General features: G+C 43.5%; 7 protein-coding genes across 10 annotated transcripts in view; 3 read left to right on the top strand and 4 right to left on the bottom strand.

Moving 5' to 3' along the window:
• The first annotated feature begins 10,676 nt into the window (after positions 1-10,676).
• LOC117397903 (erlin-2-like) lies at positions 10,677-22,498 on the top strand. The gene is made up of 12 exons (XM_033996855.3): positions 10,677-10,805; positions 11,379-11,509; positions 12,404-12,485; positions 13,905-13,951; positions 14,465-14,526; positions 15,055-15,180; positions 15,972-16,045; positions 16,669-16,727; positions 17,786-17,877; positions 18,219-18,308; positions 19,174-19,253; positions 19,976-22,498. Exons 2-12 carry the CDS (start codon positions 11,403-11,405, stop codon positions 20,147-20,149), a joined length of 993 nt encoding a protein of 330 aa, XP_033852746.3. The 5' UTR covers positions 10,677-10,805; positions 11,379-11,402; the 3' UTR covers positions 20,150-22,498.
• A 1,725-nt stretch (positions 22,499-24,223) lies between these two features.
• On the top strand, positions 24,224-31,474 carry LOC117397904 (cholesterol 25-hydroxylase-like protein). The gene is made up of 2 exons (XM_059008462.1): positions 24,224-26,866; positions 30,538-31,474. Exons 1-2 carry the CDS (start codon positions 26,439-26,441, stop codon positions 30,908-30,910), a joined length of 801 nt encoding a protein of 266 aa, XP_058864445.1. The 5' UTR covers positions 24,224-26,438; the 3' UTR covers positions 30,911-31,474.
• An 8,752-nt stretch (positions 31,475-40,226) lies between these two features.
• LOC117966418 (bone morphogenetic protein 10-like) lies at positions 40,227-45,716 on the bottom strand. The gene is made up of 2 exons (XM_059008461.1): positions 45,036-45,716; positions 40,227-43,148 (listed from the first exon to the last, which is right to left on the bottom strand). Exons 1-2 carry the CDS (start codon positions 45,376-45,378, stop codon positions 42,184-42,186), a joined length of 1,308 nt encoding a protein of 435 aa, XP_058864444.1. The 5' UTR covers positions 45,379-45,716; the 3' UTR covers positions 40,227-42,183.
• Positions 45,717-53,104: 7,388 nt separating this feature from the next.
• LOC117966486 (rho GTPase-activating protein 25-like) lies at positions 53,105-71,803 on the bottom strand. 3 transcript variants are annotated; one of them, XM_059008695.1, is made up of 11 exons: positions 70,886-71,803; positions 65,766-65,965; positions 64,455-64,542; positions 63,406-63,528; positions 62,211-62,415; positions 59,779-59,899; positions 59,003-59,076; positions 58,661-58,782; positions 56,804-56,988; positions 55,162-55,760; positions 53,105-54,105 (listed from the first exon to the last, which is right to left on the bottom strand). In XM_059008695.1, exons 1-11 carry the CDS (start codon positions 70,944-70,946, stop codon positions 53,910-53,912), a joined length of 1,974 nt encoding a protein of 657 aa, XP_058864678.1. In that variant the 5' UTR covers positions 70,947-71,803; the 3' UTR covers positions 53,105-53,909. The 3 variants fall into 3 exon arrangements, with proteins under 3 accessions (XP_058864678.1, XP_058864677.1, XP_058864679.1); XM_059008694.1 differs by having other exon boundaries at positions 62,211-62,418; positions 70,886-71,802; XM_059008696.1 differs by lacking the exon at positions 70,886-71,803 and adding an exon at positions 66,234-67,400 and having other exon boundaries at positions 62,211-62,418.
• Positions 71,804-78,944: 7,141 nt separating this feature from the next.
• Positions 78,945-95,303, bottom strand: LOC117397974 (phosphatidate cytidylyltransferase 2). The gene is made up of 13 exons (XM_059008693.1): positions 95,011-95,303; positions 89,609-89,742; positions 89,142-89,238; positions 88,241-88,338; positions 86,296-86,435; positions 84,055-84,113; positions 83,628-83,710; positions 82,705-82,792; positions 82,168-82,236; positions 80,973-81,125; positions 80,562-80,681; positions 79,455-79,558; positions 78,945-79,102 (listed from the first exon to the last, which is right to left on the bottom strand). The coding sequence occupies exons 1-13, from the start codon at positions 95,065-95,067 to the stop codon at positions 78,970-78,972; spliced, it is 1,335 nt and encodes a 444-aa protein (XP_058864676.1). The 5' UTR covers positions 95,068-95,303; the 3' UTR covers positions 78,945-78,969.
• Positions 95,304-95,504: 201 nt separating this feature from the next.
• On the bottom strand, positions 95,505-124,057 carry LOC117397972 (prominin-2-like). 2 transcript variants are annotated; one of them, XM_059008692.1, is made up of 23 exons: positions 123,612-124,056; positions 121,990-122,036; positions 114,924-115,126; positions 112,805-112,925; positions 112,543-112,606; positions 111,670-111,759; positions 110,785-110,984; positions 110,425-110,499; positions 109,570-109,633; positions 108,579-108,723; positions 107,907-108,059; positions 106,929-107,052; positions 106,678-106,763; positions 105,673-105,757; positions 104,909-105,049; positions 104,123-104,194; positions 103,377-103,469; positions 102,946-102,999; positions 102,594-102,674; positions 99,321-99,389; positions 98,566-98,652; positions 96,359-96,471; positions 95,505-96,194 (listed from the first exon to the last, which is right to left on the bottom strand). In XM_059008692.1, exons 1-23 carry the CDS (start codon positions 123,844-123,846, stop codon positions 96,128-96,130), a joined length of 2,469 nt encoding a protein of 822 aa, XP_058864675.1. In that variant the 5' UTR covers positions 123,847-124,056; the 3' UTR covers positions 95,505-96,127. The 2 variants fall into 2 exon arrangements, with proteins under 2 accessions (XP_058864675.1, XP_058864674.1); XM_059008691.1 differs by lacking the exons at positions 95,505-96,194; positions 96,359-96,471 and adding an exon at positions 96,484-96,815 and having other exon boundaries at positions 123,612-124,057.
• A 2,072-nt stretch (positions 124,058-126,129) lies between these two features.
• LOC131706852 (macrophage mannose receptor 1-like) overlaps positions 126,130-130,000 on the top strand; it is an 18,429-nt gene continuing 14,558 nt past the window's right edge. Inside the window, exons 1-2 of the mRNA XM_059008719.1 lie at positions 126,130-126,200; positions 127,058-127,102. Coding sequence (XP_058864702.1) covers position 126,200; positions 127,058-127,102 — 46 coding nt within the window. The 5' untranslated portion in view covers positions 126,130-126,199. The remainder of the gene's footprint in view (positions 126,201-127,057; positions 127,103-130,000) is intronic.

The following is a 130,000-nucleotide window of genomic DNA, read 5'->3' as shown; positions in this document are numbered from 1 at the left end:
CATCTATCAGAGCCCAAGACAGACAGCTCCCTGCCCCGAACTGATCAATCAACAGTCCATTAGAATCCATCACTGCGTGCCTGTGAAAGAGAGACCTATCAATACATCATTCAGATCAATCATTGATCTCCTGCCTGTCTGTGCTTTACAATGCTTCCCTATGCTTTACCAGACCTCTCTGTGCTTTACAATGCTTCCCTATGCTTTACCAGACCTCTCTGTGCTTTACAATGCTTCCCTATGCTTTACCAGACCTCTCTGTGCTTTACAATGCTTCCCTATGCTTTACCAGACCTCTCTGTGCTTTACAATGCTTCCCTATGCTTTACCACACCTCTCTGTGCTTTACAATGCTTCCCTATGCTTTACCACACCTCTCTGTGCTTTACAATGCTTCCCTATGCTTTACCAGACCTCTCTGTGCTTTACAATGCTTGCCTATGCTTTACCAGACCTCTCTGTGCTTTACAATGCTTCCCTATGCTTTACCAGACCTCTCTGTGCTTTACAATGCTTCCCTATGCTTTACCAGACCTCTCTGTGCTTTACAATGCTTCCTTATGCTTTACCAGACCTCTCTGTGCTTTACAATGCTTCCCTATGCTTTACCAGACCTCTCTGTGCTTTACAATGCTTCCCTATGCTTTACCAGACCTCTCTGTGCTTTACAATGCTTCCCTATGCTTTACCAGACCTCTCTGTGCTTTACAATGCTTCCCTATGCTTTACCAGACCTCTCTGTGCTTTACAGTGCTTCCCTATGCTTTACCAGACCTCTCTGTGCTTTACAATGCTTCCCTATGCTTTACCAGACCTCTCTGTGCTTTACAATGCTTGCCTATGCTTTCCCATACCTCTCTGCTTTACAATGCTTCCCTATGCTTTACCAGACCTCTCTGTGCTTTACAATGCTTCCCTATGCTTTACCAGACCTCTCTGTGCTTTACAATGCTTCCCTATGCTTTACCACACCTCTCTGTGCTTTACAATGCTTCCCTATGCTTTACCATACCTCTCTGTGCTTTACAATGCTTCCCTATGCTTTACCAGACCTCTCTGTGCTTTACAGTGCTTCCCTATGCTTTACCAGACCTCTCTGTGCTTTACAATGCTTCCCTATGCTTTACCAGACCTCTCTGTGCTTTACAATGCTTGCCTATGCTTTCCCATACCTCTCTGCTTTACAATGCTTCCCTATGCTTTACCAGACCTCTCTGTGCTTTACAATGCTTCCCTATGCTTTACCAGACCTCTCTGTGCTTTACAATGCTTCCCTATGCTTTACCACACCTCTCTGTGCTTTACAATGCTTCCCTATGCTTTACCATACCTCTCTGTGCTTTACAATGCTTCCCTATGCTTTACCACACCTCTCTGTGCTTTACAATGCTTCCCTATGCTTTACCATACCTCTCTGTGCTTTACAATGCTTCCCTATGCTTTACCATACCTATCTGTGCTTTGCAATGCTTCCCTATGCTTTACCAGTCCTCTCTGTGCTTTACAATGCTTCCCTATGCTTTACCAGTCCTCTCTGTGCTTTGCAATGCTTCCCTATGCTTTACCAGTCCTCTCTGTGCTTTACAATGCTTCCCTATGCTTTACCAGACCTCTCTGTGCTTTACAATGCTTCCCTATGCTTTACCAGACCTCTCTGTGCTTTACAATGCTTCACTATGCTTTACCAGACCTCTCTGTGCTTTACAATGCTTCCCTATGCTTTACCAGTCCTCTCTGTGCTTTACAATGCTTCCCTATGCTTTACCAGACCTCTCTGTGCTTTACAATGCTTCCCTATGCTTTACCACACCTCTCTGTGCTTTACAATGCTTCCCTATGCTTTACCATACCTCTCTGTGCTTTACAATGCTTCCCTATGCTTTACCACACCTCTCTGTGCTTTACAATGCTTCCCTATGCTTTACCATACCTCTCTGTGCTTTACAATGCTTCCCTATGCTTTACCATACCTATCTGTGCTTTGCAATGCTTCCCTATGCTTTACCAGTCCTCTCTGTGCTTTACAATGCTTCCCTATGCTTTACCAGTCCTCTCTGTGCTTTGCAATGCTTCCCTATGCTTTACCAGTCCTCTCTGTGCTTTACAATGCTTCCCTATGCTTTACCAGACCTCTCTGTGCTTTACAATGCTTCCCTATGCTTTACCAGACCTCTCTGTGCTTTACAATGCTTCACTATGCTTTACCAGACCTCTCTGTGCTTTACAATGCTTCCCTATGCTTTACCAGTCCTCTCTGTGCTTTACAATGCTTCCCTATGCTTTACCAGACCTCTCTGTGCTTTACAATGCTTCCCTATGCTTTACCAGACCTCTCTGTGCTTTACAATGCTTCCCTATGCTTTACCATACCTCTCTGTGCTTTACAATGCTTCCCTGTGCTTTACCAGACCTCTCTGTGCTTTACAATGCTTCCCTATGCTTTACCAGACCTCTCTGTGCTTTACAGTGCTTCCCTATGCTTTACCATACCTCTCTGTGCTTTACAATGCTTCCCTATGCTTTACCAGACCTTTCTGTGCTTTACAATGCTTCCCTATGCTTTACCAGACCTCTCTGTGCTTTACAATGCTTCCCTATGCTTTATCAGACCTCTCTGTGCTTTACAATGCTTCCCTATGCTTTACCAGACCTCTCTGTGCTTTACAATGCTTCCCTATGCTTTACCACACCTCTCTGTGCTTTACAATGCTTCCCTATGCTTTACCAGACCTCTCTGTGCTTTACAATGCTTCACTATGCTTTACCAGACCTCTCTGTGCTTTACAATGCTTCCCTATGCTTTACCAGTCCTCTCTGTGCTTTACAATGCTTCCCTATGCTTTACCAGACCTCTCTGTGCTTTACAATGCTTCCCTATGCTTTACCACACCTCTCTGTGCTTTACAATGCTTCCCTATGCTTTACCATACCTCTCTGTGCTTTACAATGCTTCCCTATGCTTTACCACACCTCTCTGTGCTTTACAATGCTTCCCTATGCTTTACCATACCTCTCTGTGCTTTACAATGCTTCCCTATGCTTTACCATACCTATCTGTGCTTTGCAATGCTTCCCTATGCTTTACCAGTCCTCTCTGTGCTTTACAATGCTTCCCTATGCTTTACCAGTCCTCTCTGTGCTTTGCAATGCTTCCCTATGCTTTACCAGTCCTCTCTGTGCTTTACAATGCTTCCCTATGCTTTACCAGACCTCTCTGTGCTTTACAATGCTTCCCTATGCTTTACCAGACCTCTCTGTGCTTTACAATGCTTCACTATGCTTTACCAGACCTCTCTGTGCTTTACAATGCTTCCCTATGCTTTACCAGTCCTCTCTGTGCTTTACAATGCTTCCCTATGCTTTACCAGACCTCTCTGTGCTTTACAATGCTTCCCTATGCTTTACCAGACCTCTCTGTGCTTTACAATGCTTCCCTATGCTTTACCAGACCTCTCTGTGCTTTACAATGCTTCACTATGCTTTACCAGACCTCTCTGTGCTTTACAATGCTTCCCTATGCTTTACCAGACCTCTCTGTGCTTTACAATGCTTCCCTATGCTTTACCATACCTCTCTGTGCTTTACAATGCTTCCCTATGCTTTACCAGACCTCTCTGTGCTTTACAATGCTTCCCTATGCTTTACCAGACCTCTCTGTGCTTTACAATGCTTCCCTATGCTTTACCACACCTCTCTGTGCTTTACAATGCTTCCCTATGCTTTACCATACCTCTCTGTGCTTTACAATGCTTCCCTATGCTTTACCAGACCTCTCTGTGCTTTACAATGCTTCCCTATGCTTTACCAGACCTCTCTGTGCTTTACAATGCTTCCCTATGCTTTACCAGACCTCTCTGTGCTTTACAATGCTTCCCTATGCTTTACCAGACCTCTCTGTGCTTTACAATGCTTCCCTATGCTTTACCAGACCTCTCTGTGCTTTACAATGCTTCCCTATGCTTTACCATACCTCTCTGTGCTTTACAATGCTTCCCTATGCTTTACCAGACCTCTCTGTGCTTTACAATGCTTCCCTATGCTTTACCAGACCTCTCTGTGCTTTACAATGCTTCCCTATGCTTTACCACACCTCTCTGTGCTTTACAATGCTTCCCTATGCTTTACCATACCTCTCTGTGCTTTACAATGCTTCCCTATGCTTTACCAGACCTCTCTGTGCTTTACAATGCTTCCCTATGCTTTACCAGACCTCTCTGTGCTTTACAATGCTTCCCTATGCTTTACCACACCTCTCTGTGCTTTACAATGCTTCCCTATGCTTTACCATACCTCTCTGTGCTTTACAATGCTTCCCTATGCTTTACCAGACCTCTCTGTGCTTTACAATGCTTCCCTATGCTTTACCATACCTCTCTGTGCTTTACAATGCTTCCCTATGCTTTACCAGACCTCTCTGTGCTTTACAATGCTTCCCTATGCTTTACCAGACCTCTCTGTGCTTTACAATGCTTCCCTATGCTTTACCAGACCTCTCTGTGCTTTACAATGCTTCCCTATGCTTTACCAGACCTCTCTGTGCTTTACAATGCTTCCCTATGCTTTACCAGACCTCTCTGTGCGTTACAATGCTTCCCTATGCTTTACCAGACCTCTCTGTGCTTTACAATGCTTGCCTATGCTTCACCAGACCTCTCTGTGCTTTACAATGCTTCCCTATGCTTTACCAGACCTCTCTGTGCTTTACAATGCTTCCCTATGCTTTACCAGACCTCTCTGTGCTTTACAATGCTTCCCTATGCTTTACCAGACCTCTCTGTGCTTTACAATGCTTCCCTATGCTTTACCAGACCTCTCTGTGCTTTACAATGCTTCCCTATGCTTTACCAGACCTCTCTGTGCTTTACAATGCTTCCCTATGCTTTACCAGACCTCTCTGTGCGTTACAATGCTTCCCTATGCTTTACCAGACCTCTCTGTGCTTTACAATGCTTGCCTATGCTTCACCAGACCTCTCTGTGCTTTACAATGCTTCCCTATGCTTTACCAGACCTCTCTGTGCTTTACAATGCTTCCCTATGCTTTACCAGACCTCTCTGTGCTTTACAATGCTTCCCTATGCTTTACCAGACCTCTCTGTGCTTTACAATGCTTCCCTATGCTTTACCAGACCTCTCTGTGCTTTACAATGCTTCCCTATGCTTTACCAGACCTCTCTGTGCTTTACAATGCTTCCCTGTGCTTTACCAGACCTCTCTGTGCTTTACAATGCTTCCCTATGCTTTACCAGACCTCTCTGTGCTTTACAATGCTTCCCTATGCTTTACCAGACCTCTCTGTGCTTTACAATGCTTCCCTATGCTTTATTAGACCTCTCTGTGCTTTACAATGCTTCTCTATGCTTTACCAGACCTCTCTGTGCTTTACAATGCTTCCCTATGCTTTACCACACCTCTCTGTGCTTTACAATGCTTCTCTATGCTTTATTAGACCTCTCTGTGCTTTACAATGCTTCTCTATGCTTTACCAGACCTCTCTGTGCTTTACAATGCTTCCCTATGCTTTACCAGACCTCTCTGTGCTTTACAATGCTTCCCTATGCTTTATTAGACCTCTCTGTGCTTTACAATGCTTGCCTATGCTTTACCATACCTCTCTGTGCTTTACAATGCTTCCCTATGCTTTACCACACCTCTCTGTGCTTTACAATGCTTCTCTATGCTTTATTAGACCTCTCTGTGCTTTACAATGCTTCTCTATGCTTTACCAGACCTCTCTGTGCTTTACAATGCTTCCCTATGCTTTACCAGACCTCTCTGTGCTTTACAATGCTTCCCAATGCTTTACCAGACCTATCTGTGCTTTACAATGCTTCCCTATGCTTTACCAGACCTCTCTGTGCTTTACAATGCTTCCCTATGCTTCACCAGACCTATCTGTGCTTTACAATGCTTCCCTATGCTTTACCAGACCTCTCTGTGCTTTACAATGCTTGCCTATGCTTTACCAGACCTCTCTGTGCTTTACAATGCTTCCCTATGCTTTACCAGACCTCTCTGTGCTTTACAATGCTTCCCTATGCTTTACCAGACCTCTCTGTGCTTTACAATGCTTCCCTATGCTTTACCAGACCTCTCTGTGCTTTACAATGCTTCCCTATGCTTTACCAGACCTTTCTGTGCTTTACAATGCTTCCCTATGCTTTACCAGACCTCTCTGTGCTTTACAATGCTTCCCTATGCTTTACCAGACCTCTCTGTGCTTTACAATGCTTCCCTATGCTTTACCAGACCTCTCTGTGCTTTACAATGCTTCCCTATGCTTTACCAGACCTCTCTGTGCTTTACAATGCTTCCCTATGCTTTACCATGCCTCTCTGTGCTTTACAATGCTTCCCTATGCTTTACCAGACCTCTCTGTGCTTTACAATGCTTCCCTATGCTTTACCAGACCTCTCTGTGCTTTACAATGCTTCCCTATGCTTTACCAGACCTCTCTGTGCTTTACAATGCGTCCCTATGCTTTACCACACCTCTCTGTGCTTTACAATGCTTCCCTATGCTTTACCAGACCTCTCTGTGCTTTACAATGCTTCCCTATGCTTTACCAGACCTCTCTGTGCTTTACAATGCTTCCCTATGCTTTACCAGACCTCTCTGTGCTTTACAATGCTTCCCTATGCTTTACCAGACCTCTCTGTGCTTTACAATGCGTCCCTATGCTTTACCACACCTCTCTGTGCTTTACAATGCTTCCCTATGCTTTACCAGACCTCTCTGTGCTTTACAATGCTTCCCTATGCTTTACCAGACCTCTCTGTGCTTTACAATGCTTCCCTATGCTTTACCAGACCTCTCTGTGCTTTACAATGCTTCCCTATGCTTTACCACACCTCTCTGTGCTTTACAATGCTTCCCTATGCTTTACCAGACCTCTCTGTGCTTTACAATGCTTCCCTATGCTTTACCAGACCTCTCTGTGCTTTACAATGCTTCCCTATGCTTTACCACACCTCTCTGTGCTTTACAATGCTTCCCTATGCTTTACCAGACCTCTCTGTGCTTTACAATGCTTCCCTATGCTTTACCAGACCTCTCTGTGCTTTACAATGCTTCCCTATGCTTTACCAGACCTCTCTGTGCTTTACAATGCTTCCCTATGCTTTACCAGACCTCTCTGTGCTTTACAATGCTTCCCTATGCTTTACCAGACCTCTCTGTGCTTTACAATGCTTCCCTATGCTTTACCAGACCTCTCTGTGCTTTACAATGCTTCCCTATGCTATACCAGACCACAGAGAGATATGGAAGCGAATCTCCGTTGACCGGTAGTGGGTTGTAAAAGTGAGGGGAGGACAGCTTTTCTTGTTTTGGAAATCAGCGATTAATGATCGGATTTATTGAATACCTGCCGATCAACACTTCTTAAATTGCGAGTACGGGTTTCTGCGCACCCCAAGTGAACACGATAACTTCCTTGAATTTTCTCCTCCAAACTGTATACACCAGAGAAGGCATGTGTGATTCCTGACTAAACCCTGTTCATTAATGAAGCTTCAGCACACACACCCCTGGACTGCTCTCCGTGCAGTGAAGCAGCTCTCTGTGTCCGAGGCTGGAATGACACCGGCTTATCTGCGCTACTGGGGGGACTCGGGTGAAACTGGAGCCCGGCTCTCTGGTTGCTGTTGCTAGACAGCTGGGCTGGTCAGCAGAGAGCCGGGTCCCTGCCAGCCAGGGTGATTAATGACTGGCAACCAGGCCCAGGAACTATTGTAGCAGCCTGACAGCTCTGTGAGAGAAAGACAGTGGGACTGATGGACTGCTACAGGAACTGAAGGAGAGGGAGACAGGGGGAGAGGGGGAGAGAGAGGGGAGAGGGAGAGAGAGAGGGGGAGGGAGAGAGGGAGACAGGGGGAGAGAGGGGGAGGGAGAGAAGGGGAGAGGGGGAGAGAGGGGGAGAGAAGGGGGAGAGAGGGGGAGGGAGGGGAGAGGGGGGGAGAGGGGGGATAGGGGAAGAGAGGGGGAGGGAGAGAGAGAGGGAGAAAGAGGGGGGAGAGAGGGGGGCAGGGGGAGAGAGAGGGGAGGGAGAGAGGGGGAGAGGGAGAGGGAGAGATAGAGGGGGGAGGGAAAGATAGAGGGAGAGCGAGTATCTCACACTTTGACATGGAACACACACAAACACACACAAGCACTCACACAAGAACATACGCAGACAAGAACACACACTAACAGTCACACGCACAACACAGACGCACTAAGACGCTAACACACTCGCACACAAATACTGACATAGACACAAATACAGTCACTCACAGTCATACACAGTGACTGCACACACAAACGGAGACACAAACACACTGACACAGAGACACACACACACCAACACACACTGACATAGACACGCACACACCCTAATGTACAGAACTTAGATGAATGCTTTAGGAATGTGGCCCTTTTTAATAACACGGGGGCTGCGCAGCTCGCACTGTGCCGGCGGCTGGAGGGTTAACTCGGGGAGAGAGAGAGAGAGAGAGAGAGAGAGAGAGAGAGAGAGAGAGAGAGAGAGAGGGAGGGGGGGGGTGAGGGGGGGGTGCGAGGTGGGGGAGAGTCCTGCAATGTGAGCCGCTTCCCAGCCTGTCAGCCCTGTCGAGGTGATTAATGGCTCCAAGTCTCCAAAATAGTCTTTATTGCCAGTTCGGTATTGTTACAACTGACAACTAATGAGGTTAGACATACTTCCTATCGAGCACTTAGCAAGGTTTCAAGTTTTTTTTTTCCTTTCCCCAGAGCCGGGGCCTTTAAAATAAGTACCTCCTGAAACGCGATAGCCTCTGATAAATCAGTAGCGGGGGGTGATGCGTGGTTTTGGGGGGGAAGGGGGGTACGTCGGGAGGGGAGGCTGTCGGAATGCAGTTTTGACACTAATTTCTGACAGTGCGGCGTGTTTGTCGGTTGTGAGGAGCAGGTGATAGATGCAGCCACAGCGGTACAGGTCTAGCGCTGAGGACGGGAACCTCGAATGTATTTTTAGTATATTTGTGTCTCTATCTGTGTCAGTGTGTGTGTGTGTGTGTGTGTGTCAGTTTCTTCGTTTGTGTGTGTGTGACTGTATTTGTGTCTCTGTCAGTTTTTGTGTGCGAGTGTGTTAGCGTCTTAGTGCGTTCGTGTCGTGTATGTGTCTGTGTGTTAGTGTGAGTGCTTGTGTGTGTGTTAGTGTGTGTGTTTGTGTGTGTGTGTTAGTGTGTGTGTTTGTGTGAGTGCTTGTGTGTTAGTGTGTGTGTTTGTGTGAGTGCTTGTGTGTGTGTGTTAGTGTGTGTGTTTGTGTGTGTGTGTTAGTGTGTGTGTTTGTGTGAGTGCTTGTGTGTTAGTGTGTGTGTTTGTGTGAGTGCTTGTGTGTGTGTGTTAGTGTGTGTGTTTGTGTGAGTGCTTGTGTGTGTGTGTTAGTGTGTGTGTGTGTGTGTCGCACTGTGTTATCCTATCTCCTATACTTTATAAATCATAACTTCTCCTAACCCACGCATTTCACATACAAATTTAATAAAAAAAAATAAAAAAATAAAAAATACTGGTCTGAAGAGAAAACTGTAAATTGACAACAAAAAAAAAAGGAAACACGTGCCATGTGTAGCACACACTTTCGCAAAACTGGGCTGTATTCTGTGATGTGCAGAGAGCGCACTTGAGTCACGATGAGACTGGTTTGACGGACTCTAAGCGCTTCCCGGCTGACAGGTGCTTCCCTTTCCAAGTGGAATTCCCTTCAATAGGAACGGCCGTGGATTCCCGCACGGATGACGAATCCGCTGGCGATGCGCGCTGCTTGTCCTTGCAGGTTGCTTTGTTTCCGTTCAGCACGTCCAGCGCTCTCGGATTGCTGAGCGGCAGAGACCTTGGCTCTTCTCCCCTACCCCCCCGCTCCAGCCTCCTGTCCGCGGTGATTAATGGGAGCCGAGCAGGCTTGGATTGGAAGTGCGTTCGTTCCCAGACTTGCGCTGCCCCCCCTCACAGCTTGAATGAGCTCCGGCGCTGTGTAACAGGAAGCCCTGCTTTACCAGACCTCTCTGTGCTTTACAATGCTTGCCTGTTCTTTACCATACCTCTCTGTGCTTTACAATGCTTCCCTATGCTTTACCAGACCTCTCTGTGCTTTACAATGCTTGCCTGTTCTTTACCATACCTCTCTGTGCTTTACAGTGCTTGCCTATGCTTTACCATGCCTCTCTGTGCTTTACAATGCTTCCCTATGCTTTACCAGACCTCTCTGTGCTTTACAATGCTTGCCTATTCTTTACCATACCTCTCTGCGCTTTACAATGCTTCTCTATGCTTTACCAGACCTCTCTGTGCTTTACAATGCTTCCCTATGCTTTACCAGACCTCTCTGTGCTTTACAATGCTTCCCTATGCTTTACCAGACCTCGCTGTGCTTTACAATGCTTCCCTATGCTTTACCAGACCTCTCTGTGCTTTACAATGCTTTCACTGTGCTTTATTACACTGCTGTGCTTTTACTGCATGCAACCTTTAGAAGGGTGTTCACAAACTCAGCAGTTATTTAAGGACTGTGTGTTGATGGGTTAAAACAGTGCTAAACAATGGGGTTTAAACACGCACCCTCCATAGTTTAAAATGCATTATTTATAATACCGTACTTATAAACAGAACTATTTTAAAATATAGAGCTCTGTCACCCTCTGGCGGCGAATCGAGGAAACACACCCACCGCATAACGCACGGGCGCCGCTGAATGACGTTTGAAGAGGTCTTCCGGAAGCGGCGACTGGTATTGATATCTGCACATTAGAGCGGGTGCAAAAGGATTTAGCAAGAAAGCAAGCAAACAAGGTAAATACAGAGACAGAAACAAAAGCATTGCATTAAAACCGCGTGCCGCCAGCAGCACTGCAAGCGGCGATGCATTTAAATTACATGCGTGACGTAAAACAATGTATCTGTATTTATATAATGGTCTCTGCCGTATCTGTAATATAACCTCGACTTACGAAAAAAAAAAAGTATCTATCAACGTCTGTGTAGTATTGTATTGAAACAGATCTATGTTGGATGCAATTCAATTGCCGCTGACTGGAGTTTCCAGTACTGTCTGTAGATTAATTCATTGCAATACAGTAATATGTAGAGCCGGGCAAAGCTCATCTTTCTGTGTGAAACCAGGACTAGCAAAGTGTGAGCACGTCTGCTTTATAACCCGATTATAAACTTCAACTGTCTGTAGTTACCATTTCAAACTCATACCCGTGCGTGTGTGAGAGAGAGAGAGACTCAGACATCGCATTTCAAAACAATGCACCGTTAATATATGATTTAATACGTTGCTTTGTGTTTCAGTGTATATATTTAAAATGCTGTCTTCAAGCATTACCCCAGTTGTGTATCTCTACCCCTCCCCTCCCGCAGGTGCGTGTTATTATCACGGCTGCGATGGCTCAGGTAGGCGCTATAGCGTCCCTGGCGGTGGCTCTCGTCGCTGCGGCGCTGTTCTCTGCCGTGCACAAGATCGAGGAAGGACACACCGGCGTTTACTACAGGTAGGGCTGCTCTGCGTGTCACGTGGTTCATACCGCAGGTAGGTCTGCGTGTCACGTGGTTCATACCGCAGGTAGGTCTGCGTGTCACGTGGTTCATACCGCAGGTAGGTCTGCGTGTCACGTGGTTCATACCGCAGGTAGGTCTGCGTGTCACGTGGTTCATACCGCAGGTAGGTCTGCGTGTCACGTGGTTCATACCGCAGGTAGGTCTGCGTGTCACGTGGTTCATACCGCAGGTAGGTCTGCGTGTCACGTGGTTCATACCGCAGGTAGGTCTGCGTGTCACGTGGTTCATACCGCAGGTAGGTCTGCGTGTCACGTGGTTCATACCGCAGGTAGGTCTGCGTGTCACGTGTTTCTTACCGCAGGTAGGTCTGCGTGTCACGTGGTTCATACCGCAGGTAGGTCTGCGTATCACGTGGTTCACTGACTGCTGGAATGTGTTCAAGCTCATCATTAATCTGGACTGGATCATTATTAGTATTATGTATTTATTTGTCAGATGTCTTTATCCAAGGTGACTCACAGGTGTTCCAGGGCAGCACAGGGTTACAATGCAAGCTTCATATTGAAACACAGTGTAGTTTACAGTCAGTGCAAATAATAATAATACTACTAGAATACAGTATAAACTAGGATGCAGCCAGTTAGGATCACAGCAAGTTATATCTACAATTACTTTTTAAACTTGCCAGGACTGACTCAAACCGTTCTAAAATGGGTGTCATTATTATTATTATTATTATTAGTATTAAGCTCACAGAACGATGTAAAGCCTGGACTGGCTCGCTCCGCTATGCAATGGGAGTCCTGTATTCTGCTGCCACTGCTCTTACTGATAATAGCAGAGCTGTTGTTGCCGTGCATCCCGTAACTGTTCTCTGTGTCTCCCAGAGGTGGCGCTCTCCTCACCTCCACCAGCGGCCCCGGCTTTCACCTCATGCTGCCTTTCATCACCTCCTTTAAATCTGTGCAGGTAAGAGTGTGTCTGTGTGTGTGTGTGTGTGTGTGTGTGTGTGTGTGTGTCTGTCTGTGTGTTTCTGTCTGTGTGTGTGTGTGTCTGTGTGTGTCTGTCTGCGTGTGTGTGTGTCTGTCTGCCTGTGTGTGTATGTGTCTGTCTGCCTGTGTGTCTGTCTGTCTGTGTCTGCCTGCCTGTCTGTCTGTGTCTGTGTGTCAGTGTGCCTGTCTGTCTGTCTGTGTGTGTGTGTCTGTCTGTCTGGGATTATTAGTATTATGAATTAGTCATTTAGCAGACGCTTTTATCCAAAACAACTTACAGAGACTAGGGGAGTGAGCTATGCTTCATCAACAACTGCTGCTGCTGCTGCTGCAGAGTCACTTCCAATAGGAGCTTGTTTGTTTGACGTCTCATCCGAAGGACGGAGCACAAGGAGGTTCAGTGACTTGCTCAGGGTCACACACAGGGAGTCAGTGGCTGAGCTGGGATTTGAACCTCCTGGTATCAAGCCCTTTTCTTTAACCATTCCTGGTTTCACTAGGAGTTTAATAATCAGACACACCTGAGCTTGTTACCTAGACAAACTGTGGTTAATCAAGCTGGTAGTAAAACCAGGAATGGGTGACACTGCTGTGCAGTAGGAGTTTTATTTCCATCCATGGTGTCTCTGTATGTCTTAAATGGGATCACAAGCCTTGGGCAGAGGTGCTGTATTATGAGTTGATACGTCATTTGTTGGGGGTCTAGGGCCCTATGAAATGAGAAGACGGAAGGAATCAAGGGATTTTTTTTTATCATATTTTTTCACGCATTTCTAGCTTCATCGTTGCCGTCAAGATATCAAACACTTGTGATTTATAAAAAAAAAAAACTAACAAACAAATTACAGATTTTTTAAAACTGAAAAATCTGAAAATTCAAAATAATAAAACAGATTTCATAGGGCCCTCGGGGTCTCTTCCTGCTTCCTTCCTTTTACATACAATTACATTATTTTTTACACATTATCTTTACATACAATTCCCCATTTATACAGATGGGTTTTTACTGGAGCAATCTAGGGAAAGTACCTTGCTCAAGGGTACAGCAGCAGCGTCCCCCACCTGGGATTGAACCCACGACCCTCCAGTCAAGAGTCCAGAGCCCTAACCACTACTCCACACTGCTGCCCCCTCAAAAAGACAACAGCGTCGAACATTCAATTACAGATCAGAAACATTGACACTGCAATCCCTCTTGGAACCGACTTCATGAAAATAAATCTCTGGAGCCGGACTCTGGAATTCATTTATCCAGTGCTGTGCGTTTCGTACTGAAAAGCAGAAGCGCCCGCGTTCCTCCAGGGCTGGGGTTTTGACGCCCCTGGATTCAAGGCTGCAGGGTCGTTCGCTCGAGCCGCAGTCTTCACGCAGGTTTTCGTGTTCCTTTGTTTTGCAGACAACGTTGCAGACGGACGAGGTTAAAAACGTCCCGTGTGGAACAGGGTAAGAATCTCTGCACAGTATTATTATTCAGCTGACTGCTCACGGAATTTCTAATTTGTATTTATTATTATTATTATTATTATTATTATTATTATTATTATTATTATTATTATTATTATTATTATTATTATGTATTTATTTGTCAGATGCCTTTATCCAAGGTGACTCACAGGTGTTCCAGGGCAGCACAGGGTTACAATGCAAGCTTCATATTTAAACACAGTGTAGTTTACAGTCAGTGCAAATAATAATAATACTACTAGAATACAATATGAACTAGGATGCAGCCAGTTAGGATCACAGCAAGTCATATCTACAGTGACATGTTAGCAGTGCAATAGTGCAAGGATAGTGCATCAGCTGAGGATCCAGTAACGTGGTGCTGAGGTCAGGCGAGTCCAGTGCAGAGCAGGAGGGGCGGAGCAGGAGATCTACATGCGCAGAGTAAACAGGTAGTTATTTATTCCTGTGTTTGTTTATTCGTTTGTTTATTTGATTTGATCTGTCTTGCAGTGGAGGGGTGATGATCTACTTCGACAGGATTGAGGTGGTGAATTTTCTCATCCCTTCTGCAGGTGAGACTCGGAGCGCTAAAACCAGAGAAGGAATCCGTACCGACCGAGGGGGGGTGGGTGTGGGGGGGGGGGGTCGCTGGTTCGAGTCCAGGCTATTCCACAGCCGACCGTGGACGGGAGCTCCCACGGGGCGGCTCACAATTGGCAGAGCGTCGCCCGGGGGGAGGGAGGGTTAGGTCGGCCAGGGTGTCCTCGGCTCACCGCGCACCAGCGACCCCTGTAGTCTGGCCGGGCGCCTGCGGGCTTGCCTGTAAGCTGCCCGAGAGCTGCGTTGTCCTCAGACACTGTAGCTCTTGGGTGGCTGCATGGTGAGTCCGCAGTGTGAAAAAAAGCAGTCGGCTGACGGCACACGCTTCAGAGGACAGCTGTGTTCGTCTTCGCCGCTCCCGAGTCAGCGCAGGGGTGGTTGTGGTGAGCTGAGCCTAAAAATACAATTGGACATTTCAAATTCTCTGCCTCTACCTCTGCCTCTCCCTGTCTATCTCTCCCTCCCTCTCTCTCCCTCTCTGTCTCCCTCTCTCTCCGCAGTGTATGACATCGTGAGGAATTTCACGGCGGATTACGACAAATTGCTGATCTTCAACAAGGTTCACCACGAGCTCAATCAGTTCTGCAGCGTGCACACCCTGCAGGAGGTCTACATCCAGCTGTTCGGTGAGAACCGCCGGGAATCCACCAGTGCAGTGCCATCCCAGACAAACAGCATGCATGCATGCATACACACGTACACACATACATACGTGCATACATACATACACATACATGCATGCGTACACACGTACACACATACATGCATGCATACACACGTACATACATACATACACAAATACACACGTGCACACACACACACATACGCACACACATGCATACATAAAATGCACTTTTCTGTTCCCCTGGCATAACCAGTGTTGAAAGAGCTTAACGATTTAGACAGAAAGTTAAAAGGAAGATTAGTAAATAAGACTACCACTGTATTTCTAGCATGCCATGTGTATATATATATATATATATATATATATATATAATTCAGTACAGGACACTGAAGGTTTTCAGTCAGCTATCCCAGTGCAGTCACTATCTGTCATTTTATCTGGTGTTGCAGTGAAACTGTCAGAGACGTTTAACCCTCTCGTTAACCCCTGTGCAAGGAAGGGAAGTTGCACTGAAACACCACCAGGGGGCTCTCTGTCCTAAGAAATTACTGTGGAAATGACAGTAGAGCCCAGGAATGCCTATAACTGCTCTGCAATGAGTCTCTATTATTATTATTATTATTATTATTATTATTATTATTATTATTATTATTATTAAGCTCACAGAATGCATGTAAACCCTGGACTGACTCACACTGCTCTGCACTGGGAGTCTGGTTCCTATCCCCCCTCTCATGTTCTCTGACTCCTCTCTCTCTCTCTATCTATCTCTTTCTCTCTTTCTCTCTCCAGATCGGATTGATGAGGATCTCAAGCTCGCTCTGCAGCAGGATCTCACCATCATGGCTCCGGGACTCATTATACAGGTAGGGCAGGAGGGACATTTTCACCACTGCATTTTAACCACTGTGTTTTCACCACTGCATTTTTGCAGCCCCATGCTTTTCCCATTATACTTTGCAATTATTATTATTATTATTATTATTATTATTATTATTATTATTATTATTATTATTATTATTTATTGATTTGTCAGACGTCTTTATCCAAGGCGACTCACAGGTGTTCCAGGGCAGTACAGGGTTACAGTGCAAGCTTCATATTTAAACACAGTGTAGTTTACTGTCAGTGCAAATAATAATACTACTACTAGAATACAGTATGAACTAGGATGCAGCCAGTTAGGATCACAGCAAGTTATATCTACAGTGACATGTTAGCAGTGCAATAGTGCAAGGATAGCGCATCAGCTGAGGATCCAGTAACGTGGTGCTGAGGTCAGGAGAGTCCAGTGCAGAGCAGGAGGGGCGGATCAGGAGAGTTGGTCACTACAATGCTTGCCTATATTTTGCCATGCTTTCCCTGTGCTTTATTACACTTTGCTACGCTTTTACTGTGGGAAACTTTTATAAGGGGGAACCCAGAGCTGGGTGCAGTACCAAACGACTAGCAAAGTGTTGATGAAGTGTTTTTTTGTTTTTTTTTGCAGGCTGTTCGCGTTACGAAGCCCAACATACCAGAAAGCATCCGCAGAAACTACGAGCTAATGTGAGTTTCACAGAGAGGCCGCGAGTCTAAACACGCTGGGGAACGCCCAGCCGAAGAGAGCGTCTCCTTCACTGAATTTTCTTATCGTTCCACCCTGGATCTAAAAGCAGGGATGGAAATAAGACTCCCATTGCATAGGAGTCTGATCCATTCCTGGTTTTAGTGTGAGTGTAATACGACACACCTGGGCTTGTTACCTGTGCACAGTGTGGCCTGGGATCAATAATAATTCTGATTGCAAGGACAGCAGGATTGTTTGCTGAAATTACAATTGCAATTGCAACGCTATCTTGTTCAATTACAGTTGCTGTGACAGTTATGCTGCAGCAATTCCAGTTTTAATTGCACTAAACACACATGAACATGCTAACTCAGTTTATTTTGCATGTCTTTGTGATCCAGTCATTTATAAACCCTGCCAGATGAATGAATATGGGCATGGCCATTTATTTATTGTTTGCCACTGAATACAGTCCAAGCCGTGTTTTGATCCCAGCGCTGGTAGAGACGCGCTGCTTATCAGCCTGTCCTCTGAGCTGGTTCAGTTTATCAGCCTGTCCTCTGAGCTGGTCCAGTTTATCAGCCTGTTCTCTGAGCTGGTCCAGTTTATCAGCCTGTCCTCTGAGCTGGTCCAGTTTATCAGCCTGTCCTCTGAGCTGGTTCAGTTTATCAGCCTGTCCTCTGAGCTGGTCCAGTTTATCAGCCTGTCCTCTGAGCTGGTTCAGTTTATCAGCCTGTCCTCTGAGCTGGTTCAGTTTATCAGCCTGTCCTCTGAGCTGGTTCAGTTTATCAGCCTGTCCTCTGAGCTGGTTCAGTTTATCAGCCTGTCCTCTGAGCTGGTTCAGTTTATCAGCCTGTCCTCTGAGCTGGTTCAGTTTATCAGCCTGTCCTCTGAGCTGGTTCAGTTTATCAGCCTGTCCTCTGAGCTGGTTCAGTTTATCAGCCTGTCCTCTGAGCTGGTTCAGTTTATCAGCCTGTCCTCTGAGCTGGTTCAGTTTATCAGCCTGTCCTCTGAGCTGGTCCAGTTTATGATCCTGTCCTCTGCTTGCATCGCACAGGGAGAGTGAGAAGACGAAGCTTCTGATCGCGGCGCAGACACAGAAAGTGGTGGAGAAAGAGGCGGAGACAGAGAGGAAGAGAGCTGTGATCGGTAAATACAACACAGCCCAGCCCAGGTTCACTTGATTTCTCTTTCATCATTTATAATGCTAATCTCTCTCCCTCTCTCTCCCTAACCCCACTCTCTCCCCCATCACCCTCTCACTCCCCCTCTCCTCCCTCCCCTCCCCTCCATCCCCCTCCTCCCTTCCTCCCCCCTCCCCTCCTCTCTTCCTCCTCCCCTCCCTTCCCCCTTCCTCCTCCCCTCCCTCCTCCCTTCCCCCTTCCTCCTCCCTTCCCCCTCCTCCCCCTCCTTCCCCCTCCCTATCTCCTCCCTCCTCCCCCCCCCCCTCCCTATCTCCTCCCTCCTCCCCTCCCCCCCCCTGTGCGCAGAGGCCGAGAAATTGGCTCAGGTGGCAGAAATCAAGTTTGCGCAGCAGGTGATGGAAAAGCAGACGGAGAGAAAGATCTCGGAGATCGAAGGTGGGTATCGATTTAAAACCCTTCAGATTGGAAAAAAAATACAAAATACTGCAAAGTTTTACTATGAACACATTTGCTCTGTTTGCTCTCTTTCCCACTGGTGTGTTTCTTAAATCCACTAGGGGGCAGAGTGTTGCAAGGATGGGGGGGGGGGGGGGGGTTATTATTATTATTATTATTATTATTATTATTGTTGTTTATTTGTCAGACGCCTTTATCCAAGGCGACTCACAGGTGCTCCAGGACAGTAGAGGGTTACAATGCAAGCTTCATATTTAAACACAGTGTAGTTTACAGTAAGTGCAAATAATAATAACACTACTAGAATACAATATGAACTAGGATGCAGCCAGTTAGGATCACAGCTAGTTATATCTACAGTGACATGTTAGCAGTGCAATAGTGCAAGGATAGCGCATCAGCTGAGGATCCAGTAACGTGGTGCTGAGGTCAGGCGAGTCCAGTGCAGAGCAGGAGGGGCGGATCAGGAGATCTACAAGCGCAGAGTAAACGGGGGGGGTCTCAGAGGAGGCGGAACGGAAGGCAGTGAGAGACGGAGCGGTCCTGAGGTTCTCCGGTAGCTGGTATATTCTCCAGTAGCGCATTGTATAATATATGAGGTACTATGCAAGCCTTTTCAGGTGTCTATTTCATTTGTAATTGTTGAGTTAACAACTAAATAGAACAGTGTGTTCAAAATGACAAGGATCTGGAATAATTCTCTGTACCTGCTGAGAATCGTTCGGAAAGGGGTTCCGAGGTTCAGGGTGTATAGGTTCAAGGTTCAAATGTTGCTTTTCGAGTTTAAAAAAATAAATAAATAAAAAAAGATGAAACGGAAAGTGATTTTCAGAGTGAATTACAGACTCTGCTTACCTGGCGAAGGAGAAGGCTCGGGCTGACGCTGAATTCTACACGGCTTTGAGGACAGCCGACGCCAACCGGGTAACCAAATTCAAACCATTGTTACTGTGAATTACTGATGTGGCAGACGCCTTTATCCAAGACGACTCACAGGTGTTACAATGCAAGCTTCATATTTAAACACAGTGTAGTTTACAGCAAGTGCAAATAATAATAATACTACTTGGGGCAGCAGCGTGGAGTAGTGGTTAGGGCTCTGGACTCTTGACCGGAGGGTCGTGGGTTCAATCCCAGGTGGGGGACACTGCTGCTGTACCCTTGAGCAAGGTACTTTACCGAGATTGCTTCAGTAAAAACCCAGCTGTATAAATGGGTAATTGTATGTAAAAAAATAATGTGATATCTGTATAATGTGAAATAATGTATAATGTGATATCTTGTCACAATTGTAAGTCGCCCTGGATAAGGGCGTCTGCTAAGAAATAAATTTAAAAAAAAAAAGAATACAATATGAACTAGGATGCAGCAAGTTAGTATTACATTAGGATTTCTCTCTCTCTTTCTCTCTCTCTCTTTTCAGTTCAGAGATGCTGTATTGGCATAACATCAGCAGAAGTATACTGCCAGCCATTACAAAACAAATACTAATAAAAAGCACCCTACCTCTCTCTCTCTCTCTCTCTCTCTCTCTCTCTCTCTCTCTCTCTCTCTCTCTCTCTCTCTCTCTCTCTCTCTCTCTCTCTCTCTCTCTCTCTCTCTCTCTCTCTCTCTCTCTCTCTCTCTCTCTCTCTCTCTCTGTGCAGATGAAGCTGACCCCTGCATATCTGCAGCTCATGAAGTACAAAGCCATCTCAGCCAACAGCAAGATCTATTTCGGGAGTGAAATCCCCCGCATGTTCGTGGACTCCGCCCCGGGGGGCTTGCGGACCGCCGCAGTGGACGGGACAGGAGGGGGGGGGCCCCAGAGCCACAGCTAGAGGGTGGGTGGAGGGGAGGGCAGGCGAAACTGACTCTCTCAGGTCAGCAAACTCCAGCATTAAATCGAGCGGAGATGAGTGTGAAGAATGTGTCGAGTTCATTTCATAAAGCTGGATCCTTGAGGTCACTTTCCTTGTTTTGATAAGGAAGTGAAACAGGGAAGTACGCACAGCACATGTAAAGATTAGGAATTTCCAGCGAGGCCACACCACGCTTCTTAAATATCGTTTAAATATCAAATCTCTCTTCAGCACTTTTATCTGACATACAAGCAGGACGGGGGTGGGTGGGGGGGTGTGACCCTAGCACACAGCCACATTGTAACTAAAACCACACTGAATTCCTTTCTCTTGTTCCCCCCATTGCGGATTACAAAACCTTTCTAGAATGTTTGTTATGGAAGCCCACATCCTTTCTTTGACAGCGTAACAAGCATCACACTCTGTACTCGCTGTGATGTCACACTAGAGTCTTCGCCACACTTTGAATTCAGAGCTCTCCCCGTAGCTATAAAAGGTTCTTTAAAGGTTAAGTAGCGGGGTTCTGAAAAATACAGCGTTACCCGTCCCCCACGTGCTGCTACAACTGTTTAAATAACATGTCGTTTTTCTTTTCATTGTGAACATCCTGACAACTTTTTACACTTTAGAACTTTAAAAAGTCTGTTTCAAAGCTCTTTTCAAAATGTCGAATCTAGTGCACACTGGGGTTTGAGATCTGTCCTCTAAATCACTGCAGGAAGAGCGATTAAAAAAAAACAAACATAAGGGATCTAGCTTTTGTGTGTTTAAAAATTGTCAGGATGTTAACAATGAAAAGAGAAATGACAGGTACGTTATTTAAACAGTAGCAGCACGTGGGGACGGGTGACGCTGTGTTTAGCTATAAATATATAGCTGTAAAAAAATTTGAATAAGAGTCCACGCTTTTCAGGGTGCTTTCCCCCCTGCTGTTAAAATCCGCAGCTCAGTTCATTTTTAGGGTCCTTGTTTAAGAAAAGAACAACAAAAAAAAAAAAAAACAGTATGCACTGATCGTGTTTGTCTTGGAGATTTTCCATCTTCTCCAAACTTTTATCGTGCCCTTTGTTGCATTTGGGTATGTAACCTGTTAATAAACTCTTAATTGTATTAAAAAATACACTCTTTTTTAAAAACAAATATTTACAACAGTATGCAATTGTAGGACTGCCTAAAAAAAAAAAAAAATCAACATTATTTTGCTGACGTCGTTTGTTTTTAGGAATTATTTTGTTGCAAATGCGCACTCTGGTTTATCTGTTATGATTTTGACTGATTATTTTTATGATTATTGTTATGTGTGTTATTAGTAACTGCTTCAAAGGTAAGGCTACACTAATCCAATCACAGAAGGGAAGGCTCAGCTAGTGTGCATGCTAGAGCAGTGCTTAACCATGGCTTTACAATCCATCTTCAGTATGTTTTGTTAACGGAAGATAACCTTTTTTATTAGCTTTTATTATTGCAATGCAAAAATATTGGAAACGACTACAAAGAAGGTCCCAGTCATTTTTCTTTTCATTGTTAACATCCTGACAACTTTTTACACTTAGAACTTTAAAAAGTCTGTCTCAGAGCTCTTTTCAAAATGTCTGCTCCAGTGCACTGGGGTTTGAGATCTGTCCTCTAAGTAACTGCAGGAAGAGCGATAAAACAAACAAGAAAAAAAAAACACAACAAGTGCGCTGGCTTTTCAGTTCCGTACCACATCACACACAGTTGTTGCTGTGTTACCTGTTTGACAATGTGGGCAATAATCCTGGCGCTATCAGTGCACTAGAGCAGACATTTTGAAAAGAGCTTTGAAAAAGACTTTAAAGTTATAAGCGTAAAAAGTTGTCAGGATGTTCACAGTGAAAAGAACAACGACAGGTACGTTATTTAAACAGTTGTAGCAACACGTGGGGACGGGTAACGCTGTATTTGTCGGAACCCCGCTAAGCAATCTTTAACTTGTGTGATTTTATGGGGTATAGTAAAATACTTTACGCACAAACAGTCCTAGGAACAACCTATGCTTCTATCTCCCTGTTAGTTTGACTAGTATTTGTTTTGTTTTTTTTTGTACTGCATCTGGTAAGGTAATGTTTCAGCTCACAGCATTGAACCAAACCCTGCATGCTGTCTTATTAAGCTCACAGAATAAATGTAAAACCTGGACTGTCTCAAACTGCTGTGCAATGGGAGTATTATTATTATTAAGCTCAGCAGATTTTCAGCATTGCTACGTGTAGAGGTGAGAGCAAGTCCTGTGATGAGTGTTAATTTTAATAAAGTTTTATTATGATGTTGACATTCCAGAATAAAGTTTGTTTTTCTCTTGATAAACTCTGTGTAATCTGGCTTGCTTTAGAATACTGAGGCGTCATTTTCCATCATCTACAGCTGTGGTCAAAAGTGTTGCACCCCTCTACAGAATTAACTAGTTTTGCTTAATAAAGTCGAATGAAATCTGCTGAGTTAATGTTACGTTAACATATTGAATTAAACACAGCTGACAGAAACGTGACATTTTGAAATCTAACATGAACTACTACTGTATTACTAGTATGGCTAGTATGTAGTTTTTGATTACATGATGTTAAATTAAATATCTAAATTATGTGCATGTAGGTTTTTTCTTAATTATGTGTCAGTCGGAAAAATTCTAGGTGATGAAAAACTTTTAGCCATATCTGTACAGCTGTACCTATTTATCTGTGTTCTGAACGATTCTCTGTGGGTTTGTGCTTATTGCCCATGTACAGTGTACACCATTGTGTAGACTGACGTTATAAATCGAGTGACTAAAAGCTTGCACAATGTGAAAGGCGCAAGTGGGAAAATACCTCGAAATCCTGAAAACTGAGCCAACAAAATCAGCTTGAGTCATTACCCTCGGTTTTGTAAGACCAAGTGCACTCTATTCCCTGACACAGTTTTGCATCGCCTAGAATTTTAGGAATGAGACATCATCTTTCATTTCACTTCTGTATGATTCTTTACTGTGGTTTCTGCTTAGGTAATCGTTGACATGCTTACTAAGTGTTCCTGAGGGCATCTGCATTTACTCCCACCTTTCACTGCCAGAGCTTGGCAACAAAATCAAGCCACCCTGTCCCTAACCCAACCCCTTAAGCAACCCCTGCCCTAAAACCTAACCTCAAACCCAATACCTGACCCTAAACCTAACCATTAAGAATCATCTGATGCCCTCAGGACACTTTCTAGGGGATATTCCTGTGTATATATATATATATAAAGCTATTAAACCTTTTTATTTGTTTTCAGCTCTTGTTGCAGATTTCAAGTTAGCCGTAACTTTGTATAAGTAATTTGAAATCTGCAACTGTTTAAGAGCTGAAAACAATTAAAAAGGATATTAAGCAAATGATCAGTTCAATGAAGGGTCTAGTTAAGTAATTGAGAGCTCAGCTGGAATGAAAACCAGGAGACACAGGGGGTCCTCAGGACCAGGGTTGAGAAACACTGTGCTAGTCTAACAAGATGCAGTTCCTTCCATCTTCCTAGCTCACTCCTTTAAAGCAGGGCTACTCAACTCTGGCCCTCGAGATCTGATCCAGTTCAGGTTTTTACTCCAGGCAGATTCTAATGTATTTAATTGAAGCTGTTAAGAGGCAATTAAATCATTTAGGAACTGGTTGGAATAAAGACCAGGACTGGAATAGATCTCGAGGGCCACAGTTGAGTACCACTGCTCTAAGAGTAAGTAGCGGGGTTTCGAAAAATACAGCGTTACCCGCCCCCACGTGTTGCTACAACTAGTTAAATAACGCACCTGTCTTTTTTTTTTCATTGTTAACATCCTGACAACTTCTTACAACTTTGAAGTCTGTTTCAAAGCTCTTTTCAAAATGTCTGCTCTAGTGCACTGATAGCGTCAGGATTATTGCCCACATTGTCAAAACAGGTAACACAGCAATAACAATGTGTGATGTGGTACGGAACAGAAAAGCCAGAGCATGTGTTGTTATGTTTTTTAATTTTACGATGACAGATGACAGAGGACAGATCTCAAACTTCAGTGCACTAGAGCAGACATTTTGAAAAGAGCTTTGAAACAGACTTTAAAGTTGTAAGTGTAAAAAGTTGTCAGGGTGCTAACAATGCCATTTAACAGTTGTAGCAACGCGTGGGGGACGGTTAACGCTGTAGTTTTCGGAACCCCACTTACCCTGGGGTTAGTCTGGTTGTGCTTCAATACTTTCCCCATAGGCCACAATGTTGTTTTGCTAACATGCAGAGCAAAACTGCCAAGCCTCCCTCACAATCTGGTTCTCATCCTAGCAGACAGTGAGGGAATTAAAAGACGTTTCACAGCAATTGCACTGGCAGCAATACAAAAAAATAAAAAAAGTCATGGGACAAGATGACATCGTTTTTTTTGTAGCCGAAGAATCGGCTCCTGTGTTCGTTCTGGTAACAAAGAGAAGCACAAAGTCCAGAGCAACAAAGCGATGAACTGAAGGAGGTAGGAAACTATTTTCACTTAATGTGCAATGTAACCTTTTTTTTGCCTTACCCATTGCATTCTAAGGTCATCAGTTATCTCTTGTTAAGGGATAACATTTGCAATAATATTGAACATTCAAACAAAGTTTTTTTTTTTCAGTATTCAGTATTATTAGCATTACAGAAATTGGGATATTTAATGTGATTTCTAACATGATTTTCAGCTTTAACATCACAAATTAACACTGACAATGCATCAAGGTAAAAACAGGTTCATAAATAATAATAATTTAACCACAGATGGAGAGATGGTGGAGACTGTATCATGGTGGAGACTATCATATTATATAATGTATACTCTGTACTATTCTGTGTACAGGGATGGTGAAGGGCAGTGCCAATGCCAGGGATGGCGAAGGGCAGTGCCAATGCCAGGGATGGAGAAGGGCAGTGCAAATGCCAGGGATGGAGAAGGGCAGTGCCAATGCCAGGGATGGTGAAGGGCAGTGCCAATGCTAGGGATGGCGAAGGGCAGTGCCAATGCCAGGGATGGCGAAGGGCAGTGCCAATGCCAGGGATGGCGAAGGGCAGTGCCAATGCCAGGGATGTTGAAGGGCAGTGCCAATGCCAGGGATGGTGAAGGGCAGTGCCAATGCCAGGGATGTTGAAGGGCAGTGCCAATGCCAGGGATGGTGAAGGGCAGTGCCAATGCCAGGGATGGAGAAGGGCAGTGCCAATGCCAGGGATGGTGAAGGGCAGTGCCAATGTGAGGGATGGTGAAGGGCAGTGCCAATGCTAGGGATACTACTTGCACCTGCTTATGTTTTACTTTAAGGTTCAATCAACACCTTGACAATAAAGCACATTCTTTACAAGCATAGATGTGTGTAAGGTGGCTAGGAGCATTACAAACGATAGGTGTACATGTGTTGAGCGGCCAGCAGGTGGCTAGGACTCCTGCAGAATGCAGGTGGCTAGAAACAACGATATGAAAAAGGGTCCCTTTTTTTTTGACAGCGGTTTCTTAAGAACAATAGAAGAAGAATGCAAATCGCAATTAAATAAAGATTGTTTCGCAAGAGGAGCTATAATCTTCATGATGGGAAAGGGTGATTATGTTGAGTATTCGATGTGTCACAATGCATTGTGGAATGAATGCCTGTGAGCCTACACTGAGTGCCTGAGAACCCAGACCAGTTAGAAGAACTGCCTGGCTGAAATGTGTTACTTATTTAAAACGCAGAGAAGACTCCGGTAAGCCAGATGTTTGTGTTTATGCATGTTCTTTTTTTTCAGATTTACATGGAATTGGAGTAGGATCAATGAATCACTTCCTTGAATGAATGGAATCCCCCTCCCAGTCCCTCATTAAGTGTGCCTATTAAAAGTAGACCAGTGAGTCTTCACAGTGTGTCTTTCAACAGTGAAGCTAAAGGTGGAAACTGGAAGACCCTGAAAGAAGACTTTGACCAAAACTTTTTTTGCCTTTATTTTGCTTTTAGTTTGTTTGAAACTTTTTTTTCTTTTTTCTTCATTTACAAAAAAATAAAAAAATAAATAAAAGAGAAATGTACATTATCAATGCACGGGACGGAAATGCACACGTTCTGTAAAAGCGATTTACCGGCTGGACATATACGAACACGCTCCTTTACAGACTTCGATCAAGTCTTAAAAAACGCAGGCTTAAAAACCCTGCAAGACCAAGACTGAAGCCTCATTCCGTGTCGTGAAAAATACAGAACGTTTGTATCTGGATTTCTGAAAAAAAAAAAAAAAAAATTACAACAAACTTTTCTTTTCTGAAAACACAAAAATGAATGGCAGCTGCGAGCTCCAGAACTCGCTCCTCCTCCAGCCGGCGTGGGATCCAATCAGGTGTCGGCAGGACCTCCTGCTCTCTCCCCTCTTCCCAGCATGCTTCTCCTTCGTGGCCAATGTCTCCCTGTGCCTCCCCTTCGCTGTGCTGGAGTGCCTGGGGCAGTGGTGGCCGTGGCTCTGGCGCTATAAGCTGCGTGGCTTGGGTCCCGTGGGTCCCACGGCGTGGTGGGGCTGCCTCGGGAGGGTGGCGTGGAACCAGGTGGCCTGCATCCTTCCCACGACCCTGCTGATGCACTACCTCCTCCGACCCCCCTCTAGCCTGCCTCCGGAAGCCCCGTCCTGCCTCAGGTTCCTGTCGGAGGTGGTGCTGTGTCTGCTCCTGTTTGACACCATGTACTTCATGTTTCACGTGCTGATCCACAGGTAAGGGCAGAGGAGGCACGTTTCCAAACAAGTTAATATGAACTCTGTCTTTTATTTAAGTCAGTATCTACAGCTTACCATGTCTCTTTAAAAGGTTAGTATGTCCAGTAGATCCTGTCTCTTTTATAGGTTAGTATGTCCAGTTGACCCTCTCTCTTTTATCAGTTAATGTGTCCAGTCGACGCTGTCTCATATCAGTTATTATTATTATTATTATTTCTTAGCAGACGCCCTTATCCAGAGCGACTTACAATTGTTACAAGATATCACATTATTTTTACATACAATTACCCATTTATACAGTTGGGTTTTTACTGGAGCAATCTAGGTAAAGTACCTTGCTCAAGGGTACAGCAGCAGTGTCCCCCATCTGGGATTGAACCCACGACCCTCCAGGGTTAACTAATTGTAAATCATGCTCCAATTAAAAGAAAAGCCCACGATACACAGTTAATGCAGTTATGCGTTGTTCTGTAACCTGCCGTTTTGATTGGCTAAGAGTGAAACCTGCCTGGTCCTTGTTTCTTTTTTCAGGTCAAAAAAGTCCCCTGGGTTGACATTGTCAATACCTTTTAGGATTTTGAATGCTAGAATCAGATCACCGCGTAGTCTTCTTTGTTCAAGACTGAATAGATTCAATTATTTTAGCCTGTCTGCATACGACATGCCTTTTAAACCCGGGATAATTCTGGTCGCTCTTCTTTGCACTCTTTCTACAGCAGCAATATCCTTTTTGTAACGAGGTGACCAGAACTGAACACAATATTCTTGTCAAGGTCTTACTAATGCATTTTAAAGTTTTAACATTACTTCCCTTGATTTAACTTCAACACTTTTCACTAGATATCTGAGCATCTTGTTGGCCTTTTTTATAGCTTCCCCACATTGTCTAGATGAAGACATTTCTGAGTCAACATAAATAATAATAATAATAATAATAATAATAATAATAATAATAATAATAATAATAATAAACATTGAACCTATAAAAGAAGCCACACAAAATACTTTCAGTGCGGCACACACACAAGACAAGAGCTCTTGAACTTGAGCTAATCATCCACTCGTTTGGGCCTATTTGCAATACTAAGCATTTCATATTGTAAATGTTTATTTTAAGCACAAGTTGACATTTTTTGCTTCATTTTATGTTACCATGGAAAATGTAAATAAATATAGTGCTAATAAAAACAAACGCATCATGTCATGTAAGTTTAATAAAAACATTTTTTAAAGAGTCTGTGTACAACTTAAAACAAATCACAATGTTCTGTTAATAAAAAAAAAAGAGTTTAAAATGATCTCTTGATTTTTCACTCTGTCGTCTGTGGGAATCAAATGTCTGTTAACTTCTTGTTTTTCCAAAGTTGCTTGTTTAAACATGGTGCATATATTTTATAATTCGCTGGATCACCAGGTTTGTTTCCATCAGGTCACAAAGAGCGAGCTGTAGTTACTGCGACAAGTATTTATTATGTCTACATGTTTTCTGCAGAGAATATGGCTTTCCAACGCCTTCCAACATTTTCTGCAATGTTAACTGTAGAACTGCACCTTATCTTGTTTAATTCACAGTACTGTAGTTTGTGGACCAAGGAAATAGCAACTTGCCAAGACAGCTGTCTGCAAGCACCAATGCAATGGGGTACGGAATGTAAAAACAACAAATTTATTTTTTCAGTTGTTTTTTTCTGTTACTTTGCCGAGATTGATTTATATAATAATTTAGCGGTGTTACACTGCAAAAACACTTTACACCAACTGTCAGAAATGTGTTAATAGCTTTAAAAAAAAAAAAAAAAAGAAACACATTGAGAATATATTGTTTACCCCCCGGATCTGCATTGATCACATCAATAGCCCTGGGGGACTGAGTAAAAAGCGGTGCTTTTTTATTTTTATTTTTGTTTAATATATATTTGCTAATTTTTTTCTCTTCATCTATAATTTTGCCATTTGTATCTCTTTTTGGAATTGGTTTTAGCCCCCTTGGCAATGCTCATTTGGATTTCTCTCTTGGCCTTTCTAACTTCCTTTTTGACTTGCGTTTGCAGTTCCAAGTACTCTGTGTACTTTATTCTCAGTCCCTTTTAAACGCTCTGTAAAGTGCCTTTTTTTCACTGAATATATTTTTTAATTGATCTATTAAACCATTTTGGCCATTTTGTTTTAGATTTGTCTACTTTTGGGATGTAATTGTTTTGAGCCTCAAGTACTACATTTTCTAAAAATAGCCATCCTTTTTCCGTGGATGTTTTCTCTATTTTACTCCAATCTACTTCTGTTAGTCTCTCTTTCATTCCTTGATAGTTTGCCTTTTTAAAATTGTAAACCTTAGCTTTAGTTGTTACTTTTGGGGTTTTAAAAATCACTTCAAATGACACCATGTTGTGATCTGAGTTTGCCAATGGTTCTCTGACCTCTGTTTTAGTTATTCTGTGTTTGTTATTTGAAAAGACTAAATCAAGCCATGCGTCCCCTCTAGTCGGTGCATTGACAAATTGCGTTAGGAAGCAGTCAGTTGTCATTTCCACCATTTCAATTTCGTCTGTCGTGCACCCCACTGGGTTTTTCAATTTAATATGGGGGGAAGTTGAAATCCCCCATCAGTATGGCTTCTCCTTTGCTACACGCATTTCGAATGTCATTGTATATCAGATTATTTTGCTCAGTGTCTGAATTTGGCGGTCTATAGCATACCCCTATTATTATGCCCTTTGAGTTTTTGGCCATTATTCTGACCCATATTGACTCTGCTTTGTTTTCTTCCAGATTTAACACCTGGGCTTCAAGACTATTTCTTATGTATAGCGCTACCCCTCCACCTCTTCTGTCCTGCCTGTCTTTCCTATACAGTGTATACCCACTAATATTATATTCGTCTCCATCACTCTCGTATAGCCAAGTTTCTGTAACACCTATCACATCATAGTTACTTGTTAGTGCAGTAGCTTCAAGTTGTAACATTTTGTTTTTGAGACTTTAGAGGGCAGCAGTGTGGAGTAGGGGTTAGGGTTCAGGGCTCTGGACTCTTGACCGGAGGGTCGTGGGTTCAATCCCAGGTGGGGGACACTGCTGCTGTACCCTTGAGCAAGGTACTTTACCTAGATTGCTCCAGTAAAAACCCAACTGTATAAATGGGTAATTGTATGTAAAAAAAAAAAAAAAAATGTAATTGTATGTAAAAATACTGTGATATCTTGTAACAATTGTAAGTCGCCCTGGATAAGGGCGTCTGCTAAGAAATAATAATAAAAAATAATAATAGATAATTACATTTAATGTCTTACCTGAGCTGTTGCCCTTGTTTTGATGTCGTCTCCCTTCTGTTTTTTTGTTGATTTCTCCCCCTTTCCAATCTAATTGAAATGCTTCTGAACCTCCTCGAGGATCCTTTCTTCGAGTAGATTGGTTCCCTTTTTATTTAAGTGCAGTCCGTCCCGCCTATATAGATAGTCCTTGCTGTAGAATGTGGTCCAATGTTCAAGGAAGGTGTGCACTACGATTTCAGCCATGCATTTAGATGATTTATTTCCAGCTGTCCGTATGGTCCTTTGCTGTGGGTTAGTTTTCCATGGTTTGTTTTTCAATATGCTTTGCAATGCTCGCCTGTGCTTCACCATGTTTTCACCTATAATAAGGTGTTAATGTCACTCCTGTGCTCCTGGCAGGGTGCCCTGGCTGTTTATGAAGATCCACAGTGTTCACCACGAGGTGCAGGACCCCTTTGCCCTTGCAGCGCAGTACTCCAGCTACTGGGAGGTGCTGTCCCTGCAGGGCTTCGCCGTCTCCAGCGCGGCTCTGCTGGGCTGCCACCCGCTCAGCGAGATCACCTTTCACCTCCTCAACATCTGGCTATCGGTGGAGGATCACTGCGGTTACGACCTGCCCTGGGGCACCCACCGCCTGCTGCCCTTTAACCTCTTCGGAGGGGCCCCCTTTCACACCATCCACCACCAGCGCTTCAGAGTGAACTACGCCCCCTATTTCACCCACTGGGACCGGATCTTTGGGACCTACATGGGCCCCACCCTGAAAAAGTAGGGGTGCAACTGGACCCCCCAATTCACTGAAAGGACTCTTTTTGTATGTTTAGTTAAGGGCTGTTTTTTTTTAAATTATTATTATTATTTCACAATAACTGGGTTTTTTTTGTTTTTTTAGTTTAATAGTTTATTTTCAAATCTCAGTTCAGCCTATAAGGGAATGTTTTATAAACATTGGACTCTATTTGTCAAACTTTAAGGGCCGTTTTAGTTTTTTCCTGGCCCTACATCCTATTGACAGTGGTATGGCAGGGGCGTCTAATTTTTCGTTCCAAACCCTTCCACGTTCCTGCTTGATAAAAGACAGCTCTGTCTGTTACAAGAGTAAGTAATGAGGTTTGTGAGGTAACTAATACTTGGAAGATGATTCATAAAAAAAAAACAAGTGCTGGGCAAAGTGCTCTGTGTGTATTTGTTTGGCAGTGATGGGGTTAATTCCATCCCTGCCATGTGTGGAATATGTCTTGATCAATTAAGCCCCAACCACATGGTATAAAAGCAGAGAGAAATCCTTTGTGTGGGAAGAGGGGTTTGGAAGAAGTGTTCCAGTGAAGGCAGCTGCTCAGCCTGAAACCATTAGGTGTGTTTACTTAAAGTGTTTCTGTATAATAAACCTTTTGTTTTGACCCTTGTGTCTGTGTTTCTTTGTTCTTTGATTTCTGGTTTGAGTTTAATAAAAGTGCGCCACGCCGCCATTAAACTGCAGCTTCTTCTGTCTCTGGGTCGGCTTTCCTGCCACTGGCCAGCCTTGACCGCGTGAAAAGTGTCCAGACAAACCAAACCCACACACCCTCACTGTGGGGTCTATTTTAAAGATCTTACAGCAGCGAATCTAAATACCGCCGCCCTAACAATTCTGCCATATTACACTCTATTTTAATTGTATATAGTAATGTTACAATGCTATAGTGTGTCAATAAATTCCCTCTATTAAGATCTGCCACAGTTTGCATCATTAAAATCATTCCAATAGACCGCTGTATGTGTTCCTACCATGACCCCCCACCATTAACCCAGCTTATATGAAACCCCACAACGATACACAGTAATGTTTTCATCACCTCATACTGTAACTGGTAGCTAATCTCTTTTGTCTGGACCCTTGTTCGCGTACGGTACTGTCTTCTTTTTCATTGCTTGGAAACTTGGAAGCGCCTGACGGAAATGCCTGTTTTACCCATGTGTGTGGCTTGGCATCTCCGTACCCCCCAGGAATTAAAATCTTGCATAACGCTGTCAGTGTGTTCACAGGGGATGGAAATAAGACTCATATTGCACAGCAGTTTTTCAAAATATTATTGATAACTTGTAGTAAATTGATCCTACTTTAAAATATAAACATTTAATTAAATGTCAATTTAGGATGTCATTGAAAAAAAAATACTTAAATGCTGAGGACAGCAAAAGTCACGATTTTCTGAAATCACTGAGTTATTTTTTTGTACCTCATTGTAAAAACAGTGTTATGGAAAGGCAAAGATGTTGAGTTAAAGCAAAGTGTTTTTATTGCTATTTGTGTTGTCATTATTATTATTATTATTATTATTATTATTATTATTATTATTATTTGCATGCAGTTTCTTATCCTTTGTGAAATCTCACACGGACAAAAATCGTGCATAGATCTTTTAAACCCATTTGCAGCGCCGTTTCCCAGGGACGACCATTAATGATGCACAGTGATTCATCGTTAATAATTAAGGCTAGTCAAGGGACCAGACTTCAACGCCGCTCTGGTTAAAGCTGAGGGAACACAAAGCCTCTTTTTCAGGAACCTGCTTCCAGGAGGCCTAGTTTGAGGTTGCTGTATCAAACCCCAAGTCTCCCTGCCTGGTGTGACGCGCAGTGGCCTGAAACCCAGCCTCCTGAAACCAGGTTCCAAGCCGCAAAGTGTCTCCGTGTCATCTCGAGACTGCTACGTAACATGACATGTAACTCAGAAGTAATTTAGTTTGGACAAAAATAAGAAGAAAATTAAAGAAATACCCTAACCCTCCCCAGGTATTCAAAGGTAGTCCCCCCACCTCCCACACACAACCCCATCTTATTTATGTGCCTATTGGGAATATGGAATCCCCTTCTCAATGGAAACTCCCTAGGTTTTCATTTTGGATAACATTTATTTAACAATAATTCACCTAAGTTGAGTCATCTCTACTGAACTGCAAGGCGAGTGTACCCAAGTCCATACAGCACCTTACTGTACATGTTACATTATCATCATGCTATGCAAATTTTGAGAGAAGTGCTGGTCATTTTGTAGACCTTTCTGCCACCTAGTGGCAGTAAAGAACTATAACTTAAAATAAGTAGTACAGTACAGTACTAACATTAATATAGCAGTTCCTTCCACGTATTAGCATTTTTCACTCGACCCCTCCTGTTGGAAACCAGACCCTGCTGTGACCTACATCACAGGAAGTCCTGCCAGCTCCAAGACGCTGTCGTTTTTAATCAATTCCATTTGGAAAATTAGCAAAATGACCGCCATAACCCAAGCACAAAAAGAGTACCGATGATAATATTGCTAAAGTTAATCAGAGGTAAGATTAATTATATATATATTAAATTTAAGTCATGTACTTACACTATCTGCGTGACTGAGGAGCGGTTCAACCACAAAAGTACTGTGGAAATAAACAAATAAAACCAAACGACGTTCAAAAAAACCGTTATAGAATCCAGCGCCGCATTCTAACCACGTGGTTAGAATGTTGAGCCAGTTTGAATTTCTTTCAGCCGTTTTTGTTGATGGGAGAGCAGCGACTGAACGAAACAGCAGCGGGTACGAGTGACGACATTTTGGGGGTGGATTTTATTACCAAAAAAGTAAGACTTTGTAATATTTTCATATTATTCTTGGGTTAAATTAATATCCACTCGTTTTGTTTTTTGTTAGGTGTAGCAGGTTCAGTCGCAGCGTAGCATAACAACGAAATACTGTACCTGAAATCGATTCCTGTGCAGGGAGACCTCAAACAATAATTAAACTGTAGTCATAAAAGATTTACATTTTAGATGAGTTTGACCTTTTTTGTATTGCTATTCTTTCAGCACAAAGTAACTTTATGGAAAGACCCTATCACCATAAATAATATATAGAAACCAAGTATATACATATATAATTAGTATACCATTTTTGAATGGAGTATATATTTACCTTCTCCATCCTTTCACATCTAATTTAATCATACAGTCTTTGAGCTAATATATATATAGTGCACAATCAATCTCTCTCAAATTTAAATTCAAAAAATTCAAAATGTGCTTTATTGGCGTGACTTTAGGTATTGCCAAAGTAATATTGTTTACATATAACAATGTATAAGAACAGTAACAGTTAATAATAATAATAATAATAATAATAATAATAATAATAATAATAATAATAATAAAAACAATAATTAATAATAATAACAACAATTAATAAGTGCAATTAAAAGTGCTCACTGCCTGTCCCTCAGGTTTTGACCCTCTCTCTCTCTCTCTCTCTCTCTCTCTCTCTCTCTCTCTCTCTCCCTCTCTCTCTCTCTCTCTCTTTCTCTCTCTCAGATAGCTTGATGGTAAGTGTATTCTAAATGCTGTGTAGTTTTAGGGTTTGGCCCAACAGCACTCTCCCATATTTACTCACACACATTCCTAACCTGCAGATACATGAATACAATATCAGCTGAGCTCACTAATCACATCATTTGCTTTTTTTTTCTGTTCCCAACCTACCTTGGAATGATCTCAAAGCGAACCCTTTTTCTATGCATGTTAAGATTTGTATTATACCTTGAATAGGTGAACCGGAGCTGCAGAGTGATTTCTCACACCATAGAGGGAGTTAGAATTTAATAGCATTGCACTAACTGGTGAGCAATTCTTTTCACTGGGCTCTTCCAGTTGATATTTCCTGTAATAACGGAAACACGCGCTCATTAACAGAGCGCGACCCCAGCGAGCCGTCAAGCTGAAAGGAATTCCACAATAAGCAACACAGGAAAAAAAATGCTCACCAGAGATTATAAACAATACTGCATGTGATAGTGTGTGATAAATGACAATTGAATAACGTAGCATCCTACCCCTCGGGGTGGGCATTAAATTCTCATATCGCACACTACTACCCCCTGCAGTATGTTGCAATGATCCCCCCCCCATACACAGTACTGTAATGTTCAGTTACAATTAAAAAAATTAAAAATCTGTGCAAGACCCCCCCATGAAACAAAATATTTTTGGTTACGTGTATTTTTTTTTTATTTTTTATTATTACCATTTAAATGTGTAAAACTTTACTGCTATGATGTTTTGACCATGCTTTACCGTAGCTCTGAGTGAATTGCTGTGCTTTCATCAAGCTTTGCTAAACTTTTAATCAGGTTTGAATATCCTTTTGATAGGTGAAATGGTAGCCCTATCAGTCCAGAGCTGATAGGCAAAGAGAAGGAGAGGTGATTCCTTTTACTGGACTAACTAAACAGTATTTAGTCATCACAAGCTTTCAGGACCTCAGAGGTCTCTTCTTCAGGTGGCAGTATTGTTTAGTAAGTCCAATAAAATCACCTGAATATTCTTTTCAAATTTGAACAAGCATTTGATTCTTTAATTTTGAACGAACTGGAAAAACCAAAATATAATCTATATCATCTTACAGTAAAATAAAAATTAAATAACCCTGGTATCCAAATGCCTAATAAAGGAACACATTCTGTGCGTTAGAATGTGTGGCAGCTGTTTCCTTTCGTGATATCTTATTGATGGAGTCGTTTCTAAATTCTGGTATATGAGAATTTATAACTGTCTCACTTTTGTTTTTTTTGTACTTTTAATTTTTTTTTATGAACAAATATTTGTCCCAGCACTTCAATTTAAATGTCTATTCTTTTGCAGCCTTATACAATGTACAGTACCACAGTTTTGATTGAATCAAATGCTTATTATTATTTGTTTATTTAGCAGACGCCTTGATCCAAGGCGACTTACAGAGACTAGGGTGTGTGAACTATGCATCAGCTGCAGAGTCACTTACAACTACGTCTCTCCCGAAAGACGGAGCACAAGGAGGTTAAGTGACTTGCTCGGGGTCACACAATGAGTCAGTGGCTGAGCTGGGATTTGAACTGGGAACCTCCTAGTTACAAGCTCTTTTCTTTAACCACTGGACCACACAGCCTCCTAACTTAACTAAGCTTAACTATGCTTTACCATGCTTTCAATAAGCTAAGCTTTACTATGCTTTACTATGCTTGAACCATACTTTACCGCAGTAAATTGCTGCGGGGCGGGTGGCATCCGGCCTGCGGAGGACAAGCAGTGTGTGCTGGAGCACACGTACCACAGGCAGGAGGTGCCGCTCCAGAGTGCCCCTCCCACAGAGCAGTGCAGCCTGGTAGCACATCATACGCAGTCAAGGCTTCCTGTCACACAGGCCCGGGCTTATCGGCAGGATCTCGGACGCAATGCCTCTTCTGAATGAGAACTTGAAAACACAACCCCGGGTCAGGCCTCTCTGGCCTTTATTAAATGTAATTAGGACATTTCCTCCCTGGTAAATAACCACGATTCCCCTTTCTCTCGTTCGCTTATTCAGTACGTACGCACAAACAAACACTCTGAGGGTGAAACCCTTCTTCGCAGACTCTGCCCTGGTACACTCTTACTGTCACGCGCAAGGCAGGGAGTGAGCACACTATCTGGCTCACCCTCGTTTTGGGGTTTTGTTTTTGGCTTCTACATTTACTGGTAGGCTTGTAGGCTTGGTGGTCCAGTGGTTAAAGAAAATGGGCTTGATACCAGGAGGTTCCCAGTTCAAATCCCAGCTCAGCCACTGACTCACTGTGTGTGACCCGGAGCAAGTCACCTAACCTCCTTGTGCTGGCAAAGCATATTAAAAAATACGGCAAACCAGGGTATACTGTGGTGAAGGGACAGTATGGGAAAGCTGTGGAACTGTACTGTGGTAAACTTCTATAAGGGTCGCCTCAAGTTACAAATACATTGTGACACTCTGCAAAAGATTAATTCAAATAGTATGGTCTTCTTCAGAAACTGTGGATTGAGGTAATTGACAGTCTGTTACACATTGGTGCAGATCTGTTGCTTTGAGCAAGGGAGTTTTTCCTTGCAGATATTTGCAAGCGCTACCCCAGAACCCACCAACACTGGAGAAGCTTACATTGGCACCCTCACGTAGCGAGTTCGAGATATCATACAATAAATACATAATAAGGAAATCCTTTCCCTCTCGGAAACGCTTCCTTTATTGGGAATGCATTTGTCTGAGATTTAACCTGTTGGTTTCCTGGTTTACTGTAAACAGCCTCCCTGCAGTGTAAACCCTGGTCCCGAGACCCTGCGGATCACTAATGGTTGATTTGAGAGGACGAGATACAGTAAGTGGGGGCTGGTGATGTTAACCATTACGCCAGCTGCCTGCGTCACACTAAGAGCCTGGTAGGGCTCACTGTCACAAGGGGCCCGACCTGCTAGAGGAGAGGGGAAGGGTTGGAAGATGTCCTGAAAAACGTTTGGCCTGTATTTCGCTTTAGTGGTTCTCATCATTGTGCTGAACAGGTTTTTTTTTGCTTCCTTCCACCTGCTCCTTATAAAATAATGACGTTTAAAGCTTATGGTCAAGTCTCCAGTGGTGAAAGAAAAAGGGCTTGATACCAGGCAGGAGGTTCCCAGTTCAATCCCGACTCACTGTGTGTGTGACCCTGAGCAAATCGCTTAACCTCCTTGTGCTCCGTCCTTCGGATGAGACGTCAAACAAGCGAGGTCCTATTGTAATCTGCAGCAGCAGCAGTTGATGCATAGTTCACCCCCTTGTCTCTGTAAGTCGCTTTGGATAAAAGCGTCTGCTGAATAACTAATTCATTAATAATAAACATTATACTGCACAGGTTTTGCTTCCACCTGCGCCTTATCAAATAACGTTGTTTAAAGCTTAAAATCAAGCCCCTTAATTCATTTCTGTATCAGATAAAACAAGTGGGAGTCCAAGTTCATCCAGTCCATCCTGATTAGGGCTATAAAGGTTTCAGTTAGTTCAATATGAAGTCTTTATCAATGCATTTCAAGTAAATATCCATTTATTGACAACAAACCATAGAAACACATATTTAGACAGTCAGTTTTTTTACAATGTACTTAAACTTAGGTCAATATTAGAGCAATGCCAAAGGAAAAATTTTCTCTAGAAAGCAAATATTACAGCCTGCCTGAAGTGTACAAGAGGTTAAAGTTAGGGTTAGTGAATGATGGCTTCTGGAAATATCTATGCAATGTTTCAACAACTTGCAGACAATCCCAGTACCAGCAGGAGCCAAAAAAAGAAACAACCTGTGAAAGAATGCGAATAGAAATATGTATTTTTATTAAACAAATTCTAGATAGTTTTGCCTTTCAGTAATGTGTTATTAAAATGGGCAGATAATCATGTCTATTTATAAATGCTACATTAATGAGTAAGCTGCAGGAGTTTTGTAAACATTCCCTATCAGCTGGGGTCTATGTCCCCTGTTCTGCATTTCGTTATAGTAAATGAGGCTCACTGACATTCTCATCTCATTAGCAACTAGCGCTGTGAAAACCAGATCATTGTGGTTCGAAAGGAAGTTTAATTTCACAATATCAACATCCAACCAGCGTTTTCTAAACACTTAGCAGATGGTTGTGCTTTTGTAAAGAATTTTTAAGATAATTTTCTAAGATAATTTTCAAGAGAAATAGACTTCCCAAATTTTCACCAGAAGTACATTTCCCATACCACCCTCCAGTACCAACAGATATCAGAAAACAGACAGTACGTTTTTGTGTGCATGTATTATCTTTGCATTGATGTGACGCATGCAATAAAACACAAAAAAGACTAGAATATATTCAACATGAAATGTAACATGTACTCTGTTTTATATAGAACTGAAAAAAAAAGGAAGCGTTCAGAATTCACTTGCTAAACCCAACCGGTTCCATCTCGAAATTGGTTTACATGCAGAATGTATTGTGGGATCGATTCCTCCAACAGGTAGTTTGAATTGCATTGTACAAATAAGCAAGGTAAACGAGGGAGCAACTGTGACAAACTGCAAGCTAACTGCAAAGCAACCTTATAAGCCATTGCAATCACCACTGACAAGCTGCTGTAAGGTGATCCCAAATTGAAGTGCCCAATTCTATTAATTTGTAGCCTGGGGGGGGGCTTCAAGCAAAAATAAGAGCAAATATGGATGCATTTGATATTTTGATTTCTCTAAAAATAATAATAATAATAATCAAAACTTAGCAAAACAGAAATACCAGCATACTGTAGCACGTAGTAACCTTAAAAATAGTTGACTTCCGGTTAAATAACTCCTTGCCATCCCCATTTGGAAGGCTAATAAACCGTTGCAGTGTCTCGAGTGCTATTGCCCCCCTCCGTGGGCTGGCAGGAGAGCCTGTCATGAGAATTCCTCCCTGAGTCAGTACAGAATCTCACACTCACAGGCCTCTTGTCATTTCTACATCTCTTACCATGTTGTGTTTGGACAGGTTTCCCTGGAAACCAAAGCACTGTGCAGTCGTCAGGCAGTCCGTCACACAGGACGTGCTTTTGTCATCAATTCTTTGTTCTGTTCGTTAATGCCTAGGTAGCGCTCCCTCTGTATTTCACGATCCTGCCATATTAAAGGTAAATTGTACAAATACTGTATTTTACTGTATATAAAAGAGCTCTGCACCGATTCACTGTTTTCAATATTTCGCATTTTTCATGCAAGAGTCAGATAGTGAATTATGGAGGGAGCACTTCTTACTTTGCATTATACTTTAGAAGAATCTGGTACAGCAATGCACACTTTCACAGCTTGCTTAGCAAACGGAATATTTAAATAAAGGATGCAGACGTGAAAATGGAAATCCAATTCTGTGCAACTGGCTGCTGCACCAGTGTGACTGGGCATGCACTGCGTATTACAAGCAGTTAGCACTTTAAATAAAATGAATAAGCTGTACCTGTTAACTATTTGCCAGTGGTGTACAACTCTGGCCCTTGAGATCCATTGCAGTTTGTGTCCCAAATTAGTTATTTGACTCCTTAGCAGGTTCAAGGACCTGCTTGGAGTTAAGACCTACATCTGTGGCCAAAAGTTTTGCATCACCCTATAGAATGAACACATTTTGCTCCATAAAGTCGAATGAAACCTGCTGAATAATGTTACCTTAACAGATTGAATTACGTACAGCTTTGTAGTTTTCCATATACTTAACGAAAAAAACAGACAAATTTAGAAATTTCATCACCTAAAATGGTAGGTGATGCAAAACTTTTGGCCATAGCTGTAGACTGGTATATGCATTTATTTAGCAAACAAAAAAAAAGTCAAAAGACAAAGGGGTAATTCTTTAAATTGCGTGTCGAAAAACTTTAATAAATCACTAAATGGTGATTGCAAAGAATTTAAAATACAGGTTTTTACAAAATGCAATATTCCCACAAAGCTAAAGTTCACAAAAATTGTTCTTTTATATTACAGTTTCTCAATGCCGCAATAAATAAATCAATAAATAGCCAGTAAGCAGCAGAGAGAAGGGGACTAGCACGTGGGGGGGTTGCGTGAATCCAACCGAAAGCCAGTTAGAGCCAGTATTTGATAAAAAGTGTTTTTCGTCGAGCCGTGAAGTGTTGGGGGGCGAGCTCTTCAAAAGACATTGCCACTTATCACCTCCACCGATAAGTGAGGTCTTTGCCATAAAAGTGTAAAAGAGACACGCAGGACAGTGAAGCTGGGCCGGAGGAGTCCTCGTCAGCACCGCTAGCCCAAGAATTTGACAGCTCGGCAGGTCGTGTCGATGGAGTGACGGGCCTAATGTTTCTCAGCCCCGACACCTCCGTATCAGCTGGGGCTTAGGAGCAAGAGAGTGGCACTAACACGGCATGTGATGCTGTGGAATGGTGGTCAAGGGCAGCGATGCCTTGTGTTTGCAGAGTCGTGAAGGGACTGTCGTTTCCTTATCCACTACCGTACTGTAACTGCAGCAGAGGAAGGTTAGCAACTGAATTGACTTTTTATTCTTAAGTTTAAGTGACTTGCTCAGGGTCACACACAATGAGTCAGTGGCTGAGCTGGTAATGAACTGGGAACCTCCTGGTAACAAGCCCCTTTCTTTAACCACCGGACCACTAGGCGTTTTACGCATAACAAAATGCTCTCGGTTTCTCGTTTTGCAATTTCGTTTTCTTTTCAGGGTAAGAGCATTGCCAAGGTTCAAAGAGTAAAAGCCTGCAACACCTGTCAACATATTACCGTATAGAAAAACAAATGCTGTGGTGACAATTTGCATGAGACTTCACCCAGGTTTCAGAGGGCTGAATTCAACAGTCCTTGTGTAGTCCCGAGGGTGAATTATTTGAATTTACACTCATGCACTTTAAACCAAGAGCCACTGTTAATTGTCACTGTGGTTCTTCATCAAAAACTGAAGTCCAATTTACATTCCTTGACCACAATCATGGGAAGGCGGAGGGTGCATCTGAAGTTCAAAGTAACAAGATATTTTCTTAAGCCACAAAGCAGACAGTATTAGTCTTATCTGTCTCTCGCTCCTCGTTTGAGCAACCCAAGAACCTGGTGAAATATTCAATTGTTTTTCTGCTCTATTTACAGCTCCAGTGCAGCAGTTTATGACAGAACCCTGTTAGAAATATACATGCACTGATCATTTACTTCACAGAGAAATAATACAGAGAATCGAGGCTTGAAACATACTGGTCTGACCTCATTTCTCATAGCACAGGTCTTATCTGTTTTGTTTTAGCACATTTTAGGTGTTCCCCTTTTAAATGTACTTGTAAAAACGATTGTATAGATAATCTGGATACATTCTCCGAGGTGTATTCCATTGAAAAGTACAGTTTTTCAAATGGGAACCACCAGTTGCGATTAGACTCCAAATACCTGGCAAAGAGACCTGGCACATTTCCCTTATTAATTCAGTAACTGCAAAATCCCACGAACATTATTATAATAACGTATTGTCTTGTACAATTAATCTAAAACCCATTGCCTGTGCCGGTTGCAATATTGATTAAATGAGCTTTATTAAATTTTTAATTTAAAAAAAAAAAAAACATTCATCCTATTCACAAAAATGAATACTGTACACACAATTAAATAATCTTCTCTTTTTTTAAATACGATATACAAAATGTACACATTTACAGACCTAGAAATTACATACTCCCGCATTAAACTGTTTGCAAGTTTGTTTGTTTATTTGTTTTTTTCCCAACAGCATCCGCCACTATCTGCAGCCGCATTCCGCCACGACCATCCCTTCGTATTTATATTTGAAAGTGACAACCCCTGCATCATCCAAGTAGAGGATGGATATGGGGTCCAGTTTAGTGGGGACACAGCAAGCCCTCGAAGCCTTCTGTGGGTTTTTCATGTGGACTAAAGTCTGAACGATGGCATGCTTTGTCGGGGTGACGTGCTCAATCAGAGGGTAGTTGCACACTCCGCTGCACTTAAAGGCCTCGTACCCAGTAGGGGCAATTATCCAGGAGTGCCACCCGATCTCGTTGAACTCTACGAAGAAGGGGGTCTTCTTGCAGGTGTTGCCCTTGGCGTTCCTTCTTATCCTGGAGGTGGTGTCGTAGATCAGGTTGGACCTCATCTGGAGCAGGGACTCCTCGTTGGGAGAGTCCTCCAGCCCGTTCATCATGTCCATCTCAAACTCCAGGAGCTGCTCGTGTTCGATCATCTCGTTCAGCTCTTTCTTCTCCTCCTTCTTCTCGTTGCTCTGGTCGTCCGAGAAGACGATGAGCAGGGGCACATGCTTGGCCTCAGGGTTAACATCGATGTCCAGGTTCCCTTCCCCGTACCCCTCGCCGTCCTCTCCCAGGCTTTCGATGTGGACCTCCAGCCGGTGGGTGGTGTAGTCGGCCTTGCGCCAGCGGCGGATGGCGGCCGTGAGATCAAAGGCCTCCCACCCGCTGTCTGTGTCGTAGACCTGACGAGAAGCCAGCTCGGCCAATCGGCCGTGACCGTCGTTCCCCCCACGTCTCTCTTCCGCCTCTATATCCTCATGCGCCTCGTAAATTGTCACCTTCCTGTCCACGCCCTCGTACATCCTGCGGTCTCGCTCCACCAAGGTGTAGAGACGCAGCTCGGCCATGGTGATCTTCTCGTGGTGAGGGATGGACATGTTGAAGAGCAGAGAGTGTTTCCGGATCCCACTGATGTCCATTCGGTAGGAGGATGTGTCTAGAAGAACAAAACCGGGCAGCTTAGGAACTTCTCTACGTACATAAAAACACTCACAATGCGTGCTACTAAATTCCTGCCACGTCTCTTTTTGTTCTTCAGTTATTAGGACTGCTGGATAGTCCATCAGTTATACAAAATTAAAATCATCAGAATAAGGTGGAAAACTGACATACAGGCTGCTATTTTCAAAGAAGCGGGAGTCATTGTCTGGGAGATGTCAAGTAATAAAGAGGATGATGCCTAGGAGAGATTAGTTATTGTTACAGGCATGTTCATTTACTAATATACAACATGCTTTGCCAATATGCCTGATAGATGAGTTTGTAGCATTTCATTGCAAAAACAATGGAGTATTGTTTTGTATCAAATGGCTCTTACATGCGTAATTGAGGTTGTATCTTTATAAATGCATCTTTATTTTAGGTTATATTGTTTCCTCAAATTGAGGGTGGGGAAACATGGGCTGCGACTTTAATTCAAGGGCCTTAAATTGAAAAGAATACGGTCGTTTTCTATATTTCTATAAACAAAATACAACACACAGATTATTTCAGTGCTTGCAATATCAAATTAAAAATAGCGTTGCACATCACGTACGAAAAAGCAACATTTAAATTGTTCCTTTTTTTGGGTTCCTGTTTACAGTACATTCCCCTCTCCACGAACACAAACACTGTGGGTTTTGCGTGTCAAATTGCACTGGATCAGAAAGTAGATAAGAGTATGAAACTGGTCACTAGCACTCATTCAGAACAGCCGTTATGTGTTACAATGGTGCGTGATGCATATGGGATTGTTAGTCCCACCTTGCTGATTTAGTTTGTGATAACTGGTTCCTAAAAGTCATTTCCTCCCAAACTTTCAATGAGGCAAAAACACAGGAAGCTGATAAAGGTTGTGAACTTTGGCCAATGGGAAGTTCTTTAATCATGTGTCAAATAACTCAGTGAGGCTTAGTAAATTAACAGTGGATTATGGCAACGTACTACACAGTTTAAAAGCTGCCAGAATACTACAAGACTGACATCTGCACTTACTGTAGACTACACTGTGTTTAAATATGAAGCTTGCATTGTAACCATGTACTGCCTTGCAACACCTGTGAGTCGCCTTGGATAAAAGGCGTCTGCCAAATAAATAAATAAATCATATGTCTCATCCACTTTTTTGTATTTGTAAATGAAATAATTATCGAAAATAAAAATCAGTTAACATTGCATAACATAACTATGGGAAAAGCATTGAAAAACAATTACTGTGCACAATTACTGTGGTAAATTTTTAAGAGGGGTATTACTCTACAGTATATGTACTTGGTTATTAAAACTGTAATGCATCACAGCTACACCACAGTACAATATTAGAAGAGAAGGAACCTAAACATTTCGAGTCCTATCTAACTGAAATCAAACAAGCACCATGTTCCAGACCAATGGCTCAATTCAAGCATCTTCTGCAATAATTGTTTTCATCTGTTCTATATTCGGTATGCATTACGATTTTGGAAACAGATGTAATTGAGGGTATTTCAAAATTCAAAATGTAATATAAACATGCAATTTGTTTCCATAAATTATCTCATTCGCTTGCAGTATTACCCCGATCATTGGATTTTGTGCTCAAGTACACATACTGAACTCTGTAGTATATTGCACACCCCTTTGTAGTTTCCCCATCTACTTAATGAAAAACTGATATTTCAAAATCTAACATGAAATAATACTGTACCGTGGCTTCCGGTAGACTTTTTTGGATAGCATTTTGTAGTTTCTTTGATTACACAAAACAAAAGATCTAAATTATGTTTATGTATGTCTCAATCCTAAAATTGGAGGTGATGGAAAACCTCTGGCCACAGCTGTCAATCCTACTGTCCTCCCTTACCTTCGTTTTGGAAGCTCCTCACAATGTTGGCTGAAGGCATGGAAGTCCGGTCGTTGGCGAACTTGTTGTAGAGCTCCAGCATGTACTCTGGGGGGTCCACTTTGGCCGCAGCCTCGTGCTGGGGCAGCCCGGACAGGTTGAACGTCTTCAGGAACTGGTGCCGGATGGTCTGCATGAAGCTTTGGAAATCCAGGCCGCTGTCCTGCTCCAGGAGGGGGTCGCTCAAAAAGGGGTATCCATCTGGGTCCGCCCCGGGATGCAGGTCCACTGGTGCCATGATGGGATTGCAGATCCCAGAGTGGACGAAGAACCACAGGGCTGCGCAAAGCCCCACCGTATCCATATTCTTGGCTCTTGCGCTGAAACACTTGTCTGGCTTCTCTTGCTTGGGGATAAGCAGGCTGCTCAGTTGCCTGTGAGATGTATGGGGGTTGGTTGTTCGGTTCAGTTGGTTGGTTGGTTGGTTGGTTGGTGGAAGGCTTTAGCCTGGGCAGCAGTTTTATAATCGAGAGAGAGAGAGAGAGTGAGAGAGAGAGAGTTGGGCTGGTGTCATCCAGAGTAGACAGGTTTGATAGTGGTGCTCTTCTTTCTAGCTTGTGATCGCACACGCTCGCTCTCCACTTCTAGTAACAGGATGGCTTTGCTTCGCCTGCCTGCCTGCCTGCCTGCGGCATCCTAGCCTGCTTTTCTTATCTCTGAAATGGGAAGCTCTGCACCAGATTTTGAGTGTGTGTGTGTGTGTGTGTGTTATCTGCCTAATCCTCTTTAATGAGCATTTTGTAAACATTCTTCAGTAGCTCACAATATTGGATAGGACAGTTGTATCAAGGGGGGTGGTGGGAAGGGGGTGGGGGTTGGGAAGTGTGTGTTGGGTGGATGGTCTTTATTTCATGGTGGCGATTTCCCTTCTGTAAGTGATTCCATCAACTCTTTAATCAAACTATATGTTCATAAGCAAAGGCTCGGAAAGACAGCTCACGTGATTTTGTAGATTTATGCATTACTTTGCGATTGGCAGAAGTATTGTTGTCAATTCTAATACAGTTTATAAAAATTGGAAAATGCACCTACCCTTTGGTATCACGTGGGCAGTTGTACGAACAAAATAAGATGTATTTACACAAAAATTAAGAGGATCATGTGTCTAGTACAGCTCTGGCCAAAAGTTTTGCATTACCCTATAAAATGATCCAATTTTGCTTCATAAAGTCGAATGAAATCTGCTGAATAATGTTCCGTTAACATATTGAATTACACACCGCTTTGTAGTTTTCCATCTACTTAAAGAAAAATGACATTTATCTTTAAGTAAATCTAACATGAAATACTACTGTACTACGGTTATGTCTTCCCGTAGCAGTATCATTTTGTAGTTTCTTTGATTGATATATATATATATATATTTATCTCTCTCTCCCTCTATATATATATATATATATATATATATATATATATATATATATATATATATATATATGTCTCATCCTAAAACTTTGCAAAACTTTTGTCCATAGCTGTAGTGTGTGGTGTGGTATAGGAAGTTTTTTCAGCCACTGACGGATGCCTAGGTCTGGGAAAGGTTGTGACAGATTTGAATCAATTGTTTAAAGGAATTCTTCTCCAGGATGTGTTACTCCATTTCCTTCCACTTTCCATTGCTCACACTGGGATAGATTAGCTTCTGTGATGGATATATCCGAGCAAAAATATCTGGAGCTGGGAAAACTGTAGTTACAACAGACAACAGGTGGCCTTTGCAGAGGTGTTCCCTAAGCACATCTATTGAATATTGGTATGTATTAAATTAATTAATTTCGTATTTCTCTCTGCAGCAGTACTTTTTGGATGAACCCTGGATATTAACAACACAGAGACCAAAATATGAACCACATAATTAACTAAATGTAAAAAAAAAACAGCTAACAGAAGATAGAGCTAAATCCCCAGGAAACTGTACATGCAATAAAGCAAAATGAAGGACCTAAAATGTACAGTACACAGCACAATTAGGAGCCTTTTAAAGAAGTCTGCATCGCTAAATTAGCTTAAATGAATGACACAGGGTGTTTACAGTATCGAAAAACCATAATAATAAATAATACGATACAAATACAATGCTCTAAGCCTATTAAAACAAGTCATTTTTGGCTGCTGCACCACTAAGGAAAGAGCTAATCTCCCAGCAGCTGTGTTTGTAAACAGTGGTTTCACGCAAAATCTTGGCAGTTCTGAGGGAAGAGTCTCATCTATGTCCAAGAAGATTGTTTGGGTACTTGTTAGCGATTGTTATCTGCTTAAGGGCAGGCAAGCCTGTTTTAATTTCATGTTTTGAGCCAGAAATTAATGGTTGAAAAACAGGACCTCTTAGCTCCCACAGATACACTTGCACTACTGCGACAGGGTTCAGATTTTTCCTCTGGCTGAATGTGAATTCCCATGCCATAATGCACACTAAAAGAAAGCTGATGCTCAGTTAATGAAGAGCATTATTCCTGGATTACAAATGCAAAAAAAAAATTAAGGAAGTTATCGTGTTCACTTGGGATGCGCAGAAACCCATACTTGCCTTTAAGAAGTATTAAAAAAAAAATTGGCAGGTATTCAGTAAATCCATTCATTAATGCGTTGATTTCAAAACAAGACAAGCTGTCCTTACCTCATGTTTACAATTGAGTACCAATTAATGGCAATTAACTCCCGCGTTGCGTGTTGTTTTTTTTTTAATATAAAAATGTAGTCGTTTGGAATGGCCAATTATTTTTAGGCTCAGCTCACCGCTACCACCCCTGCGCTGACTCGGGAGGGCGAAGACGAACACACGCTGTCCTCCGAAGAGTGTGCCGTCAGCCGACCGCTTTTTTTCACACAGCGGACTCACCATGCAGCCACCCAAGAGCTGTAGTGTCAGAGGACAACCCAGCTCTCGGGCAGCTTACAGGCAAGCCCGTAGGTGCCCGGCCAGACTACAGGGGTCGCTGGTGCTTGGTGAGCCGAGAACACCCTGGCCGACCTAAACCTTCCGCCCCCCACCCCCCGGGCGACGCTCGCCCAATTGTGCACCGCCCCCTGGGAGCTCCCGTCTTCGGTCGGCTGTGAAAGAGCCTGTACTCGAACCAGCGTTGCGTGTTTTAAAAGCCAATTGGCAGGTTATTTTCCTCTCATCTCTGACATTTTTACTGTCGTACTGGTGTGCCGCCTTGGGACTCAACTGTAAAGGTGAGGGAAGGACAGCTTGTCTCTTTTTGAAATCAACACATTAGTGAATGGATTTATTGAATACCTGCCCATAAATACTTCTTAAAGACAATTTGGGGTACAGGTTTCTGCACAGCCGTAGTGTGGGAGGCAGGCAGGGTGAATGCATAAAAAAAGGTCCACACTTTGAAAGAGGATGCCTAAAACACTGGGCAAGTTTATATTCTATAAATCAATACGTGTAAGCTGAAACAAATCACTTCCAATTGTTTTAACACTGGAGCGCTCTTCTCAGTCCTCATTCACGTCTTGTAAGGAAGTACAGGACATTGCACTCTGGGTAAATACCAAAAAAAAAAAAAAAAGAGTTTACGTCAGATTTGAAAGATTTTAAATTCCACAGCACTTAACGGTGCTGAGGATTGTCATGTGGGCACAGCGCTGGGTGTTGGAGAGCAGATACTGCACAGTGTGGGTCACGATGATGACACCTCGCAATATTCACAGTCCGTCGCAAATTCCCATCAGCTTTCCAAGAGTCCGGTATTTTATCTAAGCTAGCTGTCCTTCTGTCCTCCTCCACAAACATAATGACCATAGCTGGTGCGAAAATCTGACTTTTAAATGATGCTTAAAGACCGTGCCATCATTAGCCTGCAGTAACCTTGTAAGGCAGTTTGTGTTGAGCTGTGCTGGTATAACATTCAACAAAAAACGTTTCGGCTTTGGCTCTGCTAGAGTAAAAGGAGGTGTTTTCACGGCAATCATTTGTCTGCTTTTATAGTATATGGAGATAACCTGTTAAACCACAGTAAAACTTCAGGGACTACCCCGACATGGAGAGAGCAGGTACTGACTTGGTTTGAAAGTTGAAGTTATGGAGCCATTTAAAAACACAGAGAGATTGAGGACTGCACCAAGAAGCAGCATTGTCTTGAATGACATTGTTCAATATTTATAGTCAAAAGTTATATAACTTAATACATTCTGGTAATGCAACAAAATTGGTGTTAGTAGTTGGAAAAAAAAGAAGCAGCTTACTAATAGAACAGAGGCCCTTAAAGTTTCAAGCGTTTAAATGATAGTTCGATGATGGAGGTTGTTAGTTCGTTATTATTATTATTATTATTTGTTTATTTAGCAGACGCCTTTATCCAAGGCGACTTACAGAGACTAGGGTGTGTGAACTATGCATCAGCTGCAGAGTCACTTACAATTACGTCTCACCCGAAAGACGGAGCACAAGGAGGTTAAGTGACTTGCTCAGGGTCACACAATGAGTCAGTGGCTGAGATGGGATTTGAACCGGGGACCTCCTGGTTATTAGCCCTTTTCTTTAACCACTGGACCACACAGCCTCCCAAGGACTTAAAGGACCAAGCAAGTTAAAGGACCAAGCAAGTTATGCTGTGCGTGGACCACTTTGGGAAGTCGTTGCTGGGACACAGTGAATGCCAGTTCCTAATGTCTAATGATGAGACTGGATCTCCAAAGTTGTGTTATGCTGAAAATGCTACTATCAGTCCTAACAAGGCAAGTTTCCCTGATGGAAATTTTTGACATAGCGGTAAAGTTAGCGATCCTGCTAAATTTAAAGTTTTCTGCAGCTGAAATTGTCGGCGGGTGGGGGTGTCAAGTGTGCGATAAGGGCAACCGAGAGACAGTGTGACTGTGATGGAAGCAAGATGGGCCAGGGAGAAGACACTATCCACTGACAAACGACCGGGGGAGGCTGCTGGCACTTATCTGGGGAAAAACGGACTTGCCAATTATTTATGGAATTTCTCTGACAAAATGAATGGCATTTTCTTTGCTTTTTTTTTAGATGACCACACCGACACGGCTTCCTACTGTCATAGTGACTAATTGGGGAGTGAGTTAGCGAAGGAAATGTGTGTGCCCTTAAAATCAGTCTCTTGCCCCTTGTGCTGTTAGGAAACAGCTTGGGAATAAACAACCACATACCATTCTGATTATTATTATCCAATTAAAAAGTTCACTTTTTTGTTTCCCACCACCAATTTGCATACACTGCATTTTTCTAGGACCGGAGATGATTATTGTTATTTTATTATGTATTTATTTGTCAGATGTCTTTATCCCAGGCGACTCACAGGTGTTCCAGGGCAGCACAGGGTTACAATGCAAACTTCATATTTAAACACAGTGTAGTTTACAGTAAGTGCAAATAATACTTACTGTAAACTACACTACAGAAGAAAATAAATGAAAAGGAAAACATTCACGTTTAATGATTTCTAGATCAGCCGAATAGATTTCTGCAGAAGTACAGTATACTATTCTGTCTTGAGACACTGTTTTGTGTAACAGGTACAGTTAAGAACATAAGAAAGTTTACAAACGAGGGGAGGCCATTCGGCCCATCTTGCTCGTTTGGTTGTTAGTAGCTTACTGACCCCAGAACCTCATCAAGCAGCTTCTTGAAGGATCCCAGGGTGTTAGCTTCAACAACATTACTGGGGAGTTGGTTCCAGACCCTCACAATTCTCTGTGTAAAAAAGTGCCTCCTATTTTCTGTTCTGAATGCCCCTTTATCTAATCTCCATTTGTGACCCCTGGTCCTTGTTTCTTTTTTCAAATCGAAAAAGTCCCTGTCAATACCTTTTAGAATTTTGAATGCTTGAATCAGATCACTGCGTAGTCTTCTTAGTTCAAGACTGAATAGTTTTAAGGAAGTAGATACATGAAGCTTGACAGATTCCCTGCTAACTTGGCCACTGGGTCTTGTCTTATACCTTTATCTAAGGAGGTACCCAGACTTTCTCAGCTGTGTTTATTTTAAAACGCTCATCCCTCTGGGCTGATAACATGCAAAGTGATCTCTTCTTCATGTTAATCTGGTACTCCAAAGTGATGTCATGTAGCAGCCTGCTTTCCATTAATATAAACAAGCAACGGATCACTGCAAATCTGTTACAATCCAAGCAGGGTTTTTTTACGCGTTTCTGATTATCTATTTTTTTTTTTTTTGTATTAGTATAATTTTTTTTTTTTGTATTTTATTTATGGACCCAGGAGGTGCTGGGGCAGAACAACAGGGTTGTGGCGACAATATGAGACTTTAGTATAATAACCTTTTAAAAGCTCTTGAGTTTACCGCCCACAGATGAAAAACACAATGCATTTTTAATGGTATTCTTTAAAAGTTTACTGGAAACAATACAGGTCATGTGGTTTGCTTCAAGAAGTGCATGGCCCAGTGTGAAAATCAACCACATACAGTGTTTGATTTAGTTTACTAAAGCTAAATGTAATTATTATTATTATTATTATTATTATTATTATTATTATTATTATTATTTTCCATATATTGGTACATACTGTTTTGTGCTTATTTGCATTTTATTCATATAATTTTTTTTATTATTATTTTGTCATTGTTTATATACGGCCACACCCTGTTTTTTTCGACCTGCTTTTTTTTCTTACATCAGAATTGCAGTGATTCAAAATGGTTCTTCTTGTTAAAGTTCTGATGCCACACCTTTGAATGTAAACACCAATCTCTCTTTCCTACTTTCGCCTAAAGAAGAGAGCTCTGAGGTCCTGAAAGCTTGTGATTAATTATTGTTTAGTTAGTCCAATAAAATGGTAATCACATCTCTTTTATCTAGGATTAACTGAACAAACTTAAACCAAGATGCACAAACACACACACATTGTTTTCCAGTGAAACCCTCCCCAATGAGTTTTATTATCCCTGTACAGTCCATAACTCATAGCTGCAACCATGTGATGTTTTTTAAACACAATGTGAAAGGAAGGTACCTGATTTTTGTAGATGCACCAAGATTCTTTTTCAAGTGTAACAATCATTTTCATTTGAATTCGCAGTGCATGCTATTACTGATTTCATTGCAGAACGGAAGATTCTTTTATATAAAATACAATGCAGTTTATTTGCACAATTGATTTCTTCCTCGCTGTTAAAAATTACAAAATAATATTCTGAACATTCAACCCTGTTCCAGACAGCGTCGTTGTATCCTGGAGGACTTTTTAATTAAAATAAAATAAAATAAAAATAAAAAAATGACACCCAGTATAAGATCTTAAATACCTGCTAACGGCGATGGGACTGAAGAATCTATCCTCAAAGACACTGCATCCCAGTTCTTGGACCATCAGTGCATACAGAATAAAATTATATATATATATATATATATATATATATATATATATATATATATATATATATATATATGTATTGGGGCAGAGTAGGGGGGAGGGAAAATTTAGTCCTGGGGTTAAAATTGATACAGGACTACATCCCCCAGAATGCCTAGGGGCTGGAATTAGAGTCTGCCTCTGTGTGGAACCTCAGAGACCTGTGTGAGCAGACCTGCTTAACTACAGGCAGGTGTCTCATTACATTAGAAGTTTCCCATCCTGACTCCAGTTCCAGCCCGGAGGCATTCTGGGGGATGTAGTACTGTATCCATGTGAAACCCCAGGACTACATTTTTCCTCTCTCCTCCCTTACTGTGCCACTATATATATATATATATATATATATATATATATATATATATATATATATCGACTTCTCATGCAAAGCAATACATGCAAAGGCAAGTTTCCTGAGAGAACGATTATAATGTTAACGATACAAAACCAGCAAGAAAACAAGCTCAGCTGCAGGAATGAGCAGTAAAATCATTGTCCGGAGAGACCTGCTGCTCGTTTTACAGCGTTATCTTAATACCTTTCCGATTTGGGTTTGGGCAAGAGACTTTGGAGGCTGATAATCACCGTCATCAGCTTCAGAATGGTCAAGTCCAGATGATATAGGAAAGTCACTGTAGCAGCACTGAGCAGCAGTGATGTTCAACAGGCACCCATACAATACAATATTATTTATTATTATTTATTTCTTAGCAGACGCCCTTATCCAGGGCGACTTACAGTCGTAAACAAATACATTTCAAGAATATTTAAAAATACACAATACACATGTATTTTTATATAGTACCCTCCCTTCACGCCATGGCATCCCAGAGCGCTGTACAAAGTTAAAAACGAAACAGGAGAGCTCACATGTACAATGCACTCCAGCTACAACCCATTGTATAAAAGCACATTCAAAACAGTAGGTTTTGAGTTTAGACTTAAAAGAATCCAGTGTTTCAACCTGCCTAATGGTAACCGGAGTTCCACAACCGAGTTCTGCATTTTCTGATCTCAACGAACGAGACAGAGTTAGTAGTTCTTGGAGAGGAGACAGGTCATTACGAGGAGAAAAACAACAAAGGGATCCCAGGAGAAAATAAAAAAGGGACCTCATCTTGTTTCTTAAAATGTGTGATGTGCGGCTCAGACTTGCTCCCTCTCCTCTGCTGTTGGGTGGAAGGTGTTTTTGGAGACCCATTGCTTTCAGTCACGTTCAGTCCCAATTGATGACCACAAGAAACATCTTTACACAACACCGGAAAGTCTATAGAAATTATATGACAGCCTTGTCTTAAGACCCCAAACTTACAAACTGCTCCAGGACCGGCCTTTCCTTTAATTAATTAATGAATCATTTAGCAGATGCTTTTTATCCGCAGCGACTTACAGAGACTAGGGGTTGAACTATGCATCAATAACTGCTGCTGCAGAGTCACTTACAATAGGACCGCGTTTGTTTTACGTCTCATCCGAAGGATGGACTTTCCTTTAGGAGGCTGGGGTCTTGGTGAGGAATTCCTGGATCTCCTTGTCCAGTGCTTTGTTGCGTTTCTCCGCTTCATCCCGGGCCCACTCCACGTTCCGGAGCCGGATTTCTAGAGCGGAGCTCCTCCTCCTCTCCTCCGCCAGCGACTCGCGCAGCTCCGACACCTTGACAGACAGCTCACTGTTCGTCTTCTCCAGGCTGCATACATACAGACAGACAGAATATTAATACAACTGGTCTTGCACAGTGTTTTTTTGGTTTCAAATGTTGTTCTATCTTGTGGTTAGTATTTATACACTAGGGGGAATTTACACCTGATGTATTTGGGCTTCTTAACAAATGTATCTGCCTTTCTATACTAGTCCTCAAGAGGAACCAGAAGACCACGGTCTTAAAAACATGACTAAGGGCTCCCGAGTGGCACATCCAGTAAAGGCGCTCCGCGTGGAGTGCAGGATGCTCTCTATAGCCTGGATATCGCGGGTTCGAATCCAGGCTGTGTCATTGCCGACCGTCACCGGGGGTTCCTAGGGGGTGGCGCACAATTGGCCGAGCGCCACCCGGGTAGGGAGGGATTAGGTCGGCAGGGAATCCACGGTTCACCGCGCACCAGCGACCCCTGTGGCTGATAGGGCGCCTGCGGGTCTGCAGTGGAGCCATCAGATCTGTGTTGTCCTCCGGCACTATGGGTCTGGTGGCTTCGCTGTGGATCCGCAGTGCGAAAAATGACGGATTGGCAGGAACACGTTTTGGAGGACGCGTGTTTCAGCCTCTGTTTCCTGAGTCGCCGGGGGGGTTGCAGTGGTGAACCGGGATAAAAATAATAATTGGACATTCCATACTGGGGAGAAAACCAGGGTAAAAACCATTGGCAACGACTAAATTATATAAAAAAATAAAATAAAAAAAACCCTGACTATAATATGTATGCGTATATCCTTTACAAACGACATACTTTCCCGCTATACTTTTGTCATACATTTGTGGAATGAAAATGCTGCAGACCAAAACAACTGAAAACACAAGAGTGATTGTATTTGTATTTCTTTTAAACAGATCATTTAATAATTTCGCAAAAGGTCACACAGCGAGTCAGTGGCTACAACAGGGAATTTTCACTCCAAGACCTCCGAGCACCAGAGCACCCTAGAATATTCATGGAAAAAAAAACAGGCCATTCAAAACAACAAAAAACACCCTCATGAAACCTCAAGGAAACTGAAAACGTGAAATAATAAGAATGCAAGCACGTACCTGCTGACGTGAGCCTCGTAGAGAGACTTCTGCCTCTCTGTTTCTTTCCTCAGCTCCACCTCTCCCCCCGGGAGTGAGTTCCTTGGTGCTTCTTGACCCCCTGCCTTGCTCTCATCGTTATCCATCGCCCTTGGGCTCTTTATTTCTCTAGTCTGGGGAGTGAGGCTCTTGGGTTTGAAGGAATGGATCTCTGTCTGTTTGGCTGCTGCTGTTGCTTCTGTGACTTTACCCTCTGGCCCGTTTGTGGCACTACGATCGCTCTCGTCCGACATCGTAGAGCTTGGGAACAGCGACACCCGCTGGAGGTCCAAAATCTTGAAAATGTCTTCTGATAGGGTCCTTTTATTGGGGTCCGAGCTAGGAGGGGAGGTTCCCAGGACGTTCCACATGTCATCGTTTAGGATCCCAGCCCTGCCGCCCCCCGCCTCCCCCTGAGAGCCGAAGGAACACTTGCGGGAGGGCAGGGTCTGGGTGCGCTTGCGGGGGCTGGCTGTCCAGGGGTCTCCTCCGTCGGAGGGCTGGGTCCCGGGACCCTCAGCAGTACTATAGGAGGGGGAGGACAGGTTCTCCACAGACTCCGAGAACGCAAGTTCATCGTTCTGGAAGGAGACGGATATATTGATCAGCTTTACCCCAGGATTTTCATTAAAATGTTTTGTTAAGGTCTGCTTTTTTTTCATAAGGTTGAAGTTCATGAAACATTTTTGAAAAAAGTATATTTAAAAAAAAAATATATACAAATATACAAAAATACCTGAATATTTGCAAATCTCTAAGATCAGGAGGGTTGCCCCTCCACTCACATTACATCACCCCTTTAGTCAATGGTAACAAATATAAAATTAACCTGCCACCCATTTTTTTTGTCCAATCAATCCACAATCCCCCCCATCTCCTCCCAATCACCACCTTTCTTCAATTACCCCACGGTTAACCACAGGAGGGTCTACCACCTCATCCAAATTACCAGGCAACAGACCTTCAATCCATGCAAAATTGAGGCAAAATGTTTAATCTTATACCACGTTCCATAATCAAAGGAATAGCATTCATTACCAACTCTGTGTTTGCGGGCATTTGTCCTGAACTACTGAATTAAATGGCTGATGTGTGGAGACAGTCCGAATCTGCAGGAGCAGAAAACTGCGGTCGTTTTCAGTAGATATCTACCTGAGGGTTCTGCGGAGCATCTTGTGTGTTTAGTATTTGCATTTAACGGCTAATAAAAAATATAAAACAAGTACACCTAATCATGGGTGAAGTACTTCCTGTTTAATATAGCAAGCAGTTTTGTCAGTAAAACCTTTAGGAAACTGTCAAACAAAAACATCACTTCACATGAAAAGGAGAATTGTCATTGGGCCACATTTTCAAAAGTCTCAACTCCGGTCTTTAATTAACTCTGAAAAACAGCTGCTCATTTAACAAGACTAGAACCGAGCAGCTAAGTGATGTATTTCAGGTCACTTTAGCACTCTGTGTATGATAACGATGATGTAGTGATGTAGCTGCAGAATATGGTGCATCTGCGGAAGACTGCAAAATCTGTGATTTCTGAGGAATTCCGTTAGACGCAGCTTTGGACTGCCTTCTACTGTGGTGTGTTTTCTGAAGGTGTGCAGTTAGCCTGCTGGCTACGTACCGTGTCTTCCTTGCCGCTGCTCGTGTCCTCTGCCACGTCCCAGCCCACAAAGCTGCGCGGGGCGTTGGACCGCTTGCTGTCGCTCTTCTGCACTGGCGACGCGGGGGCGACGTCTTTGGACTTGGGGAAGAGCTCTTCGTGGCGGCTGATCATCACCGTCATGACCTTCTGAATCTGGGGCGTGCCTGCAAGTGAGAAACCGTTAGAGATAAAATTATTATTGTTATTATTTTTTTTTTTTGTAAGATATTGCTACACCGAAATAGTCCATATCTGGGACGCAAAGAGTGTTTAGAGTCCTTTTTTTTTTTTTTTTTTTTTTTAATTTAGTCGTTGTCAATTATTTTTTTTTTATTATTTTCTCCCCAATTTGAAATGCCCAATTATTTTTTAGGCTCAGCTCACCGCTACCACCTCTGCGCTGACTCGGGAGGGGCGAAGATGAACACACGCTGTCCTCCGAAGCGTGTGCCGTCAGCCGCCCGCTTCTTTACACTCTGCAGACTCACCGTGCAGCCGCCTCAGAGCTACAGCGTCGGAGGATAACGCAGCTCTGGTCAGCTTACAGGCAAGCCCGCAGGCGCCCGGCCAGACTACAGGGGTCGCTGGTGCGCGGTGAGCCGAGGACACCCTGGCCGACCTAACCCTCCCTCCCCCCGGGCGACGCTCGGCCAATTGAGCGCCGCCCCCTGGGAGCTCCCGTCCACGGTCGGCTGTGGAATAGCCTGGATTCGAACTCGTGACGTCCAGGCTATAGAGCGCATCCTGCACTCTGGCGAGTGCTTTTACTGGATGCGCCACTTGGGATCCCAAGAGTCCTTTTTAACAAGATGAGAACCCTTGTGGGAGCTGACCGTGTCTGTCTGTAACTCTGCACATGGTGAACGCAATAACTACCTTGATTTTACACCAATCTTCACCAAACATTCATCATACAATCTGAGCCGCTTTTAAATGTTTCGGACTGCATTGGGCTGTTTTAGGATAAACTCTTGTTTTTTTATACAAATATTTTTGACCTTTCAGGTACTGTGCAGTTATTATAGGATTAAGAGGAGGGTCTGTGTGTGCGTGCACCAGTTTATAGTCTATGGTACTGTGGCAATATGCCCCGCCCCTGTCTGCATTTGTGTGTTATATGTTGTATGTTGCGTGTGTAAATGTTGGTGTATAGTCATTGGTACACAGGATATAAACGGGTCTGTGTTTCACGTGTATTTAAAAATGTAGATTTGTATTTAGGCACAAGGATGGCACAAATACACTTCACGTGCATTTAAAGTATGTAATATGTGAGCACGGGGTTGCACGTAATTCATTCACGTGCTGGGATTTAAGTGAATAATTAATTAGTAATTGAATCCCAGCACAACAGTATATATAGACACATTTTCTTTCACTCGGGGTTGGGTGTTCGAGAGTGGAGAACGGGAGAGAGAGAAAGGAGAAATACAGTGAAGGTGAAATAACAATTGCTACAGCGTGCTGGAAGTGCCAGCACGGTCCTTGTTTAACGTTCGTCTGCTTGTTTTGTGTGTTAGTACATTTTGTTTGTCTTTTTATTTTGGCATAAAGTGCCGTGTCCTGTTTTTGTGTTCTGTTTAAACCTTTTATTTTGTTTAATAAACGCTGAGTGCCACCATTGCACTCAGCATTACTCATCACCACCGTCTGTCTGTGTATTGCTTTCTGGTCTGACGCCACCCACTCCAGCCGTCTTTGTGACAGGTACCCACTGAGCTATACAGTAGTTTGGAAAATGTACTTGACAGCCAAACGATTCGTAATTTGCCTTCATCCAAAACGTTAGGGCTTCGCAAGCTCTTCTGCAGCCAGCTGTTCAAAACTCATGCCCACCTTTCATGATAGTTACCGGGTCTTCGATTCTTGGCTTCAGCAGATTGACCCCAATCACGGTTGCCAGGTTCTCCACGCTCATTTTGTTGACGCTGGAGTTCCGCTGTATTTCGTACAGAAACCTGACACAAAAACACACATAGAAACAGTTAATCCTGCTGCTGATGCTGTTGTGGGGGCACCAACCAGAACTGATCTGAAACATCCTGCAAGAAAAGTTGGGGTACAATACACAAAATGCTGTTTTGCAATGCTTTTACTATGGTGTGGAGGATGCACTAAGTGTGGGAAACGCTCTCAGAAGGGTATACAGAGTTTGAGGAGAACGTCACCACAGCGTACCTGCAGATGTAGCTGAGAAGGCTGTAGTTGGCCCTGGGAAGAAGGGCAATCTGATTCTCTAGCTGTTTCTGGCCCTGAAAGATTGGAGAAACGTCACTGGAGACCGTGATGTACTGCAAACAGGCAAGTTCCCCGATTCACTTTCAGGTCGTAATTATTATTTTTTTTAAAAGAGACAGGGGAAGGAGAAGGTAGATGGACAGAGAGATAGATGGATGGTTGAACAGGTCGATACCACATGAACACAGAGAAAGGGAGATGGCTGCAGTATGGCGCTTTGTGGAGAGATGAACTGCCTGTTGATCGATACCGGCTAATCCAACAAAAGTAAAATACAACCCCAGCTAAAGGTATTGGGTATTATCACAATATTAAGAAGTCAGGTGGATGATAGTATATAACACTGAAGAAGACAGATGCCTGCTTGGGTTTTTACATCAGAATTTATGATCAGGTACCTGCAGTTGTGGATAAGATCAGAAGTTACATTTCATTAAAAAAAAAAAGCTAACAGAAGCTATTTGAATGAAAACGCTGGTTTTAAAATATACTTGGTGACTGTATCAGCAAAGTTTTTCATTTAGAAAAAGACAGCAAAAAAAAAAGGTCAGGGTTTTAACATAACAAAAATAATAATAATAATGTCATCTCTTGATGAAACCCTCCCCTCATTTATACAGTATGAAAAGCCTCATTCAAACCTCATTCAGGCTCTATGGGTGTGGAGTGAGTGGCCAGAAGAAGAAAGACAGCAAGCAAACAGGATGCTTCCCTACCGCCTCTCCGTCGGTGCTCCAGTTCAGGAAGTCTTCGTACTGTGACCAGGGGACGACAGGCTCTGGCAGCTCTCTGAGATACAGCTTGAACAAGGACGCCACCGTGTGGACATCGGTGTCACTGCAAAGCACGGGAGAGAAAAAAAAAACAACACATTTTTGTATACTTTTTCAGTAAGTAAGACATGTTTTTTTTTTGTAAGTCACGCTATGTTTATATAGATCAAGGCCCTGCTGCTGACGGAAAGTTCAGTGTAAAAGCCCTTAAATCGACTTCACCGCAATTTTTCACATGGTTATTCTATGCATTAGTTTGGCAATGGTTTGCCATGTTTTTAAATATGCTTTGCCATACCTCTCTGTGCTCTACAGTGCTTCCCTATGCTTTACCTTACCTCGCTGTGCTTTACAATGCTTCCCTATGCTTTACCAGACCTCTCTGTGCATTACAATGCTTGCCTATGCTTTCCCAGACCTCACTGTGCTTTACAATGCTTCCCTATGCTTTACCAGACCTCTCTGTGCTTTACAATGCTTCCCTATGCTTTCCCAGACCTCTCTGTGCTCTACAGTGCTTCCCTATGCTTTACCATACCTCTCTGTGCTTTGCAATGCTTCCCTATGCTTTACCAGACCTCTCTGTGCTTTACAATGCTTCCCTATGCTTTACCAGACCTCTCTGTGCTTTACAATGCTTGCCTATGCTTTACCATACCTCTCTGTGCTTTACAATGCCTCCCTATGCTTTACCAGACCTCTCTGTGCTTTACAATGCTTCCCTATGCTTTACCATACCTCTCTGTGCTTTACAGTGCTTCCCTATGCTTTACCAGACCTCTCTGTGCTTTACAATGCTTCCCTATGCTTTACCAGACCTCTCTGTGCTTTACAATGCTTCCCTATGCTTTACCAGACCTCTCTGTGCTTTACAATGCTTCCCTATGCTTTACCAGACCTCTCCGTGCTTTACAATGCTTCCCTATGCTTTACCAGACCTCTCTGTGCTTTACAATGCTTCCCTATGCTTTACCAGACCTCTCTGTGCTTTACAATGCTTCCCTATGCTTTACCAGACCTCTCTGTGCTTTACAATGCTTCCCTATGCTTTACCAGACCTCTCCGTGCTTTACAATGCTTCCCTATGCTTCACCAGACCTCTCTGTGCTTTACAATGCTTCCCTATGCTTTACCAGACCTCTCTGTGCTTTACAATGCTTCCCTATGCTTTACCAGACCTCTCTGTGCTTTACAATGCTTCCCTATGCTTTACCAGACCTCTCTGTGCTTTACAATGCTTCCCTATGCTTTACCATGCTTTCACTATTCTTTAGGGTTTTACTATGGGGAACTTTTGTAAGGGAAGGGGAAGGACTGAGCAGTACATACAGTTCTGATTGTGAAGACAGTGAGATGGGGAGGCAGGCAGGCTGTGCATCTTCACCAAGAAGTTTTTTCCGTTGCAGCAGGGGATGTGGTTGAGCAGATAGCGTGGGTGTGGCACAGGTCACATCCGCGCAGATTGCATGCAACCAAAAGTTTCCCATAGTAAAAGCTAAGCAAAGTGAACTAAAGCATTGTAAAGCACAGAGAGGTCTGGTATAGCATAGGCAAGCATTGTAAAGCACAGAGAGGTCTGGTATAGCATAGTAACACATGGAAGAGCATGGTAAACTATGTTAAACGCAACAGGTAAATCATGGGAAACTACACATGTAATGTGGTAAACTTTTGTAAGGGCAGATTAATATATCAGTGGTAACCTTGCTTCTTGAGGCTTTCTCAATGAGAAATTCAAAATGTGTGAGCTCTGCATTGATGCAATCTGAACTACCCATGAACCTTCGAGGCTATGTTATGGCTTTTCTTTACAGTAACTGCAGATTACTATATTTAAGATAATATCCTATCCACACTACGATAATCAGTGAACCAAAAATACATAATTAAATTAAATCTCTCCTCAGTCAAGTAAATGGCTTATTACAGGTGGTATAAACAGAACACTGGATCCTCAGCACTATCCTTGCACTATTGCACTGCTAACGTGTCACTGTAGATATAACTTGCTGTGATCCTAACTGGCTGCATCCTAGTTCATAGTGTGTTCTAGTAGTATTATTATTATTTGCACTGACTGTAAACTACACTGTGTTTAAATATGAAGCTTGCATTGTAACCCTGTACTGCCCTGGAACACCTGTGTGAGTCGCCTGGGATAAAGATGTCTGCCAAATAAATAATAATAATAATAATAATAATACACAATCATTGTTCTTGGGTAACTCAAAGCTGATCAATCAGTTGAGACTTCATGCCTTGTTGTTTATAGCTTCCGTCAGTCATTGATTATTTTTTTGCGCTACCCACTTAGCACCACGTCGTATCCTCTTAGTTTGGGTTTGGTTCAGTTGGGGGGGGGGGTGGATCCTCACCTGGGGAACGAGGGCCTCTCGCCTGCATCGAAGGCGTCTCTGAGCTGCTTCACCTGGTTGTCCTGCCCTGGCAGGCGGAATATCCCCTCCTCGCTGAGCCCGTGCTCCAGGATGAACTCCGCACACTTCACCACCAGGATAGGGACGAGGTGCTGGCCAAACTTCTGCTCGTACAATACCGTGTCAGCCAGGCTCTGCCCAAACACTGCTGGGAGGGGGGGGGGGGGGGGGGAGAGGGGGAAGAGAGGGGGAAGAGAGAGAGGGGAGAGGGAGGGAGAGAGAGGGGGGAAGAGAGAGAGAGAGGGGGAAGAAAGAGCAGGGGGAGAGGGAGAGGGGGAAGAGGGAAGGGAGAGAGGGGGAGGGAAGGGAGAGTGGGGGGGAGGGGGGAAGAGAGCAGGGGAGAGAGAGGTAGAGAGAGAGGGGGGAGGGGTAAGAGAGAGCAGGGGAGAGAGGTAGAGAGAGAGCAGGGGAGAGAGGTAGAGAAGAGGTGGAGAGGGAGAGAGAGAATGCTTTCAATATCCTGAATCAAACATCAACAATTTGCAGTTTGTTTTCAACGGGCTGCCTTCACGAACAACACGTTTTTTTAGATTGACCTCACAAACCCTTTGTTTTATATTCTATATAAAGTTACAATACAGTACAATTCACATTTCTATAGTGCCTTACATCTCAAGGATCCCAAAGCATTTCACAAAAAAAAACATTAAATGAGAAACAACCTAATAAAAAATTGTATAATATTGAAATAAAAAAGCGAAACAAAAAATGTGGTTTTAATTTGAAAATTTGAAAAAAAAAGATAAAAAGCTGGTTTGTAAAAATAGAACAATGAAAAAAAGTCTAAAACAAAAATGTGATAAAATTGGAATTAAAAAATAAAATATAGTTTAATTTTACAATTAGAAAAACCAAGATAAAAAGCTTCCAACATTTTTTTTTTTAAATAAATAAAATAAATAAGTATTCTATTGTATAACAGGTTAAATTTCCAACATTTTTTTTTTTTTTTTATGTACAGGGCAAAAATCGGGGTAAATATCAGAAGTAAAATAAATAAAAAATAATAAAAAAATATATATAAAAAATATATATATATTTTAAACTCCTTTATTTAAGCAAACAAATGACCTGCTTATCAATTAAGAAACAAAACAGGAAAGTAAAATGAAACGGTGCTGCATGCCCAGCGTACCTCCGCTGGCGGGCACGCCCATCATCCTGCGCAGGGTTTTCACCCACTCCTCCATCTCGTTCTGAGAGTTTGCCATCAGTACGTGGGAGTCCTGGCTCGTGCGCTCCCGGTCCCCACAGCTGCCTGCGAGGGAACCAAAGAGACCGCGTCGTTACTCCGAAACAGACACTCAGACTTTTTGTACCGTCATTAGCTTCCTAGGTCTAAAATGTGCAGTTTAGAGAAAAATCAATCCATCTTTATTTTATATAGCGCCTTTCATAGTGGACCATCACAAAGCGCTTTACAAGATAGTGAGGAACAATGCATAATACATTAAATACAGTGAAAAACAATGCATAATACATGAAATACAAGGTTAGGATGTAAAAAGAATTCTAAAACGTTGTGGATGCAAGAGAGAAATAAAAGTAGCCACAACACAGCAGCTAATAACAGATATCAGGCTTAAAGAGCATGGAAAGCAAGGAGAGAACAGGCGGGTCCTGAGAGTTGATTTATCTGACAGTGATGTTGTTTGAAGCGGACACCCTGGGATCCTTCAAGAAGCTGCTTGATGAGATTCAGGGATCAATAAGCTACCAACAACCAAACGAGCAAGATGGGCTGAATGGCCTCCTCTCGTTTGGAAACTTTCTTATGTTCTTAAAGCAGCAGCAGCAGTTGTTGATGATGCAAAGTCCACCCCTAGTCTCTGTGGAGAAAAGCCTCTGCTAAATGACAAATTTATAATAATGCCTATTCGATTTCATGGCCTTTCTTTTTTTGAAGCTGCCTCTGAAAAGTGTCAAATGTGCAAGGCTAGGGCACTAAACCCCCACCCTTCCCTTTTTGCAAAATGTGCGTCTAAGCCGGCAAATTGAAAAAAAAAAAAACAGAACCGCGTCAGAAAGTCAGCAAAACTGAATTCTGAGAAGTCGGCAGGGAGGCTCTGCGATTCCGCTGAAGAGCTGTCAGCAGTAAATGAAGACGCCTGCTTTGTGTGTAAGAACCACGCAGCAAAGCAAGCAGTCACAAAAACACAGAAGAGGTGGCGCGGGGTGACTCACCTGGGATGATTTCAAACAGGAACTTGCCAGGTTCCTCTGGGTTTGAAGCGAGCTCGTTCACCTGACTGCCTTGCAGAGGGATGGAACCCTAACACACACACACACACACACACACACACACACACACACACACACACAGTTATAATTTCATGCAATTGAGTCTGTACTGTTTATGAGCTGATTTATATACGAACACTGGCTTTCAAGACCCTAAAAGTTTCCAGAAGTACGTGCAGAACGACCACATCACAACAGAGACTTTTTTATTATTATTATTATTATTATTATTATTATTATTATTATTATTATTATTATTATTATTATTAATCCGGCTCTTTGTATTGGACATGGCAATGGAATCATTTGCAGAGTTATGAAAGTACAATGCAAAATCTTCTGCTGGTTTACGCTATAGAAATCTCCATATAGATGTGCAGTCATCCTTATTTTTTTTGCACATTACAGTGTGAAATACTGAAGAGTGGGTTAGTGGAGGGCCCTCGCACAGTAAAACATGCTGGTGACTTTGTGAATTTCTTATTTCTATGATATATTCATAATGGCTTTTTTTTTTTTTTTTTTTTTTTTGCACAGACCCAAGTCACTAATTCATGTGGATCTGACCACAACCTCAGCTAGAAAAACTTAACTGCCATCAAAAATCTACACAACATTTGTCACTTTGACTTGCCTGGTGGGTCTAGAGGTTAAAAAAGGGCTTGATACCAGGAGGTTCCCAGTTCAATCCCAGTTCAGTCAAATTCAAATTGGCTTTATTGGCATAATAAAGAGAGTTGTGTTGCCAAAGCACATACATGGCAAAAACAACTAAAATATATAAAGACAGAGAAAGCACATTCCCCTATAACATTAACGTTACCTTTTAATACTAGACAGTATCCCCTCCCCTCCCTCTATATTGAATAACTCCCTCCCTCTATATTAAACAGTACCCCTCCCCCCTCCCTCCCTCTATATTAAACTCACTGTATATTAAACTCAGTCACAGACTCAGTGTGTGTGTGTGACCCTGAGCAAGTCACTGAACCTCCTTGTGCTCCATCCTTTGGATGAGACGTAAAACAAACGAGCTCCTATTGGAAGTGACTCTGCAGCAGCAGCAGCAGCTGTTGAAGCTAGTTCACCGCCCCCCCCCCCCCCCCCCCTAGTCTCTGTAAGTCGCTTTGGATAAAAGCATCTGCTAAATTACTAATAAAATAATAATAAACACCCGAATATCCAGCCTTCCCCTCTAAACGAAGAGAGCTGGAGAGCCATGGGAAAGCCCTCCTTCGGGGTTCAAAGCCTCACCTGGTACGCGCTGTCCTTCTCATCCTTGTAGTAATACAGGTAGTGTCCCTTCAGCACGAAGAAGCGCATCTGCCAGTTCTTGACGATGGACCTTTGCTTCTTCAGCCAGCCCGTCTTGAGGGGTCTCTCCAGGGTGCTGGGGGACACAGGGCGACCCAAGCCAGAGAAGGGCTCCCCAGGCATCAGGCTCTTGGAACGAGCTGGCGAGGGGAAGGGAAGGTTGAGCCAGGATGAAGCCAGAGTTCAGAGAGAACACCATTCAAACCAAAAGTGAACGAAACACGAGCAGCTATTAAAAACACTACCGCTTCCAAACCTGTTGTTGCAGACCATTAAAAAATAAATACTGTGTGTATATATATAGATAATCAGAATGAAAATAACCACAAAAGGGCTGCTGTGGAGTGTGGTTGTAGTTATTTATTCCTTTTTGTTTTCTCATTTGACAGACACAAATCGCAAATTTACCACAGCGAGGTCCTGCGCAAGAAAAGCAAAACTGTGTGCAGCTGGGAGGAAGCAGCCCTCCAGAGTCTGACCTGATCCGCTTCCTGTTGAGTGAATTTGTTCAGATTGTTCCGTAGAAGGGAAAAGCTGTCATTGCTTCTCTGAGAAAAGCAGCTGCTGGAAGGGAGCAAAAAAAAACGACAAGCAGAAACAGACAAGACAGGCAGGCCGGACAAAGCTTGAGACGTAAAACAAACGAGCTCCTATTGGAAGTGACTCAGCAGCAGCAGCAGTTGTTGATGAAGCAAAGTTCACCCCCCTAGCCTCTGTATGTCGCTTTGGATAAAAGTATCTACTAAATAACACACTCATAATAATTAAAGAAGGGAGTGTCTATCCAGACAGTTATGCAAGCCCCTGTTTTGTTTTTATTACCAGCAGATTAAATGACAGTTAGCATACCAGGTTGCTCGGCAACGCTAGGTTTCAGCGGTGAAAACAAGGGAGTTACCATGTGTGTTTCTTTACTATATTGTAATGTGATCTTGAGAAATACTTGTTTGCAAACTCCCAGCTTGGGACAGCGTGGGGCTAAAACCAATTAAGGGGGCTAAAACCAATTCCAAAATGTTTTTCCAATATTATAACAGCAAGAGAACATTCAAAGAGGAGGTTAAATGTCTAAGAGACACAAATGGCAAAATCATAGATGAAGGAAAAAAAAAATAGCAAATATATTAAATGATTACTTTTCACAGGTTTTCGACCTGTTCCTATCCAATTTTAAATAACTTTAGCGTAACAGAAGCAGAAGTGTTAAAGGGACTAGGAGCTCTTAAAATAAACAAATCCCCTGGGCCAGATGAGATCCTCCCAATAGTACTCAAAGAAATGAAAGAAGTTATTTACAAACCGCTAACCAAGATCATGCAACAGTCTCTTGACACAGGGGTTGTACCGACAGACTGGAAAATAGCAAACGTAATACCGATCCACAAAAAGTGAGACAAAACCGGACCAGGTAACTACAGACCAATAAGCCTGACTTCTATTATATGTAAACTTATGGAAACTATAATAAAATCCAAAATGGAAACTTACCTATATGGTAACAATATCCTGGGAGACAGTCAGCATGGTTTTAGGAAAGGGAGATCGTGTCTGACTAACCTACTTGATTTTTTTGAGGATGCAACATTGAAAATGGATAATTGCAAAGCATACGACATGGTTTATTTAGATTTCCAGAAAGCTTTTGACAAAGTCCCGCATAAAAGATTAATTCTCAAACTGAACGCAGTAGGGATTCAAGGAAATGCATGCACATGGATTAGGGAGTGGTTAACATGTAGAAAACAGAAAGTACTGATTAGAGGAGAAACCTCAAAATGGAGTGAGGTAACCAGTGGTGTACCACAGGGATCAATATTAGGTCCTCTGCTATTCCTTATCTACATTAATGATTTAGATTCTGGTATAGTAAGCAAACTTGTTAAATTTGCAGATGACACAAAAATAGGAGGACTGGCAAACACTGTTGCAGCAGCAAAGGTCATTCAAAATGATCTAGACAGCATTCAGAACTGGGCAGACACATGGCAAATGACATTTAATAGAGAAAAGTGTAAAGTATTGCATGCAGGCAATAAAAATGTGCATTATAAATATCATATGGGAGATACTGAAATTGAAGAAGGGAACTATGAAAAAGACCTAGGAGTTTATGTTGACTCAGTAATGTCTTCATCTAGACAATGTGGAGAAGCTATAAAAAAGGCCAACAAGATGCTCGGATATATTGTGAGAAGTGTTGAATTTAAATCAAGGGAAGTAATGTTAAAACTCTACAATGCATTAGTAAGACCTCACCTAGAATATTGTGTTCAGTTCTGGTCACCTCGTTACAAAAAGAATATTGCTGCTCTAGAAAGAGTGCAAAGAAGAGCAACCAGAATTATCCCGGGTTTAAAAGGCATGTCGTATGCAGACAGGCTAAAAGAATTGAATCTATTCAGTCTTGAACAAAGAAGACTACGCGGCGATCTGATTCAAGCATTCAGAATCCTAAAAGGTATAGACAGTGTCGACCCAGGGGACTTTTTTGACCTGAAAAAAGAAACAAGGACCAGGGGTCACAAATGGAGATTAGATAAAGGGGCATTCAGAACAGAAAATAGGAGGTACTTTTTTACACAGAGAATTGTGAGGGTCTGGAACCAACTCCCCAGTAATGTTGTTGAAGCCGACACCCTGGGATCCTTCAAGAAGCTGCTTGATGAGATTCTGGGATCAATAAGCTACAAACAACCAAACGAGCAAGATGGGCTGAATGGCCTCCTCTCGTTTGTAAACTTTCTTATGTTCTTATTACACAACACAGCACTGGTCCTCTCAGCCACCTGCTGGATGTTAAACGCATTTATTATTATTTGTATAAAGACGGAGCCACCGCTTATTCTACTTTGGTGAAGTACATCTGAAGTAAGAACTACAAACGACATCTCAAGAGACACCACACAGCCTGCATAATATTGGTACTGGCGTTCTTAAAAGCAGAAGGCATGGAAACTGAACTGCTCCCTCCCTCACCCCCTAAGAGAAAGGGGGCTCCCTCCAGTCCAGGGCAGGCTTGAGGCAGGAGACTGAACTGCTCCCTCCCTCCCTAAGAGAAAGGGTGCTCCCTCCAGTCCAGGACAGGCTTGAGGCATAGAGACTGAACTGCTCCCTCCCTCCCTCACCCCCTAAGAGAAAGGGTGCTCCCTCCAGTCCAGGACAGGCTTGAGGCATGGAGACTAAACTACTCCCTCCCCCACCCCCTAAGAGAAAGAGTGCTCCCTCCAGTCCAGGGCAGGCTTGGGGTTTGACCATGAAGAGGCAATGTGGGGAAGCACATCTTGTCACAGCTTTACAATCCTTAACATAAAAAAATAAATACAAATCTTCCAAGTCATATTTGGTTTCCAACTCAAGTTATCTGGGCCAGTTTGATTTCAAAAGGGACGTCCTGCTTGCATAGGGACAGGATCTAACTCAGTAAGGAAGACGCAGAGAACAGAGAGAGTGGTTATCGCACCATCTTGCAAGAGCAGAACTCTCCCCTTCTGCACAAAACAGGAAGCTACACCAGCCTGCAAGAAAAGGGATTTGAACCGAAAAAATAAAAACACAGCTCTTTTGAACAACCCCTTTCAATGTGACTTCAATAATCACAGTCACACATCAAAACTGATCTACTGACCAGTGACTAACACAGAATATGACATGCACAGCAATACCCTAGTTTTATATTAAACACCAAACTGCCCCATTGCAGAAAATAAAATCGTCAATGTGTTTTTGTGTTGTGCAAGTGCTTCAGCTAGTTCTTTTTCTGTGCTGAAATAAATGAACGTTGCTTTTGAAATGAGAACAGATCCATCACTATACCCCAAACCCAGGGGTGTGAAACTCCAGCTCTGGAGGAATGTGGGGTCTTCTGGTTTGCGTTCCAGCTTCAGCTCTCAATTAACTTCATTGATCTAATTAATTTTTTTTTTCAATTGGACAGGTTTAATGTTTTTTCAAGGATTAAAAAAAAACAACACACTGAGTCCTGGAGAGAAGTGTTAAATATAATATATAATAATATCTTTATATAGCACCTTTCATAGTGGACCACCATCACAAAGCGCTTTACAGAGGCTGTAGGCTGTGAACTGTGCGTTATATGCAGAGTCACTTACAATAGGACATTGATTTAACATCTCATCCGCAGGACGGAGCACAAGGAGGTGAAGCGACTCGCTCAGGGTCACACACAGCGAGTGAGTCAGAGGCAGAGGTGGGATTTGAACCCGTGACCTTCTGGTTACAAGCCCTGGACTGGACCATACTGCCTCAAATGTGTCCCAATTAATCAAATAATTAGTAATTGAGAGCCGGTCAAAGTCGGCCCTTCCACTCCTGGTCTTTGTTCCAACCTTGTTCTAAATTGTTTAACTGAACCAATTAATGAAACCTCCATCCAGACCCTGAAGTATCAATCATTTTACCTGTTAAACCAGGACCGTGATTGAACACCCCTGAGCTAGACTGTCTGCAACTATAGGTCACTGCATATATGACGTTTCCGATCTGTGCTATACTTTATAATGCATGCAAGTCTTGGCAGACAGACTTCTCATACCTTATATAGAATTAATATAAACAGCGTCATAAACGCATCATAGAATATGTTTAAAAAAAAAAAAAAAATACTGTTAATTTGTTTCCCCATTTGGTGTATAAACAATGTTTTAAAAACAAATAAATAAATTCATTTTGAAGTATCTAAAAAGACATCATAGCAATACAGAACAAGAGATGAAGAAACCATAATCTTTATTATTATTATTACTTCACATCCCCTCACTAACTAGGCTGCATGTTCTGCAAGAAACCAGGCTCTTTCGACACTAGCACAGGTTACCTAACAGAGATAACAAACACAAGACAGGCACAGTCTAGGTAAGATAACTCCACTTAACACTGACAATAGCATGCATTTGCAGAGCGTTTAAACTGGAAGAGACAGACAGGGCACACAAAGGGGAAGCCATGCTATCAGAGCATCTCTGTGCTGCACATTGGTTCTTTTTTCTCTCTCCCTGAAGCAGAAGCAGCTGCACGGCCTGGGAATTAATAAAAGTCGTTACCTATCCTACTGGCTTCGGTTCTGAGATTGAAATCCCAATTCCGAGGCAGCTTCAGTGACATTTCTCCAGCCTCCCTGCCTCCACTCTCTTCTCTTTCTCTCTCTTCAAATGTTCTGTTCTTTCACAGAGAGAGGCAGCGACTTTTTTTTTTTTTGCAATATCACTTCCTTCTTCCTGTGTGACCCTCTGTATCTTCGTGAAATCTGTCTTGCACCAATTATTATTTTAATTTAAACTTAGAAAAATAAAATTCCTCCAGCTTCGGAGAGAATAAAACTTATTTTGCTAATTTCGGAGCGTTCCCTTAGCAGGGGTGTGGGGTACGAGGGATAGGGGACAGGCTATTGTCATGCCACTCTGACAGCGACTCTATATGCAGGAAGCCTCTTTCTCTGCATCTCTCGGTATGTTTTAGGAGGAAGTGGGTAAGCTATTTCTCTTAAACGCAGAGGGCTCATCAGCGGTTATTATGGGTAGAGAATAAACTCCACTTTTGTTCCAGGCAACAGAGGAAGGTACATATTTTCAAAGCATTTACTTCTCTTTAATTAACTCCTTATTTAGAGATAAAACACCTGCTCATTTTACAAAATAAGACCCTCACAACTGAAGTCATATATTTAAAGTTAATTAAATGAACTGGATCCTCAGCTGATGCACTATTGCACTGCTAACATGTCACTGTAGATATAACTTGCTGTGATCCTAACTGGCTGCATCCTAGTTCATATTGTATTCTAGCAGTATTATTATTATTTGCACTGACTGTAAGCTGCACTGTGTTTAAATATGAAGCTTGCATTTAACCCTGTACTGCCCTGGAACACCTGTGAGTCGCCTGGGATAAAGACATCTGACAAATCAATAAATAATAATAAGAGCATAAGTCTTTGTTTTATTAGTGTGGAGTAGTGGTTAGGGCTCTGGACTCTTGACCGGAGGGTCGTGGGTTCAATCCCAGGTGGGGGACACTGCTGCTGTACCCTTGAGCAAGGTACTTTATCTAGATTGCTCCAGTAAAAACCTAACTGTATAAATGGGTAATTGTATGTAAAAATAATGTGTAAAAAAATAATGTAATTGTATGTAAAAAATTAATTTGGTCATTTAGCAGACGCTTTTATCCAAAGAGACTTAGAAACTAGGGGGCAAACTCTGCTTCATCAACAACTGCTGCTGCTGCTGCAGAGTCACTTCCAATAGGAGCTTGTTTGTTTGACGTCTCATCCGAAGGACGGAGCACAAGGAGGATCAGGGTCACACATAGGGAGACAGTGGCTGAGCCGGGAGTTGAACCTCCTGGTATCAAGACCACTGGAGCATCAACCCTCCTACACCTGATAATCCGAATCCTCCTCGCTAGTCCTTGGATACCTTGTTAGTAATTACAATAAGCATGAGAAAAATCCAGAAACAATGAAAACGTTGTCTGAACCGGCTTCACAGAGCGAGGACGAAACACCTGAATGAATAACGAAGAAACAAAGGCAGTCACAATTCAAGACATTTTTAATAATTCATAAACACAAGAGAGTATATAATAAATAAGGTAAACATGTTTGGATGCGTGTGAATGTGAAGACAGGTTTTAATGATACAGCTTTGACACAAAATAACGAAAAGGTTCAGAAATTAACAAACTCTACACTGCAGGGACTAGGCACAGAGACAAGACACCCCAGTTCAATTCACTTCATTATCACACAGTCCAACCACATTGGGAATATAAAGAAATTATATATATATATATAAAGAACTGTTCTTGCAATAAGTGTTTATTATTTATTTCTTAGCAGACGTCCTTATCCAGGGCGACTTACAATTGTTACGAGATATCACATTATTTTATACATAATGGGGGGTCCGACTGCTCTGAGCAAACTATATAAGCTTTGGAGAACTCATGTATCTCAGAACACAAACTCGTGTGCTTGCGAGAAGCGCCTCCTGCATAACGCAATAAAAACGACGACCATATCAAAAGGACTTGAATTTTTTTTTAATTTTACCACCTACTTTATTTTTACTCGCATTACTTTAACATAAGGTTTTGTTTTTAAGCTTTGAAATACAAAACATTCCTTGAAAACACTCCTTAAAAAGTTTCGTGAATAGGGCCCAAGTGAATGGCCTTTTCTAACCGGCATGACTCCACAGATCTTTATTTACTAACCAGGCGAATCTACAGAGAACGTGATCATCTTCTCCGTACGTCGACTAGCAAGTCACTCTCCCCTCTTTACTGCAGCCAGAAAGCCGTTCTCAACACTTCATCCAAACCGCCCTCCAGCGCTGACCGCAGGAGAGCTTCACCAGTTTGTCCGATTCTCTCACCGCTAATCGAGAAGGACCGCTTTCACTGACAGGGAGGCGGGGAGGAGCTAGCTCGGACTACTGCCAAGTGCAAAGAAGAGCAACCAGAATTATCCCGGGTTTAAAAGGCATGTCGTATGCAGACAGGCTAAAAGAATTGAATCTATTCAGTCTTGAACAAAGAAGACTACGCGGCGATCTGATTCAAGCATTCAAAATCCTAAAAGGTATAGACAATGTCGACCTGTAAAAAGAAACAAGGACCAGGGGTCACAAATGGAGATTAGATAAAGGGGCATTCAGAACAGAAAATAGGAGGCACTTTTTTACACAGAGAATTGTGAGGGTCTGGAACCAACTCCCCAGTAATGTTGTTGAAGCTGACACCCTGGGATCCTTCAAAAAGCTGCTTGATGAGATTCTGGGATCAATAAGCTACTAACAACCAAACGAGCAAGATGGGCCGAATGGCCTCCTCTCGTTTGTAAACTTTCTTATGTTCTTATGCTCTTATGTTCTTATGTTATCTGAAACTCAAGTCGCAATTCAGGCTGAAGAACAAAACGCTAGTGGCAATTACTTAACTAGACCCTTAATTGAACTGATCGTTTGCTCAATTAGATCTTTTTAATTGTTTTCAGCTCCTAAACAGTTGCAGATTTCAAGTTACTTATAAAATGTTACGGCTAACTTGAAATCTGGAACGGTTTAGGAGCCGAAAACAATTAAAAAGGTCTAATTAAAGCAAATGATCAGTTCAATGAAGAGTCTAGTTAAGTAATTGAGAGCTCGGTTGGATTGAAAATCCGCAGACACACAGGGGGTCCCCAGGACTGAGTTTGAGAAGCCCTGGTTTATATAAAATCGATTAATCCAGGAGGCTGTGAAACTCAGTCCCTGGACAGCTGCAATGTCTTCTGGCTTTCGTTCCACCTCGAGCTCTCAATTACTTAATTGCTCTAATTATTTGATTAATTGGGACAAATTTAACACTTCTCTCCAAGACTCAACATGTTTCACAGGCAGTGTACCTTGAATGAAGTGCATTTTTTGAAATCCTGAACTGTAAAAGATCTCCGGTTGAACAAACAATTCGATCAATGAAGTTAATTGAGAGTTTAAGTTGGAATGAAAAGCAGAAGGCCCCCCCCTCGAGGAGTGGAGTTTGACACCCCTGGTATAAAGCCATATGAGACTGACGTCTGAAATAGGCTGCACATGTTCTACTGTACAGAAAGGGTTTCACCCCTTTCTCCAATACCAGGTGTGTTTCATGCCACAGATTTTTTTTTCACTCTAATACAGATCATTATTTTCTAGCTAATTGAAAATGTAGGACTGTTCCTGTAAATTTTGAAATGATTTTTGGTACATGAAAAGCCCACTTTTTGATCGCCACTAACTGCCATGTAGGATTACTGACAACATTCCAACGAGACACTGAATTGACCTGCAACGAAAACGTACAATTGTACTTAACTGTATATACATGCAAGCCACCTACTGGACGTTTAACAAACTGCAGCTTTACTCTGTGCCCTCCCCCAGTAGAATTCAGTCCTATACACTTTGATACAGCAATGAAGTTTAGTAACAATAAGAAAGAAAAAAAACAGTTCAAAACAGTAACAATATTGACACTTAATATTCACATCCAGATATTGGAAAATACATTTTAGATATATATATATATATTTTCTTAATATAGCTTTAAATACAGTATGGCTATCTTGTGAAAAGGATTTCCTCGATACAAATCTAATGGTAGCGTTTGGAGGGGGTGGAGACAGAGACGGCATGAAAGGTTGATTTATTTCAACATGTCCGCGCCTCGGATCCAAAACACACTTTATTAAAACCACAAGACAATGTTTTTTTTGTTTTTTTTCCCCCTAAAAGTAAAACATCCCCTTTTCAGACAGCAAGACAACTTCGGTCAAAATGAGAGCGCAAGATACTTAAACTTAAACATTTACAAAAACTACAAGATTGTCTCCAAGAATGGAATAAGTTCATAAATAAAAATTATGAGACCGACTGACTTATTTAATGTAAAAATAAATAAAACAAAATAAGTAAAAACACTCGCTATCTTCTTGTTTTCCCATTGGTATCAATACTCTCCGCGCTTCTTAGTTGCTGTCCTAATTCAAATCCTACAATATAATCTTTCCTCTGCAGTATTTTCTCATTATTGCGTACCCCCTGGAAACATAAACGAAATCTGTCCTTGTAAACCCATTGAAGGGAACATCACACAGGTATAAAAACTGATAAAAGCGACTTGGACCCACTTGGAAAGCATTTACAGAGTTAAATAAAAAAAATAATAAAAAAATAAGATGTTTCACAAAGGGATGTGTGCTCTATCTGGCTCCCTCCCTTTCAGCCCATTTTAAAATGTTTTTAAAAATTGTATTTAAAAACTGCTTTAGATTTGCAGGTGACATTCGGGTAACCCATTAGAAACTAGCCTCTGCCTCACTTAATGTGGTAACTTTTATCCATTACTATAAAACACACACAGTAGTGGTATAAGCAGCAATACTAAGGAGGCTGTGTGGTCCAGTGGTTAAAGAAAAGGGCTTGTAACCAGGAGGTCCCCGGTTCAAATCCCACCTCAGCCACTGACTCATTGTGTGACCCTGAGCAAGTCACTTAACCTCCTTGTGCTCCGTCTTTCAGGTGAGACGTAGTTGTAAGTGACTCTGCAGCTGATGCATAGTTCACACACCCTAGTCTCTGCAAGTCGCCTTGGATAAAGGCGTCTGCTAAATAAACAAACAACTACTAAGAGAAACAAGCTCAATTCAATAACGTTTCGTACGCAAGCTGGATTCTCAAAAGACATTTGCTCCAACTTGCACAATATTTAGCTGAAACGATTCTAAAACGTAAAAAGAAAGAAACGACTTAAGACAGCTTACAAGTTCAGAAGTTAAAAGTCTCTGGTTCGGTAAATTTATTGGGTGCGTTTTTCCTTTCTAAAAAAAAAAAAAATTAAAAATTGCTTTATGACGATTGAGTAAAACCGCTTTGAGAATTTCGCCCCTAAATGTCTCAAATACTTTTGCTCTGAATCGTACGGCGAAATGTTTTAAGTTTCTTGTAAATGCTGTAACTTTAACAAAACAAAAATCGCCATGCATGCAGGAGCCTGTCAAATGAACGCTAGCCTGTTTCTACTTTACATTTGAACTTTTCACACATTTTCTTCTCTCTGGCTGCAAAAAACACAAACACAGTGCTCTTTAAGCACTTGGCAAACGCTCAGTAACCCTTTGTAAACGTGGCGCCAAATCCTTTGCCTCGAGAAAGACAGTGTGTTTCAAAATCACAGAGCATGCAGCAAAGGCAAAAACGGAAAGATGGCACAAAAAAAAGAGACAAAATCCTGACTTTTTTTTGGCCTTGGGACATTTTCCCCTTTACTAGCGACCTCAAAAGCAGCCGACATCTCTTGGAGAGAAAGTATTCGAACAAGACTCTTATCTGCATGGTAGTTTGACACACTGTGGTTCAACTGCGAGATTAAAACTCAAAGCGCTGTGATGCTCAACTCCCAGAGAAACCTGGATTCAAATGCCGTGTCTTTGCATGAAATTCCTTAAAAACCAAATCCGGGTTATTAACAATAGGTAAATATCTTCTATTTGTAACAAATCTCTTAAATCGCATGATAATATTAAATAATAAAAAAAAATATGCATTGAAGTACACAAACCAACAACGCTCCCTCGATTAAAATATAATTAGGGCTTCTGATTTTCGGTTTTAACCGATAAAACACCAGATACAAAATAAACGAAATCTGTGGATAGCCAATAAACACCGGAAAACACCTGAAAAACTGTGGAAACGGTTAATCAATTCACGCTGACTTTACCCTTTAACCATTAAAAAATAAAACCTACTACAAGAATAATACATACATTTCCCAGTGCTGCTGGGCAATGTCCCGCCTTCCTGACTTGCACCTATCACTGATTCGTTCTGAATACTTTAAACCCGCCCCAACTACTGAGTGACAGCAAATTCCTACATTTCTATCGGAGACTCCCCTTGTGAGATTTAAAATGAGATTTCAATCAGGATGGAGGCTTGTTAAGAGGGATTTCAAGCTGTATTACTGTTAAGATACAGAGGATTTAAAACAGAACTGTGTCGAAATGTACAAAAATGCCTCCACACAAAAACCCCAGAAGAATGTGCCCGTGACCAGAGGGATTTCACTGTGGAAGACAGCAAAGGAAAGAAGGGACAACTTAAGTGTGCAAGTACTGTCAAGTTACTAATATACATATTGACAGAAAAAAAAAAACGCTCACGCATTTTGGAAAGTAACCAAAAACACTAATTTCATACAGTATATCAAAAACAAAAACCCCGAAAAAAAACGATTTACATAAAACCTCGAAAACAGCTAAAAATAAGCACCGAAAAATACACTTGATAAAACCCAAAAGACAGAAGCCCTAAATATAATTTAGGATGAGAGGCGGGGGTCGTTTTTATATGCATGTAACAGATCGGAATTCAGGGATTAAATACTTAAAAAAAACCACAAAGTTAAACAACTCTAGGGGGTATTAAATGGCACACGTACACAGAATGCCGTAGCTAAATTCGCTCAGGATCAGTACAAGTCCAGTCCCATTGCACAGCCGTTTACAGCAAGTTTCATGCTAGAATGGATCATAAGCTAGCGAGCTGGGCTGCAGTGCGTTCGCTTGTAGGGCATCACCAGCGAAAACTTGTAATCGATGGTTCATGATTATCCGCTTAATTAAAAACATTGAAAAAAAAAAAAATCGCTACTTGCTACTTGTTCAGGAGCTTTCTTAAGGGCTTGATCGGATTGCCGTGCATCTGTCTGCCTGGTTCCATCAGTGCTGTAAAATGCTCTAAAAAATAATTTCTAATTAGGTAACAACTATCGAGAAACTAAAATTCAAGTTTCGGCGATTGCCTCCCTCTTCAGGGCACGCTATCCGAAAACGCTGGTCTGCTTGACTTCCTGTAGTTTCAATAAAATAAATCTAAAAACAGCCGTGGTTTGTCCTGACTGGCTACAGCAAGGAAAACAAAATGCTAAGCATTCACGAAACAAAAAGGCAAAAACGCTTAAATACAGTGTAATTACAGTGTTAACCCAGGTCAGGGATGGGAATAAGACTCCTATTGCACAGCAGTGTCACCCAGTCCAGGTTTTACTAGCAGCTTGATCAGCCCCCAGTGTGTCTAGGTAACAAGCTCAGGTGTGTCTGATTATTAAACTCCTAGTGAAACCAGGAATGGATCACACTGCTATGCAAAGGGAGTCTTACACAATGGCAATAAGACTCCCAAAGCATAGCTGCACAGTCCATTCCAGGTTTCCCTGTAGATTTGGTGGCACTTCAGCTAAAATCCTAACCAGAGGTCAGGAGTAAAACCTGGAATGGCTCAAGACAGCTATACAAACAGGAGCGGACTCTCAAACCCCAGTGTTATACAGTGCCACTTAAAAACCACCCCCAAAAAAAATACAGCGCTTGTTATCTACATAAATCTTCTGTATAAGAACCTCCCCCATCGTGAAATCATCAAACCTTGTGAACTCGATACAGACGACACTGTACTGCAGAATTAAAAACAGCCACCAAAACAACAACGAAATAATAATAAACACATCAAAGCCCCCCCCCCCCCCGATCGGTCCTGAAAGGGTTAACCCCGCACACCCCCCCCCCCGGGATTGGTCAGAGACCCCGCCCCTCTCCTCCTCCCCGCTATGCTGCCTCCTCGATGGCGGAGAGCAGTCCCTTCTCGATGAGGTGTGCTCGGAGCGTGTTGAAGATGTGGAGCTGCTGGTCCAGCCGCAGAGCGAGGAGCTGCTGCATCACCCGACTAGGATTAGGACCCCTGAGAGAGAGAGAGAGAGAGAGAGAGAGAGAGAGAGAGAGAGAGAGAGAGAGAGAAGGAAGGAAGAGAGAAAGAGAGACACACACATTACTTGGGCAAAGTGAACTGTCTGCGTCACAATGGGGTCATTCACAAGCAACCCCAACACAAAAACATTAACCCCAAGCCGGTGGGGTCGTGTTTCAGCTTGGGGTCCTATCATCATCATCATCAAGCTCACAGAATGAATGTAAAACCTGGACTGGCTCACACTGCTCTGCAGAACAATCTGGATAACTGCTCTGCAATGTCACTCGGATGTTTTCTAAGTCTAGTTGAAAAAGTCATAAGCTCAGTCACACCCCCAGCGTACCTGATGAAACTGCCGATGTAGACGTTCACAAACGTGGCCATGAGATACTGGCAGTCGAATCGGTCCATGATCCCTCCGTGACCGGGGATGGTGTTGGCAAAATCCTGCAGGAAGACAGGGAGGGAGTCAGGCAAGATCAACACAGGGGACCCCTGCACCTCACACCTCTAAAAGAGGGGACCCCTGCACCTCACACCTCCAACAGAGGGGACCCCTGCACCTCACACCTCCAACAGAGGGGACCCCTGCACCTCACACCTCCAACAGAGGGGACCCCTGCACCTCACACCTCCAACAGAGGGGACCCCTGCACCTCACACCTCCAACAGAGGGGACCCCTGCACCTCACACCTCCAACACAGGGGACCCCTGCACCTCACACTTCCAACACAGGGGACCCCTGCACCTCACACCTCCAACAGAGGGGACCCCTGCAGCTCACACCTCCAACAGAGGGGACCCCTGCACCTCACACCTCCAACAGAGGGGACCCCTGCACCTCGCACCTTCACACCTCCAACACAGGGGACCCCTGCACCTCACACAGCACACCTCCAACAGAGGGGATCCCTGCACCTCGCACCTCACACCTCCAACAGGCTGGTGCATTTAAAACTCTGTCATGTATGCATGTTTCACCAATGGAAGCTGACTGAATACGTTCAATAACTGTATACACACGACCCCTAGCCGACGTTTAACAAACTGCGCTGCTTTACTGTTCTCTTCCATTGCTTATTGCTACTCCTGTGATAAGTATCAATGCGTGGATCTACGTGAAGAGCTTTGGGGCGATTTATCGTGAAAGGCGTTATATAAATAATAAAAGACTGAATGATCGATACATATACCTCATTCGGTCACGCATGGACATGAGACTCCCACTGCATAGCGGTCTGATCCACTCCTGGTTTCACTAGGAGTTTAATCAGACACACCTGAGCTTGTTACCTAGACACACCTTGGAATGCTTATAGGATGCCCAACTCCACCAAGTGGTTCTGAACGTTCCAAGCCGTGATGTCATAATGCACAGGCTGGAACGCTTGCTAGCCAATGAGACTGCTCCCTCTAGTCTAGTCCGTTCTCTTGTGTTCAGCCACTTACTTTGATCTTGAAGGCTCTCTTGAAGCCGCTGGCAAAGAATCCTCCAAAGGGCCCCATGAGCGAGGCGAAGGCGGACAGCGCCACGCTGTGGATCTGGAAGGGATAGATGCGCACGGTCTCCTGCAGGGGGAGGCAGAGGGGGGAGGGAAGGGTTAATGCTGTCTTTATACTGAGGCTGTAACGAGCCAAAAGTCACCTGTGAAACACTACGGAAAACGCTTGGAATGGAAGCCTTTTTTGACGTTGTGAAGCGACTTTCTTTTCGCCTTACTGCACTCTCATTTTATGTAGAAGCCTTTTGGTGACTTTCACACGATTTGATTGGCTCTTGTAATGCTGCAATTTGCATATCCTGATGACCCATAACTTATTTTTATAATCCAGGAAGTGATAAGTGAGTGACTCACTCACCCAGCCAATGAGAGACTGCAGCACGGAGGGCAGGGTGTAGTCCTGCAGCTGGAAGAGGTCCGAGGGCTCGCAGTCCACCTCGAAGCGGTTCGAGTCGTTGTTGAACTCCACCGGACAAACGAAGTAGCGCCACCCAGCCATGACATAGGAGAGCTGAGAGAGAGAGGAGAGAGAGGGATCAGAGACATGCTACAACCAGCCATGACATAGGAGAGCTGAGAGAGAGAGAGGAGAGAGGGATCAGAGACATGCTACAACCAGCCATGACATAGGAGAGCTGAGAGAGAGAGAGAGAGGGATCAGAGACATGCTACAACCAGCCATGACATAGGAGAGCTGAGAGAGAGAGGAGAGAGAGGGATCAGAGACATGCTACAACCAGCCATGACATAGGAGAGCTGAGAGAGAGAGAGAGAGGGATCAGAGACATGCTACAACCAGCCATGACATAGGAGAGCTGAGAGAGAGAGAGGAGAGAGGGATCAGAGACATGCTACAACCAGCCATGACATAGGAGAACTGAGAGAGGAGAGCTGAGAGAGAGAGAGATCAGAGACATGCTACAACCAGCCATGACATAGGAGAGCTGAGAGAGAGAGGAGAGAGAGGGATCAGAGACATGCTACAACCAGCCATGACATAGGAGAGCTGAGAGAGAGAGAGAGAGGGATCAGAGACATGCTACAACCAGCCATGACATAGGAGAGCTGAGAGAGAGAGAGGAGAGAGGGATCAGAGACATGCTACAACCAGCCATGACATAGGAGAGCTGAGAGAGAGAGAGAGAGGGATCAGAGACATGCTACAACCAGCCATGACATAGGAGAGCTGAGAGAGAGAGAGGAGAGAGGGATCAGAGACATGCTACAACCAGCCATGACATAGGAGAGCTGAGAGAGAGAGAGAGAGGGATCAGAGACATGCTACAACCAGCCATGACATAGGAGAACTGAGAGAGGAGAGCTGAGAGAGAGAGAGATCAGAGACATGCTACAACCAGCCATGACATAGGAGAGCTGAGAGAGAGAGGAGAGAGCCGAGTGGAGAGAGAGAGAGAGATGAGGGAAGGATCAGACCCCTAACTGACAGAGTACCACATATGGAGATATGGGGCAGATACGTCAACAACAAAGTGTACAGACAGCAGACTCCAAAACAATGTGCATTTAGTGTAAACCTGTCAGCTTCATCTTACCAGAAGACCAAACACAACCGTGGCAAAAAACCCTCCGATAAACCCTTCCCAGGTCTTCTTAGGAGACAACTACGAGGGAAACAAACAATTATTATTATTATTATTATTATTATTATTATTATTATTATTATTTATTATTATTATTATTATTGTTAGTTAACTTCTTGGTTTTGAGTTTTTGAGCATTTGGGATTACGACAGTGTAACTGTTACCCCCCCTCCTTCCCTCCCCCATCAGTCCTTGCCTTTTATTATTATTATTATTATTATTTAGTCATTTAGCAGACGCTTGTATCCAAAGCGACTTACAAAGACTAGGGGGGGTGAACTCTGCTTCATCAACAGAGTTGCTGCTGCTGCTGCTGCAGAGTCACTTCCAATAGGAGCTCGTTTGTTTTACGTCTCATCTGAAGGACGGAGCACAAGGAGGTTCAGTGACTTGCTCAGGGTCACACACAGGGAGTCAGTGGCTGAGCGAAGATTTGAACCTCCTGGTATCAAGCCTCTTGCATGAACCACTGGACCCCCGAGCCTCACCTTGATAAGGGGGGTCCGTCCGAAGAAGAAGCCAAACATGTACGCCATGATGTCATTGCAGATCACACAGGAGATAGGAACGATGAACCTGCAGCCAGAGCAAAACACAGGCTTCAGAAAATGAATACTGCTGGACCCTGGAGACACACACACCTGCAAGTCACCCATACAAACACACACACACCTGCAAATCACCCACACAAACACACACCCACCTGCAAATCACCCACACAAACACACACCCACCTGCAAATCACCCATACAAACACACACCCACCTGCAAATCACCCATACAAACACACACCCACCTGCAAATCACCCATACAAACACACACCCACCTGCAAATCACCCATACAAACACACACCCACCTGCAAATCACCCATACAAACACACACCCACCTGCAAATCACCCATACAAACACACACCCACCTGCAAATCACCCATACAAACACACACCCACCTGCAAATCACCCATACAAACAGACACATACCTGCAAATCACCCATACAAACAGACACACACACACCTGCAAGTCACCCATACAAACACACACACTGCTGCAAATCACCCATACAAACACACACCCACCTGCAAATCACCCATACAAACACACACCCACCTGCAAATCACCCATACAAACACACACCCACCTGCAAATCACCCATACAAACAGACACATACCTGCAAATCACCCATACAAACAGACACACACACACCTGCAAGTCACCCATACAAACACACACACTGCTGCAAGTCACCCATACAAACACACACACACGCACACACTGCTGCAAATTTCCTATACCAATGCACCCACTCACATGTACTCTCTCCATGTGACTAGAGACAGGCAGGCAGACAGACAGACAGAGAGACTGACACAGACAGGCAGGCAGACAGACAGACAGAGAGAGACTGACCAGATCATTCCTTCAAAGAGATTGTGAATGATGAGGTGGGACTGAGTCACCACAATCAGCAACGTCACATGGGTCCAGCCGAACTAGAGAGAGGGAGGGAGGGAGGGAGAGAGAGAAAGGGGGAGGGGGAGAGAGAAAGGGGGAGAGAAAGAAAGGGGAAGAGGGAGAGAGAGCAAGGGATCAAGGGAGAGAGAGAGAGAGGGGGAGAGGTAGGGAGGGGGAGAGAGGGAGAGGTGGAGAGTGTGAGAGGAAAGAGGGAAAGAAAGGAGAGAGAGAGAGAAAATGCTTTCAATATCCAAACATCAACAGTTTGCAGTTTGTTTTTGAACTACACTTTCTTCTTCAGACAGATTTCATCACCTGAGCTGAAGCTCAGTAGAATCCTCCCTCAGCAGAATGTTCTCCACAGCCCGGGGGCGGGACTCACCATGTAGAACTGCAGCCGGTAATGCTTCTTCACCAGGCTCAGGACAAACATACAGAACCCTAAAAACACAGAGAGAGGGCGGGTCAGAGCCCCCTGCGTTATACACACAGGGGTTCCGCAGTACCAGACATGCAGGACATTTATACAACATATCCGAATATTCTTTTCCAAATGTGTTCCAATCTCATGACTTTGGTGTCAGACTGCACAGTCAGATTCACATTGGTTTGGGGCAGACTTAAGACCTAGTTTGAGGTTGCTGTATCGAACCCCAAGTCTCCCTGCCTGGTGTGCCGCGCAGCGCCCTGAAACCTAGCCTCCTGAAACCAGGTTCCAAGCTGCAAAGAGTCGCCACGTTCCCTCGGCTTTACAGATCACGCTAGAATCCAGACTAAGGTTCTGGATTATAGAGGGATTTTCGGGAACCAGAAATTATACAGAATGCTAGTTTGTAAGGCGTCTGGATTCGACAGGTTTGACTGTACACAAACATTTCTCCTCTCCCTCTCTCTTTTTTTAATGCAAAATGCCTTTCCAATTATTCCTGGAGCAGTTGCCAATTGCCTTGTATTTTTTAGCTTTGTATTTGTTTTGTTTCCTTTATTAAATCTGACCCTAGGGCTACCGTTGCTGCTAACCCTAGTGTCAGCCCCTGTGTTAATTCAACCTCCACCCCTGTGCGACGTGTCGACACCCACTGATCTGTGTCTGACTCACTTCCTCCCTGTTACACCTGCGTTTTTATCATGTGTGTCTGTCCCGGACTGTGTGGCAGCTGCGTGCATGTGTGTGTGTGTGTGCGCGTTTCTTCAAAGCGTTGGTTGACACACACGGCATGACGCACCGACCACATCCTGTGACGAGAGAACGAAGCCGTTTCACTGCTTGGAAACGTTGGACTGCATGAAAAAAATCGATCCGCGGAAATCCTGTTTTGAAAGCCAAGAGCAATCACCAATGTTTCGCTCCGCTCCCTTCCCGCTGGCAAACCACCGTCCAGCCACCCCTGAAGGTACACCAGGAATCGAGCACTCCTCCTTCAAACGCTTTCTTAGTCAATCGACGCATCACCTTATATTTCAAGTGTAGTCCTGCACTGCGTTTGCCACAGGCAAATATCATTCAAAACCAAAACCATTGAAAATGCAAAAAGCTCTTAATAATAGCTCCAATACTTTATTATTAAAATCCAAGACCCATCGTGGGACTTGAAAGTTATTTGTCGACCTCAGCCTTTTTCAAGACAACTAACAAACATTTCAAAGCTGATGCATAAATCACACACCCTAGTCTCTGTAAGTCGCCTTGGATAAAGGCGTCTGCTAAATAAACAAATAATAATAATTATTATTATGATAATCACACTGCTGAAGACATCGCCATCTACAGGGATCAGTCAGCGCTGCGGAACACATGCAGCTCGGAAACAAAGGGAACGCGAGCTTATTGGGGGGGTTCTGTTCCCACAATCATGACATCACCCACACAATTCTCGAAGTTTTAGTGCACCCAATTATTTATCCCCCACCCCGATTTTCTCTCCGGTCGGGTTCCGCTGTAGCGCGGCGAGGAGAAACAGTCCCTGGCGGTTTCAAAAAGCCAGCGAGTTAACCCTCTGCGGTCCTGTGTCGGACCTGGTCCGACATCGCAATTCTCCCTTTCCGGTCCAATGTCGGACCCTGTCCGACATCATCAAAAAGACGCAAAAAACAGGTCTCTAGTCGTTTTTTCTCCGGAAAAAGCCGAGAAAACCATTCAATGGCCGTGTGAGACCGATAGGAGCCGAGAGAAGCCGAAAAAAAAAAGGGGTGTATCTCATGAATACTGATGGACCCGACACCACATAGAGAACACGGACATAAACAAACAAGATGCTGCTTCCGCATCCAGCGCTCAAAGAACATCACAGACATTTGCAAAGCTTTTTTGAGATGTTATAGTAATAAAATAATGACTTGGATCGCATTATTGAGGAGTTTGGTGATAAAACGAGTGATCAGGAGATGATTTATCGGTATGCACTACTATCAAGAGGTATGTGAAAAATATAGCGAACGAGGGGTGGGGCGGGGCTGGAGATGCAGTACTGAGTGTCCCGTTGATATGCAGGGCCTTTTAAACCTGTTTTACTGTGAAAAAAAAATACTTTTAAACAGCGCGTCTAAAATAAACTGGGCGTGTGAAAATAAATTGGACCCGACGCAGCCGAGACACGCTGAATAAACGGACTGCAGCGCGTACCTGTCAGGTAGAGCGTGAAGGAGATGAAGCGATGGTACTTGCTGAGGATTCTCAGCGGCTCTTCCCTCTGAACCAGCGCGGAGAAGTAATCCGTCACCGTCTCGCCATAGAAGAAGTAGTTCACACAGAGCAGGAAGTACCTGCAGAGCGAGAGACACACAGACAGGCAGAGAGACAGACAGACAGGCATGAGCGTCCACTGAGGAAACACACTTGTTAAAAGTAGGTAAATTCAAACTACGTTCGTCTTTTACCTCTCCCTTCCCTATTCATCAAGTCTAAAGCAGGGCTGGGGGTCAACGCCATCGATTTCCAATTCCATTTTTAAAATCAATTACGCATTCCTTCAAAATGACTTGGAACTGATATTGTAGAGACAGCAACTGCTGCTTTCATCCGAAGCCAATTTAACCGACCAAGAAACAGCGACTTCAACGCAAGCAATCTGTTGCCACCGTGAGAAGCTCATTGTAACGGAATACAGCGGATTGCCGTTACGATCAATGCTGCGTTGGAATTGATTTTTAAAAAGGAATTGGAATTGAAAAAACAGTTTGTTGTTGGACTGGCCCTGCAATGGGACTCTCGTGATCACAGAATGCACGCACTGGCTCACACTGTCCTGCAATGGGACTCTCGTGATCACAGAATGCATGCACTGGCTCACACTGCCCTGCAATGGGACTCTCGTGATCACAGAATGCACGCACTGGCTCACACTGTCCTGCAATGGGACTCTCGTGATCACAGAATGCATGCACTGGCTCACACTGCCCTGCAATGGGACTCTCGTGATCACAGAATGCACGCACTGGCTCACACTGCCCTGCAATGGGACTCTCGTGATCACAGAATGCATGCACTGGCTCACACTGTCCTGCAATGGGACTCTCGTGATCACAGAATGCACGCACTGGCTCACACTGTCCTGCAATGGGACTCTCGTGATCACAGAATGCATGCACTGGCTCACACTGTCCTGCAATGGGACTCTCGTGATCACAGAATGCACGCACTGGCTCACACTGCCCTGCAATGGGACTCTCGTGATCACAGAATGCACGCACTGGCTCACACTGTCCTGCAATGGGACTCTCGTGATCACAGAATGCACGCACTGGCTCACACTGTCCTGCAATGGGACTCTCGTGATCACAGAATGCACGCACTGGCTCACACTGCCCTGCAATGGGACTCTCGTGATCACAGAATGCACGCACTGGCTCACACTGTCCTGCAATGGGACTCTCGTGATCACAGAATGCACGCACTGGCTCACACTGCCCTGCAATGGGACTCTCGTGATCACAGAATGCACGCACTGGCTCACACTGCCCTGCAATGGGACTCTCGTGATCACAGAATGCACGCACTGGCTCACACTGTCCTGCAATGGGACTCTCGTGATCACAGAATGCACGCACTGGCTCACACTGTCCTGCAATGGGACTCTCGTGATCACAGAATGCACGCACTGGCTCACACTGTCCTGCAATGGGACTCTCGTGATCACAGAATGCACGCACTGGCTCACACTGTCCTGCAATGGGACTCTCGTGATCACAGAATGCATGCACTGGCTCACACTGCCCTGCAATGGGACTCTCGTGATCACAGAATGCACGCACTGGCTCACACTGTCCTGCAATGGGACTCTCGTGATCACAGAATGCATGCACTGGCTCACACTGTCCTGCAATGGGACTCTCGTGATCACAGAATGCACGCACTGGCTCACACTGTCCTGCAATGGGACTCTCGTGATCACAGAATGCACGCACTGGCTCACACTGCCCTGCAATGGGACTCTCGTGATCACAGAATGCACGCACTGGCTCACACTGTCCTGCAATTGGACTCTCGTGATCACAGAATGCACGCACTGGCTCACACTGTCCTGCAATGGGACTCTCGTGATCACAGAATGCACGTGAACCCTTCTCACCAGCTGAGGGTGCGGAACCAGGGCAGGTGGTAGGAGTGATAGACGCTGTAACCAATCATGATGATCTCGTGGAAACACTTGATCTGAACGCAGAGGACCTGCCCGGAGAGAGAGAGGAGGAGGAGGAGGAGAGGGAGAGAGGGAGTAGGAGAGAGAGAGAGAGAGAGGAGGAGGAGGAAAGGGAGAGAGGGAGTAGGAGAGAGAGAGAGGAGAGGGAGGAGAGAGGGAGAGGGAGAGAAAAGAGGGAGCAGGAGAGAGGAGGAGGAGAAGGAGGAGAGGGAGAGGAGAGAGAGGAGGAGGAGGAGGAGAGAGGGAGCGGGAGAGAAGAGGGAGCAGGAGAGAGGAGGAGGAGGAGGAGAGGGAGAGGAGAGAGAGGAGGGAGAGGGAGAGAAGAGAGGAGGGGGAGAGGAGAGAGGGAGCAGGAGAGGAGAGAGAAAAGAGGGAGCAGGAGGAGGAGAGGGAGAGAGGAAGTGGGAGAGGAGAGGGAGAGGAGGAGGAGGAGAGGGAGAGGGAGAGAGGAGGAAGAGAGGGAGAGGAGAGAGGGAGAGAGAGGAGGGAGGAGGAGAGGGAGAGGAGAGAGGAAGCGGGAGAGAGGAGAAGACAGTGGTTACTCTCTATTCTAATGAAGATCCGATCCCAACTTGCACACAACTCAGACATCAACGTCATTGTAAAAACTAGGTCAAAAGTCATTTTGCTGATTGCATCAAATTTCTACACCCAAGTAGACGGTGAAACCAAACGCTACAGCAGCCAGAATGAGTCTTCTTTGGAACGATACAATGCTGCAGGACTAATCCAATACCAGTGCTGTTACTGCTATTTGACTGCTTAGGGCGACAGCTGTCCAGCACATTCTGAATTTGAGGTTGTGTTTTGCTTGGCCGCGGAGAGCACTTACGATCATCATTAAGACCATGGGACCGAGGTAGATGATGATGAAGAAGAAGGAGATCATGGCAAGAGTCAGGATCCCGCGCACCCACCAGTTCTTCCATCTGAGACAAAACAGAACAGGACTTTAAACACCCGACCGGCTCCATTACCCCGACCCATCGCTGCATTATCAGCTAGATGGTTATCAGGTAAGCTAGCTAGATGGTATAATAGCTATTTGGTAGGGTAGATGGTTAGCTAGCTAGTTGGTAAGGTAGATAGTTTTCTTGCTATTTGGCTAGGCAGCTGGTTAGCTAGCTAGTTGGTTAGGTAGATGGTTAACTAGCTGGTTGTCTGGGTAGATCACAGTTATTTAGATTGCTATGTAGTTTGCCAAGCAGTTGGTTGACTAGATGGTTGGGCAGATCTATAGGTAGATGTTTAGGTAGACAGATATTCGGTTTGCAGGGGGGGGGGTAGAAGGCTAGTTACCGTGACGACATTCCTGACAGGGCTTTGCTGAGGACCTCGGGGGTGTCGTCGACAGTAGGGGGCACCCCCGGGTCGGGCTTGATCTCGCTGTCCGAGGGGGCTTCTCCATCCGTCCGCACCTCCGACTCCGACTCCTGGAGAGGGGGGATTGTAAAGCCCTGGTTAGTACTGGACAGGGACGATTACTGGATCAATTAGGAACCCGCCCTGTCAGCACAGTGAACAGGGAGACTGGCTCACAGGAACCCTCCCGGTCAGCACAGCGAACAGGGAGACTGGCTCACAGGAACCCGCCCTGTCAGCACAGCGAACAGGGAGACTGGATCACAGGAACCCTCCCGGTCAGCACAGCGAACAGGGAGACTGGATCACAGGAACCCTCCCGGTCAGCACAGCGAACAGGGAGACTGGATCACAGGAACCCTCCCGGTCAGCACAGCGAACAGGGAGACTGGATCACAGGAACCCTCCCGGTCAGCACAGCGAACAGGGAGACTGGCTCACAGGAACCCTCCCGGCCAGCACAGCGAACAGGGAGACTGGCTCACAGGAACCCTCCCGGTCAGCACAGCGAACAGGGAGACTGGCTCACAGGAACCCGCCCGGTCAGCACAGCGAACAGGGAGACTGGATCACAGGAACCCGCCCTGTCAGCACAGTGAACAGGGAGACTGGATCACAGGAACCCGCCCGGTCAGCACAGTGAACAGGGAGACTGGATCACAGGAACCCTCCCGGTCAGCACAGTGAACAGGGAGACTGGATCACAGGAACGCAGGGATGTTAAACATTTAGAATTCTTAGTTAATGCTTGACCAGGAAAGATACGCAGATGTCAGCTGTAACGTTCACCAGACCTGCATCCAAATATAATTCTATAGTTCCAGTTTCAATGGCAGCAGGATTGTTTGCTGAAATTCCAATTCCAATTCCGTTATGTTTAATTACAAGTGCACCAAAAAAAGTAACACTCTCCCCACATTAACATGTTTACTCTATTTGTTCTAAATAACCCAGCTGTCATAAATCGCAGGGACCAATTCAATTCAAACTGGCTTTATTGGCATGACAATAAAGAGAGTTGTGTTGCCAAAGCACATACATGGCAAAAACAACTAAAATATATAAAGACAGAGAAAACACATTCCCCTATAACATGAACGTTACCTTTTAATACTAGACAGTATCTCTCCTGCTTCTATATTGAATAACCCCTCCCTCCCTCTATATTAAACAGAATCCCTCCCTCCCTCTATATTAAACAGAATCCCTCCCTCCCTCCCTCCCTTAAGAACATAAGAAAGTTTACAAACAAGGAGGAGGCCATTCAGCCCATCTTTCTCGTTTGGTTGTTAGTAGCTTATTGATCCCAGAATCTCATCAAGCAGCTTCTTGAAGGATCCCAGGGTGTCAGCTTCAACAACATTACTGGGGAGTTGGTTCCAGACCCTCACAATTCTCTGTGTAAAAAAAGTGCCTCCTATTTTCTGTTCTGAATGCCCCTTTATCTAATCTCCATTTGTGACCCCTGGTCCTTGTTTCTTTTTTCAGGTCAAAAAAGTCCCCTGGGTCGACACTGTCTATACCTTTTAGGATTTTGAATGTTTGAATCAGATCGCCGCGTAGTCTTCTTTGTTCAAGACTGAATAGATTCAATTCTTTTAGCCTGTCTGCATACGACATGCCTTTTAATGCTCTTCTTTGCACTCTTTCTAGAGCAGCAATATCCTTTTTGTAACGAGGTGACCAGAACTGAACACAATATTAAACAGAATCCCTCCCTATAAATTAAACAGAATCCCTCTGTCTCTCTTTTCCCTCTCTAGTGTGACGTGTTCACTGTTTGTCCCTCAGGCTATGACAGATCTCCACGTATTGACCAGCCAGTCAGGCTGTGTGTTTGTCTTCCCCCAGCAGGGCTGACAGCTTCTGGGTATCATGCACTTTGGGGAATTCTGGGACACAATCGCCAAATTTGGAGAAGAAAAAGTCCCTTATGTTTTTAGATTTGTATATCACTGCCTCTACATGCAGACAGAGACACACAGACACTGTCTAAAGCAGACCTGAATTGAAATAAAACACAGGCGTTTAGGATGTGGTTTCCATGACAACCCCTGCCCCCGTTTCTTGCCTTGGGACAACAGGAAGCGGACCGATCCCCCCCCCCCCCCCCCAGCACTTCCTGTAGAGGCTTCTGCAGCAGGACACTAAACAAACACTTCTCATCAGGATATTATATACAAGTTACTGGGGTCAGTTCTGGTGTGTTATTATTAAACTCCCAGTGAAACCAGGAATGGATCAAACTGCTATGCAATGGGAGCCTTATTTCAATCCCTGAAATCTATCCACGTACATACAACGTACTATTGAGACAAGCTCCCACAAACAAATCAATACATTAAGGAAATGTAAAACACCCGGCTAGCCAAATTACCAGCCAGCTGCGGCCAGGCTCCATTTGAATGAGGAAATCGTCAGATTTGCATTGCAAATCACAGCAGAGAAACGGCCGCCGGAATCTCATTCCATAGTTCAGCACTGGGGTGAAGTCTAGCTTCCTTGATGTGTGCTGTTTACAATAATATTATGGGCTGCACTCTCCTGACCTCAGCACCACGTTACTGGATCCTCAGCTGATGCGCTATCCTTGCACTATCGCACTGCTAACATGTCACTGTAGATATAACTTGCTGTGATCCTAACTGGCTGCATCCTGGTTCATATTGTATTCTAGTAGTATTATTATTATTTGCACTGACTGTAAACTACACTGTGTTTAAATATGAAGCTTGCATTGTAACCCTGTGCTGCCCTGGAACACCTGTGAGTCGCCTCGGATAAAGACATTGCTGTGAAAGGCTCTTTAACTAAGTTTTGTATTCCAAATTAACATTTAAACGTGTCAGCAGTCAAAAGCAATAGTCCTTATTATAATTTGTTTATTTAGCAGACGCCTTTATCCAAGGAGACTTACAGAGACTAGGGTGTGTGAACTATGCATCAGCTGCAGAGTCACTTACAACTACGTCTCACCCGAAAGACGGAGCACAAGGAGGTTAAGTGACTTGCTCAGGGTCACACAGTGAGTCAGTGGCTGAGGTGGGATTTGAACCGGGGATCTCCTGGTTACAAGCCCTTTTCTTTAACCACTGGACCACACAGCCTCCTGTGTTTTTGGTGATCTTTCTGTGGAGTCTTGGAGTCTTGCAAAAACCGTAGCCTTAATAATTTGCAACCTCAGAGAATTAACATCACAGTCGGACAGTCCTGGCACTGGTAAGGCCTGGTCACACGGGCGAAAATCTAGAATTAGGGAGGCTGTGTGGTCCAGGAGGTCCCCTGTTCGAATCCCACCTCAGCCACTGAACCTCCTTGTGCTCCGTCTTTCGGGTGAGACGTAGTTGTAAGTGACTCTGCAGCTGATGCATAGTTCACACACCCTAGTCTCTGTAAGTCGCCTTGGATAAAGGCGCCTGCTAAATAATAATATAATTAAAAATACAGTAGTGAAAACATTACGAACACTGATATATTTATTATGTTTGGCATATGAAATGCGTTGACCTACTAACTAATTATACTAACCCACACATTTCTATTTAAGAAGGAACTAGATTAGTTTGTTAATGTATTTTTATAGGGTAGCTTCGCAGCGTGTTTACGTCTCAACGTGCATTACGATTGCTTTGCATTACGTGGTTGCCAGCTTGTCTCTCGCCTGACCGCGGCAAACTCCAAAGCAACAACCCAGGCAACAAATGTGTTCGTCTTGTTGCCGTTGACAACAGCTGCCCGTGTGACCAGGCCTTTACTGGTCAAAATGTACTCAACTGTTTGTAACTCTGTGGTCCTTGTAGTGCAGATAGACCAAAATCCGCCAGGTTGCACAGGTTGCAACACACGTCTAGTAGTACTACTGTTATCTATAGTATAGATACCAGGTCTTTGATCAACCGCACTGGCTAATCAACGTGACAGATCACGTGTGGTGTATTACGCACACAGCTTCTGAGGCTGAAAAGGCTCCGAGATTTAGCTGTCAAAATAAAGGGCCAGCAGAATTACAGAATTATCCAGACCACCAAAACCTTAGCTGGAGCAGCATTGCGTGCTTTTAAATTGCTGCAAGCAAATTCAAACCTCGTCCTTGATTTTCCTTCTGTTTCGTCAGTATGGGCTGGAGATCCTGTCTATGTTATTGAGCAGCTAAGAACTTTTATTTTTTAAAATTTAAATTGCAAGTTATTGCATTTCCTTACCAGCAAGTATCAAAAGTACAGAAACATTTTACTGATTTTTTTTTGTAGTTTAATGATTCCTGAAGTTCTGTAATTTGTCAAAGTTGTACTGAAATGTATTTTTTGATGGTTTTCAAAGTTTGGTATATGGTACGTTTAATTACAGTATTTCATTACCTTGACTGTAGGTGTTAAAGTTTTACTGAAACGCATTAATTTAATGATTTGTAAAGCTTTGCCGTTTTGTATGCTTGATGTGAGAGAATAGGTTACTAGCGATATATCACTCACACACACACGAGTAGTGGTTAGGACTCTGGACTCTTGACCGGAGGGTCGTGGGTTCAATCCCAGGTGGGGGACACTGCTGCTGTACCCTTGAGCAAGGTACTTTACCTAGATTGCTCCAGTAAAAACCCAACTGTATAAATGGGGAATTGTATGTAAAAATAATGTGATATCTTGTAACAACTGTAAGTCGTCCTGGATAGGGACGTCTGCTAAGAAATAAATAATATGTGTGTGTATATGAGATAAGATCGATTTTATTTCCGAACCCAAAAATATCAATTGAGTATACATACAGCGTACATGTATACTTGCATGAAGTCAGTCAGTCTATCTATATAGGCTACATTTAATTAAAAGCACCAGCTGTACAGAGTATTTCATCCTAACGCTCGCTCAGCCTCTGGTCTAGTTTGATCCTGTCACTCGTTTTTCTTTCACTAGACAGGAGACCCGCCTGTTTGTATTATCATCAACCACTCGGAGCTTTTAAAATCTTTCCCGTATACATTTTGCATCAGTAACCCAGCATGCATCACCGACTACATCATCACACGAAACAACCCACCTAATAATAATAATAATAATAATAATAATAATAATAATAATAATAATTTGACTTTCATTTGATCTTCTAACAAGAGACCCCCTAATTAATAATAATAATAATAATAATAATAATAATAATAATAATAACAGTAAAATACAAAAACAATATGCGTAAATAACGTGTTTATAACAGAATGCATAACCGAGGCGTTACACGGCCGATTGCAAAGGTACTGTCCTGGCTACTCTGCTAACGGGAGTGAATCGTGATGAAATGACAAAGATAAATGGAGAATTTCTGTTTTTCCTCCAAATTCTCACCTGCTGCTGTTGCAACAAATCCTTCTCCGTCGGTCCACGATGCCTTAACTCCGTCATCCCCGCGAGTGTTGCACACTACTGCCTATGCAAGAGGCTAATTATTGCAATTAATTCGGTTTTGCACGTACGAGCCCGGGGTCTATGATACGCGTTTATTGATGCAGTCGTTATACCCCCGCAGTTCTTACACAAGTTACAGGGCCCCCACATCTCGCGATGGGATAGGCAGAGGCGTACTTTCTGCCTCAAAACCTCGCGAGAGCTCAGTGCTGCGCAGCCAGAGAAAAAGGGTGCGTTCACAGAGATCATTCTGTGCAGAATCTGACCCGTTTAGCCAATGATCTTCTGAATGATCTCCGTGCACGCACCCATTGGCTAACGTGGTTAGATTCCTCACAGGATCTGCGCAGAATGATCCGTGAACGCACCTAGAATGTGATGTGCGTCTTACAAAAAAAAAAAAAAAGTCGTTTCAAGGCACAGTGCGTTTTAAATGTTGGAGAATCTGATACTGCTGTTATTTATTATAATTAATCAAGCCTGTAAAATAATTGCAACATGTGTAATACATATTTCTTTTGAATGCAACATCATTTTAGTAGTTTTGTCACTTTTATTATTGCAGGGAGGGAAACAGGAACCAATATTCAGCAAATATTGGGTTGGGGTTAGGGGACTGGGTGGTACAAGGTTACGGTTGGGGTTAGGAAAAGTAGTCTAAAATGTTTATTTGAAAGTGCATGGATAAAGACTTCTATGCAAAGAAAGATGACTGTTACAAAAGGATAAGGGGGTACAAATATTTGGAAGGGGAACCGATATTCCTGAATATTGGTTCCTAGGGAGATCAAATATCCAGGGGGAATATATATGCTGTGACACCGGGACTACACATTTTGTTCTTTGCTTGACCCGCAGCACAGGAAGTGACCCGGGTAGCAGGAAGCAGCTTCTCAAACGATCTGAATCTAAGGCTGGGTGTGAATAATCAGAGGGTCTCGGGATTTGGGATGAAGGTCTTCTGTCTTTTTTCGCCCTTCCTCGAACCGTCATTCCGCAGCTAGGAAAGCTTCTAAACGTGATGATGCTGTTCCTGCCACACAAGTGAGACGCGCCTCTACTGGTACAGCTTCGCTCGGGGCAACTGACCAAACATAGCCCTGGTGTCCAGCGAGACGAGGTCACTGCAGCAAAACAACAAGAGGGACAACACGCAATGAGCAAACTACTATTACAAAATAGAACATGAGAAAAACGCAGTGCAGAGAGGAGGCCGCTCGGACCATCAGCGTCGGTCCGGTTCCGAGCGGCTCATTGATCTCAGAACTTTGTCGAGTCCGGGACCCACATTGATTTGGCGCTGCTCCTCACGGCTCTGAAGTGTTTCGCTGTTTTGACGGCGAAGATGATGCTGGGGATGAGGAAGAGCGTGCACCAGCCCAGACTCAACCAAAACGCATTCTGAAATACAGAGAGAGAGACAAGACACTGAGACACTGAGACACACACACACCACGTGCACCAGCCCAGACTCAACCAAAACGCATTCTGAAATACAGAGAGAGAGACAAGACACTGAGACACTGAGACACACACACACCACGTGCACCAGCCCAGACTCAACCAAAACGCATTCTGAAATACAGAGAGAGAGAGACAAGACACTGAGACACTGAGACACACACACACCACGTGCACCAGCCCAGACTCAACCAAAACGCATTCTGAAATACAGAGAGAGAGAGACAAGACACTGAGACACACACACACCACGTGCACCAGCCCAGACTCAACCAAAACGCATTCTGAAATACAGAGAGAGAGAGACAAGACACTGAGACACTGAGACACACACACACCACGTGCGCACAGAAAGAGACAAGACACTGAGACACTGAGACACACACACACCACGTGCGCACAGAGAGAGACAAGACACTGAGACACTGAGACACACACACACACCACGTGCACACAGAGAGAGACAAGACACTGAGACACATACACACACACACCACGTGCGCGCACACACACACACACACACACACACACACACACACACACACACACACACACACACACACCACGTGCACACAGACACACACACACACCACGTGTACACACACACACACAACACACAACACACACACACCACGTGCACACACAGACACACCACGTGTACACACACACACACACACAACACACAACACACACACCACGTGCACACAGACACACACACACACCACGTGCGCACACACACCACGTATACAGACACACACCACGTGCACACACACACACACCCACACCACGTACACACACACACCACGTGCACACACACACACACCACATGTACACACACACACACCACGTGCGCACACACACACCACGTATACACACACACACCACGTGCACACACACACACACCCACACCACGTACACACACACACCACGTGCACAAACACACACCACGTGCACACACACACACACCCACACCACGTACACACACACACCACGTGCACACACACACCACGTATACACACACACACCACGTGCGCACACACACACCACGTATACACACACACCACGTGCGCACACACACACCACGTATACACACCCACACCACGTACACACACACACCACGTGCACACACACACACCACGTGCACACACACACCCACACCACGTACACACACACACACCACATGCACACATACACCACGTGCACACACACACACACACCACATGCACACACACACCACGTGCACACACACACACACACCACGTGCACACACACACTCCCACCACTTACACACACACACCACGTGCACACACACACACCAGCAGAATACAGACACCAGCACGCACACAAATACACACACATAACAGACAAATACACACACATACAGATAGATACACACAGACACACACACTGACACATACACTCACACACGTACACTCACTGTCACACACACCAGCACGCGCACACACACACACACACACACACACACACACACACACACACACAACCACACACACACATACACACACACACACACACACACACACACACATACACACACACACACACACACACGCACACACACACGCACGCACGCACGCACGCACGCACGCACGCGCACACACACACACACACACACACACACACACACACACACACTGACACACACACACACACACACACACACGCACGCACGCACACACACACACACACCCAGTGTCAGAATGCAATCGTTATTGATAGTCCAGTTACTTAAAATAATTTGACTTTTTTTTTTTCTGAGCAAAGTCTGTTCACTCGACTGACTAACTGAAAAAATAAAGCATCCTAGAATGAAGGAAGCTCACTTCAAGATGAAGCTCACAATGTCAACACCACATGTCCCTTTTTGCCAATAAGGACAATAACCCACATTGAAAACGCATTTGAAACTGTTTCACATCTTTTGCCTGTGTGTAATTTGCCTGTGTATATTTGCCCCTGTATTTCCTGCTGGGTGTGTGGGGTTGGCCCCTGCCCCTTGCCCAGCTCTCTTACCCAGGGGTTCAGTACATTCTCACAGCTGATGGTGTAGACGTTATCCAGGGAGACAATCAGAGACTGACAACTCAACAACTCAACAACCTGCCAGAAACAAACCACACAGTCAAACAGATATCAAACTGCATTGTAAAGCACAGAGAGGTCTGGTAAAGCATAGGGAAGCATTGTAAAGCACAGAGAGGTCTGGTAAAGCATAGGGAAGCATTGTAAAGCACAGAGAGGTCTGGTAAAGCATAGGGAAGCATTGTAAAGCACAGAGAGGTCTGGTAAAGCATAGGGAAGCACTGTAAAGCACAGAGAGGTCTGGTAAAGCATAGGGAAGCATTGTAAAGCACAGAGAGGTCTGGTAAAGCATAGGGAAGCATTGTAAAGCACAGAGAGGTCTGGTAAAGATTAGGGAAGCATTGTAAAACACAGAGAGGGATGGTAAAGCATAGGGAAGCATTGCAAAACACAGAGAGGTATGGTAAAGCATAGGGAAGCATTGTAAAACACAGAGAGGTCTGGTAAAGCATAGGGAAGCATTGTAAAGCACAGAGAGGTATGGTAAAGCATAGGGAAGCATTGTAAAGCACAGAGAGGGATGGTAAAGCATAGGGAAGCATTGTAAAGCACAGAGAGGGATGGTAAAGCATAGGGAAGCATTGTAAAGCACAGAGAGGGATGGTAAAGCATAGGGAAGCATTGTACACGTCACTAATGACTTTCAATGGAGCCTTTAAAAAATCCCCAGTCCCTGAAATACAAACCATTTTCAAAACCCAGTCCAGGTACTGCTGCAAACTGGCCAAGGCTTTATCGAGAAAACAGAGGGACAGCTGCAAAAAAAAACAAAGAACAAAAAAAACTGAAACATTATATTAATGTTACTGCACATGGGGAAAAAAAAAACATGCACGGTCATGTACAAAAAAAACGCTTGCCATATGTAGCACACACTTTAGTGCACCTTGTTGACCTGCCACACATAAGAAAGAGCATAAATTAAGATTTTTAATTTCTCCACTGAATTTTCGACTGTGTGTTCTGGTCCTGGATTAGCCTTTTCATGCATGAAATATTGAAAACAGATGGGGGAAAAAAAGTTTTGGACGCATAATAAAAACATTTTTCATTGATCATTTTTTTCCCCTTTGTTTTATATGGGGGGGGAAAATAGCATTCTCCTATGAGGTCCTCGTCCATTTGCTTGCTTCTCATCCCTATGTCCCCACGAGACTAGAAGAGAGTTTTTTTTAAATCCGTTCCCATATGAGTTCGCTGTGCACGACAGCGTTCAAGTAGTGATTAACTCATTCAACGCCTTTTAAAATGTTGAAGATCAAACGCCCCCTAATTCTTCTGTGTTCTAGTCCAGGAGTGGCCAGCCTGGTCCTAGAGAGCCACACTCTAAGCAAATGGAGTTCTTCAGACAGTGGCTCATTCGTTTAAGCACAGGACAAGTCTGTTGCTCTTTGTTGGGATCTGGGTTCCCTAGGTGTGGTGGCAGGCCTTTCCAAATGTTTTGTCCAAGTGGTCCAAACTAAATCTAAACTAAAATATAAATTCTTCAGTTGTCCGGGGGTTGAGAATCGCCTTCCCATGTCTTTCAATCCTCAGTTTTGAATAACTGTGTTTAAGTTAACTATGTAATATGATCTGTAACGTATAGCAGAATATACGTCTGTCTTAATGTATCAGTGCTTGAGTTTAATCATTGGATAATCACACTGTGTATGAATTAACAACTGATTCTAAAACCATGTTCAATTAACGAATGCTATCATAGGTGAACATTGTCAGCTGTAAGTTTAAATAATGTCCAGGGCTATTATCCAGTTAAAGATTAACTATTGAATTGATTGGTGACCTTTATATATGATAAAGGTGTTTGCTGTGTTTTCTGATTGACAATCTCTGCAGCACCTGATCAAGACGCACTGTGTGTCGAAACGCGGTGTGTTTGTTTCACGTTGTTTTAATAAATAATAGAAAGTTTCTGAACAAAATGAAGAGGTTTCTGATGCATATAATTATTAGCGTTAATGTTTATAGATAGATAGATAGATAGATAGATAGATAGATAGATAGATAGATAGATAGATAGATAGATAAATAGATAGATAGATAGATCTATATCTAGATAGATATAGAGATAGATAGATAGATATAGATATAAATATATATATATATACACAGACGTGCTCAAATTTGTTGGTACCCTTACAGCTCATTGAAATAATGCTTCATTCCTCCTGAAAAGTGATGAAATTAAAAGCTATTTTATCATGTATACTTGCATGCCTTTGATATGTCATAGAATAAAGCAAAGAAGCTGTGAAAAGAGATGAATTATTGCTTATTCTACAAAGATATTCTAAAATGGCCTGGACACATTTGTTGGTACCCCTTAGAAAAGATCATAAATAATTGTATTATAGTGATATTTCAAACTAATTAGTTTCTTTAATTAGTATCACACATGTCTCCAATCTTGTAATCAGTCATTCAGCCTATTTAAATGGAGAAAAGTAGTCACTGTGCTGTTTGGTATCATTTTGTGCACCACACTGAACATGGACCAGAGAAAGCAAAGGAGAGAGTTGTCTGAGGAGATCAGAAAGAAAATAATAGACAAGCATGGTAAAGGTAAAGGCTACAAGACCATCTCCAAGCAGCTTGATGTTCCTGTGACAACAGTTGCAAATATTATTAAGAAGTTTAAGGTCCATGGAACTGTAGCCAACCTCCCTGGGCGCGGCCGCAAGAGGAAAATCGACCCCAGATTGAACAGAAGGATAGTGCGAATGGTAGAAAAAGAACCAAGGATAACTGCCAAAGAGATACAAGCTGAACTCCAAGGTGAAGGTACGTCAGTTTCTGATCGCACCATCCGTCGCTTTTTGAGCGAAAGTGGGCTCCATGGAAGAAGACCCAGGAGGACTCCACTTTTGAAAGAAAAACATAAAAAAGCCAGACTGGAATTTGCTAAAATGCATATTGACAAGCCACAATCCTTCTGGGAGAATGTCCTTTGGACAGATGAGTCAAAACTGGAGCTTTTTGGCAAGTCACATCAGCTCTATGTTCACAGACGAAAAATGAAGCTTTCAAAGAAAAGAACACCATACCTACAGTGAAACATGGAGGAGGCTCGGTTATGTTTTGGGGCTGCTTTGCTGTGCCTGGCACAGGGTGCCTTGAATCTGTGCAGGGCACAATGAAATCTCAAGACTATCAAGGCATTCTGGAGCGAAACGTACTGCCCAGTGTCAGAAAGCTCTGTCTCAGTCGCAGGTCATGGGTCCTCCAACAGGATAATGACCCAAAACACACAGCTAAAAGCACCCAAGAATGGATAAGAACAAAACATTGGACTATTCTGAAGTGGCCTTCTATGAGTCCTGATCTGAATCCTATCGAACATCTATGGAAAGAGCTGAAACTTGCAGTCTGGAGAAGGCACCCATCAAACCTGAGACAGCTGGAGCAGTTTGCTCAGGAAGAGTGGGCCAAACTACCTGTTAACAGGTGCAGAAGTCTCATTGAGAGCTACAGAAAACTTTTGATTGCAGTGATTGCCTCTAAAGGTTGTGCAATAAAATATTAGGTTAGCGATCCCATCATTTTTGTCCATGCCATTTTCATTTGTTTTCTTATTTACAATATTATGTTGAATAAAAAATCAAAAGCAAAGTCTGATTTCTATTAAATATGGAATAAACAATGGTGGATGCCAATTACTTTTGTCAGTTTCAAGTTATTTCAGAGAAAATTGTGCATTCTTCATTTTTTGTGGTGGGGTACCAACAATTTGAGCACGTCTGTATATATATATATAGATATATATAGATATATATATAGAGAGAGAGAGAGAGAGAGAGAGAGATAGATAGAGAGATAGATAGATAGATATCAATAGATATAGATAGAGATAGAGAGATAGATAGATAGATAGATAGATAGATAGATATCAATAGATATAGATAGATATAGATATATACAAAATAAAACAATAATGAAAAATAAATCAAATACTCTACCTTTGTTGTAATTTCAAGAGGATCGGTCTTGAGTTTGCTCTTCACAGTATCGAGGCTGCTTAAGGTTTTATCAGCGTGACCCTGGATGAGAAATGAAACTGGAATTCACTTTGTATTCACTTTGAAACTGCTATGCAATAGGAGTCTTATTTCCATCCCTGCACAGCACTGCACTGTTCTGTAGAAACCAGAGATTGAGGGCTGGTTTGGGCTTTGCAATCAGGGACTAAGAGCACAGCACACACGGGACGGGCTAACAAGGGGCTGTGCGGATAACTGGGGTTCAGGTAACCGCGGCATCAGCGTGGCGGCATTATCGATGAATTCAAACACGCGCGCAATGAAGCTGTACCTGCAGGTCCTTTCTGGTGAAGGACAGGGCGCTAAGGCTGGCATTCAATTCTGCCTGCAATACAAATAAATAAATAGGAAATTCAATAAATCAAAAGGATAGACATTTTGTTTTAAGGATGCAAACATCAGTGTGATTTTGAGGAATCGCTTGAGGCAGCAGTGTGGAGTAGTGGTTAGGGCTCTGGACTCTTGACCGGAGGGTCGTGGGTTCAATCCCAGGTGGGGGACACTGCTGCTGTACCCTTGAGCAAGGTACTTTACCTAGATTGCTCCAGTAAAAACCCAACTGTATAAATGGGGAATTGTATGTAAAAATAATGTGATATCTTGTAACAATTGTAAGTCGCCCTGGCTGAGGGCGTCTGCTAAGAAATAAATAATAATAATAATAATAATAATAACTAACAAACAAAGGACTTTTTTTTTTACCACGTCGTTTATCTGCAAGTCTACGACGTCTCTCTGCAAGTCTCTCAGTTTTTGGGCTTCGTCTGTCAAGTTGTTTTTTACCAGAGGATCCACCTGGAACACAAGGCAGCATTATTATTATTATTATTATTATTATTATTATTATTATTATTATTATTATTATTATTATTAGGCAGATGCCTTTATCCAAGGCGACTCACAGGTGTTCCAGGGCAGCACAGGGTTACAATGCAAGCTTCATATTTAAACACAGTGTAGTTTACAAGTAAGTGCAAATAATAATACTACTAGAATACAATATGAACCAGGATGCAGCCAGTTAGGATCACAGCAAGTTATATCTACAGTGACATGTTAGCAGTGCAATAGTGCAAGGATAGTGCATCAGCTGAGGATCCAGTAACGTGGTGCTGAGGTCAGGCAAGTCCAGTGCAGAGCAAGAGGGCTTTTTAAACCAGTGAAAATGCATCAGCAGTTTAGCAAGTATACAAAATAATGATATGGTTTACTGAAGCAAGCGCGTCAGTAGCATACAGTACAGCACAGCCCCTGCCAAAGCCAGTGCTGCTGATGCAGCTGCAGCTCAAACACCAAGTTAACACAGCGATGACGATGGCTTGCTATGTGTTTCATTTCGGAGAAGGAGGAGAGAGCCGTGGCACTGATGGATATATGGACAGACAGAGAGACAGACAGACATGCAGGCAGGCAGACAGACAGGCAGACCGTTGCTGCACCTTGCTCACCTGCTCTGATGCCTTTTTCTCCAGCTGGGCTGCAAACATCAGGAGGTCGGTTTGCACTGGGCTTTTATTTAACTAGAGAGAGGAGAGCAGAAAACATGAGGAACGGCAGGTGTAACACACACACTGAGACAGAGACACACACAGAGAGAGACAGAGAGACACCCACACAGAGACACAGACACACAGACAAGCACAGGGACATACACGTACGCACACACACACACAGAGACACCCACACAGAGACACAGACACATAGACAAGCACAGGGACATACACGTACGCACACACACAGAGAGGCGCCCACACAGAGACAGAGACACACAGACAAGCACAGGGACATACACGTACGCACACACACAGAGAGACACCCACACAGAGACACAGACACACAGACAAGCACAGGGACGTACACATACGCACACACACAGAGACACCCACACAGAGACAGAGACACACAGACAAGCACAGGGACATACACGTACGCACACACACAGAGAGGCACCCACACAGAGACAGAGACACACAGACAAGCACAGGGACATACACGTACGCACACACACACACACACAGAGAGGCCGACAGACAGACACACGCACACAAGCAAACACAGGCGGACAAACACACACACACACACACACCAACAAACAAACTAAATACATACGCACAAACAGACAGACAGGACAACAGCCTGACACACACATGCATAGACACACACAGACACAAACAAGTACACACACACAGACAGACAGACAGACAGACAGACAGACAGACAGACAGACAGCGTGCCTCTGTGCTATTGAAGGAGTTGTTGATTTTGTTGACATCTCTGAACTCCTGCACTTTCTTTCGGCCCTCGTCAGACAGCAGCTGCACGCCACTGAGATCCACACTCAGCAAGCCCAGCTTCACAGTGAACTCTGCAGAGAGCTGGAGGGGAGACAGACGCCCAGACAAGCTTCACAACTTGACAAACTCAACGAGAAACGCTGGGAGTTCAAGCGGGCGGCACTGCATTTATTAAGAGAATCACTTTCACTTGTCTGGGCTTTAAAGAAATACAGTTCACTGTTTTTTTTAAGGTAAAGCATTTAAATATTTATTCTTCTATGATTATGAATTAGTCATTTAGCAGACGCTTTTATCCGAAGCGACTCACAGAGACTAGGGGGGTGAACTCTGCATCATCAACAACTGCTGCTGCTGCTGCTGCAGAGTCACTTCCAATAGGAGCTCGTTTGTTTTACGTCTCATCCGAAGGACGGAGCACAAGGAGGTTCAGTGACTTGCTCAGGGTCACACACACACAGTGAATCAGTGGCTGGGATTTGAACCTCCTGGTATCAAGACCCCTTTTCTTTAAACGCTGGACCACCAGGCCTCCGACTCTATGATAACTCCAGAGAAAACGATTCATTTTTAATCTGGCAAAGCTATTTTTCTGTTTAATCTTGAAACATCTTGAAATAGTTTTTGACAGTTAAATAAGCCATTTGTTTCACAGAGAAAAACCCTACAGAGCAGGATATAAAAAATGTGTTGCTATGGTGTACCTTACTGACATCCAGAAACTTCTGCAGATTAAATTGCTGGTCCAGATTGAGAACTGTGTAGAGAGACTGACCAGCCTTGCAGCCACTGCAGCACACACACACACACACGCACACGCACGCACGCACGCACGCACGCACACACACAAAGGGGGTTAGGGTTAGTGTCATTAGCATTATTATTATTATCATCATTAGCAGTAATTGTAGTAAACTTATTTAAACATTTGCTGTTTAAATAACATCAGCTGTCTGATAACAAATGGGGAACACACAAGCTGTTTAGCACCTCTAACAGAGTTATACTTTGCATAAAAGCTTGCCACAGTAAATTTGCATGGTCATTTTTGCATTTACTATAGCCTACCATGGTTTGTTTTTTAATATGCTTTACCAGACCTCTCTGTGCTTTACAATGCTTCCCTACGCTTTACCAGACCTCTGTGCTTTACAATGCTTCCCTATGCTTTACCAGACCTCTCTGTGCTTTACAATGCTTCCCTATGCTTTACCATCCCTCTCTGTGCTTTACAATGCTTCCCTATGCTTTACCAGACCTCTCTGTGGTTTACAATGCTTCCCTATGCTTTACCAGACCTCTCTGTGCTTTACAATGCTTCCCTATGCTTTACCAGACCTCTCTGTGCTTTACAATGCTTCTCTATGCTTTACCATACCTCTCTGTGCTTTACAATGCTTCCCTATGCTTTACCCTACCTCTCTGTGCTTTACAATGCTTCCCTATGCTTTACCCTACCTCTCTGTGCTTTACAATGCTTCCATATGCTTTACCAGACCTCTCTGTGCTTTACAATGCTTCCCTATGCTTTACCAGACCTCTCTGTGCTTTACAATGCTTCCCTATTCTTTACCAGATCTCTCTGTGCTTTACAATGCTTCCCTGTGCCTTACAATGCTTTCACTGTGCTGTATTACACTGTGCTGTGCTGTGGGATACATGTAAGACAGTAGGCAAGGCCCTGTCTAGGGGCTCCAGGAATTTCTCACTTGTAAACAGCGCTGGTGTTGAATTTGATCCCGAAGGCGTTTGTGACGTCCAGATTGCTGGGCAGGTTTCCTGGCGTGTCAACAAACTGAGAGGAGAGCGAGAGAGAGAGAGAGGGTGAGAGAGGGGGAGAGAGAGAGGGGGCCAAACAAACAGGGGAGAGGGGGAGAGAGGGGGGGCCAAACAAACAGGGGAGAGGGGAGAGGGGGAGAGAGGGTAACAAACAGAGAGGGGAAGGGGCCGACACCCTCACCTTGAACAGCTCCTGGTTCTTCCAGTTCCTGCAGAAGATGGTCTCCACATTCCCCCCGACGAAGAAAATGACGAAAACCAGCAGGATCAGGAGCCAGGAGAAGAGGAAGCTGAACCCAACACTCCTGAAGGGGGAGAGGGGAGGGCAGAGGGGAGAGGAGAGAGGGGAGAGGAGAGAGGAGAGGGGAGATCAGAGAGAGGAGAGGGGAGAAGGGAGGGGAGAGGGGAGAGGGGAGAGCAGAGGAGAGAGGAGAGAGGAGAGGGGAGAGAGGAGAGGGGAGAGGGGAGAGGAGAGAGAGGAGAGGGGAGAGAGGAGAGGGGAGAGGGGAGAGGAGAGGAGAGTGGGAGAGGGGAGAGAGGAGAGAGGAGAGGGGAGAACAGAGAGAGGAGAGAGGGCAGGGGAGATGGGAGAGGGGAGAGGGGAGAGGGGAGAGAGGAGAGAAGAGGGGAGATGGGAGAGGGGAGGGGAGGGGGAGAACAGAGAGAGAGGAAAGGGGAGAGGGGAGAGGAGAGGAGAGTGGGAGAGCGGAGAGAGGAGAGGGGAGAGGGGAGAAAGGAGAGAGGAGAGAGGGCAGGGGAGAGGGGAGAGGGGAGAGGGGAGAGGGGAGAGAGGAGAGAAGAGGGGAGATGGGAGAGGGGAGAGGGGAGAGGGGAGGGGGAGAACGGAGAGAGGAGAGACGACAGGGGAGAGGGGAGAGGGGAGAGGGGAGAGAGGAGAGGGGAGAGCAGAGGAGAGAGGAGAGAGGAGAGGGGAGAGAGGAGAGGGGAGAGGAGAGTGGGGAGAGGGGAGAGGAGAGGAGAGGAGAGGGAAAGGTGAGAGAGGAGAGGGAGAGAGGAGATAGAAGTGAGAGCATGTTCAGTATACACAGCAAGCCCAGTGATGTGGTGGTAAGCAGGGGGCAGCGCTGATGCGTAGGGGGGCTGGTGAAGCTGCGTGTTACCCCAGGCTGCCCCCGGGGTATCAGAGGGTGATACTCACGCCATGAGGAGGTTTGCTCCCGAGCTGGATGGGCAGTTTGGCTTGCCGGGATCCTGCCGTGACCACACCCCCCCAATCCCGAACGCCAGGCCCAGGAAATTCAGCAGCACAATGAGCAGGATCATACAGCACAGGACAATGGATACATTCCACCTGCAACACACACACATAACACAGAGAGAGAGAGAGAGAGAGAGAGAGAGAGAGAGAGAGAGAGAGAGAGAGAGAGAGAGAGAGAGAGAGAGGACAGAGAGAGAGAGAGAGAGAGAGAGAGAGAGAGAGCGTGAGAGAGAGAGACAGAGAGAGAGAGAGGAACACAGAGACACAGAGAGAGAGCGAGCGTGAGAGACAGACACACAGACACAGAGAGACAGGCAAAGAGTCAGAGAGAGACAGGAACAGAGACACACAGAGAGAGAGATAGAGACAGACACACATACATGTTTAACTTAAAGTCTTTAAAAAGCTCATAGAGGGAATGTAAATCCTGAACTTTCTCTCAAACTGCTCTGCAATGGGAGTCTTATTATTATTATTATTATTATTATTATTATTATTATTATTATTATTATTATTATTATTATTATTAAGCTTGTAGAATGAATGTAAAGCAGTGGGGGGGAGGGTGTGGGTGTCATGCCTCACCCCGTACAGCAGGGGGCACTACTGTACCTGATGTAGTCGTATCGCTGCACCTCCTGGCCCTGCTTCCTGAGTTCCAGCTGTATGTTGGTGATGGTAGCCGTGGCTGAGCTCAGGGAAGGGAAGGGGAGTCTGTCCAGCTCAGGCTGAATCCCATCCAGAGCCGCCTTGATACCTAGGTAAAGAAATCACAGCCCCAGTGTGTGGAGAGATTTCAGTAGATACTGTGTTATCCAGAAGAGAGCGTGGTAGGGCTGGTTTGAATAAGGCTACAGTGTGCTCAGGTGTGCCGGGATCATTGCACAGATATGTAGGCTTATTGTCTCGTCAGTGCATTCAAATCCTTTAGGGAGTGTATGCGTCACTCACTACCCTTACAAATGTTTTTTTTTTTAATATTTTGAATATGCTTTACCAGACCTCTCTGTGCTTTACAATGCTTCCCTATGCTTTACCAGACCTCTCTGTGCTTTACAATGCTTCCCTATGCTTTACCACACCTCTCTGTGCTTTACAATGCTTCCCTATGCTTTACCAGACCTCTCTGTGCTTTACAATGCTTCCCTATGCTTTACCAGACCTCTCTGTGCTTTACAATGCTTCCCTATGCTTTACCAGACCTCTCTGTGCTTTACAATGCTTCCCTATGCTTTACCAGACCTCTCTGTGCTTTACAATGCTTCCCTATGCTTTCCCATCTCATGCTTTATTACACCTTGCTGTGCTTTCACTAAGGTAATGGTTATGGTATTTCTAAGGCACTGTGGGTTTGGAGTCCACATCATATGGTTATAAGAATGAAAATCAAAACTCAGTTCAGCTTTCTCAAAGAACATTAGGAAAGTGACCACGCTCTGATTTCTGTTTCTAACGAGGGGCGACATCGTGGTGTCTTACGATAATGCTTCAGCTATCTATGTGTAACTTTTGCATGCTGGAATCAATGGAGACAGGGCAGTGGGTGTTTTAAGAATCTCCTGTATCCTCCTGCCTGCAACTAAACCAACCACAGAACACTCACTCTGTACTGCAGTGCTGGTCTCGTTGATGACCATTTGAGGGACGTTCTTGAATGTTTCCTTTCCCTGAAATCAGAGCACAGTAACACACTCAGAAACTTCCATGCAACAGTCATTATAGTCATTTAGAGACTTACAGAGACTAGGGGGGTGAGCTTTGCATCATCAACAACTGCTGCTGCTGCTGCTGCTGCAGAGTGACTTCCAGCAGGACCTTGCTTTTACGTCTCATCCGAAGGACGGAGCACAAGGAGGTTCAGTGACTTGCTCAGGGTCACAGGCAGTGATTCGGTGGCTCAGCCGGGATTTGAACCTCCTGGTATCAAACCCCTTGCTTCAACCACTGGACCACCAACATACAGCCAATACACAGCTATCCAGCTTCAGCTCACTTCCTCTCAAACAAAATGAAGGAGAACTCATTTATCAGGCTGAAACACACACAGGTACCTTACAGATTCCTTTTTAACTGCCTGCCTCTTAACTTGCTATGACGTTGGCAGTCATCCAGAGTGCTTTTTAATTGCAATCCTTCAGATGCTGCGCGTGTGTGTGATTCTTGGTCCTGGAGTTCAGAAGCTGCTGTTGAGTCCTAGCTGCGCTGTCACGGACACGTGTAACGCAGGCTACACCCACCACCATGGAGAGTTTGACGAAAAGCCAACCCCAAATCTCGACATCTCGAAACCCCAGTTTTTCTCTTATTTCACAGTTTTTTTAATTTATTCGGAAGAGATTTGTTGTTGTTGTTTTTTTTTACTGTGGTACGAACTGCAGTTTTTATTTTTCCAGCTGATTCCTAAATGAAAGGATATCGTTGGAATATTGTTTAAACTTTGAAAGAATAGTTTACTCGCCTTTTCAATCTGACCCTGCAGATCATAAGCAGCGATGTCTCTCATAATGTTCAACTCGCTGTCCACACTGGAAATCTACAGACAGAGAGACAGACAGAAAGAGAGACAGACAGAGAGACAGACAGACAGACAGGACCCGTGTCAGCGTTTCACTGTTGCCAACAATACGCTACTGAGAAAGGAATCCTCCAGGTGATTAATTTAAAAAAAAATATATTAAAAATCGCTGTGATTAAAGTCAACAAGGTTAAGTGATGCATCTAAAAGGCTGGTTTCACAGATTAGCACCAATTGGCACCAGACTGCCTGTCCCATGATAGCACTGTTTGATTATTATGAGTGGGTGAGAGAGCGGTTCACCTTGCTGTAGTCTGCCTCTATCTGCAGCTTGTCTGTGGAGAGGGAGAGGGGCTGGCAGTTTGAGCAGGCGGGGCTCGTGAGTGTTTGCTGCAGTCTGCTCTTTCGTTCGTTCAGGTTCGTGACGAGGACAGGCTGTCGGCTCTGCAGAGTCTGTCTCTTGTCTCTGATGGACTGCAGGCTGTCCATCACACTCTTGATATCTGCAAAAATGTATATACATTAGAAAAAATAAACCTGTTATATTTAAGCAAGTGTTTCAGTCATGTCCCTGTGCTTTACTATACCTCTCTGTGCTTTACAATGCTTCCCTATGCTTTACCAGACCTCTCTGTGCTTTACAATGCTTCCCTATGCTTTACCATACCTCTTTGTGCTTTACAATTCTTCCCTATGCTTTACCAGACCTCTCTGTGCTTTACAATGCTTTGCTATGCTTTACCAAACCTCTCTGTGCTTTACAATGCTTGCCTATGCTTTACCAGACCTCTCTGTGCTTTACAATGCTTGCCTATGCTTTACCATACCTCTCTGTGTTTTACAATGCTTCCCTATGCTTTACCAGACCTCTCTGTGCTTTACAATGCTTCCCTATGCTTTACCATCCCTCTCTGTGCTTTACAATGCTTGCCTATGCTTTCACTGTGCTTTATCACACTATGCTGGTAAATATTTAGCAGCAGCAATTATCTCAAATTAGTCAATCAAATTTAATTGATTATTGATTATTATCATTAGATTCATTATGTTATGGTTGACACGTTTGTCTGCTCGGCTTCAGTTGTGTACGCGCCTCACGCGATGTCAGTGTTAAAATTACGAAAGAAACAAAGACAGAGGAAGGGAGCAGACCGCGCTGACAGTCCGGTTTGTGTACAGTGTTGTTACCTTCGACGTTGACGGATACTGCATCCAGAGCTGCGGTCACAGAACTGTTCAGCTGGGAGGCGATCTCATCACCAATTAATCTGCCAATGCCTGAAACGAACACACAAGGTTAGTCAGGTGTCTTACAGACAGACAGACAGACAGACAGACAGACAGACAGACAGACAGACAGCCAGCCAGGCGGACAGACAGGCACACGTATGGGAGGGACAACGTCCTAGCAATGTATGTGGACAAACAGACACGGAGACAGACAGGCAGACAGGCAGACAGACAGACAGACAGACAGACAGACAGACAGGCAGGCAGACAGACAGGCAGACAGACAGACAGACAGACAGACAGACAGACAGCAAGCCAGGCGGACAGACAGGCACACGTATGGGAGGGACAACGTCCTAGCGATGTATGTGGACAAACAGACACGGAGACAGACAGACAGACAGGCAGACAGACAGACAGACAGACAGACAGACAGACAGGCAGGCAGACAGACAGACAGACAGGCAGACAGACAGACAGACAGACAGACAAACAGACACGGAGACAGACAGGCAGACAGGCAGACAGACAGACAGACAGACAGACAGACAGACAGGCAGGCAGGCAGACAGACAGACAGGCAGACAGACAGACAGACAGCAAGCCAGGCGGACAGACAGGCACACGTATGGGAGGGACAACGTCCTAGCGATGTATGTGGACAAACAGACACGGAGACAGACAGACAGACAGGCAGACAGACAGACAGACAGACAGACAGACAGACAGACAGGCAGGCAGACAGACAGGCAGACAGACAGACAGACAGACAGACAGACAGACAGGCAGACAGGCAGGCAGACAGACAGACAGGCAGACAGGTTCACTCACCATCTAGATCCCCTTTGATTTTGGTCTTTGGGATAGAGTACTGGTCAACAACAATGTTGATTTTCTGAGAGAGAGAGAGAGAGAGAGAGAGAGAGAGAGAGAGAGAGAGAGAGAGAGAGAGAGAGAGAGAGAGAGAGAGAGAGGAGATCAGATTCATATCTTTGTAATCTCTGGGAATTTCTAATCAGAGCAACTAAAATGATGACAATGCTGTTGGGGGAATCACTGCCCCCTAGTGGAGGGAGTCTGCCATGACACTGACCTGAGGCAGAGAGTTGGCGAAGTTCTTGAGAGTCTCCAGAGTTGAGTCCAGTGAACTGAGAGAGGGATCCACTGCCTTCGTCACCTTCTCATTAGCAGTGAAAGCCAGAACCATCCCTGCACTGGAAGCAACCGCACAATACAGGTGAGCATCCAGAGGAAGCTGAAAGGCTGGTCTAGTGCATTAACATTAACCCACTAGCGCCACCTAGCCCACCAGACTGGAACCCAGGCCTCCAGATGAAGCTGAAAGGCTTGATTAGTGCAGTAACATGAACCCGCTAGCGCCACCTAGCCCCCCAGACTGGAACCCAGGCCTCCAGAGGAAGCTGAAAGGCTGGTCTAGTGCATTAACATTAACCCTCTAGCGCCACCTAGCCCACCAGACTGGAACCCAGGCCTCCAGAGGAAGCTGAAAGGCTGGTCTAGTGCATTAACATTAACATTTTAACATTAACATTTTGTGCTATAAGTCATTAGATCCTTTTGCATGGAAGGCCTCGGTTGCAAGGGTGTGCGGTTCTTTGATGGACCCAGATTCAGTTCAAATGTTTGAATGAATGTAGAGATGGGAGCCCAGCTAACAAGATTGAAGTTTTTGCAAGGTATCAGGTTTTTAAAGACTATCATCCACACCTGTGAGCAGAAACGGACTCACTGAGAGCAGAGAGCACTGACCCAAGACTGTCACAGCTACTGGAAGCAGGCTGATCTTTGGGATACAAACTCAACATTTGTGAAACTGCGACAAATATTGCAATGACTGTAATGTGTTTTAAAGAATATGAAACCAGTAGAAAATATTATCAGCAGATCTGTGTAAGGTCCGTGAGAAGGAGTTCATTGCGTTGAAGGTCAGACTGACCTGGTGAAAGATCCAAGCCTCCCTTATCAGAGGCAAAAGTATCTTTTTAAATCAGACTCAGAGTCTTAAAGCATTCCGATTAATAGCCAGGTTAATATAATAATTATAATTTATTTCTTAGCAGACGCCCTTATCCAGGGCGACTTACAAGATATCACATTATTTTTACATACAATTACCCATTTATACAGTTGGGTTTTTACTGGAGCAATCTAGGTAAAGTACCTTGCTCAAGGGTACAGCAGCAGTGTCCCCACTGGGGATTGAACCCATGACCCTCCGGTCAAGAGTCCAGAGCTCTAACCACTACTCCACACTGCTGTGGTTAAATAGATCTCATATTAAAAACATCTCTCATATATATCTGTATGGTATTTGGTAGCAAGGATCCTCCAGTTCACCTATTTTTTAGGGAAAGGAGGGGTGGAAGATAGTGAACCATGAGCTCACATTTAGCTAATTTTGAAATCAGAGTTGAGAAAAAATCATTAACTCAAATATAGGAACTGTCAAGGCAGATTGATGATCAGATTTAATTGGGACTCCTGATGTATTCAATGGAGGAGTAATCCTATAAAAACCAAGGTAAAACCCCGGTCAAGTATCGCTTGACTTGCTAACTGCAGGTTGTGTGGTTCATGCTCTGAGGAGCTCTGAAAGACTGACTGCTGATGGTCAAAGTCAAGTCTCTGCCTTTTGAAGACAGTTCTTATTTTTCAATATATCCTACACTACACTTCCATAAACTGGTAGGTAAGCGTATATTTGAATTTAATATCTCTTTTATAATGATGCATTGCTATAAGGTATAGAAATGATGTTTTAGTCTTGAGAGAGTGGTGTATATTGAATGTTCTAGAATTTAGCACTGGGCGTTTTTAGCTTTATGCATGGATAGCCTGAAGGCTAAATATATGATAACCATATCTATATTACTGCATTGACAGTAATGCAGTTAAATCTGTCTGTCAGCTGGGATTCGACGTAGTCTGTAACTCCTCAATTCATTTTTAAGCATTTAATAAACCGAAGGAGTACTGATACTGCTCTGATTTGTTAAAACTTCAAATTAAATGAGTCTGTGTGATTTTCTCGAATTGTTTAAAAGTCATCTGGATACGTTGCAAGCCCAGTGCAGGAACGATCCACTAACAGGAGTTCAAAACATCTTTATGTCCTCCTGAACGTCTTCCCTGAGTTTAAGAGTGTGCTCAGAGCATATATATATAAATAAATCTTGCCAGGATGTTCTTACAGGATGACGATGGTTGTCATGGTGAGGAATGTGATCATGGCGTTGCGCTGGCAGCGCAAGGCCTCGCGGTCCTTTTTGGCCCTGCCCCCACACCGTCCGCAGCAGCGACAGCACGCGAAGATCGCTCCGACCAGGGGCATGAAGAAGAGGAAGAGCAGGCCGAGCAGAGCGCACACAATGTAACCAGCTTCATAACGAGCCACCTGGAGGAGGACAGACACGCCGTCAGGGAGAGAGCGGGAGGGGGAGGGAGAGAGGGGGAGAGGGAGAGGGGGAGAGGGGGAGAGGGAGACACAGAAAGAGAGACAGAGAGGGAAAGAGAGAGGGAGGAGACACAGAAAGAGAGACAGAGAGAGGGAGAGAAAGACACAGAGAGAGGGGGAGAGAGGGAGGAGACACAGAGAGAGAGGGAAAGAGAGAGAGGGAGACACAGAAAGAGAGAGAGAGAGAGAGGGGAGGAGAGAGAGGGTGAGGGAGACAGAGAGATAGAAACACACAGAGACAGAGATAGAATCGAGGGCTTTCTGCGCCAGAGCCAAGAGGAGAAACTGCAGGTCTTTCTGGAGGAGACACACACACACGCACACACACACACACACACGCACACAGGGAGAGACACAGATATCATTCTGTTTATTTCATGTCTGTTCTTTTGTGTTCTCCAATGCATCTCGTCTTTAGCAAAAACCTGTTGAACTTCTCATGTCAATAAAATATTTGATCTTGAACAAGGGAGGCCATTGAAACTGGCCGACACAAAGAATCCTGGCTAGCCAAAGAAAGGTGGCTGTGATGTCACGGTGATCTGGGAGAGATCGAGACAGAGGTGCACTTCCTGTTACACTGCCCCCAATACAAACAAACAAGGGACACGTTCCTTCTTCCCCAAATTGGGCAATCAGGCTACAGAATTCCCTTTACTCTCCGACACGGACAAAATATCAGTCCTGTTAGGAGAAGCAGACAGCAGAGCCCCCTGCCCAGTATGGAGCCCCCTGCCCAGTATGGAGCCCCCTGCCCAGTATGAAGCCCCCTGACCAGTATGGAGCCCCCTGCCCAGTACGAAGCCCCCTGCCCAGTATGGAGCCCCCTGCCCAGTATGAAGCCCCCTGACCAGTATGGAGCCTCCTGCCCAGTATGGAGCCCCCTGCCCAGTACGAAGCCCCCTGCCCAGTATGGAGCCCCCTGCCCAGTATGGAGCTCCCTGCCCAGTATAGAGCCCCCTACCCAGAATGGAGCCCCCTGCCCAGTATGGAGCCCCCTGCCCAGTATGAAGCCCCCTGACCAGTATGGAGCCCCCTGCCCAGTATGGAGCTCCCTGCCCAGTATAGAGCCCCCTGCCCAGTATGGAGCCCCCTGCCCAGTATGAAGCCCCCTGCCCAGTATGGAGCCCCCTGCCCAGTATGGAGCTCCCTGCCCAGTACGAAGCCCCCTGCCCAGTACGGAGCCCCCTGCCCAGTATGGAGCCCCCTGCCCAGTATGGAGCCCCCTGACCAGTATGGAGCCCCCTGCCACAGCCTGAGAGAGACATCCCAGATACTCTGCACAGGGACAGACATGATTGTTCAAGGCTGATACTGTGAATATGGAGAGGGGAGGAGGGTGTATATGGGGAGGGAAGGGCAGAAGGAAGGGGGGTTATCTGTCTGTATTGTGTCTCTATTGATGTTTCTTGTTTAAATGCTTGGGCAAAACTTCATTTTATGTTGTCATGCCGAAAAAGCCTTTTTTGAATTGAATTGGGAAGAGAGAAAGAGAGAGAGAGGTCAATAATTGTTTCATGTCTGTTCTTTTGTGTTCTCTAATGCATTGTATCTTTGGCAATACTTGTTCAAATTGTCAAGACAATGAAGTATTTTAACTTAAACTCAAACTTGAGACAAAGGGAGAAACACGCACATACAGAGCCAGACAGACAAAGAGAGAGACAAAGAGACACAGAGAGAGAGAGAGAGAGAGAGAGACAGAGAGAGGGAGAGAGAGAGAGAGAGAGAGAGAGAGAGAGAGAGAGAGAGAGAGAGAGAGAGAGAGAGAGAGAGAGAGAAATGCACAGAAAGGCAGAATAAAAGACACATGCATACACGTTACAGACACACAGGAATGGATCCCTGTAACACATTTCTGAAAAGCATAAGAGTGAAGTCATCATGAGGAGTGGTGGAGGGGGGGTACTCCAGTAGCAATCCCCCCAGTTGATGAATGACACACAGTATGACGGATGGATGTCATTCACTGGATCAGTAATCAGCTGGGAGGTTTGCTACAGAATTAATATCAGCACCCCTTCCTCCATTCTACATTTTTCAAGGAAGGACTCGTTTTTTTTTTAATCGTCTTTCTTGAAAGTCAGCTGGGGTTCCTGTTGTGCGAATGACACGTTGATAGAAATGTGTGCAAAGCTGCCTGTGCGATGCAAAGATTTGCAAAGCAGGAAGACTTTATGAAAAACCAGCTTCCTTATCTCTCAAAATCTAACAGCGGCGGGTTGTGTAACGTTGTGATCTGGCAGTGAAACTGTGGATTAGGTCACACTCTGTGTGTGAAAGCAGATTTTAAACAAGATGGTATTGTGGAAGATGCTGTTAAAGGGGCGTGCTGATACTGGCACTCGGAAATTACCTTTAAGAGATTAAATACAGCCATTCACTAATGTGTTGATTTCCAAACAAGGAGAGCTGTCCTTCCCTCACCTTTACAACGGTGTACCAAGCGAATTTTTCTCTCATCCGGGGCGCGGGTGTTTTTACTGCCGTACCGAGTCCATATGCATCTCTCAGAACCCCACCAAAAAGTCTAGAACCAGGGCTGGCTGATTTTAAATCAAGTCGATTTAAATCACTTGATTAAAAAAAAAAAAGTCATTGATTTCAATCTTTTCTTTTACTACCTAATTTATAAAGTTTCTCAGGAAATGACATGAAAAGCAGGTTTTAAAAACTTTTTTTTTATTGACACACAAACAACATCTTAAACTCTCTGTGAACTCAAATGAGCACCGGAGTTTATATTAACCCTTTGAGTAGTACGAACGTTCTGAAACTTTAAGCTTGAATTACCGCGTCTACAAAACTTCTGATAACAAGATATTGTAACACTAGGTTTCTGTATCTTCTTTTATTTGTCTCTTGCGCCCCCTGCTAGATATTAACTGAATTACATACAATAAATCATCACAAAAATGACAGCGATGTTTGTAAACTGGCGAAAATCGCTCATTGAGAAAGAAGTATTAGAAATAATACTGAATTCAGATTCCGATTTAAATTCGAGTAAATACAATTCTCCCACTGAATCGGATGTCAGCGAGTGCGTCAGTGAAGACATAAGCGAAGAATATTTACCATCAACATCAAGCAACAGCGAAGAGGCGGAGCCAAGCTCTGTGCGTTGATCCATGCTTCAAGGAGTATCATACCTTGAAGCATTAGACACTCTCACCTCCTCCACCCCCACAACCTGTTTACTCGTTTCTGATTTATTTGTGTCTCTCTCTCTCTCTCTCTCCCTCTCTCCCCCACTCTCGCTCCCTCCCCCTCCCCCTCTCCCTCTCTCCCTCTGTCTCGCCCCTTCTCTCCCCTCCTCCCTCTCTCCCTCTCCATCCCCTCTCCCTGTCCCTCTCCCCCTCTTTCTCTCTCCCCCTCCCCCTCTCTTGCTCCCTCTCTTCCCCTCTCCCTCTCCCTCTCTCCCCCTTTCTCTCCCTCTATCTCCTCTATCTCCCCCTCTCTCTCTCTCTCTGTTTCTCTCTCTCTCTCTCCCTCTCCATCCCATCTCCCCCTCTCCCTGTCCCTCTCCCCCTCTTTCTCTCTCCCCCTCCCCCTCTCTTGCTCCCTCTCTTCCCCTCTCCCTCTCCCTCTCTCTATCTCTCCCCCTCCCTCTCTCTCTCTCTCTCTCTCTCTCTCTCTCTCCCTCTCTCCCCCTCTCTTGCTCCCTCTCTTCCCCTCTCCCTCTCCCTCTCTCCCCCTTTCTCTCCCTCTATCTCCTCTATCTCCCCCTCTCTCTCTCTCTCTGTTTCTCTCTCTCTCTCTAGTTCAGGATGTGGTGTTTTGGTTGTTCCACCCCCTTGTTTATTGTCTACCTGTTATTTTTTAGTCAAAACCTTTCCCTGTGACAAAATAAAACATTATATTTATTTGTTTTATATATTTACGGTAAAAATGTATTTGTCTGTATTTCGTCAGTGTTCATTACATACGTACAAACATATCGCTTTCAGCTTGTTTCTATGCTGTACTCATAATAATCAAGCGCATGCAGAAGACAGAAAAAAAACTCACTCCCGTAGGACCGGCAGGGCATTTTACAACTCGCTACTCAAAGGGTTAAGACTGAATTTAATTTCAATTATGACGCACTTGTAGCTCTCTTGTCAAGTACTGTAAAATCTTTGCATAAGTCTATTTTCTAGGTATTATTACGGGGTCCTAAAAAGGGTGGAGCGACTTATACAACAGTGCGACTTATACATGGGGTTTTACGGTAATTCAAGTGACTGCACATGGTGCAGTTTTTCAGGTTACCCCTGTCTGCTAATGATCTTTCTGGACTCTATTTACTTATAAACAGAAAATAAACTTGTTCGTGTTTAGTTGTTATTTTGGACACAAAAATAGGCCAACATGACCCGGGATATTTATCCATGTAGCATTGCATTAACAAAATGGTTGTTTTTTTTATCATCATCATTATTATTATTATTATTATTATTATTATTATTATTATTATTATTATTATTATGGATGTGTGTTTGTAAGTATATTTATCTATGTATGCTTGTATGTATATGTGTATATATATATTTTATATTACTGTTGTTCTGAATATATTATTTAAATGGTATGATTGTGGTAGATGTGAAATATGTTTTACAAATGTATTGTGGTTTTATTTTTTATTTTTTTGTACTGTATGGTGCTTTGAGATACTTCTGTATAAAAAGCACTATAAAAATGCAAATAAATAAATATTTAAATAAATAATGAACCAGCCCCTTCTCAAAGTGTAGTAAAGCACAGAGAAGAGACTGAACCAGCCCCTTCTCAAAGTGTAGTAAAGCACAGAGAAGAGACTGAACCAGCCCCTTCTCAAAGTGTAGTAAAACACAGAGAAGAGACTGAACCAGCCCCTTCTCAAAGTGTAGTAAAGCACAGAGAAGAGACTGAACCAGCCCCTTCTCAAAGTGTAGTAAAGCACAGAGAAGAGACTGAACCAGCCCCTTCTCAAAGTGTAGTAAAGCACAGAGAAGAGAATGAACCAGCCCCTTCTCAAAGTGTAGTAAAACACAGAGAAGAGACTGAACCAGCCCCTTCTCAAAGTGTAGTAAAACACAGAGAAGAGACTGAACCAGCCCCTTCTCAAAGTGTAGTAAAGCACAGAGAAGAGACTGAACCAGCCCCTTCTCAAAGTGTAGTAAAGCATAGAGAAGAGACTGAACCAGACCCTTCTCAAAGTGTAGTAAAGCATAGAGAAGAGACTGAACCAGCCCCTTCTCAAAGCTGGTTGTACCTGTCTGAAGAGATGTTTGTAAAAAGGGCTTATAAAAATATATACTAGGCTAGTAGAGACTCATTTTCTAAGCAAGTAACAGCATCTCTCTGATAATGTGCCACAGTACTAGTTATAAAATTCTGCACTATCCTCCAACTTATTTTTGTGTTATAAAATTGACATGTAACTTTATGATCGAATGAAATACTGCATAGCTCAGAGTTTATTACTTTCTAATATTTAGCATATAAACATACATACCGCCTTACATAATAATGGAGATTAAATAAATCACATAGCGTGTTTCATATACAGCAAACTAACTGTAGCCCTGGTCAGCAATTAGCGTCTTTAAAACAAAAGAAGTTAAATATTTCAGATTATCGGAAGACGCGTTTCTCATTTTGAATGACTGAAAACAACACTTCGATTGAAGCTGAATGTGAAAGCAAGGAATCTCATCTCGTAATTGCAAGTTTTGACTCGATACCTCCCCGTTTTAAGTGACATCTGACACTCTAAAATGGGTTTAAAAGGGGGGAGGGAGTTGGGGAAGTGGACCCCCCCTTAACCTACCTTCAGCCTCAAACGCACCAGCCAAGCCACGGAGATATTTATCAAACACTATTTGTTCGTTGAAACCAATTCTTCTGTACATTAAAATAATAATAATAATAATCGCCGTTTAGAAACTCCAGAAAGCCTTTTTAGAAGGGAAACCACATTCTAGTTTACATAGAGGATGCCGCAATGATAAATCATGGGCTTTATTTGTGTATTGGTATACGATTTTATGAGTAATTTGGTTTGGTATATAACTGTTCACAAACCACCATTTGCAACAAACTCAGAAAGTTAAATTTACAGCATGCGCAGGTAGAGCTAAAACTACCGTGCAGTTATTTTTTCCAGAATTTGAAGGGGAAAATATCGATTTAAATCCAAAAAAATACGATTTTAAAAAAATCAGATTGTTATATTTTTTTTTAAATAAAGAAAAATCGCCAACACTGTCTAGAACTGTTAATGAATATAAAACACATTTATTAAAAATAGTTTTTTTTTTTAAATAAAGCCCTGAGTTCAATATTTAAAACATTCATTATTTTAAAAAAAGCATTGTAAAGCACAGAGAGGTCTGGTAAAGCATAGGGAAGCATTGTAAAGCACAGAGAGGTCTGGTAAAGCATAGTGAAGCATTGTAAAGCACAGAGAGGTCTGGTAAAGCATAGGGAAGCATTGTAATGCACAGAGAGGTCTGGTAAAGCATAGGGAAGCATTGTAAAGCACAGAGAGGTATGGTTAAGCATGACAAAACGTGGCAAACCATGGTAAAGTATAGGTGAACGCATAACCATGGTAAATGTAGGCCTAAATGTATATAAGGGATGACAATGTAAATATCTTTGACATAAAAGACAGCTGTTTAAAACACTGCTTACTGATATTTGGAACAATCCTGATTATAATGATCATGTCATTCCACGCGGTTAGCTTTTCCATATCGATATGAAATAAATCGTGCCTGGGTTTCAACGCACTGCGCGTCATTTGAGTAGAACACGTGATCTAAAACGCTTACCTTTATGACGTCGACGCCCTCATTATTCAGCAGATTCCGTAATAATTCTGAAATAAATCAAAGAAGCATATGACTTCATAAAGTGGCAGTGCGCCAGGAAAACACAGCAAATAATACACGAAAACCAGGTGTTTATTTCCTTGGGTCAATCCCTCTTTTCTAAAGAAAAAATATTCTGAAGAGTTTACTTAAGTTATTATTTATTTCTTAGCAGACGCCCTTATCCAGGGCGACTTACAATTGTTACAAGATATCACATTATTTTTACATACAATTACCCATTTATACAGCTGGGTTTTTACTGGAGCAATCTAGGTAAAGTACCTTGCTCAAGGGTACAGCAGCAGTGTCCCCCCACCTGGGATTGAACCCACGACCCACCGGTCAAGAGTCCAGAGCCCTAACCACTACTCCACACTGCTGCCCAGTTAAAACTGAGTTTTCACTTGCGGGCACCTCTCAATGAAGACCGAAGTAAACCACAGTAATGATATTAAACTTGTCTTTCGCCACAGTTGTTTCTTGTTTAGAAACCACAATACCAGGGATCAAATAAAATTTTTAAAAAAAATAAAAGTACTTTTTAGACTGTTTCTGCCTGAAAATTCTTTTTTTTCTGGAATAGATCTTAGTAATGAATCTACACAGAAGCACACGGACCATATTAATGTAAGATAATAAGTACTAAATACATAAAAGAAACCGGGATGCATGCTCTAATCCAAGGCTATAGCACGGCCAGGTCCTGTTGCAGGTGAGTACGCAGAGTCTGGAAAGTATGGGGATGACGTCAGAGAATACTATGGAGCTTAAAATGGCTAAGTATTATTATTATTATTATTATTATTATTATTAGTAGTATATTTAGCAGGCGCCTTTATAGGCGACTTACAGAGACTAGGGTGTGTGAACTATGCATCAGCTGCAGAGTCACTTACAACTACGTCTCACCAGAAAGGCGAAGCACAAGGAGGTGAAGTGACTTGCTCAGGGTCACACAATGAGTCAGTGGCTGAGGTGGGATTTGACCTCCTGGTTACAAGCCCTTTTCTTTAACCACTGGACCACACAGCCTCCTAAGTACATCATTAGTAGTATTAGTTTGTTACATAATAAATTTGATGGGTTTTTCAGCCCCTATTTGCATGGTTTGACACACACTTTTCTGTATAATTTTTTCATAGCACCGTTATTTTCTTTTATATATAACATCACCCCTTTTTTAGGATATATTGAAACAGAACTCTTTCTCTACAGCAGTTCCCGCATAGTGTAATAATTTTTTTAATGCTCGTCATTTCAGGTTTAACTTCAGTGTTATATTACAGTACGTGATAATGATACAAGCAGACGGGAACAAAGCGTTCAGCATTTTCAGCTTCCTTGTTTATGATGCATTGCAATTGATCAGTTCATTTTCTAAGGCTTATTTCGTATTCATAAATGTATCGTGTACCAATATGTATACATTTAAAAGAATGTATTCATTGGCACTCAGAATATCTCAGTTTTTAAAATGTTTTCACCAGGCTGTGCATGCCAGTACCTGGACTTTCCTTTCGTTGTTGTTGAGAATTGCATCCCTGGTTACGCCTGTCGATGCAAATATTAATGATACTCACCTTCGGGAAAGGGATTGGGTTGCACGCAGCCTAGGAAAGACTTCACGAAGCCGTACAGGGGTGCTAAAGCCCCCGCATCGCTTGTCACCCGGCCGGCAGGTTGCTGTGGTATGTCAGTGAAATTGAGCGCGTTTAGCGGGGCGGCCGGACACGTCACGTCGGTCAGAAGTCCGGCAGGTAACAGAAGGGACAGCGCGAGCCAGAGCAACATCAAACCCCCCCGCCGGACAGACATTCTAATAATAATAATAATAATAATAATAATTGAGATAATATAAAAACTAACCCCAACTATTTAAAAAAAAAATCCTATTTCGCTAACGCAGCACTAATAAAAACAATACATACTACTTAAAATAAGTATAATCAAGTTATTATCCGACCGAATCGCTGCAGTTATCCGAACGACAGCTTCATACTCGACTCTTTGTAAGGGTATTTATGGATAGTTGATACACGCCCACGTAGCTGAAGGAAAGAAGATGAAAGAAAAATAATGCGTAAAACCTGTTTCGCAGGTCTGCCAACGGGCAGGATAGGCCTATATTATTATTATATAAAACGTGACACGCCGTATACACGCACACAGTGTCGGCAGGAAGGTCACAGAACCAAACAAAGTATAATTGTATCGTCTGTTTTTGGTACTGGAGGAAAGGGTCAATATTTAAAATATAGCTGCTAATCAATACTGAAGCACTTGTAACCCCCCTTGTAAAGCATAGGGGCGCATTGTAAAGCACAGAGAGGTGTGGTAAAGCATAGGGAAGCATTGTAAAGCACAGAGAGGTCTGGTAAAGCATAGTGAAGCATTGTAAAGCACAGAGAGGTCTGGTAAAGCATAGGGAAGTATTGTAAAGCACAGAGAGGTCTGGTAAAGCATAGGGAAGCATTGTAAAGCACAGAGAGGTCTGGTAAAGCATAGGGAAGCATTGTAAAGCACAGAGAGGTCTGGTAAAGCATAGGGAAGCATTGTAAAGCACAGAGAGGTCTGGTAAAGCATAGGGAAGCATTGTAAAGCACAGAGAGGTCTGGTAAAGCATAGGGAAGCATTGTAAAGCACAGAGAGGTCTGGTAAAGCATAGGGAAGTATTGTAAAGCACAGAGAGGTCTGGTAAAGCATAGGGAAGCATTGTAAAGCACAGAGAGGTCTGGTAAAGCATAGGGAAGCATTGTAAAGCACAGAGAGGTCTGGTAAAGCATAGGGAAGCATTGTAAAGCACAGAGAGGTCTGGTAAAGCATAGGGAAGCATTGTAAAGCACAGAGAGGTCTGGTAAAGCATATAAATAAACTTGGCAAAGCAGGGTAAATCATAGCAAATGCAGAGTATAACCATGGGAAAAACAGATGGGGGCAAAACTGCAAAAGCACCAGGGTAAACTTTGACAAGGGCTGGCGGGGTGTTCAGGTCAGGATAGAAAGTGAACATTTGAACCTAGCTGTTTGTTTTGGAGTGTGCCGGATCGGTTTACAATGTGATGACTGGATAGTCCTGTTCCAATGCAAAATGCCCTGTATATACGATTACTCCTTTGCAAAGAGATTTTCCTGCTGCTGTGTGAATCCCTTTGCTTTAGGCAAAACTCTGATTTGAGTAAAACAAAGCATGCCTGAGATGGGGAATTCACAATGATGCAACCAGCCAGCCATGATTTCCATTCTGGGGTCTTATCAATCCCCTGCTAAAAGCCTTGCACAGTGAATGCATGGTGAAGCATAGGTAAGCATTGCAAAGCACAGGGAGGTATGTTAAAAAAATATCACTCACATTTACTGAGAAGGGGGCTGGTTCAGTCTCTGTGCTTTACTACACTTTGAGAAGGGGCTGGTTCAGTCTCTTCTCTGTTTTTTACTACACTTTGAGAAGGGGCTGGTTCAGTCTCTTCTCTGTGCTTTACTACACTTTGAGAAGGGGCTGGTTCAGTCTCTTCTCTGTGTTTTACTACACTTTGAGAAGGGGCTGGTTCAGTCTCTTCTCTGTGCTTTACTACACTTTGAGAAGGGGCTGGTTCAGTCTCTTCTCTGTGTTTTACTACACTTTGAGAAGGGGCTGGTTCAGTCTCTTCTCTGTGCTTTACTTTGAGAAGGGGCTGGTTCAGTCTCTTCTCTGTGCTTTACTACACTTTGAGAAGGGGCTGGTTCAGTCTCTTCTCTGTGCTTTACTACACTTTGTAGTTCTTACAGTTCTTACACAACAATAAACGCTCCCAACCCTACAGTCAATTCTTAGCCAACGACTGAACTGAACCAAGTCTCCACATTGTGATTTCTTAGTTAAATGACACGGTTTTAAATACCTAAATCAATCTAAATGACTTGCAAATGAACCGACGACAGGAGCCATGGTGAGGATGAATAGTTTTCCATTTCATGTAGTCCAATCCGATTGGTGCTCTAGCAGACCCCCGCCCCCGCCCCCGCCCCCGCCCCCGCCCCCTCGGCCTCCCTACGTCACCGTGGAGCTACCAGAGGAGCAGGGGGGGGGGGGTTTAATAGACCCGCACCCCATACGTCTGAGTCACTTTTTAGCTGGGACCTTCCATCACACCAGTACACACTTTTAACATCTCCTCCAGTGAACAGCAAAAGTGAGTTCTCTCTCTACAGCTTTTAGTGATTTTTTATTTTGTAATATTCTGGTTGCTGTTTGTTTAATTGCTTTAAAATACATCTATACATTTTTTTTTAAAAAATTAACGGTAATGCTTTTAAGTTCTGAGTAGTTACCTACAGCGGCGTGCAAATGTATCAAGATCTGTCATCGATATCCTTCATATACCCGCCTGCATGAAACCGTCAAGGTGTGAGAATTTCAATCTCCGCTCAGTAATCAGTGATATAGAAACACACTCGTGTGTGAAAATGTCAGACCGCTTTGTGCTTTAATCAGGCGTCTTAAACAACTTCTAAAAAGTCTCCTGCGTTTTATCACGTGTGACTATAGTGTTCTGTTTTAAAGCCATCGATTAAATTAGACAATCACTAACGATTATCAAGATGTACAAGATTTTCCAGCGGTTTGACGCACAACAAATCAGAACTACAGAAGCAATGGGGTGCTCTAATACACGGGCACGCTGCTGGATATATTTTCAAAGGTTCGTCTCTGTGCTGTGCTTTAACCAGGGGGTACCACAGCAGTAAACTTGGTCATGCCCTGGGCAGCAGTGTGGAGTAGTGGTTAGGGCTCTGGACTCTTGACCGGAGGGTCGTGGGTTCAATCCCAGGTGGGGGACACTGCTGCTGTACCCTTGAGCAAGGTACTTTAACTAGATTGCTCCAGTAAAAACCCAACTGTATAAATGTGTAATTGTATGTAAAAATAATGTGAGATCTTGTAATAGTTGTAAGTCGCCCTGGATAAGGGCGTCTGCTAAGAAATAAATAATAAATTAAAGTTGATTGAGATGTTCTGCTAACACGTTTCAATGCTTTGTCTCCACAGTGAATTGGCACAAGTTCACATCCTCTCTCTGCCTTGCTTTGACTGGTAAGCTACCTTATAATACACACCGGGCTGAATGAACTCATAAAGTAACTCATTCATGTTTCTCTGAAAAGATCCAGCACACACGCTGTATGTATTGATGTAATTAGTGGGGCTTTCGAAGCAAGACTCCCCACTTTATCTTCTAATTATTCTTTGGCACGCTAGTCCTCTTACACCGTTTAAGCTAGAAACGCCGTTCAAACTTCAAAACGTGTAGACCGGTCTGGAATAGTGTTCTTGTATACAACTTTCTGATATCTTTTTATAAACTATTAAGCTGTGTGTCCTTTTTTTTGTCCATCTTCATTCACTTTAATGGGACTTTTTTCAACATTCTAAAGCTCCCCATAGCTTAAAAACTCCCAGACTTCAATCATTCTATTTACTGTAAACGGTGTGACTTTTGACACAAATCAGCTACTTTGACCACTTTCCCAACAAGTAAGACAAAAAGTTAGAGTATATGGAATCTTCCTCTACTTCTCTGCTATCCAAATCTGAAATCAAAACCGAAATAACTTGTACCAATCAAGAGGTAGAGCTGTTTTAGTAACCGCACCAACTGGGATTTTGACCACTTTCCCTAACAAGCCCCACAACTTTCGCTGTTAACAAAATTAGAGTAAGTTATCATTACAGTATAGTTAAAAAAAATAACAGGTAGACGATGGCAGTTAAGAAACTCTCCAAAACATGACTAAGTAGTCCTGAAATTAAGGCAATGGCAAATAATGGCTTAAAGGGGCTATTTATCCCAAATCGTCATTAGCGCAATTTTTGTCTGAAAAGGGGGAAAAATACATTTATACTTTTAAACAATAAATGCTTTCATCATATAGACCAATCGCTATATAGGTTATTTGTAAGGCTCCCACACTCTCTGTGTTATTCTGTCAGAGAAGCTCCTACTGCTTTTAAAATCAAGACTGAAAACGTGTTTTTACAAACTATATCAGAGACTGTTATACAATATAACTGCTTTTTTTGTTGTCCTTTTTAATTTCAAATTGCATTGATTCGGTTTTTATTGTCCTGTTTATATGAATTGGATTTCTTTCCGGTTGCTACATTTTGTATTTAACTGTCATGTTACAGTGGGGTAATTTGTGACGCGCCTTGGCGTCCCTGTGACGTAATGCGCTCGATAAATGTGAATAAACAAATACATAAATAAATAAGCAAGCCCCTAAAGGAAATGTCTGGGTTGTAGATGTCTGGTTTGCTAACTTGTTTGTCTGTTTTTTTTTTAACTATCTGAAAGAAATCGTTGAAATAACAATTTGGAGAAAATAGGTGTAGACCGTTTTGCCTTTTTGGGGTTTTTTTTTTAATCAGAAATGGGGGAAGAGAACAAAATAGAGTTTGCCAAATCAGAAATAAACAAACAAGAGTTGTTTTTATTTGCTTGCTTGTTAGAAGGTTTAAGAATTATTTTATTCGGTTTTAGAATTGTAATCGATGTTTTTCGTTAAAAAAAAGTTTTAATGACGTCATAAATGTTTTAATGGCGTCATAAAAGTGCTAATGACGTTTTGGAGCAAATATATTTCAGAATCCTTGCACTGTATATTTTAATCTAATAAATTGGAGGGGAGATGTTTGTGTATTATTATTATTATTATTATTATTATTATTATTATTATTATTATTGCGCATGTTTCTAAGCGCTGGGCGGATGTCTAATCAAGTTGAGAGTGTGTTTCATTCTCACGCACTGTTTTCTGTATCAGGGGGTCTGTCATACAAAGAGAAACACGCTCTCAGCTTGATTAGAGGCAGACAGCGAACACTTAGAATCAAAGTATAAATCATTCCATTTGAATTAAAAAAAGAGAAGAAACCTCGATAAAGTGATTAAATAAATCTAATAAATACGCTCTGCAGCTCTGAGCCGCTCAGAGGGAGCGGGACTGAGCCGCTGTGAACCGCGTTTTTAAAAAAACAAACGAATTACTAGTCTAAAATTATTTTAAAAATACATCAATATTTGCAAGCCCCTAAATAAAGGAGTTTTTTTTAAGCGCTGCTGTTAGCCTTAAGCTGATTCTCTTACAGTAAGCAGCAGTGTGGAGTGTTATAGTAGGGCAGCAGTGTGGAGTAGTGGTCAGGGCTCTGGACTCTTGACCGGAGGGGCGTGGGTTCAATCCCAGGTGGGGGACACTGCTGCTGTACCCTTGAGCAAGGTACTTTACCTAGATTGCTCCTGTAAAAACCCAACTGTATAAATGGGTAATTGTATGTAAAAAAATAATGTGATATCTTGTAATAATTGTAAAACCCCAGCAAAGCAGGATAAACTACGGTAAATGCAGAGTATACGCGCGGGGAAAGCACCGGGCGAAACGTGCAAATTGACCGTGCAAAAGGGTTGTGATTTGGAGTAACATTGAGAATCGAGCCCATAGTTTCTGATTGCGCAGTTGCTTCAAGCGACTTTGCTACAGAACCCCCTCACCATTACAGCCGATTCTTTACAGTCCGGATTGACTGGGTTTTAAAACCATCTTCACTGTTAACCCATTCAGCGCCACTGACCTTATCATTTTTTGAATCATTTTGAAGTGGCATCCACCTGCCTGTTATTTAAATGTGCTCTATAACTGCATTGTTATGATCTGACTCGAATTGTGATAACCGCGAAACGTGAGTCTGAATGTAGTGTCAAATTACGCAAATGCACAGGACTCGCCTGACCTCAGCACCACGTTACTGGATCCTCAGCTGATGCGCTATCCTTGCACTATTGCACTGCTAACATGTCACTGTAGATATAACTTGCTGTGATCCTAACTGGCTGCATCCTAGTTCATATTGTATTCTAGTATTATTATTATTATTTGCACTGATTGTAAACTACACTGTGTTTAAATATGAAGCTTGCATTGTAACCCTGTGCTG

The sequence above is a fragment of the Acipenser ruthenus genome, chromosome 37 (genome assembly GCF_902713425.1).
Source record: "Acipenser ruthenus chromosome 37, fAciRut3.2 maternal haplotype, whole genome shotgun sequence".
NCBI lineage: Eukaryota > Metazoa > Chordata > Actinopteri > Acipenseriformes > Acipenseridae > Acipenser > Acipenser ruthenus.
The sequence above is the reverse complement of the archived record's forward strand: the minus strand, read 5'-3'. Positions and strand labels throughout refer to the sequence as shown.

What these genes read in the sequence shown, in the direction of transcription:
- LOC117397903 (XM_033996855.3), top strand. Translation starts at nt 11,403, where the DNA reads ATGGCTCAGGTAGGCGCTATAGCGTCCCTGGCGGTGGCTCTCGTCGCT. An exon ending in CACACCGGCGTTTACTACAG is followed by an intron (nt 11,510 to 12,403) that starts GTAGGGCTGCTC and finishes TGTGTCTCCCAG; the next exon opens with AGGTGGCGCTCTCCTCACCT. An exon ending in AACGTCCCGTGTGGAACAGG is followed by an intron (nt 13,952 to 14,464) that starts GTAAGAATCTCT and finishes TCTGTCTTGCAG; the next exon opens with TGGAGGGGTGATGATCTACT.
- LOC117397904 (XM_059008462.1), top strand. Translation starts at nt 26,439, where the DNA reads ATGAATGGCAGCTGCGAGCTCCAGAACTCGCTCCTCCTCCAGCCGGCG. An exon ending in TTTCACGTGCTGATCCACAG is followed by an intron (nt 26,867 to 30,537) that starts GTAAGGGCAGAG and finishes TGCTCCTGGCAG; the next exon opens with GGTGCCCTGGCTGTTTATGA.
- LOC117966418 (XM_059008461.1), bottom strand. Translation starts at nt 45,378, where the DNA reads ATGGATACGGTGGGGCTTTGCGCAGCCCTGTGGTTCTTCGTCCACTCT. An exon ending in GAGGAGCTTCCAAAACGAAG is followed by an intron (nt 43,149 to 45,035) that starts GTAAGGGAGGAC and finishes TTGTTCTTCTAG; the next exon opens with ACACATCCTCCTACCGAATG.
- LOC117966486 (XM_059008694.1), bottom strand. Translation starts at nt 70,946, where the DNA reads ATGTCACTGAAGCTGCCTCGGAATTGGGATTTCAATCTCAGAACCGAA. An exon ending in AGAAGGACAGCGCGTACCAG is followed by an intron (nt 64,543 to 65,765) that starts GTGAGGCTTTGA and finishes TGTGTGTGTTAG; the next exon opens with GGTTCCATCCCTCTGCAAGG. An exon ending in CTTCTCAGCTACATCTGCAG is followed by an intron (nt 58,783 to 59,002) that starts GTACGCTGTGGT and finishes TTTTTGTGTCAG; the next exon opens with GTTTCTGTACGAAATACAGC.
- LOC117397974 (XM_059008693.1), bottom strand. Translation starts at nt 95,067, where the DNA reads ATGACGGAGTTAAGGCATCGTGGACCGACGGAGAAGGATTTGTTGCAA. An exon ending in CTTCACGCTCTACCTGACAG is followed by an intron (nt 84,114 to 86,295) that starts GTACGCGCTGCA and finishes CTGTGTTTTTAG; the next exon opens with GGTTCTGTATGTTTGTCCTG. An exon ending in ACCGGCTGCAGTTCTACATG is followed by an intron (nt 83,711 to 84,054) that starts GTGAGTCCCGCC and finishes CCCTCTCTCTAG; the next exon opens with TTCGGCTGGACCCATGTGAC.
- LOC117397972 (XM_059008691.1), bottom strand. Translation starts at nt 123,846, where the DNA reads ATGTCTGTCCGGCGGGGGGGTTTGATGTTGCTCTGGCTCGCGCTGTCC. An exon ending in TCGCCAACTCTCTGCCTCAG is followed by an intron (nt 112,607 to 112,804) that starts GTCAGTGTCATG and finishes TCTCTCTCTCAG; the next exon opens with AAAATCAACATTGTTGTTGA. An exon ending in ACTTGCAGATAAACGACGTG is followed by an intron (nt 103,000 to 103,376) that starts GTAAAAAAAAAA and finishes TTTGTATTGCAG; the next exon opens with GCAGAATTGAATGCCAGCCT.